This window comes from Melozone crissalis, unplaced genomic scaffold (assembly GCF_028551555.1).
Source record: "Melozone crissalis strain CALT ecotype California unplaced genomic scaffold, PUWL_Pcris_2 ptg000132l_1, whole genome shotgun sequence".
In the NCBI taxonomy this organism is placed as follows: Eukaryota; Metazoa; Chordata; class Aves; order Passeriformes; family Passerellidae; genus Melozone; species Melozone crissalis.
The window spans coordinates 737,123-854,489 of record NW_026535905.1 but is presented as its reverse complement, the minus strand read 5'-3'; the positions used below and the strand labels follow the sequence as shown (position 1 = coordinate 854,489).

General features: G+C 42.7%; 1 protein-coding gene across 4 annotated transcripts; it reads left to right on the top strand.

Annotated features, from left to right (window-relative positions):
• Window positions 1–49,948: 49,948 nt before the first annotated feature.
• MAEA (macrophage erythroblast attacher, E3 ubiquitin ligase) lies at window positions 49,949–99,134 on the top strand. 4 transcript variants are annotated; one of them, XM_054293231.1, is made up of 10 exons: window positions 49,982–50,119; window positions 67,543–67,725; window positions 71,262–71,465; window positions 85,583–85,705; window positions 86,555–86,662; window positions 88,627–88,703; window positions 94,612–94,720; window positions 97,528–97,661; window positions 98,344–98,539; window positions 98,932–99,134. In XM_054293231.1, the coding sequence occupies exons 1-10, from the start codon at window positions 50,051–50,053 to the stop codon at window positions 99,025–99,027; spliced, it is 1,299 nt and encodes a 432-aa protein (XP_054149206.1). In that variant the 5' UTR covers window positions 49,982–50,050; the 3' UTR covers window positions 99,028–99,134. The 4 variants fall into 4 exon arrangements, with proteins under 4 accessions (XP_054149205.1, XP_054149206.1, XP_054149202.1 ...); XM_054293229.1 differs by lacking the exon at window positions 86,555–86,662 and adding an exon at window positions 57,656–57,749 and having other exon boundaries at window positions 50,044–50,119; XM_054293230.1 differs by lacking the exons at window positions 49,982–50,119; window positions 86,555–86,662 and adding an exon at window positions 49,949–49,970.
• The last annotated feature ends 18,233 nt before the right edge of the window (window positions 99,135–117,367 follow it).

The following is a 117,367-nucleotide window of genomic DNA, read 5'->3' as shown; positions in this document are numbered from 1 at the left end:
TCTGTCTCAAAAAGATGGAGTAGAAAGAGTGCCTGAAGAGGCAGTAAGCATGGTCCAAAGCATGAAATAGCTTGCTGGAAAACTCCCCCAGCCTGAAGACAGTGTGACTGGGTAGAATACAACAAAGATACATAAAATACACTCCATGTCTTAACTCAGTGTCTGGGGAGCACACAGTGAAATAGCAAGGCAGAATATTAAAAACAACAGGAAGCTTTGTCATGGAGTATGTAATTAAATTGTAACATCTGGTGTCACAGGTATTGTGGATGCCAAAACCTTAAGTGGTTATTAAGAGGGATAAGATAAGTTTATGGAAAACACATCAGTGGCCACTGATAATAACAGCCACAGCACCAACCCAGGTCAGAAATCCACAAGCTGGTAAATGCCAAAGGCAGGGAAAATGTCAGCACATGCTTTGTTCTCACAGTCAGCAATGACTGCACTGTGTTCCACTGACCAAATGTCTGTTTAGTTCAGCATCCAGCATTTGCCAAGAAATGAGGTGCTGAATTAAAAGAGCAAGAGCAGAACAAACAGGATCCTTCCCTCAAGCACAAACCAGTGCCACTTCTGGAGCCAGAACATGGGGAGATGATGGGGCTGCAGCCCCTTCTGACACCCCTTACATTCTTAGAAATGCTGAGATAAACTACAAAATGCATAACAGTGAGGCTCACAGCTCACAGGGATGTACAAAAAATATCCTAAGTGCAAAATAAAACTGAAGTAAGTTATTACTTATTAGTACTACTAACACAGACTCAAAAGAACCTGCTGGAATCATCAAACTGCCCATGTCTCCAATGTAAAGCCTAAGAGACGTCTGAAAATCATCATAATTAAAAACCTGCCAGTGCCGTAGACTCCACCCTAGCACACAGAAAGCCCTTCCAGCATTGGGTGCCCTTTATTAGTGGCTGGTTTTGTTGTCAGTTTGGCTAAAACTTCCAGGGATTAGATCTTTCTTGCAGCTTTGCCTGGCAGATGGAAGGACTCCCTCGTGTTCTTTGCACAGGCACCTCTTAGGTATCACCAAGCCACCCCCTGGTCTACTTACAGCTCCTTGATACCCTCCTAGGAGCTCATATGTCTGATCCTAAATTGTGTCAAACTTGTGCATCCTTAAATTCAAGAGCGAGTCACCACAATCCTGGTAAATGGGTGCTAGGAGACCAAACCTTGTAACTGTAGGAGCAGTGACATCAATATCCAAAGCAGAAGAACTTTTAACCACTCTCTTTCACAGTCCTTGAATACATTCAGGAACTACATCTGAGATTAAAAAAAGACTTTGCCTTCACTCCAGCAGTTTTTCATCACTGGTGCAAGGCCAGTTCTTTTCAGGATGGGGTCTCTGCCCCAGGAATACAGCCAACAGCCTCCCCTTCTGTATTTATCACCCAAAATTTGAATACAATTTCACAGAATCACAGACTCATCCAGGTTGGAAGAGAACTTCAGTATCATCAGCATTTTTTTTTTTCTATAAATGGAGGTGTTTTTTCCTGTTGATAAATATATTCAAAATAAGGACAAGAAGTCTCTTTGTCAACACACAACTAAAACCAAGGCTTATGGGCTTTTGACATATTGTCCACTATTTTTTAATACTTTGAATTCCCTTTTGGACTATTCTTTCTTTTTAATTACTTTAGCACCAATAAAATGCCTTCCAAAATTTAGTGCAATAATTTGATAATCATAAGCTATGGCACAGGACTGTAAAATGGCCTTTTTGACAGGGAACATGGTGAAAACAGTAGAGGAGGTTGTGGTAGTAATTCTGCCATTACAAGCTTTTCATGAGGTATTTGTCTTCATCATAAAGGTTTTTTTCCCAGAGCTTTTTTCCCCCCCTTAGCAGCATTCTCTCTCAATTATACATCTGTCCACAAGCCAAAAATTACTCACTGCTGAAAATTAATTTCTGCAGATGTGTATGACTACAGACAGATGGGAAGCATCTCTGCCACCTCAGATTTCTAGGTCATGAATTAAACTTCATTGAAGAACTCAAGCTATTAGAAAACTACTAAAGGCTAGTGACCTAAGACATGTACATTTCTAAGTAAAATTGAACTGATATCTTTAGTGTCAGAAAACAATCATTGAGCAATATTGCAGCTATGATTCTCATCAAACAATATCTCTAAACTTTCAGGTATTCAGCACAAGATTCTTCAGGAAAACCAGCATTGCAACAATCCTCAGTCTTAGTCATAAACAGATGTAAAGGAAGGAGAATGAAGAATTTGGTGTGGTCTAACATCATGAACCTGATTCACTCACATGTTGCATTCCTGGCTTTGCCTTTTACTCTCCTTGCTTGTGGAATTGAACCTGATGTGTGCATCTTTCACCTCACCCACAGCTGCTCTGGTTTGTAAAACAACACAGATCCATAGCCCAGTGCCCTGCCACAACTACTGCTTTATGAAATACTTTGGAACTTCCAAATAAAAACCATCCAGAAATGTCAAATAAGTCAGTTGTTGGATCAGTGTTAATCACTTCCGCATTTTTCAGAGTCTGAAATGAAAGAAAATTACACTGAAAAAAGATCAATCTCCATTCAGGTTCCTTTTCTCTGAACAGGCAGAGGAGCTGGAAGCCTTCCCCCTTTTTGGAGATTTGGATAGAAGACACAGCAACTGTGTAAATGAATGAAACACAATCTCAGGGACTTTGAGAGACAACAGCAGTGAAACTGAACTGCCTCTAATTCAAAACAGAAAATTATCATTATTTGAATCAGAAACTCAAATGAATCATATGTATTTAATATTTAAATGCACCTGAGAAAGCACAACAGGACGCAAAGTATTAGTCAGTGCTCATGACAATAAAAAGGCTGAAGCCTTGGTTAATGAATTCTCAAAGAAAGGAAACAATTACTGGGGAACTTCATGAATCTCTATTGCTAGAAAGGATTCAAACCAGCAAGGAGAAAAGATTACTTTTAACCTTTTATTGATTTATTGATGCTTTTTTTTGTCTCCGAGAAAGACACAAACCCACATCAAAATGCCAGGCACATGGACTGTGTGCCTACTCCACATACGAAACTGGTTCATCTGCCACAAATCGACTATTAAAAGTATCCCATGGATGTTCAGAAACCTGTGCTTTACAGCTCAAAACTCCTGGTTAAATAAACATATGCTTGTGCAGTGGAAAAGAAACAGTGCGGAAAAAAGAAAGCTCTATTCTGAAAGTAAATAAGAAATCCCATCTAAAGACATTTAGGTTAGAGATTTACTTATGGCTAATCAAGTTTAGGCAGACACCTGTGGGCCTGGTGGGTTTTTCTGCACACCAAAGCCTCATGTTGGATACCACGAGTCCAAAGAGAGCCTCAAAGCTGTTGGGGGCTTGGGGCACCTCTGCTGTGGGGACAGTCTGAGACAGCTGGGGTGTCCTGCCTGCAGGAGAGAGGGCTGACACAGCTGGGGTGTCCCGCCTGCAGAACAGAGGGCTGACACAGCTGGGGTGTCCTGCCTGCAGGAGAGAGGGCTGACACAGCTGGGGTGTCCTGCCTGCAGAACAGAGGGCTGACACAGCTGGGGTGTCCCGCCTGCAGAACAGAGGGCTGACACAGCTGGGGTGTCCTGCCTGCAGGAGAGAGGGCTGACACAGCTGGGGTGTCCCGCCTGCAGAACAGAGGGCTGACACAGCTGGGGTGTCCTGCCTGCAGGAGAGAGGGCTGACACAGCTGGGGTGTCCTGCCTGCAGAACAGAGGGCTGACACAGCTGGGGTGTCCTGCCTGCAGAACAGAGGGCTCCAGGGACAGCTGGGGTGTCCTGCCTGCAGAACAGAGGGCTGACACAGCTGGGGTGTCCTGCCTGCAGAACAGAGGGCTGACACAGCTGGGGTGTCCTGCCTGCAGAACAGAGGACTGACACAGCTGGGGTGTCCTGCCTGCAGAACAGAGGGCTGACACAGCTGGGGTGTCCTGCCTGCAGAACAGAGGGCTGACACAGCTGGGGTGTCCTGCCTGCAGGAGAGAGGGCTGACACAGCTGGGGTGTCCTGCCTGCAGGAGAGAGGGCTGACACAGCTGGGGTGTCCTGCCTGCAGAACAGAGGGCTGACACAGCTGGGGTGTCCTGCCTGCAGAACAGAGGGCTGACACAGCTGGGGTGTCCTGCCTGCAGGAGAGAGGGCTGACACAGCTGGGGTGTCCTGCCTGCAGAACAGAGGGCTGACACAGCTGGGGTGTCCTGCCTGCAGGAGAGAGGGCTGACACAGCTGGGGTGTCCTGCCTGCAGAACAGAGGGCTGACACAGCTGGGGTGTCCCGCCTGCAGAACAGAGGGCTGACACAGCTGGGGTGTCCCGCCTGCAGAACAGAGGGCTGACACAGCTGGGGTGTCCCGCCTGCAGAACAGAGGGCTGACACAGCTGGGGTGTCCTGCCTGCAGAACAGAGGGCTGACACAGCTGGGGTGTCCTGCCTGCAGAACAGAGGGCTCCAGGGACAGCTGGGGTGTCCTGCCTGCAGAACAGAGGGCTGACACAGCTGGGGTGTCCTGCCTGCAGAACAGAGGGCTGACACAGCTGGGGTGTCCCGCCTGCAGAACAGAGGGCTGACACAGCTGGGGTGTCCTGCCTGCAGAACAGAGGGCTGACACAGCTGGGGTGTCCTGCCTGCAGAACAGAGGGCTGACACAGCTGGGGTGTCCCGCCTGCAGAACAGAGGGCTGACACAGCTGGGGTGTCCCGCCTGCAGAACAGAGGGCTGACACAGCTGGGGTGTCCCGCCTGCAGAACAGAGGGCTGACACAGCTGGGGTGTCCCGCCTGCAGAACAGAGGGCTGACACAGCTGGGGTGTCCCGCCTGCAGAACAGAGGGCTCCAGGGACACCTCGGGGCACCATTCAGTGCCTAAAGAGAGCTGGAGAGGGACTTCTGACAAGGGCATGGAGTGACAGGACAAGGGGGATGGCCTCAAACTGACAGAGGCAGGGCTAGATCGGATAGAGGGAAGAAGTTCTTTGCTGTGAGGGTGGTGAGACATTGGAATACATTGCCTGGAGAAAAGGAGACTCAGGGGTGACCTTATCACTCTCCACAGCTCCCTGAGAGGTGCCTGTGCTCAGGTGGGGTTGGTCTCTTTCACCAGGCAGCACTGACAGAAGCAGAGCACACAGTCTCAGGCTGCATCAAGGGAAATACAGGTTGGATATCAAGAAGTTTGGTACAGAAAGGGTGATAAAGTTCTGCAATGGGGAGGTGCTGCAGTCCCCATCGCTGGGTGTGTGTAACAAAGCCTGGCTGTGGCACTGGGTGCCAGGCTTTGGGTGAGGGGTTGGGGCTGGGTTGGACTCCGTGTTCCTGAAGGTCTCTGCCAAGCTGGTCATTCTGTGATCCTGTGCCCAGAGCAGCTGTGGCTGCCCCATCCCTGGAGTGCCCAAGGCCAGGCTGGATGGGGCTTGGAGCAGCCTGGGACAGTGCAAGGGGTCCCTGCCCATGTGGGGGATCTTTAAGGTCCATCCCTACCCACAGCATTTTATGATTCTATGGATATGTGCATCCCTGCTGCTGTAAGAAAGAACATCAAGTACTGGGAAAACATTTTTGAGATTCAATACGTTACTTTCCACTCAAAAAGTAAACTGGGTAATATTTAAATGTTATGACTGTGCATTATTTCTTCAATATTACTTTGATACCTGAAAATATTTCAGTGAAATAACTTTCTACAGATAAGGCAAATACAACTGTTGGTCACATTTTTTGTTTGCCAGTATTACTGTCCTGTAGCAGCAACATAGCACCACAGCAGGATCAGTATCTCAATACCACAAACATTAGAATATAATTGGTTTTTTCCTATGGAAAGCTAACATCACATCTTTTCAAGATATCAATGTGTACAGTACTGCAGCACTAGACTGGATACACCTGACATCATCCACTTAAGGAATCTCTAAGCCTTAAGTTGGTGTAAATTAATTTTGTAATATTTTGTGTTAATTAGAATACTCATTAAAGATTTTAAGAAAGGAAGTGCAAATGTTTCACCCATTAACTACTACATATATAATTTTTGCTCAGTTACTAGAAGGAGAAAAAAAAAGCAAGAAGGAAAAAACTGATCATTTTGCATGATTAGACTTCCAAAGACTGTTTCCAGTTATGGTTGAAAAAAGAAAATACCAAGGATAAAGCTTTGCTACTATAGCACCTACTCTTCAGACAATAGCAATTCATTCCAGTCAGAATAAAAGATACCTGGTCTGGGTATTTATGTACTGCTTGCTCAGGCATCTGGGTAAACTTAATTTTTTAGTAGTACCTGAATTTAAAATGATTTTTTTTTCAATTGTCCCTTGCCATATATAAATTACCTGTGTTTGGGCTTGTTTTGATGGGGCTTATTAAATACATTAAAAATGCTGGACCATTTCTTTCTGCCACTTTAATGAGAGGATAATGTCTAACACCTAAACATACCAAAATGGTACAGATCAAGTGGATTTACTCTGCATTTTCCATAAACCAATATTTAAAACATTATAAATTATGCAATTTATACATAATCATTGATAACATTTAGCAATAGCATTTCTACATTTCTCTGACATTTCTGAAATATAATTCTGCTATATCTGGTACATAAATCCTCTGGAAGTTTGTGGAGTCAAAAGACCTAAGTTTCTTTATGAGCAGGTATAACTACATTAAAAAGGATTTTTCCAGTAGATATTGTAAAAATCTCTTCCCTCCTTGCCAAGCAAAAAAGGCAATAGGAGAGACCAAACAAGTGACAAGTTCCACTTCCAGCCCTTACAGTTTAATTTCAGCCATCTTTGCCAAACTTTGCACATTTACCCTCAGTCCCATCAGCCACACAATAGTTTGCTTTGGAAGGGACATTTAAAGACCATTCAGTCCAACTCCCTGCCCCTCCAGGTCAGGGACACCCTGCACTACGTGGGGTCACTCCAAGCCTCATCCAACCCTTCCAATGATGGAGCATCCCTGGATGCACAACCACATCAAGTTGCATTTTATAGATCCAAAACAGTCTGCAAGTGCTATAAATTGTTGCTATAAAAACCCCAACTATTAGAATATCTGTTTGAAAAACAGAAGATATTACTGAATTCTACAAAAATAGCTACAAGTTAAATTACCAGTTCATTTCCCACTGTGGCTCCCTCACCCAGCTCAAAGGTCTCCAGCCTCAAAGGCATCACTGACCATCTTCCCACAGTCAACTTTCATACCAACTAGAGGAATTGTTTAATTAGCAATTCTTCCCCCCACACTTTGGTGTGACATGACATTTCATTAAGAAATTTCCAGCCAACTACACTCCCATCTCAGTCACAGCAATACAGTGCATTGTCACACCTTGCTAAATTCTATACACAATCTTTGTTGCAATTGCAGGCATTGCTCATGTAGAGGATTAATGCTAGTGGCTGGGATATTGAATCCTTTAACACAACTGAATGTGGGGAAACAAAGAATTAAAAGTACAATTAGATAGTCTCATGCATCTGAAACTGGCTGACAACTGTTTGCTATGATATAATATATTGTAGCCAACACTACTCATTTTCCAAACTGATTTTGTTTTGTCTAGACTCATCATTTAAGCTCATCCGCTCATTCTTTTATTCAGTAGGAAGGCAGAGGAGGAATTAAAGTCCCTGCAGGCTGCTTAGCTGAAGGTCTGCAAACTTTGCTTTCGGACACACAGTTTTTGAACTAGATTCTCCTCTCTTCTGTTCACATAGTGCTGAGATATATGATATATGTAACTATCTAGAGAAAGGACCTTAAAACCCTGGGACCTGTGTTCTTCATCCCTGCATTCAAAAGTTACCTTTAAGAGCTCTCAAACACCACAGAGCAGCAGCTTGCTCAGTTTTTGAGACCCACTTCAATGCAAAACTACTTGGTGAAGCAATTCTGAAGTTTGCAGAGGGGCACAAACAGGCCCTGAGATCCTTCGGCAGGTGTGACAAATCTGGGGAAGCTTCTCCATGCTCATGTCAGGATGCAAGATCCCTACATGGGACACACCTGGCAGTGTAAGCCAGTTCAAATGCATGAAACTTTTGTTTTATTGCAGAGGGGTTTTAGTGCAACTACATTCATCACAGCATCTCAATATCTTTCTGAGATGTAACTATAAATTACCACAGTTTATACTTTTCTCTCATGTCTGGGAAGAGAACTCTGTGTGCAGCTAGATTATTTTTAGTTTCCTTATTTGAACATATATGCTGGGTTTGTATCTGTTAGAGAAGAAAGATCAAGCAAATGCACTTGGCAGCTGGTCTGGAAAGTGATAAGACCATAATAGTCTTTAATGGAAATTCATTTCAGTCCTACACTACACTAGGAAATAAAATTTCCAACACATATTAACTTGTGGTTAGTTCTTGATTATTTAGAATGCTTCTGTTACTGCAGAGTGCAGTTTTAATCAAGAAGTTTTAAACTGTTGTAAGTTCATAACATCTTGAAAATAAGGCCAAAGCTTAAGTGAATATAATATCCCTTCAAGATCTAACTAGGGACTTGCAAAAATTTGTACAAAGTCTGGAAGTTAGACATGGACAAAGTAGTTTGCATGCCTCAAGAACTGTGTTCCTTAATTTGGGAAGAAAGCTGGAGGTGTGAGCCACAGGAAGCACTGCACATTATGGGCAGCACCCAAGCCACCCCCTCACATCCTCAAAGCTCTTAACCCCTTCTCGGGGAGAGGAGTGCAAATGAAGGATTATTCCTTCCTAGGGGAGATGTGCTGGGGTCAGACTGTGTCAGGAAATACTGAATGTGCTTCTTTAGGAAAGCCCTGAGCCATGTGGCTGCACTGATCTCCTGTCAGAGAGGAGAATGTCACAGTGTCACCAGGGGCAGAGCCATCCCCTCACACCCACCAGCGAGTCCCTCAGCGGTGCTGTGCTGCTCTCCAGGCACACTCTGCTACAGTGGCGACTTTTTAAAGGTCTAGATAGAAATTTACATAAAGTAGATCAACTTCCCATTGATTTCTGGTACACTATGAGCTCTTCCAGTAACGTCAGATGAATTCTGTTTGGCTAGACTCAGGGTGCCTGGAGAAACGCAGAGTTTGGCAGTCTTGCACCCAGGAGGAAAAACAGAAGTCTTCCAAGCAAACCTCACCGTGCTACTTTTAATTATCAGTAGTCCAAGTTGTTCATAACTCCTCCACTGGGCAACTACTTCAAAAGTTCCACTCAAAGGCGTTCATCAGCAGATCTGCAGGAACCACTGTATAAAACTGCTGCTCCTGGAATCTGTTCCGTAGCTGGGAAACCTCAGTATTTCACGTTTTCCCTACTTTTGGAGCATCACAGTGCCTGCTGGCCTATCTTCTTTGCACTACAGCATGCTGACCTCCTCCTCGAGACGGCTCCTGAACTCTGCCTGGCAGTTCCTTATTGCTCCTCGATCCTTCACGTGCTAGCTGCCCTGTGAGGACAGGGAAGCTCCTAAAGCCAGCAGCCTGCCTGGATTATCCCCTCAGTCACACAAGAACCGAGGGAAACTTGGGCTCCTTTTGAATACGGGAGCCCGTATGGAAGGGACTCGGGACCAACTGCCTCTTATGCTTTCCTTCCACAGCATTAGCATCTCCACCAAAATACTTGGAACTGTTTCACAGCTTAGTATTACACCCTGAATAGCCAGCTGATATTGTCCTGCCTTCAGAAAACAAAGGAGACAAAACCGAAAAATCCACTTTTTGAAACAGCAAATTCAAAACAAACTCCAGAAGAGACACTCCTGGTGTTCTTTATAAAACAAATACTAGGGGATGCTTGCTTTACTAAGAAACAAAATCTTTTCCTCCACAATCTGAAGAGAGGTTGCAGCAACTTTACTAAACCATATCTGGAGTATGGTTAGAACTGCAGCAATGCCAAAAATCCTGTTAGAGATGCTCTGGCTCTAAAAGCAAGCAAGGAGGCCACAAAAAACATCTTTTTAAAAAAAAATGCTTAAAACAAGTAGACTTAAAGAAAAAGCAAACAGTGGTCTACAACATAACCATAGAATTTTCATATGTAGAGAACCAAGAATGCAACTATAACTTAAATGGTCTTATTATAAATAATTTTTATGTTTCAATTTTTATGTTTCAATTTACTGTACGCAAATGAATTTTAAACCTAGTAAAATATAATAATTCAGGAATATTCATATGGGGAAAAAACATGAGAACCAGGGCCCAAATAATACTCATCTTGCTTTGGTTGCTGGTATTATTTCTTCAGAAGTAGTTCAAAGGCTGCCTCCAGAATATAAAGACCCTGCAATCTTTTTTTGAATGTTTGAATAACAGCTCTCCCTACACATAATTAGATTTGAAAACATAAAAGTATTTTGCTTGAATAAATAACATCAGAAGTTCAAGACTCCAAGATGAGTATATTTGCAATTATATCAAAAGCAAATAAAAAATAGTTCCCTGAAAAATCAAGTCTTAAAATAGACCAAAGTACAACATGTGCCTTTGTTTTATCCGAGTGTTGCATATCTGGACTGAGATTGTTAGCTTCTCTGTGTCAAGATCAGATGAAAATTATCTGCATAAAGGGAGTAAAATGTCAGATTCTGAATATCTGACAATTCTACAACAGATGGCCTTAAATACTAGTGATTCAGTTGTTGCTGGCATCGGGTCAGTTCTTTACTTGTTAATTAAGGACCTGAATTTTGAACTATTATTTTGTTATAAAATGCCCATTGGCAAAAAAAAATTAGAAAATGCATGGCTAAAGGTTTTAGAAAGCTTGCTCTCTGTTTGTGCAAGAATTTCCATTCTGGCTTATTAATAAAATTCCAGGTTGGGAAAAAACCTCCTCTCCCAGTTGTTTAAATAAGACCCAGATCTTGCTTTTCATAAACACTGGCAGTGTGCAGGTGCAGAAATGCTCAGCCCTATCCCTTTAGCTCACGTGAGGATATATTTAATAGTTTAAGATGCTCAGATAGCAGATGTTCAGCCTGTTCTTTGCACAGGCTGGCTTTGGGAAGCCAGGGACAGGAAGGGTGGCAGGAGGCTGTTACTTGTGCTCTGCAGAGGAATATCCAGAGTCAATCCTCCTCCTCCACAAGCTGCAGCCTGCCAGGAGTTCCCTCATCCTTTCTGTCACAAGGCTGGGTCTGTCCCTGTCCTTCTCACAGGAGCTGCCTCTGCCTGTGTGCCACTGCTCCATGTCCTGGCCGCTCTTCCCTCCTGCAGCTGAACACACAACATTCCTCTGGCCTGACTTTCACACCCAGCACCAATCACCCCAGGGTGCTCGGGGCAGCTTCAGCCCCCAGAGCGACGTCCCTGGCACCCTCCTGCCCTGGGAAAGGTCCCGTGAGGGGGGAAGGAGCGCCATGCCACTCCTTCCATGGGTACACATTCTGGGACTGGTGAACGTGAAATGCCCGGGAGACATAAAATTCAATAGTGCTCGTTAAGTTCAAGATCATGCTAAATTGTATCAAAGTTATCCTATAACTGAGGAAAACCAAATAGCAAACAATACAAAAACTACAGCAATGACAACAACCTCTCTCCTTGATATTTTCCTTCCACTGGCATGTCCTCTGTGTGCAAATCCATTCCTCCAAATAATTTCCTCTAATCCAGTCCACATTCACATTGGTGATGAGACCCTCAACCATCAGGAGAAATTCCCCAAAGAACTTGAAACTAAATTTTTCCCTCCTGAAGCATCAGTTTGTTATGTGATGCTTTGGAATCTATATGCAAGAGCACATAAGGGTTGGCAATTACACAGTTGGGTATTTATAAACTCTGAAAATATTACCATATGTTAGAAAGCAAAAATGATATACCACTAAATAAACTTTCCCTTTCCATTAGATGCACATTCCCTGAAAAAAATACAATTAGGCAGTAATCAGCCTTGACAATACATATTTAAATGTAAGATAAAATTACTTTTTTTTTAACAGAAAGAAATTCAATTTTCTAAGAGTATGCAATTTTCAAGTATTTCTATGCAATGACAGATTTAACAGCCAGAAGATGCATTTGAAGGAAATGGAAATATTAGGCTTAGAAATCTAACTTTAATAATTTCTTTACTTTACAACTACCCAAACACTGCTCTGAAATACCACGGAACACAGATTTCTTTTAAATAGCAGCAATATCTTTGACTTCTGTACAAGGCAAACACAGCAACTTCAGACCTTCTAAACTAAGCCTCGACAGGTATTTCACTTCATTTATAAGTTACACTTACAGAAGTGTTTTATTTAAATGGCCGGTAAGTACAAAAATCACCTTTAAAGAATGCACCCTTTTGAAAGAAATCCTTCTTGACACATTTCATTTTGGTTTCCATCCATGAGGAAGCAGTTACCTGATGTTTAACATAAGCTAAGGATGCAGCTCTGGATGTCACACTGGTCAGACTTGGCAGGGGATGAAATTGCTGTTCCTTGGCCTTTGTTGGATGGTAGATGGGCATTTCTGACTGGCTCTGCTTGCCCCAGAGGGCACAGCTGGAGAAGGGCACAGCACAAACACAGCAGGCTCAGAAAGCAGCAAAGCATCTGCCCCTGCTCCCAAAGGGAAGCACTCGACCCATTCTAAATCTTCATTCTCTATTGCTTCTTAAAATAGAAAATTTGACTGAAAAAAACCCCAGAAAATTAAGAATCATTAAAACATCCTATAATCCTGAGAACAAATGCCTGCCCATGGCTCAAGTGAGCAAATTCTGATCACAGGGGGTGGGATACTTTTTCCTGCAGATCCCAAGGACTGAAAGAACAATGCCATAAATTAATAATAGCGAGTCTATAAAGGTTGAATTGATACTGACATCTTGGATATTATTACAGTAAATGACAGATTAATGGACAAAGGCACGAGATCCCAAAAGTCATCCTAGATATTTAATTACTAGGAAGTAACCAATAATCATATTAATTAGCCCAGCTAAAAATCCCATCGAGCAGTAAATGATTTCAAGGGAAATTTTGGCTATAACAATGACAACTTAAGCAGTAACTTAGGCCAATGCCAGCACAGAATAAATGATTTAATGATCCCCATAGAAAGTTTTATTTTACTGAGATCAATATCTGACCCCTATTATACACTAAAAGCCATGCCTAAAACCAATTATAAGAACTATTGTTGGTACTCTCAATTACAAAGAAATTCCCTTCTCCATTGTCATCCCATCAAAATTAAATACATAATATGGAACTCAATGCATCTTTCTGACATCTCAAGAGCAATAGGAGCTATTTATATTTAAACATTTTTTTTAAAAACCCTATAAATCTTCAGTACTCAACTTCCCGGGTTATAAAAAAATCAAAGCATTTTGCACCAATATGTATTTCTAAATGCAACATATTGTTATAATTTCTAAGGGAATCATGGAATGGGGTCGAAAAGAACCTTACAGATCATCTCATGGCAACTCTGTGCCACGGGTAAGGAGAGGTCCCAGCTGCTCCCAGCCCTGTCCAGGCTGGCCTTGGACATTTCCAGGGATGGGGCACCCCCAGCTCCTCTGGGCACCCTGTGCCAGGGCCTCACCGCCCCCACAGCACAGAACTGTTTCCTAATATCCACCCTAAATCTCCCTGCCTGCAGTGTGAACCCATTGCTCCTTGTTCTGTCCCTGCAGTTCCTGATCAATGAACATCAACACCAAAACTGATTTATCACCGCACAGGAAAAATAATTGAAAAAAAAAAAGGTGAACTTCAGATTTTACATTATTAAAAGTATATTTTAAAAATATAATCTCTTTCAAACTTGACTTTTATCAGATGCAACAAGTACCCCATGCAAAATTTTGTGATGTAGTGAACCTTTTTAAACTAAAGCTGAATATTGAGCCTGTACCATTAAGCAGCAAAGGAAAAATTCCTTCACTTAGAGGGTGGGTAAGCACTGGAACAGGCAGCCCAGGGAGGAGATGGAATCTCCGTCCCTGGAAGCACTCCAAAGACATTTGGCTGTGGCACCTGGGACATGAACGGCTGTGCTGTGGTTGGACTCAATGATCTCAGAGGTTTTTTTACAATCTTAATGATTCTGTGATTTTTAGAGGTAATACTTTTTATACATATAAAATCTACATATCCTCTATAAATCCTACTGGGCAATACAACATTTTTATTCCAATTTTGCACCCTGTCTTTGCTCAGATCACATCTTGCTTGTGCTCAAATTCTGCTTGTGAGTGATAGCAGGCAGCAGCAAGGATAATTGGCACATATCAATCAAACATCACATAAAAAGGCAGTTAAACTGACAAAATAGGACCTGAGTGATGGAATACTCAATTAGATATCAAGCACTAATGGAAATAAGATTCTTGACTAACTTGACTTCCTTATGTTTGTCATGGTCTAAAAACAGGCTGTTATTGCCTTAGTCAAAAATAATGCAGTTTTATATTTATTTTATATATGTGTGTACATACCAGCCTAAATCTTCAAGTATCTTCATAAAAACTTCCCACTGTGCTAATGCAATAGGCACTTTTAAAACCTTACTGCCTATTTAGATGCAGTCATTCCAATGTTGATGTAAGACCAGCTGACTCATAAGTTCATTCAAACATATTCCTGTTTCTAGAGTCAACTCACTAGAGCAAGGACAGGGGGAAAATCATCTAAAACCAAAAGCAAATAACAAACACCTGCTTTTCAAGTCCATATTCAATTTGCACTACTTACACTATTGTTTTCCTTCAGTGAGCAATTCTCTGAAAAGCTTAATTTTTTAACCAAGTCTGTTTTCAGGAAAATAAATATAGCGTCCAGAGATTACTTATGGAACAACGATTAATCTCTTTAGTAGTGGAAAGTGTAGTCACAAAGTAGATATTAACCTGAAAATACACGGGACAATCATTATGGAAATAAGTGAGCATTTAAGGTAGCACATCCCTTAATAGAAAGATGTAAATAATGAATACAGAATTAATAGGAAAGTTCTCCAGTTCCATTGCAAAATTGAAATTTAAACCAAAGGCAAACTCATAATGAATTTCAGAAAAAGACTTTCCTACAGCAAGATTAATTAATTAAAATTTCAGGTTTTTTTAAATAGACAAAATAATGAAGCCTCCATATAAAACATAACTGTAAAAATCCTATGTTATCAAAAGAATTGTGCAGTATTTCATCTAGGCAGTTCTCACTCTAATGCCACTTAATGATTACTGAGGTTAAAAAATGGGATTATGAAATGAAGAAGATTAATTTCTCAGAAGTTTTTACAGCTGAAAGTGGACACTAAAGATTAACTACAAAGAAAAGAAATCCAGGCCCTACAAGGATGAGAAATTTTGACCATCTGTATTACATCAAGTATCACTTTATGCATTATTCTTGGCTTTTCATCAAACTCTGACCCTTATAAACATCTTTTTTGTTTAAAGCTTTAAAGACTACAGCTGTTCTTGTCACTGGTTTTGGAAATCACTCTCAAAACCTTTAAAATGGAACATATCTGAAAAGACTCAGCAAAACAGATATTTACCAAAAACAGCTTATAACTAAAGTAAACTTTCAACATTCTGAAGATGAAAATAGCAAGAACAAATAATCAGGATAAACACAACTAGCTGAAGGAAACTTCAGGAAGAAACTATGAAATATGGAAAAATGATTTAGAGATTATATACTGGGTATTAGTGAATATTGAAATATAAGGCACAGAAGGCTTTTCTCCTCTGAAAATAAAAAGAAGGATCTGTATACTGGATTAGAATTTATCATACCTGCTGCTTACTGCGAAAGTTAAATTAGAATGAACCAGTCATAATTCCAAAATAACTTGGAATAACCAGCTATAAAATTACAGTAAGAAAACATTGGCATTCATTTAATTTATCTGTTCCAACCCTTTTACTGAAGCAGTAGAACAAAGTTATACCAATGTCTATGCTCTAAAAACAGAAATTTAAAAAATACACTGTATAGATTCTAAATAAGCACATGAATCAGAAATCAGAAAGGAATTTGTATAGCTACAAAATAGAAACCATCCCTCCTCCACGCAGTTTGTGTTTTAATTCTCCAATATATAATGACAAATGTCCAAGAGAGCATCTTGCATGGCTTTAAGACCTAAAGTAAGCTTGGCAATCAATTTCTGTCTGGAGTGATCTTACTGTAGTCCGTACAATAAAATTAAAACAGAATCAGAAGCAGAGCAGCTTTATTGCTCTGAGGTAGCACCCGAGATAACCTGGGAGGAAATGTAAGAACGAATAAGCAGATTAATAAGGCAAAGAGGCTCAAAACCCTGCTCTGTGACACACTGCTATCATTCCCATGAAAGAGAACCAAGCTTTTCCCTATTAAACCATTGCCCTCTATTGCTACAGGCATGCCCAAAGGTCTGCTGGCCAACCAGAGGCTGCAGGACTCCAGCGCCCAGCCCAGAATAATGTCATTTTACACAAGCACAGCCGCTTTAGGCAATGGCTAGAACTACACCCTGAACATTCTGGCAGCTGCAGGGGAAACTCAGGAAGGCCACCCAGGCAATTGGCTTTTGTGTCATGAAATAACCTATGGAGTTTTGTATGCCCAAAGTGAACTATTACTTCAGGTCAGGTCTGTCTTCCCAAGAGGCATGGAACCCTTCTGGAACTCTTCATTTTTGACATTTATTTGATCTTCAAATCTCAAGTACATTTGTACAGCTCCAAATATAATCTAACTGAAGCTCTTTAGGCTACTCCTCTGGGAATGTTCCAATGAAATTCAGAAATCCACTGTCATAGAATCACAGAAGATTTGGATTTAAAAATCATCTCGTTCCAACCCTCCTGCTGTGGGCAGGGACACCTTAGGCTACACCAGGTTGTTCAGAGCTCCATCCAACCTGGCCTTGGACACCTCCAGGGATGGAGCAGCCACAGCTTCTCTGTGCTCACCCCCTCTGGGTGAAAAACCTTGCTAACATCCAACCTAAACCCTTCCTGACACAACTTCAGGCCGTTTCCTCTCAGCATCTGCATCTCCACACACCTGCCTGTGTTCCTGCATCTCATTCCTGGCAAGAGGTTAAGAAAAAGGTGACATCTGCAGTTTGCTGACCCCTGACAGACCTACAAGGCCTGGTCCTATGTTTATAGCAAACAGCAGCTTTAAGAACAACACTCCAGAAGTAGGATTTCATGGAAAATTTGTGTAATGTCTTCTACCAACTGCTGCCAAAAATGTAAAGCAGCTGGACATCTGCATCCTCAAAATGAAGGTAGAAATGTGGAGAGGTCACTGGGCAAACTGCAGGCTCTTCCAGAAACACCACAAAGGCTTCTTTTCCTGGAGGTCAGAATTCTAATTCAAGAGATCCGGTATTCCCACCTTTGGGACAAGAAACAAACCTAAAAACAACCAAAAAACCTCACCCTAAACACCATGAGGCTCAAATTACTTGCAGTACTATGTCTAGTTTTCAGGACTAAAATCTACATAAAACCTAACAAAATCTCAGAGGAAAAACAGCTTTACTGGTTTATGAAAAATCACAACTCAGACAACCTTCCCTCTTTTTTCCTACCAGCAATGAGGCAGAATTGCACTCTAGAAATGTTCAGTAGAGTGGATTTTCAGGGGATCTCACATTTATTACACAAGCTTAAAGCAGAGCACCATACCTAACAAAATGAGATTCAAGTGATTCTGCCTGTATGCTTCTGATTCAGAATAATTTACAGTCATTTTACTTTCCAACTGTTTTAAAGATTTTTGTCTGAAGAAGAAATCAGAGGGGAAAAAGGACTCAGAAAAGACGTGATACAGGCGCCACAGGACTCCCTGGTTTCACACCATCCAGCAGAAGAGCTCTGAAGGATGTGGCAGCCAGTCCTCTGATCTGGGATTCCTTCAGCTCTCCTCCCAAAACACTCCAGTTTCAGTAACAAGATGAAGATGAAACCTTTTTCCCAGCCCTCGAGTCTGACACTAAAGTCACTAATACAAATGAAAATAAAATCAGTCCCTTTGTAAAGACCTAAGACCTCAAATATATAATAAAAAACCCCATTGTATCAGTATCTACTAGCATTGATTTAGGTTTATTTTAATTGAGCAAAGCCAAATATTAAATTTTTACTTCTTTGCTTTAAATGCTTCTACATAAGAGCGAAGACATTTTATTTATATAGTTATCCCTGGAGAGAGAGTTCAAGTTATTTTTTTTAAGATGGTGAAACTCTGAGCTTCAGCCACCTATATAAGATGCATTAAAAACCCTTAAAGAAGCATTTATGTTCAAATATTAGTGTGATAATACTCATACTGTCAACAAGGGAAACTGAATCTGCAAGGCATGAAAAACTTTGGAGGTCACCAGTTCAATGATTATCCTGCAGTGATTAGAACTGTGCTCCCCACAGCATAAATTGTCTCAGTGTACAAAAAGGAAAAAAGCAAGTGAAGCAGTAAAAAAAGGCTTTAGAGTTTGATATTGATTCTCTCAGAGTTGTTCCAAAGGACAGTGTTTCTTCTTGAAGAGAAAATAGAGATTGTCTTCTCTCTAGTGACAGCCGTACTAACTCAGCTGTCTTCTACTGAAAAACATGTCAGACTTGTGCCTGCTAGAACAGGGTTTTCCCCTCAGAAAAGACCTCAGAAATGTATTTGGAATATTTTCAGTGATTTTTTTTCCTCCCTTTCAGAAAAAAAAGGTTAGCCACATTTCATTTTTACCTTTTGTTATAGCTTTCTTCTCCTCGGTCCCGTTCTCAGCTACAAACAAACGAAAGCATCATTTGTAACTGTGAAACACTAAAATGGGATTTTCTTCATTACTTCCCATTATAAAGTACACTGAATATTGCTCACACTGCGCTCCAAAAATGCCTGTAGTACTTCTTTTTTGTCAAAGGAAACCGCACCTCTACATTAATAGATGTTTTTCTTAATTAGGGCAAAACAAAAACCCAGCTATAACAGTTATTGATTCAAGCATTTCTAGCACGTTTACTGTGTCCTGCTTTTCCACATATAATTTCTATTTGGTGTGTACTGCAAAAAACCAAGACATTGAAGGGCTATTCTAAAATAGCAAAGGCCTTTAAAAATAATGTTTAACTTGTGTGACTTGTTCAATCAAGTCCAATTAAACCACTTGGTGAGAATGGATTACTCCCAGGAGGGAATGCTGCACATATTAAGTCATTACACTTTTCAGGGAAAGTGACATATTCCTGTATTTAGAAAATTTATGGAGCAGTGCAGTTAGTAAAAACTGATTATAGCTGTACATCACTGATAAAAACATTAATGGATTAATAGCATCTATTTCATATAAACACAATTTTCGATGGATGAACAAAAAAAAAATCAGTTCTGGAGACATGTAGTTGTGTATATGCACCTAGTAAGCACTACCAACCTGAAGTAAAATGTAATTTAATCCACATATCTCTGTTCCAGGCATCAATTCCTTAAGTGTTTATTACAATCATTCCAAGTATTATTCTCTCTCATAGTTAGAACACTAAATCATGAAACTCAAAAGAAAAAAAATTACCAAAGATGTTTCCAGACACCCTTTGCATCCAGAACTCCCAGCCAAGATGACTTTAGACTTGTTCTTATTGCACCACCAGGAGACATGAAAGACCTGTTAAGTCATCTTAATGGAGAACGTGTCCCTGGGGTGTCTTCTGCCAGTGACACATTTCATCGACTCTGAAAGGGTCAGCAGCAGCAGCAACAAATATGCAATGTAGCACTGAATGCACATTCCGGATTTATTAGAGAAAATTGAAAGCACTGCAGCACCAAAACCTAATACACCATTAAATACAGCATAAAACACAATAAATACCTCTATACCTTACTTTTATTATATGTTTTAGGAATATTTTAAGCCACAGTACATTAAGCTATTTTACACCCAGCATGGGGCTCTGCAGGTGATACATGAGAGCTCCATCTTATTTCTCCTCCTCAGAATGTTCTTATTTCTATTTCATATGCAGTTTGTCACAACTTATTTAAATAGCTGTTAAATAACTGTTAATCTGGTCCTGAACCCATTATATGCTTTTACATCACATCCAAGAAGTACAGCACTCAGAACATCTAAGTTGTTTTTCTGCATACATACCTAAAAACATAAAGATTTTAAGACAGCAGCCAGTACATATCATTGGAACATATTATAGCAAAGTGTAATAACATTTGTGGAAAGCACCAGATTCAGTGTTCAGTACGAAGAGCAAAGAGTGATGTTGAGAAGTGTTTCTTTTTTGTAAGTTGATAGGATAAACACACCCCTGGAACATTCCGTCCATGGCAGGAGACTAAAAAAACAATTAATGCCAAATTAGTTCTTCAATGCTGACAGAGTAAATGGGACTTTGCCCAAAAAACCCCACATGCATTAGAGAAATTCTGTCAAAAAACAAACTTAGTACTACATCTTTGTGGAGAATGCACCTCAAAGTTGTAAACAGAGATAAACTGTCCACTAAAGGCACACACGGTGCCTCACACAGCGATGGACAGAAGCCACCCTTAAATGCAACTCTGGAAACAAAGATGAAAGGCTACCAAGAACTGAAAGGGCAAACCCTCCAAATATCTGCTAGGCTGAAACCTCTTGAAAATAAATGAGGTAAATGAGTATCATGAACAAGAACTTTTAATGTATGCTCAAACACTGGCTTTGCCCATATTCAGTAGCTGACAAAAGGCTTGGGATTCACAAATTTAACCTCTAACAACAAAGAGACACAACAAAACCAAGCAAAATCAGGTCATACAAACTAGAAAAAAAGGAAAAACAACCACAACTCAAGCTGCCACTGGACTGTTGTATCTTTGGGAGCTTTTTCTTACTTCTCAGAGATATTAGCTTGTGCCATGACCAAGCAGTGCAGCTTTATTGAGTTTAAAATAGCAAAGATTAATGCAATACAGCAGCCTCTATGAACTTAGCAGCAGTGTAAGGGCTGGAACAGAAATTGAAGAGACAAACATAACCACAAGGATGCCCATGAGTCAACTGCTGCATCCAGGAGGTTTTCACATGAACATTTTTTCTTTGGTTTGGGGTTTTTTTATACTACACATGCCTTTAACTGAACTGCAATATTTAGTATAGTTTAGTAAGAACTGGACTTACTCAATTCTGTTTATTTTATTTTTCTCTGCTCATTCTGAAGCACAATAGTAGCCATTTCTAGATCCATTACTCATAAAGCTTTAGATCTTTGCTGTGATTAAGCTTTTTGCTGATGGCATTTATACAGGACTTGTTGTCTTGTTATACAGACAAGTTGTGCAGCAAAGAAAAGCAGGAGCTTAAAAAAATCCAAATCAGGAAACTTTCAAGACTTGGAATCATTGGCACCTCACCTTTTGTCCTAGAAGACAAAATAAAGGTCACCGAAATAAGATGGATCATGCAAATGCCTCCAAAAGGAAGTGCCTGCCTATGATGCATCAAAATAAATCTTTTTCCCTGTAACTATGTACAAAACACCATCCTGATGACTTCTGTTAGCTATTGCTACACTTTCTGCTTCAAAAGTATTCATAAACTATTCAAAAAACCCTCATGTGGGAAAATGTAGCTGTTTTTCAGAACATTAATACTACATTCCTATATATCTAAGTCAATTGATTTGATTCTTTACCAGCAATATAGATAAACACAAAAATAAACTATTTTGTGAGCATTCTGCAGTTCCTCTGAGAGCAGCTGTTACTGTAAACATGTTTTGCTAGAGGCAAACTCTGTTCTTTCTCTTTTCATGTAATTCCTGCCTTCCTCTAATTTTCAAGGTTGTTTTAGTGGGAATAAAACAATAGGCAGCCAGGCCTGATAGCACTGGAGTTTAACTTTTACCAAAATGTTTCCCCACACAGTAATACATATTTTATACACACAAATCTCCTTCCAGCTCCTGAGAATGCAAAGTTTGAGTCAATTCTTGGGTTTGGTGTGGGTTTTTTTTTTTCAGGGAAAGCTTTTACAAACCATCACAAACTGCACCCCTACAGTACTGAAGCTACTCAATATTAACATGCAGTTTTCTGCATGAGAATTTTGAATTACTTTATGAATTCTGCTTCAGTTACAGTTTAGTTCATATAAATGTTTTATTATCAAAACAAAGAAGAAAAGTTCTAGTTGTTTTTCTAAATTCTCCTAGAAAATCAAGCAAAACGCTTATACTGAAGGGGAACTGGTGCAAGAAGGAATTTAATATGGCAGGGACCTTACACACATACACACACTGGTTATTTCAGCATTTCCAAAGACTGGATGTGGCACTCAGTGCCATGGTTTAGTTCAGGTGTTAGGGCATGGGTTGGACTTGATGATCTTAAAGGTCTGTTCCAACTTAGTGATTGTGTGATATGAAACCATCTCACACAGAAGCTCAAGAACAGGAGGAGGAGGAGGTATTTATGCACCATGGCCATGCAGTGAGCACAGACACACCATGCTTGGCCAGCCCAAATGCAAAAGCAAATTAAGGACAAAGGCCCACGCCTTGCGGCAGTCTCAGCTGGGAGGGGAGGGAGCAGGGGCTGCAAACTTGCGCACCACTCAGCCCAAAGAGGTTAAATCAGTGCCTTGGCTGCTGGCACACAACAATCCAAGCAGTTATCAAGGGTTGAAACCCTTTCCAGCAAACCAGAGGAGAATCAATGCATATACAGCAAACCCAGCACAGTATCAAGCTTGCAAAGGGGAGGATTGATATAAAAGATTCAGCTCGAAGGAGCCTCGATAAACCAGAGGGCTGGGCCAGCAAAGGGGATCAATTAGAAGTAGAAAATGGCACACCCGGAGCAGAGAGACCCCACACCTCAGCACAGACGGGGACAGACTGCAGCCCTGCTGCGAAGAGCCAGCTCAGGGAAAACTCTCACAGAGCCAAAGTTACCTCAGCAGCACAGAGAACAGCAGAGCTCGAAAGCAAAGTTCAGCTTTGAGCTCACATTGGTCTGAGCTTTTCCTCAGGGCACAGGCAGTGCAGCAGGGGAATGGGCTGTCCAAAGGGATGGGAGAAGCTGAACCCTGGAGATCTCCAGAATGAGGCAGACAAAGCCAGAGCTGGCACAACCTCGTGCTGTCAGGAGCTCTGCTCTGATGGAGAGGCTGGACAAGATATCCTGCAGGAGTCCCTGAAACCCCACAGGTTTGGGATTCTAATCCACAAAACCCTTTACAAACATTCTTCCATATCTTCAGACATTTTCCCTCAGCAAGGTTCCCTGTATTAGCCAAGAGAAGTCTATTTTCACATCTGATTTATCTGGAGTAAGAGATTTTCTCATGCAAGTACAATCAACCTCTGCTAAAACTAAACTTGTTAACTATTTCAAAGTGTTATTGTGAAAAATGCCTCCAGGTTTCAGCAGTTAAGAAATTGGTCTCACTAATCCAAACCAATATTGCTGTTGGGTGAAAGAAATGTCTAGGATAGTTGCTATGCCCAAGCAAAAAAAGAGGAGCTGCAAATTTTCCATATCCTCCCCTAAAGCTTCTGTCTGTGAGAAATTTTCAGCATTAACTGAAGGGCTGACCTTAGACTAATTGATTTATTGGCTTGTGGCACAGCAAAGTATCTCAGTCTCCTGAGGACAAACCCTGGCTGCAGGACTGGCTGTGTTTTGGGGTTTTTTAGCTGAACATTATTAACATTGAACATAACACTATCTGATATGAAAGACAAAATGAAGTCTTGGTCACAGTAGACACCGTCAACATCACATTTGTGATGCTGGAGCCAATTTTAGGCTCAGGCTTCTTCAGGTGCCCACATTCAAGCAAGGTCTAAACAATGCTGATTCCAAGGTTTGGAATCCTGTGTAACTAAAAATCTAGTCCCAGTTAGAACAGAGACTTCCATTATTTCATTGTGAGGGTTTCTCTGATCTGAAAATCCATTCCCTTCTCATAGACTCCACCATGCTACCATAAAGGTGGCTTAGCTTTTGACTATTTCAGCCCTTTTTGCCCCCACTTCTCCACTCCACTGAACACAAATTACTAGTCTGCACTCTGAACACCTCTGTAAAATTCCCAATGACAACTCCTGTCTCTCACTCAGCAGAAAGGAATTAAATTATGTTTTCCCAGACCTATGAAGCCAGGCTCTACCAAAACACCTGTGGCATTTTCAAGCAAGCACCCTTGAGCCTTCTGCTGTGAGATGTCTCCCTCACACTTGAGATAAGTTCCCACACAAACATCAGCAAATTCATTTTGCTACAGTGGTTCAGAACTTTGTACCAATTCAAATAAACTGTAGAGCACCACAAATGCCCAAGTAGGCACCTCAGAGATCAACTATTAAAGCAGATGCTCCACAATAAAAAAGGTAGACAATGCTTTAGCACCATCCACATTTTTTATACAGCGTCCCAAAGTGCTTTACTTTATCTGAAGGATTAAAACTCACACCTCTCTCCCACCAGAAGTGTTTAGGGCAAAGCCCATCTAGAATAGGCTGTCCTCTACCCATCTGGTTACACCTGTGCACAGGGGAGAATTCAAAGCTGAAAATGGGGGACAGAAAGTACAAGAGGCTTTTCTGTAAGAAAAAAGGACACCCAGCTGAGGCAGACCTCAGGTCTGGTATCTGCATTTGAAATTAATTTCAACAGTTAGTAAAAAGCACTAAAGATATTTTTTTAAAAAAGCAAATTTGTCAGCTCAACTTCCAGAGCAGGTTATTCAAGCTGATGACACTGCTAAAGGCAAGGAGGCAGTGCTCACTTCCCAGCTTCACACAAACAATTACTGTCAAGCCAGCATTCCTACTGCCTTATTCTCAGGCTACAGAAATCTTTCTCATAAAAGTATCCCACTAAGGCAGTAAACAAATACAAGTTGCCACCTGCTAGAAACAGGAGACAACTGTTCCCAGCCCTGTGCAGAGAGCAGCGCAGATCTGCTTGTGCCATGTGCAGAAGCTGTAAACTACTTGTCTGACTTGGCAAAGAGAATATCAGGGAAACTTTACAAGTCTCTGCACTTGTTTATGATGAGACATTAATTTATATCATTCCTGATTGGATCCATGTGAATATTTTTGATCTATAAATAAGACTCCCTGTTGAACTACACGAAGCTAATTCAAAACAAGACATTCGTTTGCTGGAATGTGAGCAGCTGTGCAAAAAATAATTGGGATTGCTAGTCAAGGACTTCTATTTCAAAGTATTCCCCATGTAAACATGTTTTTTGTTGTTCTACTCTACAATTCATTATTGTGTTTCTATGTACAGTATGATATTGTAACTCATCAATGTTATTAGAGTTGAAGGCAGAAAACCTTTTTTCTCCTTGCAGGGGAGCCTACCAGTGCTCCAGCCTCTCACAAATTATCTGTTTTATCCCAGCCAGGATCACAGCACAAAACAATACAGTTTAAACTCACAGAATACAAGAACAGAATCATCACATGACTATAACGAGCTTGAAAAAACTAACTCTTAAATGTGCCCAATAGTGATCCTTGAAGCAGTTCTTGGTATTTTCTCTTGCATCAGGTCTTTGGATGTACTTCATACCTAGCTTATAATCTCACTTCAACTTTCATCCCATTCCTGAAACTCAGCCATCTGTTATGCCTGAATTGCTGTGTCAGTCTATCTGTTATGCTTTCCAGCAATATAAATTTCTTACTTTGTCAAGTCTCAAATATGAATTACAATTTCTCCAGTGAATAAAGTAAAGATGAAATTTCAACTCTCAGCATGATCAAACATACTCCCACTGTCCAGATATGTGGGCTCTGAAAACACAGATTTCTCTTCAAAACACTTTACAGATTACAGAAAAAGCAGCATTAAGAAGGAGCATTTGCTTTCCCTGGCTGTAATCATCTCGTTATTACAATGTCCCTTGGTAGTCTCCAGTTACAGCAGCTACACATACAAAGTCAAGAGCTGAAATTAATTTTTCTTTAAACTTATTGTTTACAACAGGAAATGTCTTTAGTCAGTTCTAAGTAGAAGTTACAACTTGTATTGATAGACTTGAAGTTGCTCAAATACATTCCAGGCAGTTCAGCCCCCAATAAAGCAGTTTAGGGTCACTTTCCAAAGCAGCAGCTGGGTCGGTTCCTGACAACTTCTTGTCCAGAGAACATTGAGAGGCTGGCAAACATCTGGTGAGCAGCAACAGCTCTGAGTATCTCTGACCTTCAGATGACTGGAAATGCAAGGCCTGCCGCCTGCACACCAGCCAGCTCAGGGATGAACATCCCAGGCTGTGCTCACAGCCTTGAGCTTTGCTCACCCCAAACTGAAAAGAGGCAAAAGCGCCAGGTTTCAGAGCATGAGAATCAAAATTACAGAGAGGAAATGGGAAACATGGGCTAAAAGAATGAGAGTGAGCACAAAACTTGATTGTGGTTTCACTCTCTTACTTAGTGTCACAGTTATGTCATCAACTACAAAATCCTGTAAAAACTTCTTAAAAATTTTGGCAAGCAATCAGGAGATAGCTCCCTGATAATGAAACTTCTAGTTAAAATCACTTTACCACTGGTTATAGCAAAAATGTTAAGTTATATTAATTCTAGTTTTATATTGGTTAGTTTTTTTTTGAAAACTCTCATAAAGCAGCTATATATTAGGGGAATAAGGTGTTTAAAGACTCAATAAAAACTTAATATTCAGTCAAAGAACCAGCAGTATTTTCTGTAACTTATATTAAAATCAATGCTAAACTTACTGACTAGTGAAAAAACATGGTTAGTACATGCATCCCAAATTTTCTTCTTAAGGCTTGTTCTTAGTGCCTTATCAGTTACATTTCAGTGTACAGAAACTTTAATTGACACAATTAAATCAGATTAAATTAACATGATTAAGGGTGCAAAATCAGGCATGTCAAAGTTAGGAAACACTAAAATTAGAAAGTAACATGCTCTGCATTTTTCCAAATATGAAGAAACCTTATGATAGAATGTTATCATAGGTGCCTTATGATAACCTGTTATCCCATCTGATTCCTCAAGAATCTGTTTATTGTACACTATTCAAATCCTGTTCCCAAACAAGAAAATCCTAATGTGCTTTTCTGTGGCACTTACAGCTGTAATATTTAAGGAATTCTCATACATTCCTTTATTTTCCTAGAATATGTATTGTGAAGAAAGCACCTTTTGCAAAATAATGAAGCTACGGCACAAGAGGGTTAGGGTCAGAGGTGTTAAAGGGCTCAGATAGCCAATATAAGATTGTTGGACCTGACTTGTCAAAGGGCATGGTCCACACAGCCAAATACGCAAGGTCTTAAGGTACATCCCAAAGGTATGGGCAGTCACAGCTGCTAAAGGAAGGTCATCTTCAAGTGTCTCCCTTCAATTCTCCCAGAAAAGAGAGTTCATTCTTCACCATACAGCTTGGTATTTGATTATCCAGCAAGTCAATATATCCCAAAGAACAAGAATAATAGGAAGGTAACCACAACATTACTGACTTGTGCTGACTCAGCGAGCTAAACCAGTTTGGCAAGCAGGAGATTTGATGTAAAGGACGGACAGGGACAGCTCCAGGAGAGGGAATGGGATTTCCCCTCTTGGAGGCAATTGTTTGCTGGATCAGGTTACACATGGTGCCCAGCTGAACACTGGCTCAAGAACAGACTGCCAAAGCTGGCAACTACCCCAGGAAAAAAGCCAAAACAGCATCACAAACCTTTCTAGCAGCGCAAGAGCAGAAGAAACATCTGTCTCATCTCCCCAGAAAACAGCTTTTCTGACTTTAACTGATACCCACCACTAAGAACAGATCTAGCCAGGAAAATACCCACTTCCAGAAAACACATGCCTGGTTTTCAACACAGGGTAAAAGAGCTCCTAAGCAATGACTTCTCTTGCCATAGCTCTGCACTGACCCATCCCCACAGCAGAGTGCTGGGCTGCCACAGGGCTGCACAGAATTGACACAAACAAGAAATGACTCCTCCGGCACACTGAATCAAGCAGAAACCCTGCTGACAACAGAAAATATAGATAAATAATAAAAGATGTCATCATGGTGAACAGCATATCCATTTACCACATTCTGAGGCCTTTACTCTGGAAAGCTCATCACTTATTTCAGTATGCACCATGCATTCACTGAGCCCTCCAGCACCCTTTTTTAAATGGAAGGAATAAAAATTCTGTCACAGGGAACATTACTGATAGTGAAAAGTTTCATATTTGCCACAGTAGCTGTGCCACATGGGCAGTGACAATGATGGACAGAGACTACAAAACAAACAGATATAAATTGTCTCTGGGCAACCAGAGCAGGCCTTAGGGCTTCACTCCATAAATACTCCCAGCTATGCTGATGCAACTGCTCCCAGGAATGCACACTGCAACACAATGCTGAAATGTTTGTGGGTTTGTAGTCAAAGAGAAAACAAACAATCAAACAAAAGACCACAAAAATTCCCAACCACCTTTTAAGCACAGTTTACGCCATTAGTAAAGTTGACAGAGCCAAAAGGAATCAGACTTCAATAGAGGATAAGCGAGGAGGGAACATCAGACTGTGTTGTCACATATGACACACAGAACAGTGTTTCATCTGTCCTGCCACCGTGTGATTCATTTCCCCTGGTCCCAGTTCATCTGTGATTTCCCCATTGGGCATGGGAAGGGTTAAAGAACTGAATCATTCAGTAGTCCAATTATTTTAATTTTCAACTCCTCTGTTCTTGTTTTGACAGCAGTGTCATCATAATGGACTACAGGTTCATGGCCAGAACCTCTTTGAGTGACTTTTTGAGGTTCCTACTTGAATCCAGAGATTATTTTCAGGTTTTGATGAAAACACTTGGGGCAAATTCCAATAAAATAATAACCAGATAAAATTCCAAGTGCAATCTTCCCAAATTTCCAAGAACCATTGGAAAGCATGCATAACTGTCCTCCTTTTTCAAATCTTCCTCAGTTGGAGATGCACTTCATTCTTCTTACCCTTTTCTGAGGTGGAGTAAAACTTTCTCTATGGAATTCTTGAAAATATTGTAGAGATTTTTAATGCTACATGCAATTTCATTTTAACGCCAATTTGTATGTTGCCTTTATTTTCCATCTTTCCTTTATTTTTCTATTTGCAACATCCCACACTAGTATAAAATTAACACGTGGCTAATACATTTGATGGATTTGTTAGTCACAAACTGCATGTTCCAACAATATTAAAATGACATTAATGAGAAAATTGCAAAGCTTCTTTTTAACTCAAATTGAGCCTTTTTCATGTACTTTTTTTAAACAGCTAAATCCCTGACTGAGCTATATTACAAACAAAAGATGTTTGTTTGAAATACTGGAAAGAATTCTATTCTGCTCTTTCCATCTCTTTGCTCCACCTTTGGTATTGCAAATGAGATCAGCTCCTCTGCTCATGCCTGGCAATCAATAAACACTGTTCAAGTCTGGATCATTTTTGGCAGTTTGTTGTCGCTTTACTGGCTGTAATTAAAATAACGAGCAATCAAACAGTAACTTAAGTATTGCAAATAAAATCAATTGTGAAACACACAACTTGTTAGCCAGCTTTTACAGAACTGAACACCCAAGTGCTTTTCATTTACTGTAGGTATTTCCAGAAAGCAGCAAGTGTACTGCAAAGTTTGACAAGTTGGTTTATTTAACTTCTCCATCCTGGTTGTGCTGAGCTGGTTCCCAACTGAAAGATGAAAAGATCAGAGACTCTGCAATTCTATTTCTCATTTTCAAATACCTGAAGTTTATTTTCTTAGTTCTTTTTTAACAAAAAAATGTGTAATTCTCATAGAGAAGTGTCACCATTCTAAATATTTCAAAGTGAGAGAAAAGTTCAAGACAAATTAAAGCATTTTGTTACCTTCCTGCTTTCCCCTCATCTTTAAAAATGACTACTTCTTAGGGTTCCTAGTGTCAAATATTTGCACACTACGGATACTTAAAACTACAAAAAAGTTCAAGTATACTCTTTAAAATACCCCTAATTTACTCAAAAACCCCATGAAAATATATTTACTAAAATGTATTTTCAAACTTGAATTTAAAGCACTTGGGAATTAGACAAATTTTTATTGCAGAAAGGAAAGCTTAATAAACTTTTCTGAGAATCAGCATACTTGGCCCTGCAATTTTCCTGTATCAATGTACACACTGAGAATGAAAAACAAGGAATGTAAATTTATGAGTAAGGTCAGTAACACAATGAGATACTCATTATTTTAAATTACAATATGCAAGCACATTTACAAAACAGTCAGCAAATTCTGTTCCAACTTCTCTAGAATAAAAGTAAAACCATATAAGCTATAATTTAAGATTGAGGCATTACATAGATATTCTTTGTTTATTTTTAGCATACTAGAGAGGTTCAGCTGCAGCCCAAAAAGTAACAGAAAAAGCAAAGTGAACAACAGTGTAATATCACCTACCCATGGTGGTTAAAGTTAATATCAATTCTTTCTACAGGGGATATTTTCAGAATTCATTCTGATAGCCAACACGACTCTTCTTGTGAATCAAACTACTTCAAAAGTAGCATGAGAATTTCTGCATAGATAGACAGATCTAGTGTTGTTTACATGCTTTATTTTCTAATTATTTTAATAAATATCACAAATTTACTACTACAGCATAGAGCCATTTTCTGAAGCAGGCCCAAAAGAAATGTAAAACATTGTACAGAGGGCTCAATGAAAACTCCCTTCCCAAGCAACAGCACCACTCAAGGCATCCAGAGAACAACAGGATACACTCACCCTCAACAGAACACAGGATTAAAGGCCCAGATTCATTTCTGACCTTGACCAGCCTTTTCCAGCAATGAAAACCCACATGATTCTAGGGGAAGATACCAGATATTCTACTAATTTATTTTTATGGTTCCTTGGCTAAGTGGTTCCACCTGTCTCAATATCCAGAAGCATGCGTTCTTCTACAGACATTTGAAAATAAGAAGGGTGGAAGGAGAGAAGCTTTGGTAGCCTCTGTGGGCATAAATCAGGTTTAATTTAGGACCAACCAAACAAATCTGAGTCCTTGCTGGACCCACATGGCACATTCCAACAGCCTTGCTCTTGGTTTCAGAGCCACACAAGCACTGCCATGTTTCCATGGGCGGCTTCAGCAGCACAGAGCAGACACTTCTTAAATCATCCAAAAGGAAGTTTCAAGAATTTCACACTGAGAAAGAGGCAGACAAAAAGAATCAGGTTTGAAAGTATAAAAAAAATTTCAGTCCTATGGTAAAGCTCAAGAATTTATCTGTCAATCAGCCATTGAAAACAGTCTGGGAAATAGCCTTCTTAAACCTTTGGATTAATGAACAGTTCAAATTGCACAGTCTAACAACATTTAAGTATTTCCACATCAAAAGTTTGATTTTTTTTCCCCTTAAAATAGCAAGGGAATGCAGTTCCATGCAGACACTACTAAAACAAATCAGCTGTAAAAGAAAAAAAATTAAGGTCCTTTGAGTACAAATTTGCAGTAGATAAAACCTTAAATTTAAAAATACAGTCATTAGTGAGTATGTGCTCTAATTAAAAATTCATTTGACCAATTTTATCCCACTATTTCTCCAGGTGGAAGTCTCAAGATCCAGATTAATTAAATCTCACTAAACACTCTGGCCATGAGAATAAAAGAAAAGTTTCTGTTTCTCCAGCTTAACTTTGAATTGTCTGGCCAGACATGTGAGATAGCAAAAAAAAATTCCATCAGCCCTGAAATTGTAGACAGAATTGCCCTTAAGGACAAACACATAAATCTAATCATCCCATTTCTGGGCACAGGTTCCAGGTGGAACAGTAAATACACCATTCTCCCCAAGAGGCTCATTAGGCTCACTCGTTTGGTGTGCCTAAGCCTGTGCTGGGAGGACATCAAGGTTTTCTCATTAAATCTCTGTTATTTGGAGGGATGGCAGGGGAGAAGGGGGTCTCCAGAAGAGGACTCCATGAAGCTGCGAACAATGAGAGTGCAGCCCAGTTCCCACCCACCTGTGCTGGAAATTCAGGAAATTCAGCATCTGCATCAGTGCCTGGGCAGAAGGAGAAGGGCTGCAAATGCTGGCCTTGCACTGCCCAAGCAGCAATTGCACAATAACACAACAGTTGGCCAAACAGCTCTGGAAATCAAGAAGAAAATTCTTTTAAAACTCTGCTTTCTGAGAAAACAACTTATTTCATGTGGAACTATGGACCATAATGAACTCCCAAATGCTTCAGCAATACAGTCATGAATAAACCCATGAGGGCTGAATAAGCATTTACACAAACACACAACACACTCAGAGAGTTCATAAAATAGCAGGCCACATCAGATTTAAAAAAAAACCAAAAACACAGGATGAAAATGTTCCAGAGCTGCATCTCATATCTTTAAAGCCCAACTATAAAATAGGGAAAGCTGGCACCCTCTGAAGAGAGATTTTTTTTTGAAAAGGAATGAAAACCAAAACACAGATCACACAAAACTCATTGAGACTGGTGCTCCCAAACCACTGCCTACCCATGTCCTTGCACACACTAGGAAGTGTCGAAGAGCACTTTAATTAAATGGGCAGATTGAATCTTTAACTGATACTCACAGCACTCATAGCTTCACACTGGAAATTGGTTAAATATGTAGCCATTGCCAACGGCTGACTGCCCCAGAACACCTATGCTAAAAAACAAATAAAACATGCAGAGTTAGATCCCTTCATTAAAAAGCACAATTAAAAAAAAAGTGAGAGGTACTGAAACTTCCCAGAGTTGTGCTATTCTATCCTTAGGTCCATAGAAAAGGTAACTGGAAGGGAGAGCTCAGGAGCTCACCTGGGCTGCGCCTTTCCCTGCCCAGATCCCCTTCCCTCAATCCGGACTTGTCTAAACAGGAGACGAAGGTCTCAGGTCACAGACACTGTGCAGCATTTCCAGGCAGAGGACCCCAGAGTTCTGCACCACTATGCTGAAAAAAAGAAATACCTTCTGGTTGGGTGGCAATAAAGTTCAACCTGCCTCACTCTTGCTTTGATCCAAGTTCAGTATTTCTTGTGCTCTTCCACCATGTCCCTAGAAATACTTCTTGCACACCTAAAAGCTGTTACACTGACCTTTAGCAACCTTTTCTTCAAATTAAACTTTAATTAGTTCTTTTATTCTTCATTCCAAGTCCGGTTTTCCAAGACTTAAGTCCACGTGACAATTTAATACAATTTAAAAATAAATATAATTTAGTAGAATCGCATATCTTGCAATGAAATAGAGCATAAAATGAAGTACTGTGAAACAAACAAAAAAAAAAAATCTGGAAAGAATCCTAGAACAGCCTCACATCAAACAAACATTTTAAAAAGCTGAATGTGAGAAATTAAAGGGTTTCTTTGGTCTCAATATTGTAGCCAACCTCAGTACCACTACAGGAGAAGCAATACTTCACAATTTTATCAGTAACTTTCTCAGATAAAACCATGAGCAAACTGACAAACCAGATGCTTTTTCTCATGTGAGTATCACACTGGCACATACCTTCTTATTGGATTGTTTGCCTTCCCTTTTCCTACAGCTCTCACATTGAGGAAAACAAATACCCAGGAACAGTTTTGTCACCCCTCTGCTGCTCCAGGACCACAGCACGACTGGTGTGCAGCTCCCACATTGCCCTCACTGGCTCTATCACTTTGTGTCACTTACAGAAAGGCATTTCTATAATTACACATTCATTTCTGTCTCAATATTAAACATGCTACATTACAAAAACATCTGACCCAAATAAAAGCTGAAAGCAGCTGTTGTTTTTCCAAGATGATTCTTCCAGCAATCCATCACAGAGCAATAGAAAAAGTCACAAAGCTTCTTTAGAGCAAAAGCGAAATTTTTTGGTTTTAGATTATTTCCAAACTTTAGGTCTTCAATATTGAAAATTCAGTCTCTAAATAACATTACTGCTTGTTCTAGCTCAGAAAAGGACTTTATGTCAGACAGACTATTATTTGTTGATTTCTCACAAATATTCAGCCTCTTATTTTTAAACACTAACAGACAATTTCAGAATGCAACTTATACAAATAACAAGAAGCAATGAACAAAAAATCTAGTACACAAACCAAAAAGGCATACAAAGGAATCCTAAAGGCATTATCCTAATTTTGTCCTGCTAATTGCTTGGCCATACCATGACTGGCAGCACATTTCTGTATCACCAAGATGATCCCCTGGTGATTCCAATGGAAGTGGAAGGAGGAAGCAATATTCAGCTTTGGGAGGAACAAGGCATTACAGCAGCAGTGATTTGTTTTAATACCCAACAGATGTTAACAAGGTTTTCTATTGCTTGGCAGGGTTTTGCTGTGCTGTAAAGCTGACTAAGACACAAGACAGAGGTGCTGGTTATTGCCTTACCTTTCAGGTGCACGTCATCTTTGCAGCTTATCGACCATAATCCAAATCCATTACAGCCACATCAAACTCTCAGAGAGCCAGAAACACTGGATGGATGTGACCATCACCTTAACCTATGACTTGATCAGCATCAGATACAACAATAGTTTTATACGACAAATTGAATCTCGAGCAATAAAAGTTTCTGTGTTGTCTTTCAATCACACATTTTCTTTCTGCTGCCTTCAAGTATGGAGATCTACAACTCATAAAAGCAGCAACACTTCACCCAGGAGACACAAGGCCTGAGATATCAGAGTCTTGTTTTAACAAAAATTTCTGGAAAACCCTAGGGTTCATCTGATTTCTTTTCTTTTTAGTAACCAAAGAGAAATCTAAGTATTTCCAGAATCAATTCCTCACCAAAAAAGCACACCTCCCACAGAAGTGTACCTCTGCCTAAAGTGCATGCCCACAACCAATCTTCCTAAAAATTATCTGGACTTGGAACTAAATGTAACAGCTGTTTAAATGTTATAAAATCACATGTGAGCCTTATCCCCAAAACCAGGTAGAGGAGGGAACAAATTCTTTCTCCTGAGCTCATTCAAACACTTGAAGCAGAAAGTTGCTTAATAATTTGAATATCACAGCATAACTCTTAACCTGACTCTCAAGGATGCACAATCCTACAATGAAGTGCCACACTTTGAAACACAGAGAACTGAAATCTGACAGCACCCCTCTTTTGCTTTTTGTGCTTTCATATATGAAGTAACAAAGATATTTATGTTCAGCCTTCTTTCTATCACCTCACCGCACACATCCCCCCTAGTCCCAAATGAAGAACATTAAAAGAAAGTTTGGGTCAACCCCAATTTTTTTAAACACCTGATTGTGACACAACTGTTTTAACATCTCATACTCCGCTACCATGTCTAAAATGCTTTATGACATTATTGATCTTATAACACATGCATCTCCAAACAGCCTACATCAGGAAGCATTTCTGTGTTTGGAAAAACAGTACCCTGTGACATACAATACCTTCAGTTTGAAAAGCAAAAATGAGCAAATACAAATGATTAGTGGTTTATTTCAGATCTTGCAATAGCAAATCCCCAGTCAAAAAGAACAGTTACATGGAACCACGCCTGCTTTGACAAACAGCAGCCACAAAAACGAGGTGGCAATTTCACACTCCCTCTTGCACTGCAAGCCGAGTTCACTCTGTCAAATCCTCCCCAGTAAGGGATTTACAAGGTACCAAAGAACCATCACTATTAAGGGAAAAGCAAGGCAATGAATAAATAGGGAAGGTTGCTCACTGGAGAGGATGTGGGTTGTGTCAACTCCAGCTATTTGAATGCATGATTTTATTTCCAGGTTCAGTGAATTTTCTGCTCTGCTGGAATAGATATTAGGTCTTGGCAAATAATCCATCCTCACACCACACAAAGGAGAAGATGAAGACTCTAAATTTTGTGGTTTAAGCATTAAGTGCACTTGGTGAAAAGATCCCAGATATTTTCTCTGGAAAAGAAGAAAACTCCTATCTAGATCATCAGGTGACTACAGAACTTGCTGTAGGACACTTTTTCTCTGAAGGAAAAGAAAAATCCATTGCAGCTGGATTTGTTTGAGCAGGATCCAGAGACATTGATGAATCTGAGCCTTCTTTCCCATCAGTATGACAGAAAGAATGGTAGATATTTCTGAGACCACTGTGTATTATCACCTTACCTGCAGCCTTAGTCCCCCAGAGCCCACAAAATCTTTTCCCTACAACCAGCTCAGCACATCACTGCAATTTTACTGTCTGCTCAAGCAGCACCAGCATCCATCAGCACCACAGGTCAGGCTTGCAGAGAACTTTCTGTTCACTCTCACAGTTCTGTAACTACTGCTGCTGTGAATCCATCTTGTGTTTCCTGTTTCATGCTCTGGCACAATCCTCAGGATACACTTTTTTTCCCCCTATACTGACACAGTGTCCGATATGAAACTGGTTTATAACTTGGTTTAATAAGGAACCATAACCAGGCTGGCTAATCTCCCACGGAGTTCTACATTTCTGAAAACAGAAAACTTTCAAGACCCTTTTTGTGGATTGTACCAGGATCTCTGAAAATTCAAACAATGGAAGCTTTTGGCTTGTCAGCTCAAATTTCAGATTCTTGTTGGATCTGTGTTTTGCAATTGGCAACATGACAAACTCTCTTCCCACAGAAGAGCTGCAGCAGGAATTGCCCCTGATGTTTGCTCAGCACAACCTTCCCCAGCATTTAGGGTCAGTGCTGAGGAGGGAAACCTCCGTCACAGAGGGCTCTGGGACGTGAGACTGCCAATTGCTGGGCATGTTTGGCTTGGGCAGTGCAAGAGACTTTGGTTGAATGTCACGTTATTTATTTTGGTAGCATAACTAAACTGTGACAGGACGTTTGTTTATTCTGCTGACAAGCTGCACCCATAAAGCTTAAGAGATGCACTGCATTTGACAAGAAAATACTGCTGGAAAGCACCTTCTTTGATACATCACTGCTTTGTTAAAACCCCATATAGACTCATTTTGTACAGACACCAGTTCCATTACTCATAATGGTTTTATGAAAGAACAATATTCTTCCTTAGAGACTCAGCACACACATAATAAAAGACAATTTCTTTCTTACGTAGTGATAGCTAATATGCCAGTATTTTATTTCACTTAAAATTTGAGCTGAATTTAGTTTTAATTTAATCTCGAGTTAACTGTCCTATCCAGAGGTATGTATCAATGCTGAACAACTAAAAAAAATATAATGCTGAATACAATCTGCTGCCTTATCCTACTTTTTATGAGATCCAATTTTACTGTCAGTCCTGACATCAATGTGAACACCAATCTGAAAAAATACTGAACCACACTGCAAACTGTGTAAAACTTTCATGGCACTGAAACCACAGGATTATTTTAACAAGTAGCTGGGCATAACACTATTTCTAAATTAAAATTTTACTGCAGTCTCAAGCTGATGAAATATGTAACATTTTTGCTATCAAAGTGCAGCAAGTCAAAGCTAGAACTCTACAAATACCTCTTAAAAATCACATTAAAATTGTCTGATCCTTTTAATACCTAGTGTTTATGTCACATCTTTAATTTCAAGGCTCTAAAACACATGCAAAGACTGATAATAACAAAAAAAAAACTAATTTAAGAGAAAAATACTGGATAGGTTCTTTACTGTAGGCAAACTTCTCAGGATGATGGGGCAAATTAATATCCACACTGCATATTTTTTAGCCATTTTGCAGTTAATAGGCTTTTTCACATGTTTTTACTGCATAGTCAATGGTTACGATTTGCAACAACAGTGACTGTCATTTTTAATTAGCATTGGGTAAGAGCCTACTGACATTAAAGACTTTCTATAGTCACAATAAGTAACCATGGGTGCACAGAAAGCCCTCCGAGCAGCTTCAGGTGTACACTGCTTTCCTGGACTGCAACACACACAGGTTTCTTCCAGAACTATACAAACCTGGTCACTGCAAACTGTGACCAATTTCACACCAATTATGAATTTAGGAAAGAAGACTGAAACTGCAGTGAGCACACTCTTAGAAATTACTGCCTGCACTCCTAAAGAAAGCCCACTGTGAACCTTTGTGATAAGAAAGATAACAGAATTATTCAATATCCGGAGCTGGAAGAGACCCACAAAGATCATCAAAGTGCAACTACTGGATGGTAAATGGTAATGTGTTTTAGGAACTACAATTTAAAGCCAAATGATGACATTAAGACAACCCCTTTCAGGATACAAAGTCATCTTAATCTGAAAGTAACAGTTGAGATTCTACACAAAAAGCCCTCACTTTTTATAACACAAAGCTATTAAACAGATCATGAAGGAGAGGTACTCTAACTTTAAGGAAGCATTGGAATATTCACATCAGGTATTAAAAAAGTTACTGTTCCAGGTGCAGATGACTTCTTATCAAACATTAATTTCCAATTATGACATTGTCAGAATTCTCTGTAAATAGCATTGTGAAAATGGCGTCAACCAGAGAAGTGGCTTCCCAAAAATGTCTCCAGCTGAGGATATTGCTCGCAAAACATCCATGGTGCCCTGCACATTTCAGCCTTACCTTCCAATTGTCAGAATGTCATCATCTCTTCTCAAAACACTAGAAAATATTTTGTACTCTATGTCCTTTCCTATAATTTGAGGTACTCCAGCTGACAATACTCTGACTCATGGATATTATGCAGACGGAAATTGCCCACAAAATCAAAGCCCCGGGACAGAAAAGAGCTGGCAAGGAGTTGTTTATTGAGGCAGAAGCAATCATAAACACACTGAGGAACTGCCCAGACTACTCATCATTCTCATTAGAACATGCTGCCCGTATGTCAGGAGAAGGGTCAGTCTGGCATTTTATCCTGTGGACCTCTACAGAAAACACCCACTTACACCATCAGGCCTGCTAATAGACTGGCCCTCTCTCCCAAGGGTATCTGAACAACCTCAACCTACAAACCCACTCAAGACCAGACTGCTGGGCCTTTCCTTACCCAATTCTGTCATTGCTCTATCTAGAAACACATCTAAAAGAACAGAAAATCTTACTGGCAGTTCTAAGAAATTTGTGACTAGCACTTGGCAGAGAAACTGGCAATGGGCTCTAAATCAGAAAAAGAAAATTATGTATATGCATTTAGGACACATTGCTGCAAGACAAAACACTATCAATCAACTACAAACACTGAAACAACAATGCAGAACAGAGGTAAAGATGTAGTCAAATACAGAACAAAACCAAGTGCAAGTATACAAAACTCAGAATGGCATTAAAGACTGCTGGAAATACCTGCCATGCTTATCTATGCATCTACTAACTTGGGTGTGCAATGCTAATTAGAAACTTGAAACCGTCTATTCCTTCAACTTGGGCACTCTGCTGCTAACTTCTTGTCCTCTCTAGGTTTATACTGCTGCCCCCAGCCAAGCAGGAGCAGACAATCCTTTCTAAAAAGCTTTAAGCATTTCCACAGGTTAAGGTCTCCCTTAATTAGGTGGGCAGAGATGCTCAAATTAAAAGCAGTGTGACATAGATTTAATCCAGTCTGATTCAAATTAAGTATCAATGAGGTGCAGAAACCTTGACACACAGGCAGGATGCAAGGGTGTTGATTTTGATATAGCCCTACCAGGATCAGAAAAGTTACATTTTTAATTGCTCCAACAGGGATGAACACATCCTGATTTTGACATCTTCAGCAGTCTAACAATGTAGGGCTGAAAGTAATACATTCTATCCCCAACAGATTAAATAATTTTATCTGCTTAACTTTTATGGCCCAATGACTCTACCATAATCTTTACTTTATTTAAGCTGCCTTCCCAGGAGGCAAAAATCTGCAAAATCCATTTCCTGTCCCACAGTCATAGAGTAAAATAGGAAATGGCAATTGTTTCTTGAGTGAATCCTTCCCAGACACTTTGACCTTAAAAGTAAACAGGATCTTTTCTTCCATTTCTGTGCCAACATTTGAGGAAACACATCAACCTGTGTACAGCAATTTGAATGTAACACATCTCTCTGCCTGCTTCTCACAGTCTGAACTCCACTGTCAGCTCTCAACTCACAACATCATGGATGGTTCTTGTATCTATCTGTACTAGAGGGCCTGAGGAATGACACAGGCACTGCATTAGATCAAACTGACATCACTAATATGAAAAAGTCAGAATGACAACCACTCCCTGATACCACTCCCTCACTGCAGAGATGAAGGATGAAAGAAGAGAGCATCTTAGAAGTTGTTATTTAAAGAATATATTATTCTAAGTGTTCTTAAGTATAGCATGTTTTTATCTCTACTTGTCTGTCTCAGCACAGCATAAACAAAGCACCAGAAAAGATACACATACATTTTACAGTTTAAAAGAGGAGAGGAGAAAATGTCACACCATACTCTTTCTGGAGGCATATCAATAAGCAAAGCAGGGAATTTATGAAAGATCTACCAAAAATAAAGGCATGCAAAAGCTCTCAAACCATCATTATCTCCTTGCAAAACAATGAGATTCAGTTTGCACAGGCATCACCAGATCACACCATTATCCCTGGTGAACTTTCCTCTACGTATACCTGAGAAAGGTACAGAAATTCCTCAAGAACACAGCACAAGTTGGAATGATTTCCACAGAAACACCACCTGATCTTTACAGTTCTAAAGGGAAACTGTCATGTAGTTGCTGCTCTAAGATTTACCAAGATAACAAATGACATAATTTACAAGACAAAGCATACACTCAGTTTCTCAAGGCTACAAGGATCCTTCTCCACACACACACCTCTTACTGAGAAATATAAACAGAAGCTGTTTGGATACAAAAGCTTTTATTTATTCTATTTTTTATGTGCTAAGACATATTCCAGGCACTGTGTACTCAGAAAACACCATTGTATAAACAAATTTTACAAACTAAGCTATATTGTCTTGTTCTGCACATGAAGAAAAATACTCCTTTCAAAGGGAGTACTGTTGGAAAAATTTGGTTTCAATATTAGAGTTGTTTTTAGAATAAAACTCTGTCCTTTAAACAGAAAAATAAAAGTATATTTTTAAAATGCACTTAGTGTTAGGGACTACTGCAATTATATAAAAAAACCCCAGTACCCCAAACCAAACCGCAGCAAGTGATCATTTTCAGTAACAAAATACTGACTCTGCTGCCTACAAAGACAAAGATACGAGCAGATAACTGAAGCAGGGTCACACATGAAGGGAACTGCGGAAACTTAAGGTGCACTTCGTACTTCAAACTATAATCCCCTAAATTTTGTCATCAAGTTTTAGATGTAAATGCTCTTCTCTGTCAATTGATTAAACTGATCAGATTAGAGAAATAGCAGCCCATCTTTTCACAGAATTCACAGAATGACCAGGTTGGCAGAGACCTTCAAGATCATCGAGTCCAGCCCAGCCCCAACGCCTCAACCAAAGCCTGGCACCCAGTGCCACAGCCAATATTCTTTCAAACACACCCAGGGATGGGGACTCCACCACCTCCCTGGGCAGCCATTCCAGAACTTTCTCACCCTTTGTGTAAGAAACTTCCTCCTAATACCCAACCTGTATTTCCCTTGATGCAGCCTGAGACTGTGTGCTCTGCTTCTGTCAGTGCTGCCTTTTGCTCAAGATTTAAACCAGATGTATAATCTGTCAGTTCTCACTCTCTGGTACTGACCAGCCAGCTGATATTCAGCTACCCTACAAATCACTTAGTCACAAGTGTCTGAAAAAGCCTCATCAGCACTATGACTTTTTTCTTCTGGCAACATTTTATTATCACTAGTATTATAATTATTTTGGATATTTTAGGGCTTTTGATGCAAATATGTCAGTATCCAACATGTGTGCTGCTGTAAGACAAAATATTGCTTATCTCAAAGTTTCATCAGTAGATACTAAACGAATTACCATTGCACCTGTTTTGTAGATGGAAAACAGAAACAGAAAGGTGAATTGATCTGCCCTAATCCAATAGCAAAGAAAGAAAAATACTATTTCTTCCAATTGCACTATTCCTGTCCATTAGGTTATACAGCATCCTGTGCCTGAAGTTTTAGATTGGTTGTTTTTAAATATAATACATCCTAATAAAGGAGGATGATAAAACAATTTCAGAACACACTGAAAAGGAAATTAATTGTTACACATCAATAGCTATATCTGAGTTTTGCTCTAGATATGGAAGCTTTCTGCTTCAATCTAAAATAGCAATCTCTACATAAATAAAAATTTCCCTGGGAAATAATAATCCATTATTAATGCAATAACCATGTACCATTCCATAAATGTCAACTCCAACACGAAGAAAAAAGCAAAATATTGTCCACTGATAACAGCAATTCAGTACTTTTTCCTCCTCTTCCTCCTTATTAGCAGAGAATACAATTAGTGAACTTTTAATACTTTTGAAAAAGTGACAATTTAAACAGAAAAATCATTAAAATGTGTTGACCATTCCTATAGTGAAAACAATTTGTAACAAATGTGAACGTCACTGTTGTTGGGTCTGTTTTTTATGACTTGGCCTGAAGTCCAGAAGCACACATTCCATTCATGGGTTTAACCAGCAGTGTTGCACAGGGATAGTGAAGCCAGTCTCCTGAACAGGTACCTGATAACACCCTCTCAGAGCAGCTGATAAGGGAAACTGAGGGATTATGACCCACAAAAAGCTCAAAGTATTTCCTAGCAAACCCACAAACACCTTAAAACTCGTACCACCGTGCTTCTAGGCTGTGCTCAACCAGCAGCTCCCCTGCCAGCTTCTCACAAAACAAGTGTTTTACAGCCTCAGGGGGGCAGGCAGGAGGGGACACCCAAAACTTGACAGGATTTCATTAAAGACGTGTGTAACGCATTGCCAAAACCCCAGCACCCTTCAGCACCTCTTCCTAGAGAGCTGAACACACCTCATGTGCCCCAGATGTCTCTGCACGCCCATAGCAAATGTACTTTTCCCTGTTAGAGGGAACTGTTCCCTCTGTGCTGGAAACTGAACCTGACCTCTCCCCTGCTTCCTAAGCTTTCAAATTGCTAATCACTAATTAGCATCTCTGGAGGCTCTCTCAGAACACCAGAGTTTGATGTGCAAGCATGGCAATCCTTCCCATGGCCCTTGGAGCTGATCAGCATAATCTCACGTTCTTCCCGGAGAAGCTCAGGATAACACTGAAGCCTCCCAACTCAAGGAAAATCAGAAATGTGGTCCAAGTCTCTCTGGCTGCAGTCCAAACTCCCCCAATATTTACCAGCTAGAACACTAAGCTCTGATTTTATTTCCTATGACCACCATTTCTGAAGTTAAAAAAAAATCCTAAACACATATCATAGACATGCTTAAAAATAGGAATGCGAAGCCATCCAAATAAATCAATATTGCTTCATTCTGCAAAAACCTAAAATTCATTCACTCAGAATAGCAGACTTTACCTGATTTTGTGCTGCCACTTCGTAATGTGAAAATCTATGCAGGGTTCTGCTTTTGTTTTGTTGGAGTAGGAGGATTATTTTAATATGCAGAGGATTGATTTTGTTCCTGTATGCACGAGCTGTTGATATCCCCAACCAGAAAGACTCCTTTCTAGAATTATCATCAATATATATTACAAGAGTGTTTACTTCTACCCTGCCTCTCTTTTAAAAGCCTCCAGTGTTAATTCCCAGAGCAAGGCTACAGGTCTCCTACTCAAAATTTCTCTTTAGATTTTCTAATCCTTTTCTCCTTAATCTCCATTATACGAAAAGAAACCCACATATGCATGGTCTGTGGGAAGCTAAGTAACTTTACCTCTCACCATAGTTACCACATCTGATTTAACCACTGGCTCTGGACACTGAATCATTGTCCTTTAGGATTTCAGATTTTATTTGTGTATGCCTCGATACGTTCATCAAGCATAAAATTCTACAACCAGACTGATTTTAATATCGTTAGCAGACGATTACATTTCAATTTATGCGACTGTAAGATAACATACCATCCACCTCTGCTATTTCTGTACTGTGTACTGCTGTTTTCCAGGATCTCAGAAGCAAAAATGTTTAAATGTTACGTTATTGACAAGGCTTTCTGTCTAATCCAGTTCTTTGAATGATTCTAAAACAATGCTACATTCAGATTTTCATTAGTGTGCTCAAGTATTCTATTAGACTTTTTTGTTTCTCATGGTAACCAATTTTATTTGACTTCACGGAAGCTGTTCAAATATTTAAAGGCACTCCGAGATGGCAGGAGTTTATCTCGGAGCATACATGATGTGTCACAGATATTCCTTTCCTTGCTCTTTTGGATTCCCCCTTCCTGCCCCCTTCAAAAGCAGCAGCAAACAAATGAGAATCTCGACCTGCCACACTGCACCGGGAACGTGCTCGCTTCATCTGTTTATGTAAATATTCAAGTTACAATGGGCACATTGCGGAAGCAGCAGCTCGGAGGGTAAAACAGATGCTGCTTACGTTCCTTCATATGCACCGAATGCCTGTGCCAGAATGGCCAGGCGCCACGCAAGAACTAAAGTATAAACATCTGCAACACCTCTCTGTTTTCTTAACATTCTTTCACGCGTTTTCTTGCTAACTCCAAAAAGGCTCCACGGTGTAAAAAAGAGAGAGAGGGGGGGGAAAAAAAAAAAAAAAGAAAACAAGCCAACACCAAACAGTGAAATTGGAAACATCTGCGAGATAGCTACGGAAGACGGAATGAAACATGAATAAACAAAAACATGGCGAAAGTGGCCTGGGGTTGTTACACTGTCAGATCATTTTCCCCAGCCCAACATCAAGGCTTTTGTTACAAGCAAAGCGGTCATTTGCATGGAGAACCAACAGGGTTTGCTCTCGTTCGGCGGCTCGGCGGCCGTAGCACACACACAGGCAGACAGACACACAGACACACACAGACACACGGCGGCCGCGCGCAGCCCGAGCCTCCCCTCACGAACACCGCGGCCGAGCCCCGGCCCCGCCGCGCTCCGCACCGCCGGCACTCGCCCAGCAAACGCGACTGAGGGATGAAAAACACGAGACGAACCTTTGGAGCGCTGCCCCAGCCGGAGTTGTGCGTGTGTCTCTCTCCCTCTGCTCTGCTGTTGCTGACAAGATCAGGCTGAGATTAACAAGTCCATGCTACTCTGCCACCCTCGCTGCTCCCGCGGCCGCACGCACGCCGGGGGCTCGCAATAATACCAAACTTTGGGAAAGTTAAAAATGGAACGGGTTGGAGCGATGTAAAGCAAAATGGCAGGGAAGCAGAAAACACTGCCCGGACAATTATTGCAGCGGCAAGCAGGGCACTGCTCTGTAGTCAAGGCTGTGTCAGCACTTTCTTTCTAAACCCCCCCATTTTCAGGGGGCTGTAATTCAGAAAGGAAAAAAAAAAAAAAAAAAAAAGAAAAAATGCTTATGGCCAAAAATATTGCAGGTAAACCCCCTTCTCTTTGCATTTTAAATCACCCATTTAAACCATTCAGAAAGTTACAGGACTCTGTGCACTTCTCAGACAGTCCCACATGCCTTTTTTTATGCAAATACAAGTCTTTTTTTTTTTAAAGAGGTTTCACAAGAATTTGACCTACATTGTGAATGCCCCCTCCTTTTTTTTTTATTTAATAAAAGCAATATAAAATATACCTTAACATCGAAACCCAGTTTGCATAAACATGGGATAATTTATAAGTTCTGCACACACATTGCCTGAAAGGTGCCAGACTGGTACCAGAGATATGAAAATGCTCCCACAGACGACCCAGCACAGCCTCTACTGAGGTCTCAACCCCAATTCATTATGGGAACTTGGTAACTCAAACTGCTGAGGGCATCTGCATTTTCCCTGGATAAAGAAAGGGTCCTTATAATCATGTTAAAATAAGGAAACAAAGTGTTTGATCTGTATTTACTACTTTACAACTACACTCTAAGCAGTGACACATCAGGGCAAGAGCTGCTGCTGTTGTTAACAGCAGGGTTTTGGTGGTGGGGGCTTTTTCTTTTGTTTGTTTGTTGGGTTTTTACTCAGATACAGAAATAACACTTTCTACGCAAGCCATTTACACTGACACTTTTCAGTTATGTTTAAAGTTACAATAACAAAATGAAGGAAAAAACCTCCAACCATGAACTATACAGGCATATTGCTACTTTCTTTTAAAGTAAAAATACAGCTTTATTGTAAAGTCTGTGCAGCAGCCTAAGCCTGCTGGGCAGGAAAACCAAAGCATAAGTCTTGATTGATATGGAATAGCCAAGAAACATGGAGAATCCACGATAATGGACAATATCACCACACCCACCTGCTCGGAGGAAGAGAACTCTACTAACAGTGGGACAAGCTGTGCTCCTTCCCCCCTGAACCAGCACAGGCTGCACATTCCTGCCTCAGGCCAGTCTGCTCTGCAAACACCACAAGTGATGGTGACACACACACCCAGCTCTGCCACCTGGCACTGGGGTTACGATGGCCACGGAGAGGAAAGAGGAGCAGTGTGGTGAAATCTCCATCCACAGCAGTTTCTTCAGTGTATGGAAGCGGAGCACGGAGGGTTCTGCTCTGCTCCACCAACTAACACACGGAGTGTTTATGCTCCTGAAAGATACATCATTGGCATGCAGTGTTCAAGGGCAGGCAGATGTTTTTCTCTGATCATTAATCTGGAGCAAAGTGGAAGGCTACTGGAAACAAATGAGTGAAGTTCTCCTAAAGGTTTGCAGTATTCTCTGCACACTGCTTAAGTTAAACTAACTGCTAATTCACATTAACAAGACACTGAACGAGGACAAACATTAACACATTATGATTCAGCTGGACAATACCAAGAAACACAAAATGGAAGCTGATTTTTCATCTTCCTTTTATGACACCAGGGGACAAGTCAAAAATAAAGAAGATACAGTATAAAACTTCTTAGTAGATCCAACGTCATACTTCCTATTGAAGAATAAAGTAGTAGCATTTATAAGAACTCTAAATGCAAAGGTATATAGGCAATTAAACTAAATTTAATTTAATTAAGACTCGGCTTTACAAGTTTGTATGGTAGGTTAAGCAGAAGACATATATTAACCTAATATTTAAGAAAAAAGTACAACTTTAGTATATTAATGACCATACCCAGGAATAACAATAGCCATAAATATTGTGTTTAATTTAGCAGGAAACCACACATTCTAGCAGCATCAAAAGATCATTAGCTTAGCTCTCATCCCCACATTTATCATGCCAACATTTACACTATAAACCCACAGCTGCAGCCCAAAGCTGAAAACATGCCAGCAATAGGCATAGGTTGTATCAATATTTGCACATGGAGCCTTGAACATAAATTAGTTGACACTCAACACTTGAAGCTTTCTCTCTGAAGTTGCAATATTTAAAGGTTAAAGATTAGACATGCTCCCTCTTGTGTTAAACTAAGAATACACGAATGCATGCTGTTTTCTCTGACATGATGGTTGCTTGGCCATCTGTTCCATCAAGCAACCCCTTTAGCTCTGGCTACTCACGTCTGACAGAGCTTCACCAAAACCCCTCCAGTTTAAAGGCAGAAACGGTCTGAGCACATAACCTGTATCCACAGAGTGTCTGTGTTACATTAAACTAGCTACTGTATTATCAGAAAGGGCCATTAAGAGATTACATGTAAACAAAACCTGTTGCAAATAAGTGTCTAGGACAAATACATACATGACTTGATCAATTACGTGGCAAGTCACACTCGTTGAATCCCTATAGGCATCACAGAATTAAGGTATGCCAAGTTCAAGCTGCTCAGTACCATTAATCATGGGGAATACTGAAGAGCAAATTTCCTTCTAAATATTAGCTTACAGGATGCTGAAGACAGACAGGAAGAACAGGAATATTTTACAATGCCACATAATTATGTTTGTAAATACAGCAACAATTGAGCAAAGTTTTCGATCCTCCACCCAAGCAGCTCAGGGTGAACAATTCCCTGCCCAGGGCCTTAATGGAGTCAAAATCCCCCTTATAAAAACCCTCTTGCAGGATCTAGTCCCAAGATCGTGTCTGGACACGAATGCTAATCCCAGGTGTAACTAACACAAAAGTTTTACTAACACACTTCTCAAACAAAGGCTTTGCACCTGGTGTGGGCTTGGTAAATTATGTTTAGGCATACATTTGCTGGTTATGGTCAGCACGAGGCTGAATGCTACGGCAGCTGTGAGTAAATATCAGTAAAAAGAGACCCAAAGAAAATCCAATACTCAACTACAGAACTTCCCACGCTCCCTTTTATTTACCCCCATCCCTTTGTGGGGGACAGATACTTTCAGTGCAATGAGATCTATGCACATCAGAAATAATACCACTAAATATTCTCAGAAACATACTTGCTCTTTCAAACCAAGAAAGCTAAATGTGTTTGCTCCTCCTGGAAGTCTAGGTGTTTATCTTCCCTCAGTCTTCTGCAGACCGGTAAAAACATAACTGCAATGTTCAGAGAGCATAAAAATCATCATGGTTATTGATAGATACAGGATTTGGGGGCTCTTTAAAGCTTCAAACTCAAGCAGCGCACTGCTTGAAGCACATTTGCTGCCAGTGCATCACGAAACTAAACTTTTGACATCGACTTCAGCAAGGGAATGAAGTTTGTATTTACTGCACGGGCCGGAGCTATGGGCACCTTTCCCTTCCTCTCAAGCTCGCGGTGCTGCAGGTCTGTCCCAGTGCCCTGTGTCCCTGCGGGTCACGGCGAGGAGCCGAACACCGAGACACTGCCCAGAAAGCAGCTTTTACATCAGGACTGACACGCCAAGAGCGGTTTTATTCCCTCGCACACACACAAGTAGAAACTCTGCGGGATCGCCTCCCTTTTCTTTTTTTTCTTTTTTTTAGTGGAAACACTCACGTACGTCCGCCAGAGGAATTACTGCTCGCTTAAACCGGTGCTTGTCACCTTACAGGGACCGGCCAGAGGTCAGCGGGTCGCGCAAAGCCTCTGAGCGCAGCCATGGAGATCCCCAGCCCGCCGGGATCCCGCCGGGAGCCCGCGCACGCAGCGCCGCCCGGGGCAGCCCCCGCTCCGCACCTGTAGCGCCCGGCGGCGCCGGCTCCGCGCCCGGCCAGGCTGCGAGGGCGGCGCCGCCCATGAAGGGACCCCCGGAACCCCCGGCGGCCGAACGGAGCCGCCCCCCCTCCCCACCCCGTCCCCCGCGGGGCGGGCGGGACCGGCCCGGCTGCGGCGGGAGCTGCGCCCGCCCCACGCCTCCGCTCACCGGGGAAACTCGGCGCCGGCCCGGGGAGCCGCGGGCAAGGGGGCTGCCGCCGTCTCCGCTATTTAAACCTCTTCCCGCCGTCTCCGCCTCACTGGCTCTCACTCGCTCCCTCCGCCCCGCGGAACTCACGGGGGCGGCCCCGCCCCTCCCGATGTACACACAGCCACACGCCACACGCCGCCCGCCGCTCCGCCCGCCCGCCCCAGACGCACCGCCTATTGGTTTAGCAGCCTGCCCGTCAACCTGAGAGGCTACAGCATTGGCTGGCGGCGCTGTCAATCACATCGCACCCCGCCCTGCGCCCCGCCCCTCCCCTTCCCGGACACCTCGGGGGTGTTAAAACGGCCGTTTGAAGTCACCAGCAAAATTTACTTTTAGGTCCCGCCCACTGAGCCCCAAAGCTGTTCTGATTGGGCCGTAGGAAACGGCTCTCTGCCGCCCCTGAGTGGCTGGGTGTCCATAACCCCCCCAAATCCCGCCTATCCCGATGCCGTCATCCCATTTGATTTGTCCGCGCATCCCCGCGGCCCCGCCCATTCCCACACCGCTGCCCATTCAGGCGCGGCTCCCCGAGCTCTGGGGCGGCGCCCACAGTCACGGCGGAGGAACGTGAGGGAAGGCAGCCGCTCATTGGCCGGCGCGCCGTCGCTCTCCGTCCGTCACCGCCCCCTCGGAGCGTACCAAGCTGCGGCGGCGCGGGGTGGCGAGAGGGGGGGAGCGCGCGGCGTTGGTTCGGCCCGTGTCCATGAGGGCCGGGCCGGGGCGGGGCGCGCGCCGTTTCCCGGCATGCCGCGCGCGCCGTAGGTAGCTCCCGCCGGGACGCGCTGGGAAGGAGGGCGGGCGGGAAAGGAGGGAGGGGGGAGGCGGCCGGTGCCCGATCCAAGATGGCGGTGCAGGAATCAGCCGCTCAGCTCTCAATGACTCTGAAGGTGCAGGAGTACCCCACTCTCAAGGTGGGTGCCGGGCCGCCCCCGGCGCGGGGGGGAGCGCGTTAACGCCCTCAGCGTCCCGCCCGAGCAGCGCTGAGGGGGAGCCCCTTCTCCCCACCCCGTTCTCCCCGCCTCGGGAGCCCCGGGGCTGTGGGATGGAGGTTGGGAACGATTCCTGTCGCGTAGTTCCCGCCTGTCCTCGTTTTTCCTCCGCTTGACGTCTCGGCTGGTGCCGCTCCGCTGCTGCTGTTCCCATCCCCCTCCGCGGAGGGAGAGGGACGTGCCTGGAATATGCGGCTCTTCCCCGGTGTCTCCGTGCCCTGAGGGGACGGGGGAGCTCCCCGGGCACGCCGGGGACACAAAAAGAGCTGGAAGGGAGCTGGGAGAGAAGTGGGGTCCTTGTGCTCGCGGGGCGGTGTGAGGGGGGAGCGGGCTCGGACGGAGCCGGGCTGGGGGAGAGGGGCTGGGGCGTGTGAGTGGAATGTGCTCCCTCAGGAACACCGAGCACTGCCTGGAGTGCTCATCCCAGATGATTATCTGCATCTACGTGGCGTTGTTAGGAGACGTGGTAAAGGGGAGGGAGTGGAGGTGGCGGTGTGATATGGTTCCCTGGCTGCTTGGTCCCCCGAAGATGGAGATGAGCTTAAAATATAGAAAGAGACAGACGTACTGGAGGGCTGTGGAGGCGAGTAAGCAAAATGCAGTTCGGTAGAAGCTGTTCCTTGAGCTGCTGGGGCTGCCTGCGGGAGGGAGGTCTCCCAGGGCTGCATAGGTGGGCTCGGGCTCTGAGCAGGTGTTGGGAGGCAGGTGAAGGGCTCGGCGGTGACCTCAGCGCTCGGTGCCCCCGAGAACTGGTGAGCTGCAAGGATGGTGCTCATAGGAATCAACGGGAACCTTTGTTTGAAGTGTCGTGGTGTGTATACAGGAGGTTTGCCACATAAATAGCAGCAGCTGTGGAAGGGACCTGGGAGAGGGATCCCTATTGCAAAATGCGTATTTAAACATCTCTCGTGTCAGGGTGTCCACGTTTTGCCGCGTACAGGAGATGTTAATGCAAAGTCAACTTTGTTGTGCTGAGATCATGCTGTCCTTTACACGCCGAGCATTGTGTGCTCTTTACAGTGTTGGCTCTGCAGGTTCTCTGGCCGTGTTCGTCTTGTGCACGTCCTCCTCCACCAGCTCCATTCTGCTCGGGTCTGAGAAGCAGAAGGACAGAGTGTTGATTCCCCTTTTACGTGTGAAGGCTCCTTTCTGTCACCCAGAAGTACTTTGATCCTGACAGCATCAGGCCTTAATTTTAAAATAGCTGTAAAGAGCTCTCTGGCACTTTCCATAGCCAGAACAATGTGAAGGCATTTAATGTTAAGAAGATCGTTTTAAGACTGTATTTTAGGTGAATTCCAGTTGTTACCACAGCTTTGGTTGCTGCATTCCTGAAAAATTACTGGCAGTGAGGATCAGTGAGTTTTTGTTTTGATGCTTATGACTTAAGATGAATTGTCAAAGTGCCAGCCATTTCAAAGGTAGAGAATATTTTGGACTAATTATTTTATTTTCACAAGCATTCTTTTCCCCTAAAATATCTCAACAAAAATATACCTAACAGAATGGAATGTTGTTTGTAAAGTTAGCAAGCTAAATAGTAAGAGGGTGATACACCCTTGCACTGAAATTCCTAATTTCCAAGCAAAGGTGATGTTTATTGACTCTTCCCAGCAGCCATTCAACTTCTGGGTTGTTCCTGTAATCTTCAGTAACATTTTTCATTGTTTAAAAAAACCTGCCAGAACAGTGTCTGCTCAAATCTTTTGAGTGTGTCCTCTGAAATGTTCTTAGCTGTGAGTCATATATCAAAACATTTTACTGGTGGAGGTGAAAAGGCAGCACGGAGAAATGAACACTAAGGCTAAAGTCTACTAAAGTAAGTTGATATGAGATCTCATTTTGATCTTTAGAAGTCAGATGATGCCTACAGGTTTCTGTGGGACTGAGACTCTGAATTTCTATTTCCAGTTTATTTAGATGCTGTGTAAAATGAATGTGTACCACTGAGGGCTTTTTATTCACCAACACAGTAGCTCAGATGTGTCTCTTGGAGCTCTGGACACTGGTGATTTTCCCTTATGTGAGTAAAATATAAAAGATTGCAGACTTGTATTTATATCCTTCCTGTTTCCTCCCTCTAGCTTCCTCATGCCAGCATCACTAGATAATAGTTGTGTAATAGTTCTACATTTACAGTGTGTTCCACAGCTTTTCATGTGCGAGAGTGCTTCAAACTGCAGGGGGAAATCCCTGCTCCAGAGCTCAATGGTGCCTGCTGCTGGAGTGCAAATACTTGAGCAGTTCAGCTCGGGGGAAGTAAATGCACTTCTTCAGCTGAATCTAGAGGAGCTCTTTAAGTGCAGAAAATAATTCTTGAATATTGCCCCCTGCTCCCTCCAGTCCTTTCTCAAGGACAAGGAGATTGTCAGCTATTCTTCTACCAAACTGCTGTGGAATTTTTTTTCTTTTCTTTTTTTAATCCTACTGATGGGTAATTCTGCTAGTCTCAGATGAGAGCATGTAAGATGAAAGCTGACAATTTGAAAGGGAATGAATGCAAACATTGTTATCGGAGTTCTTTGCTGAAAATAATAAACAAGTGACGACAGGAAGCTGGATAATTCATCCATATCTTTAGAGTATGAATGATTATTAAAGTGATAGCAAGCTGTATAGGCTAAGACCCCCCCAAAAGTGGAAGACCCAAAAGCAGGAATGATCACTTTGGAAAATATTCTGGTCTGCAGATTTGGGTTAACTGCTCTGCTGCTGCTTTAAAAAAAGTTGCAACAGGAGAGTTGTAGAAGCACAGGATCTGTAAGTGCCTTCTCAGAGCTGCTCTTTGGTTTCTTTTGTTGGCAGCTCTGTCAGGGAACATACTGGCAGCAGATTTAATAAGATACTAATTTCTAATGGAAATGCGATTTTTGGATTGTTCCAGGGAAGCATGCAGGAGACTGGGTTTCTATGAAGTGCATGTCCTGGGCCCACAGAACGGTGAGGTGGGAAAGCCCCTCTGCAGACAGTGTGGTGCAGCACCAGCCCTCCCAGCAGGGTCAGCTGGAGCAGGCTGCTCAGCACCACGGCCACACCGCTCTCAGTTCTCTTCCAAGAGACACTCCAGCCTCTCTTGGCAAAGCTAGTCCAGTGTTTGACTGCTGTTGTGCTACTAGAGGAATGTAATCTTTTGGTGACAGGAAATTCTGTGTATTGCAGTTTGTGCCCATTGCCTGTTGTACTTTGATGGGGCACTGCTGAGAGGAGTCTGGCTCCACCTTTGCTGTCCCCATCAGGGACATTCACACACCTTGCCAAGGCTTCCCCTGGGCCTCTTCTGGGCTGAACAGTGCCAGCCCTCTCTGCCCCTCTTCCCATGGCAGATTCTCCAGTCTGGTGGTGATGTCTCTGTACTCATCGCAGTGTGCCCATGTTTCTGTTGGATGGGGAGCCAGAACTGGGCACAGCACTCTGGGTGGGTCTGAGCCCCAGTTAGAGGGGCAGGATCACCTGGGCTGCTGGCAGTGTTTGCCTCACACAGCCTGGGGTGCTGTCGTGGGCAGTTTGTCCAGCAGGACCCCAGGCTCTGTGCTGCAGAGCTGCTTCCCAGGCTTTGTCTCCAACTTGTCCTGCTCCAAAGGGTTGTTTTTTCTCAAGTGTAAGACTTTACGTGTCTCTTTATTGAATTTATGAGGTTCTTGTTTGCCCATTTCTCCAGCCCAGTGAGATGTGTGGAATGGCACCACGAGCTCCTGGCATAGTAACAGCTCTTCCTGGTTTTGTGTCCTCTGCAGGCTGGGGAGGTGCACTCTGATCCGTCATCCAGGTCACTAATGGAGATGTCAAACATCTGAACAATCAACTTTTTACCCAGTGAGGCAGAAGAAGTGCACATTAATCTTTTGCATAACTGGTTGCAGTACTTTATTTTTTCCCCATGTTTATAAGCTTTACTCAAGTTGGTTTTGAACCTAATTTTAAGAGTACTCAGGAGTACTTTTGTCAAAACTTTGAAAAGGTAGCAGCAAAAGTTGTTCAGTGAAAGTGGTTCAAGCAGGACTTAAGACAGAAGTAACAGCTTGTAACATTTAGTTCACTGTCTGTACATCAGTGTAAGAAAATACAAATACAGATCCTGATGGAATCATAGAATGGCTTGAGTTGGAAGGGACGTTAAAGATCATCTTGTTCCAGCCCTCCTGCCAGGGTCAGGGACCTGCCACTACACTGAATTGCTCCAAGGCTTATCCAGCCTGGCCTTGAACACTTCCAGGGAGGAGGCATGCTCAGCTTTCTGGGCAGCCTGTGCCAGTGTTTTACCATCCTCACAAGGAAAAAATTTCTTCCTCTTATCTAATCTAAACCTGCCCTCTTAGTTGGAAGCCGTTCCCCCTTGTTCTATCACTACCTGCTGTTATAAAAAGTCCCATTCTAGCTCTCTCTTAGGCCCCTTTTTGGATTATCTGGGTGCTTTTCAGACAGAAGGTTGGCAAAATAAGCTGAGCCTGATGTTGGTGACAGCTCTGCACTAACTCACCATGAGCACTTCTCTCACACCAGATCCATCTTCAGCCTGGGTGCTCTGACTCACCGAGTGTGTGCAGTGTCCGTGCCCAGCGTTCCTGTGCTGCTGAATAATGCACTTCCTGTTTTGACACGTGGGGGGTGTGTGTGTCAGCAAACAAGTGTGAAATCTTTCCTCCTGCTTTGTTTTCCTGCACTGCACTCTGTTCTAAAAACACTCCTAAGAAAGAGCTAACACTGGCACTTTGTAAGAAGTTTGATATTGTGCAGTAGCTGAAGAAATTGGATCATTGGTTTCTTTTCCACCCCTGCCCACTCACTATAAAATACATTTTAAAATGATTTATGAAGGGAGAAAACCCAGTAAAAGACAGTAACAGTGTGGTCATCACCTAGAGCTGTTGCTTGGTTATTAGTACCCCATTGTGCCTGTAGGAAAATATTTGAAGAAAGGCATTCTCAAACATCTCCCAGAGGATCTCCTGCTAGTATCTTCCAAGTGAGCACTTACCTGATGTTGCAATTGCTGGTTGCACCATACTTGATTTGTGGTGTTTTCACAGGACAGTGCCCTGTGGTCTTGTGAGATTGGTTTGAGCATGTTTTCTGGTGCAGGAATAGTATGTTTGTGTGGTAGCCAGCACATTGGGGTCTTTCGGTGTTGACATCAGACTTGATTTGAGTCCTAGCACAGTGAGTGTTTCTCAAGAGCTGGGAAATAAGTAAAGATGAGCCCCAAACATTTCCTAGTACTGCAATAGGAGGAGAGTGCTTTGCTGGGTGTGCTCCCTAAGCTCCTTCCCATTGTCCCCCCAGTCAGTGGTTGCTGTGTGATCACACACGAGTGTCCCTTTCAGGCTCACAGCCTGAGGGAAGTGCTGCTCAGCAGATCTGCTGTGAGGGCACTCTGACAGCATCCATCAGTCCTTGTTCAGGCACAGGGCTGCCTGAATTGTGCACCTGGCCTCCCACAAACTGCAGCCTGAAGATACACTGTGTGGGAAGTATTTGCTAACCCAGAATGTGAAATGTGCCAAAGTAATTGATTACTTACAATATGTGATATTTCGTTTAAATAAAGCCATTTTTAAGATACTTTTATTTTGATAGTCAGTAATTTAACTACTTCACAACTTCTTTGGATTTACTTCAGCTTTTTTAAGAGCTCTGTGGATTAACTGGACTTGTAAACCAGTGAAAATGAAATTAAACCAGATGATACACTGAGTAGAACTTTGGTCATTCGTATATTCTGATATGGGTCTGCTAATTTGAATCAATAATGCTTAATTGTCTTACAAGAAATGCTGTGACTTTGGCTGGAATGGGTTGTTTTGGGAGCAGTTTGATTGGAAATGGGATCTCTAGCAGTACCATGGTGTCTGGGCTGTGCAAACACACAGAAGGACAACGACCTCTTTCATTTAAAGAGGTAAAGAGGTGGTGCTGGGATTTAAATGAGCAAATATTTGGAGAAGAGAGAAGGCTCGAAGCAAATGGAAGGACTTGCTCAGGACACAGACCTGCTGAGTGACCTTAGCTTTGCAGCTCAGCTTTGGCCAGGAAGCAATGCTTAGGTTCTTGTCAGCACTCCAGTATTTCTACTGAAAGAAGAAAAGCAGAGGCATTTCTTGTGAGGTGTAAGTCCAGGGTGGCAACTTTGAACAAGGGCCTTGGAAAGGCCTCTGGTGTGCTCAGGGTGGTTCTAGGCAGGGCTCTAAAATGGCTGTCAACCCCCCTCTATAGGGATGTAAGACAATTGTTTGTAACTGTAACATCACTTGTAAAGCACTTCGTTTTCTTGTAGGAAGCCTTGTTCAAAAGTTGATCATACATTCAGAAATAAGTTCCTTGCAGTCTGTGTCACAGGATAATGTTCTGAAGGAGTGTGATTGCTTCTGTTGTAAGTATGTGTGTAGCAGATGGATAGCCCAAGAATTTTTGCTGTTCCTTCTCTCCTGTATTGAAGCAGCAGCTTTCAATAATGTAATGATGGTTTCTTTTGGGGCACAGCTGCTCTGCAATACTCAGTACTGTGTTCCTGAGTGGTGAGACTGACTGCTGTGTAACTGAGGCAAGCTACTGGGCTTTCCCCTTCCAAAGCATGGAAACTGTTTGCAAAAGAACTGCTTTTTAATAATCCAAATTACTCCACCTGCTTTTAGGCTTATGAAATGGCTTCATTTGGCTCTATATCTCTTCAAGATTTTATTTTAATGCTTTTACCTAATTAACCTAAATCTAGACATTATTTTAAGCCATCCATTCCTCAAATATACTACTACTCTTTTAAGTGTATTTTCTTTTTCTGATTTTGCCTAGAACAAGGAAAAACTATTACTATTTTAAGGAATTTATAGGAGTTGCTAATCAGAAGAGCTCACTGAAGAGGTGCTGATATCATTTACATTTTGGATAAGTCCAGTGACAAATAATGATGCTGACTCTGGTCTGAAGTAATCCAAGAACTGTTGAGGAAAAAATGAGCTATATAAAAATGCAGAATTTCAGCAATTCTGCAAGGAAGTTCTTAGTTGTTATTTCTTTGAGGGAAAATTTTCAGTAGTTTATTGTACCCTGCCTCATTTTTCTATGGCATCATATATAGTAGATATCCTCTACTTTTCTGTTTCATTGAAGCAGTGAGCAGGGTGTTCTAATTTAGTCTCAAGACAAGAGCTGAATGCTTGAAGTAGTTTCTTGTGGGGTTTAGTTTTTCTGTTGACACTGTTTAATAAAACTCTCCAGGAGATGCTTAATTTTTTTACAAGTTCTTATATTTCCTTGTTCTTGCCTAAAGTGGTGCTAAGTTGTCTTTGCTTCTAGTTTTTTGAAAGGCAATTTCATCACTGCACCTCTCTTGTTTTCCCTAGCTGGCTGGCCAGGCTAAATTTCATGTAGGGGCATTTGGAAAAAGCTTATTTATATCTGAAAGTCTTCAGCAGAATTGTCTTGGAGACCTGCAGATTGATCCAAATCTCTGGTGCTTTTCAGGTGTTGTAAGCTAACACAGTTGAGGAGAGGAAGCTCACCTTTTTTCTGCCCCTTGAAAGGAGAGCATAGTTCTGTAATGGTTCCCCCCACCTAGGTAGGACTCTTTTGATTTTATATTTCTTGAAACTCTTTTTTTTTTCTTCCTCCTGATTTTGTGACTTCATGTGCTTGATAAGATTTTTACAAATCCATTTTTAATTCCCTCCTGCTCATGACTGAGTTAATTTGAAAAGATACACAATGTAGGTTTTTATGTTTTTAAAAAATCACATTTTCTGTGGGAAGGAGTTTCTTTCAGCCAAGATACTTTAACACTGAGGATGCACACAGAGATCTGTCAAGTCAGGATATACAGTTAAAAGTTCCCTCTGTAGGAATTTGTGCCAGTTAGACCCAATTAACTACTTAATATCAAATACAGAAGGAAAATGGATGTTCTTTGCAGAATTGCAAACCTGTGTAAATGATGCTTGTTTCTGTTGTCTATACTGTTTTCTGTAAAAATTAGTTTTTAGAAACTTGGAAAATTCCTGTTAACAGGAGTCTGGAGAATATTTAATGATGTTATATAACCAAATACTTCTTCCTTCAATTTCTTCCTTCAACTTTTTTGAAGTCTCACTTTTACTCTGTAATTCCCAAAAACCCAAAGATAGCTATACAAGCTGGTTTTTTACTTTTTTCTGCTACATCTGAACTAGTTTCATCCATGCAGTTACTGTGGGCTAGAAACTTTTTGAATAATCTTGTGATCTGAAAGTGATTGTGTTTTAGTTTCCATTTTTATTTGGAGCTCCTTAGGGTTGAATCTATATAAGTAAAGAAGGAATTTGGCCAGTGTTGTAGTGTGAGAACTGGTGTGCTGAAAGTCTAATGTAAGGCTGAAGATTTGGGGGAGAATAAAGGTTTACATTTTTTTCAAATCTTCAGTCATGAAAGAAATGTGTAATTCAGTCTTTCAGTATTGGTCTGTACCAGTTAGAAAAACCTGTGGGCAGCATCAAGGTGGTATTTGGAATTTTTCACAGTGGCCATTAGGCTTTGGCCTAACATCCTACGCCTCCAAAGGAGTAGAAATGCAGCACATAACACTTGTTATAACAAGCTTTTTATTTTGGGAGAAATCCCCTTCTCCTGTGTTGAGTCCTCCTCTTAATTCTCTGATAGGTGCTGAAGTAGTCTGGGGATTTTGTTGGATGGCTGTGGAAGAAAGACAATGTAGAAGACTGTTTGCATGCTTCTACTTTAAGTAAAATTTTAGTGAGATTTTTAATATATGTAATTGATTTTTCCCTTCCAGCCAGTGGCTTATTGATGCAGAAATAGTATCCTGACTAATCCAGTATGGAATAATGTACATCAGTTAATGTGACTTTTTAAAAGTGCATTCCATATAAAGATACTGGAGTTGTTTTGAAAAAACTGCAGTGGGCAGGGAGGTGGACTTGGTTGATAGTTTATTCATATTACTGGATGTTTTTTGGAGATAAGCTTTACCGGGAACTCTTCAAGAAAGACTGAAGTCCTTATGCAGATAAGGAACTGGGCAAGATAAAAAACCAACATCAAGATTTAGTAGCCAGCTTCTCTGATGGAGCAAGATTGGTGTTAGGATTCTGCTGGCATCCTGGTGCTATTCAGCTGTTTGAACAGCCTGGAAGGAAATGTAAGTGCTGAGATGAAGCAGTTTCCTTGATGCTACTGAGATAATTGAGGTGTTACAGATGTAGCCAAAGTGTGAACCATTAGAGAAAAAATAGTGAGAGACTGAATGGGTGTTAAAATAAATTCAATTCAGTATAGCTAAGTGCAGTGTGATACAGTTTTTAGGTATGGTGGAAAGAAAATTAATTCTAGTGTTAAATATATATATATAATAACTGAGTTGGAAGTGATCATGATTGCTCAGTGGGATCTCAGGGCTCACAGTGAATGCTTTGTGTGAGTGGCCAGGTTAATGGTAACAAACACAGGAGAGAAGTGTTGGGACAGGGAACAATTGAGAACTCTACACAACTTGAAAGCCATGGCTGCTTCTTCTTCTCTCAAGCAGGATGAGTTACTCTTAATTTCTCCCTTCTCTCATCCTGAGAAAGGGTTTGGTAGAACTGGAAAATGGCTACAGAAGGGCAAGAAGGATTAGAGAGATGGAATGTCTGTCTTCAAGGAATGGTTCAGAGTCTCTCCAATCTCCAGATATGGGAGAAGTGTGTAGGAGAAGGTTCCCTTTTTTGCTTCCAAAACAAGAACAAAAGGGTTTCAAGTCAATTGTAAAGTCAAAGCTAAGAGTATTTCTTCACATAGTTGTGAGCCTGTGAAATATTTCCCAACAGGATGTTGCAGTGCTAAAACTCAGGTCAGCAGCAACCAGAGTTCATGAGTGAGAAACACCCTGTGGTGGTAAGTTCCCATTATTAAATTCCCATCTCTGGCTCAAGAAGTCCAGTGAGACTTTGGGCTTAGTAACTTTGTTCTTGCCTTTTTTCAAGTGCCATCCTCTTTCTGGATATCCTCAGAGGAAAGAGCGACAGAGAGGGGATTTTTGGTCTTATCTGGTATGGTCATTCAGATCTTCATATGGGAATGTATTTGATGTCTAAGTTAGCAGAGATGAATTCATTAAAGTAAGGTAGGGGAGTACTCCTGTAGACTCTTAAATTCAGGCTTCTGCTCGAACCTTGGCTAACTTCAAAGCTGGTGTGAGTTGCTCAGAGTCCTGCCAAGTTCTGAAAGTTTTTGAGGGTGGAGATTCCATCACCTTTCTGGGCTGCTGTTCCAGCGCTTACCAAATCTTCTGATTGAAATATTTTTTGATGTCCAGCTGGAATTTTCTTTAGTGACAGTTGTCAGCTCAGCCTCCTTCCTTTTTGCTCTGTAACTCCGGAAGGCCTGGCTGACTCTTATCTGTGACCTTCGCCTTTTGGTGGCAGAAAGCTTTTATCAGATTATGCTGCTTCCAGCTCCCAGAGCCTTCCCTTCTGCAAAGGAAACCAGCCTGCCCCTGTCAGCTTCTCTTGGACTTCCTGTTTTATCCTCCACTGTCATGGTGGCAGCCTTCTGGACTCCCTCCAGGTTGTCAGCATCTCTTTTTTAGTGGGAGGGGGGGAGTGACCTGAAAACCAGACTCAGTATTCCAGATGAGTCTGCATGAGTGGTGAGCATGAACAATCACTCCTCTCAACCCCCTGCCTTTAGTTGTGCCAATGCAGCCTGGCATGGGGTCACCTTTCACTGCCATGAGAGCCTGTTGCTGATTCGTGTCCCACCTGCTGTCCAGCAGGACCTCTGCATCTTTTCTTGCACTGCTGGTTCTAGCCAGTTATTCCACATCCAGTACTAAAGGCTGGAGTGGTTTTGTGCCAGATATTGGGCTCTGGTGTTTCCCTTGATTATGTTTCACAAAATTCTTGCTGTATTTCTCCAGTTTGTCATTGTTTCTGAATGGCAGCTCTGACACCCGTTTATCAAGCACTCTACCAGCTTGCCCTCTATGTGTTCTGGAGTGCAGGTGGTTGAAGATGACGTGTTTGTTGGAGTTGATAACATTCTGGAGACAAGCAGTACTTGTCATGGGCCACCAGGAAGCTTTGGGACCACTGACCATTGTTCTTAGAGCCTGATAGTCAGTCCCTGACCCATCTTGTGTTCAGCCATTGAGTCCATGTCTCCTGTTTGGCCACAAGTGAGACAATGTCAGAAACCTCACTGCTATCGGCACGAAGGGCTGCTGTGTGCTCCTGCCATTCAGAGACAGTTCAGCACTGAAAGCAAACAGTTTGTCAGCTTGATTTGCATATGACAAATCTGGGCTGGTTGTTCCTAGTCACCTTTATAAGATTGGAAATGGTTGGGCTTTTTTGTCGTTTTTTTGTTTTTTCTGTAACTTTCACGAGAGCTGAGGTGAGGCAGACCAGCCTGTAGGTTTTGTGATCTTCCAGGGTCTCTTTTTGGAGTAGAGGCACAAAACTTGCCCTTTTCAGTCACAGACAGCTGTTGTTGTTCACTGTGGCATTGCAGCAATGGCAGCAGGTTAACAGTGTCATCCAAGGGCTCTCTCCTTTCCTCCCTCTGCTCCCATGTACCTGTGTACCTTCAGCTTGCTTCGGACTCTTCCATGAGTGAGTGGCACCTCTCTGCCCAGACTTGCTCATACACCATCAGGAGGGCTTAGGAGCAGACCTTACTGGTGGAGACAGAGAAAGCATTTAGAAGTGAGACCCTGTTGTCCTTGGTAGTTGGGTCACAAACTCAATTCTGTAGATGCTTTTCGTCTTCCTTAAGCTGCTGGTGTCTGTAAGGCCTTGGTAATTGCAATTACTTATTTGAAGTCTAGCTGAATTAAGTGGATGTATATGCTGGCTGTGATGGTGATGAGAGCTGTATCTCTAGCTGCAGCTCAGAAGGTTTTTGTGGCTGGACAGCTACAACACCTCTGCAAGAGCTCTCCACAGCTGATGTTTGCTTTTTGTTGTACTCTATCCCAAGCAGAGAGCCCTTCAGCAGTGTCTGTATTCAATTTGTTTGCAAACCCCAGGTGCTCAGTGAGTGACTGTGTCTGTTGTAGAAGCTGCAGGTGTGCAACAGGCTGAAACTTTGCCACATTCTCAAAATGCCATTCAGCTGCTTAATAGAATTCAAGGTGCTACAATGAGCGTAAGTCCAGTCTGGATGTCTGACTTCCAACAACATAAATGCCATTGAGGTAGCAAAGCATTTGAAGCTTTGATCACTATAATTAATAAACTTCTATGAGGGGAAAATGGTGTGCATTCTGCTCTCCCTTTTCATATTGTTAAAGGCTGTATGGATGCTATGCTCTTATCACAGGTTTCCTAAAGGCGTTTTTCTGTGAGTCTGTAGCGATAAGCAAGAGCTGAGGTGGGAGTATGTTCAGCAGCTGGTTCTATATATTCCATTTATGGAGAGACTACAAGGTGTGCACACGTAGATAAATTCAGAAAACCTTAAGAAGAGAAGAAAAATGAATCTCAGTAAAATCTTGATAATGAGTAAAAAAGCAGTATGCATTGTAGGATGCTGTGTAAAGGATTAGCTGGTTTAGAATCATAGAAGGGTTTACTTTGAAGGGAACTTGGAGATGATTTAATTCCAGCATCCTTGCCATGTTCACTAAAGCAGGTTGCTGAAAGCCCCATCCAGGCTGGCCTTGAACACTTCCAGGGATGGGTCATCCACAGCTTCTCTGGATAACCTGTGTCAGGGCCTTTCCACCCTCACAGCAGAGAATTTTTTCCTCATATCTAACCCTGCCCTCTATGGTTTGAAGCCATTGCCCCTTGTCCTGTCCCTCCATGCCCTTGTGAAAGTCCCTCTGCAGCTCTCTTGTAGCCCCTTTAGGTACTGCAAGGCGCCATAGGCTCTTCCCAGAGCCTTCTGTTCTGCAGGCAGGACACCCCCAGCTGTCCCAGCCTGTCCCCACAGCAGAGGGGCTCAGCCCTCTGGTCTCCTCTGTGGCCTCCTCTGGCCTTGCTCCAGCAGGTTCAGATCCCTCTGGTGTTGAGCTGGGTGCAGCATTGCAGGTGGGGCTTCAGAAGAGCAGAGTAGAGGGGCAAGACTGCCTCCCTTCACCAGCTGCTCACACTTGTTTTGATGCACTCCTGTATGCAGTTGGCTTAAAATTATTTATATTTCTTTAAATATTTATTTGCTGCCTGATAATTAACACTTGAAAAGTGTATACAGTTTGCAAAACATCAGGTTACAACATATGCAAGCATTTAATACTGGCTGGTGGTTTTTTCTATTTTTAATGTGTTTTCAAAAAACTCAAGAAAATGGAATCACTTAGTAAGTGAATGGCTTGCTGAAAAATTTATTTTTATTAAAATATATTTAAATTCACTCTGCTTAAGGCTATTTCAAGTTACATTTGATATGGCTCACGAAAAGATTGTCTACAGTTGCCCAATGTGAATAGTTTTAGCCACTTCATGATTTGAGAACTCTGCCTTGCTTTGGTACCTTATTTGCATTCATGGGCAGGAAGAGGACTGTGTTTGGGCTGAAGGCCAGGTGGTAAACTTCACAGCTGAGTTCCCAAGTGTGCACTTAAAACCTCCCCCTGACATCCTTAGCTCTGCAGTTTTCTACTCCTTGCTCTAACTGAGTGATCAACGTGTGGCTCTCCTGGCAGTCCTTCCTGCTCTTCCACCAGTTCCAGCTTGTACACCAGAACAATGCTCTTCTGAGTCTTGTCTCCACAGCTGGAGGTTGTTGGAGCATGTCCTGGGACAGCACACCACTTTTTGGCTTTCTGAAAACAGTCAAGTAACTCCTGAAATGAAGAAAATACTTGTTTCAGGTTAATCAGTTGTCTCTGCTTTTTTGTTAGTGTTTAGCACCTGGAAACATCCACGCTATGGTTGCAGAAGCCTCCAGCCAAGCAGACTTTGCTTCACATCCCAACAAAATTCTGATCTTGGAAAAACTTGTGTTACTGGAATTTTTACCCCTTGTGTAGGTTGATCTAACTTCAGTCAAATTCCTTTTCACTAGGCTTAAGTTTGACCTGGTTTAGGACATGCTTAGGTTGAATATGTGTCTGCAGCTGTGGAAGCTGATGAACAAAAGGAGCAGAATCTATTTAGTGCCACGGGATTTAAATGTGCTGCCCACTAACGTTTTACAACTCTCCTTTGTATCCTGTTGTGTGCTCACCATCTGAGCCAGCTGGGTGTGGCTTTTCAAGCTCTAACGAGTAGGACGAGTTGGTATTGTGCTTACACAGAGCCCATCCTGGTCAGTACTTGCTGCTGTATTTCAGATGTTCTAGTAGCTAATTCATTCTTTTTTCCTTAAGGTAATGCCTCCCTAGGCTGGGCTCTGTAGGTCACTCTTGTCTCTAAATCGTGCTGTGTAATCCAGGTTTGGTCACAGAATGGTACTGGCAGCCAAGATTCCCAGTCTCTAATAGGTTTATGGCAATTAATGAGATATAAATCTTGCATCTGTCTCTTAGTCTGAAAACTTTGGTGTTCACAGTGTTCTAACAATGGTACCTGAAAATCAAGTGAACTATAATTAAAAATGTTTAAAACTGCATTGTCCAGAGCACTTATATGTTCTCCTTTCATTAACTTTCAGTATGGGTGGGAAGAAATGCTCCTGTTGGTGCAGTGCTTGTAACTTGTGAAGGGTTCTGCAGCAAAGCAAGCCAGTGCTGGGTCTTTTGGCATGTTGGAGTTGTGGGAGTAATAAAAGAACCAGCAGATCAAGATGCAGATTCAAGATAAAATCCTGCTGTGTAAGGAATGTAGTTCTAAATTTTGGCATTCACAGACTCTGTCTCTGTAAAGTAAGTGTAAAATCTGTACCTAGATATGATTCACAAATATTCTCATGAAAACTGCTGGCTCTAGAATAAGAAACAACTGCCTGTGCAAATTACGCAAATCTCTGGTAAAGTGTATTTACTGTCAGCTCCAGTTATGCAAATAATTTCATTGTACCTTTAATTTCCCTTCTTATGACACACTAAATTATGTTTCTCAATATGTTTACTTTTATTTACTTTCAGAGTATATAGTGGAAACATTTCAACTCAGTCTCTTCCACAGAAGACATTCAGATTGTTTTTATGGTAGGGGGAAAAAAAAGCTAAGATTCAAAACCTATTGCACCTAGACATTCTAAATGATATATAGTGTTAGCAGCTGAAATGGAAAGTTCAATTGTTCTAAATGTCACATGAACACAAAGTGTGCCAGAACTCTGCAAGCTGAAGAGACAGCACAGGAAATGGGTGCTGTTACTGCTCTTGAGTGCAGATAAGGAACTAGGCAAGAGGGAGATTAAACACAGACTTTTTTCCCAACTGACTAGATCTGTGTCCAGCTGACTGCTCAAAATTTAACAAAAGCACTTGCTGTACTAAAAAAGGTACCTCAAATTAATAGTAGCTTGTGAAAGTCTTTATTGATGCAGATTTTCGGTGTGGCATGGAAAGCTGATTAGCGAAATACTTACAGAAATATGTTTTGGTGAACAGTAAGAAAGATGCACTGGGGCAAAGGAAGGGAAGAAGTTATCTTAATGTTGTCTGGCATCAGGTCTTAGAGTTGGAAATAAGTTTCATGTTCAAAAACATGACATGTCAAAATAATGGCCTCCTAGAGCATTCATTTTATCTGTGGATCTTTAAAATATTTCATATTTTTTGTGTAAATGGAAAAAAGAAAAGGGGGTTGGAGATGGAGTGTTGTTACATAGGCAGCTAAGTAGGTGTTGAAGCCTATAACTTGTCATGGTTTATGTGGCTTGAGTTTTGGGTGGGTGTACTGCTGGGATTTTAGGGCAGAATGTATAAGGAAAAGAATTGGTTTGGCTCGGTGCCTTCTGGGGTGGTCTTGTCCTGTCACTTGTTTAGGTTTAGTTTGAGGTACCAGGAACCATTAAACAGATCATTTCAGTCTTTACAAGAGGAGCCTTTCATATCTTAGCAGGATTGTCCTTGTCTTTTATTACTACTACAGAGAACCACAACCTTTTGTAGGCAGTGCAAAGTCTTGGAAAGCGAATGCTTTGGCTCATCTTCCTCCCTCTGAACCAAGCTATTCTCTGATGGGGAATTGCAGTGGCTGTAGGAGCCTCTCTGCTGACGGAGCCCACAAGGGCCCTGGCCCCTGGGGATACTTCCTTGCATGCAGATAATTAGAAAGAGGAAAACTGAGCCCTTGATATAATTGATTAGAAGTTGTATGCTTGAAAGATTTGTAATCAAACATATACGGGATATGTACCAAACAGAGCCCTGATTTGTGCTTCCTGTTTTACCTTTAACATAGATAATCTGATTGCTATCTAAATTATGCCTTTGATTAATGGAAAAGCAATCAAGATTATCATAACTACCTGAAAGAACTTCTCATTGACTTTTAAAAGATTAAAGATATGGCTGAATTAAGTGTATAGCACTGGAATGTCTTTAAAAATTCCTGTTTCTGTGAAGTAATAGAACTTCCTGTGTAAATTGCTTTTGCTGCCGCTGTAGTGGAAGCAGTTTAACACTTCTGTAAGCTTTCCCCAAATCATTCCCCAGGCTGGCTGCTTCCATCCATGTGTCCCTAATGGCCATCAGTAGCAGGTTTCATTCAGCTGTTCCACAAAGGTGTGGGACAAGCAGGACAGGAGACCTCAAAGACAGGCAAATCTCTTAACTCAGGAATGGAGCATTAGAGGAAATTAACCAGTTTAGTCATACATTTTAGGCTTTTATCTCTTAAAATTTACATGGGGTTTCTCTTGGCATTCCTTATAGTTCTTGTATATACAAAGTATATACTACTTTTTAGTATTACTTCCTAAAAAGTAGTCTTTCATGGGTAGAGGTATGTAGGAGACTTGTTGGATTTCCTGAATGACTGTTGGTGTACTGTGTATAAATTTTTCAGTAGCCAGTATGCATTATACATGCTTTCTCTCAAAGGTAACTTTCTCTTTTTTAATGAATTTGTGAGGGGAAGAAATGTAAAATTACAAAGTCAGGGTCTGAAGAGTGATCTCTCAGTTGTGGTTTAACTTGTAGCTTTCCTTTTGTAGGTACAGATTTGTCTTCATATTTTGTTGTCCCTGGATTGTTTCCATCAATGCTTCCTACAGCCAAAGCAGGATAGGTGAACCTGGTATCAGACAAGAAACTGCAGCATTTTTCCTGTTGTTTTTTCATAATCTTTGAAGTGTGAGCTCCTTGCTGAGAGAACTTAAACAAGGGTTTCAGTATGGGAACTGAAGTTCAGTCAATGACCTCTAGTCCCCTGGAACCAAGGTGCTCTTTGGGCTGCATCAGATGAAATCATAGTCTTTGTAAGCTCTGGAGGAGCTGACTTGTTAAACACAGCAATCCTGACGAGCTGCTATGTGTGCTCCAGGTGCCGTATGAAACCCTGAACAAACGGTTCCGCGCTGCCCAGAAGAACATCGACCGCGAGACCAGCCACGTCAGCATGGTGGTGGCCGAGCTGGAGAAGACGCTCAGCAGCTGTCCCGCCGTGGACTCTGTTGTCAGCCTGCTGGATGGGGTTGTTGAGAAGCTCAGCGTTCTGAAACGCAAGGTGGGTGCTGTTGTGCCTCAGTGCTGTGCTGTTTGCTGGATGGGGTTGTTGAGAAGCTCAGCGTGCTGAAACGCAAGGTGGGTGCTGTTGTGCCTCAGTGCTGTGCTGTTTGCTGGCGTTTTCTCTTCAAGGCACCAGGCATTACTGAATCTTTAAAAGTGAAACTTTGCTTCGCTGTGCTTCAGAAACACAATTTGGTGGTCCTTGTCTAAGTATAATAAAACAAACTTCTGTTGAGAGGTAAAATTAAGAGATATTTGTAGTCCTGGAAAGGACTTTCTTTACTAACAGAAAAGAAATAGTAGCAAAATGAATTGATTTGTACAATTCCTGCTTGTCTAATGGAAAGGTTTGTGTAATTGAATAAATTGATCACTGGAATAGCAAAACAGGTAGAAGGTGAAGCTGAAAAATGGGAAACTCCCAGTGCAGGAATAGTTGTATGCAGAGTTGAGACTTCTCTGCAGAAGAAAGTGCAAGTTTGTCCTGGATTGTTACTTGAATTTTTTTGATAAACACTCAACTTGCAATTTGAAAGATTCCTAGGGAATATTAAGAGCCTTTTAAACAAAATTTGGCACGATAACCTACTTCTAGCTGTTAAGCTTGAACAAAATACAACCAGCCTTTCATGCTTTTACCACATCTTTCTTAGAAAAAGATGTATATGTTCTCAGAAAAAGAAGTATAAGCCATCCTTATTTTGGATGGGAATATTACTCATCCCTAGAGTCATCAGAACACTTACTTGAAACAAGCCTTGCAGAAAAATGGAAATAGCTCTGTCGCCTGACTTGAGAGCAGTGCTTCTCCAAAAATAAATAGATGAAACATAAAAGCAGAGTCATTTCATTGAAACTTAAATGGAATAACCAACAGATATAAATCTTGTGACAGTACTATGTGAAGCATCAAAATACCTTGGAGGTTTGCAACATGAAAATAACGCTGTCATATGTGTTGATTTGGGGTTTTCTGCTTGAGCAACTTAAAGGTTGAAAAGCTGTTCTGCAGAACGCTGGATAAATTAATTGCTCTTTTCATCCTTGGCTTGTGAGACTTAGAAAGGTCTTAAAGGATATGTTTTCTTCACTTCTCTGTTACTTACAGAAAAATAGGAGCTATTTCTGACAGAGGTGTTGTATCTTGCTGGTAGGTGTGTAGTAATGATGTGTAGGAGTAAAAGTTATTTACTTGTTAAAGCTTTGCTGACTGTGGGGGTGTGTCTGAAGGCATTGCTGAGTGTTTTGGGTGCAAAGCTCCATTTTGGATTAATTGCTCATTTGTTTTTGACTGCCTGAAAGACTCTGGGGAATCTTGTAGCTACTCGGAAAGAACAAAAGGCCAAAAAAATTATTTAACAGTAAAAGTCCTCTGAAATACAAAGGTCTTGTTTCTGCTCCAAACCCTCAACTCCCAACTGTCTTCTCTATAATCTCTGCCCTGAGCAAAATTATTGTTTTCTTTAGAGCCTTTGGACCCATGTGGGATCTCTGTTGCCTCCTGTGTTTAGACAAGGATCTCATGAACTGCTGAGATGGCCCTAATAGAATTGGATGGTTCCTTTATTTAGCACCTCACTCACTCTTGAAAGAGAGCTTTAAAACGCAGCAGGTTTCTTAGGTTCTAAAAATGATCCTGGGGAAACCTAGGCCTTTGTGTTCTCCCTTTTGTATCCTGTTTAATATGCTTGTTCCCTCAAGTTCTGTTAACATCCAGCAGGGCAAGTCCAGATAGACTTGCTTCAGAGGGTTTGAAAAGAATCTGCAGCCTTTCTGAACATACTAGAAGGATCAAAAACCAGCAAGAGCTGTAGAAGTCCAGATCCAAAGCCATATAAGAAGAGCCCTTTGGAAGCAGAAGGGGTCTAACCTTTGTGCCTGGCTGCCTTGAGTTCTTAGTTGTATTCAGAATATTTCTCAAGCTTGCCTTCACATCTGATAATACTGCAGATATCTAAATAGTGGAAGTGTGTTTTGTCTTGAGTTAGTATTTGCCTGCTGCATAGGAAGAGACCCAGTTTATAACGCAAACAAAATACTTGTCACCAGACACTGTTACAAAATAAAGCTCAAGTCAGCAGCACAAGTAACTCCAACTTCAGTAATAAAAATTACTTATGCTACAGATGTCTACATGGATGTTAAGAGACTCTTAGATGGTGACTAGTGTTTCAGATACTTGAATTTGGTATCAAGGGTCAGATCAGAGTCAGGCTTAATTGGGGGGAAGAGGGGAATAAGCTCAGTGAGCTTTCCTTGCAAGTTTTCTCTCATTTAACTTTGCTTTTCAAATGCTGATCCTTCTAGAAGAGGTCTATGGGTAGGCATGGTAAATGCAATTAGAGCCAGCCTGTGCTTCCAGAGCTGGAGGTGTATGATGTGTGATACTGCAGTTTGAGTTCTGGAAAGGTCTCTGTGTCAGCATGGAGTGCAGAGTGGGCTGCCAAAAGCCTGCCAGGTTCTGCCTCTGCCTCTGCCTTGCAGCTGCCAGAGCTGTGCAGTCATTCCAACACAAGCCAGCAGGTTTAAAGTCACCACAGGGCAGCCTAAGTTGCAATTGCATCACCAGTGATATGCTGCAGATGGGAAAGGTACTAACCATCCTCCGCTGGTTGGCCTTTACCCTAGCAGGCACATTCAAGTTCTGCCAGCTCTCTGGAGTTCTGTAGCCTGACCTGGCCCAGAGTTGTCCCATGCTGTGCACTGAGTCAGCTGGCTTGGAGTGATGGCTCTAAGGGTGAAGGAAAGCAACTGAGCTGTGTGTTTTGGTTTTAATTAAAAATATTGTGGCAGTACCTTGAGGGATTGGTGGGTGTTTTTTCGCTGGGTATGCCAATATGTTGGTTTTAAATCATCAATCTATTTTCTTTGGACAAATGTGTTTTCCTAAGTAAAGCTCCTTAACAAGGGATGCACATTCCCACAGTAGCAGAGTTATATATAAAATAATACCAGTTTAACAAAACTGATGATTTTGAAAAAGTGCTTTCAGATCCTTGAATTACAGGTGCCAAGAGGCCAACCATTTGTATAATTTCCATTATTGCATGACTGATGAAAATGGCTCCAGTGTATTAGAAGTAATGTGGGTTTACTCTGCATCACTCCTGAGTAGAACTAATCCAGCAGGACAGCTGCTGGAGGAAGAGGCCATGCATGGGTTAGAGGTGGAAATTTTGCTTTTCAACTGTTTGGATCAGATGATTGCAAACCTTCACAAAGCTCTTTGCAGACTATTACAGCAGTTGCTGCCATGGTTGATACGTTTCTGGTTTCAGATAAACTGCAAATTAAGCAGAAAAATGTATATATTCATAGTGTCAAATAGATCAAAACTTACTTGTGTGCAAGGGTATCTCAGAACTGGACCAGCCACGCAGAGGCTTATGCACTGCCATAGGCAATCTCTAAACAAAAGAGACACTACTGGGAGTAGCTGTATGACACATAAAGAATGCTTACAAACAATGGCTGTGCCTTGCTTTAAAAGCAGATGGAAAGCGTGCAGCCCTCACTGTCGGCTTTCCCTTGCAGGCCGTGGAGTCCATCCAGGCCGAAGATGAGAGCGCCAAGCTGTGCAAGCGCAGGATCGAGCACCTGAAGGAGCACAGCAGCGACCAGCCCGCCGCCGCCAACATGTGGAAGAAGAAGCGCATGGACCGCATGATGGTGGAGCACCTGCTGCGCTGCGGCTACTACAACACGGCTGTGAAACTGGCCAGGCAGAGCGGCATCGAGGTGAGGCCCCTGGGAGGAGCCAGCTAGCAGTGGCAGTAGAGAGCAGGTTGGGAAACGGGAGCAAGCTGCTTGACCTCAGAGCAGTTATTGTCATGTATTGGTGTGCCTTCCTGCCTAATGTTTATCTCTTAGCATTTTAAGCTTGAGTTTGTTCTCCTTCCTTGGAATAAATTGTGTTTTAATGTATTAAATAAGTCAAAATTGAAGGCATCATTTTTAGTCACAAATTAAATGCTTTTAGAGAAACACCTTTCTCTGTTAAAACTCAGATTAATTCTCAAATGTCATACAAAATTTCTTGTCAGAGGCCTTTAGGCTGCTGATTAAGCAGGTGGTGGAGCTTCCCATCTGTCTGGGCCCACTCAGCTGATACGTGTAGGTGACCAGACTGAGCAGAACAGCATTTGCTGATTGCAGGAACAACTGTTCTATTGTATCATCCTGCTGTTTAATGCACTGAGAGGAAGGCTGGCTTTTACTTGGGAAAAGAAATTTTGATACAGTTTGGGTTTTTCAGTAGCCATTATATCTTGCATGATCCTAAGAACATTTTGCTGGTTTGCATGATTCACCATTTTGTGATTGTTGCTTTCCTTCTCACTGGTTAGCTAGTTGGTTTTGCTTGGGCTCACAGTGGGATATGAAGTGTTTGCAGTTTGTGTACTTTGGTGTAGCTATTTTATGCAGACCAGTGAATCCTGATTGTGGTCCTGTGACAGCCAGGAGGACATGAAAACTGATTTTTCAAGAATTTGCTTTTTGTCTAGAGAAATCATGTTTTGCAGATTTTAGGTAGCCTTTGCTATTTGATCCTGAGTGATCCTTGAATCTTGTTTTGATATGCCTGATTGCAGAAGGTATGCAACTCTTCTAGTTAAAATCTTGCTCTTATAAAGATGCTGAAAGTTGAATTCTCTTACATGAATTATGTACTTTGCCTTTCTTAGGTGGAATAGTTGAACACATCTCTCTCATTTTGTTGGGGAAAAATATATTTTTTACTGATGTCAAATTAGAGCATATGTACTTGTTCTTTGTTGTGTAACAGGGACCTGTTTGTCATGTGTCTCTTATTCCTTGGCTGCTTTGCTGTCTAATCCTGTTCAGCCAGCAGCAATTTCAGTAAATGCCAAATAGGAAATAGATGTAGAGGCTGAATAGAAGTGAAGGGGAAGTGGGTTACAAAGTATTAATAGGAAATAGTCCTGAAAAAATCGACTGAAGAGGCTGTTGTGCCTCACTAGTGAAGTAGCCCGTGCATGTGAGTCAGAAATACCCGAGGCATGAGCTGGGATAACTGCAGCTTGGCTGCTCAGCAGCTCTCCCACTGCTGGTGGATGTTCCCCTCTGTTCTGAGCAGGAGCTCATCTCTGCTGCATCATCATGTTACTGCACCTACTAGGTCTGCTGAAAAAGCACTATGGAAATATTTGCACTTTCCTAGCAAGCTCTGTTATGCCTGATTAAGCAATGCTCAGCTTTGGTTTGGCCATGAGCATGGATGTCTTCATGACATACTGCAAGACCCTGTGGTGAAAGCATCATACTTGAAGCTTTTCATTCTTTGTTTGTTGAATAGGAAATTGTGTGTTGAAAAGCAAGTTTTAAATAAGATTATTTACCTTCTGCCTGCAAGCCTAACTCTTTAATTTGCATAACATCAGAGTAATAACACAGAACGCAGTTGCATGTCGAATGCACTGAGGCCTTTTTTGTTCTAGTTCACTCAAATTATGCATTTTAGTCAGTGTTATGCCTCTCTTCTCTTCATTTTGTTTAATGAAGAGAAGACTTCACTCAGTTTCCCTGCTTTGCACTTGGTCTGACTGTATGGCAATCTTCTTTGTGAACAGCTTTTACAGAGTATGATTCTGGGACTTGTTTGTTAACAGAATTTGTGGTTTTATTGGTTTAGTAAGGCAGCAGCTTTGTTTCTTTTTGTTCCTTTCTTGCTAAAGGATGTGAGCATTGAAATGTTCTCTAATGCTTCCAAAATACCGTTTTATTCTCTCATGCCAAGTAATCTTTGTTTACTGTGGTCTCACCTGGCATTTTGATTAATGTCCCCACCACCGCTCTTGTCTTGATTTTGTTACCACTGGGTAGACATTATACCCTAAGTAAGAACCTGAAAGAAAGTACCTAATTATTGTTGAGCTTGTCCAGCAGCCAGAGGTGAGGCTGGTGCACAAGTGAAGCATGGCCCAGTGGGTGGCGTTCCCTGGTGGCAAAGACAACTGAACAGCACTCTGGGTGGCACTGGGACAGCAGCAGCAGCAGCAGGGAGGTCTCAGCCCCTGTACTCACCCCTGCTTACAGCCAGTGCAGTGCTGTACAGCTCTGGGCTCCCCAGCAGGCACAAGGACCTGTGGGCTCTCCCTGGGCTTGGAGATGCTCAAACCACACTGCAATGGGAAAGATCCCAAGTAACCTGTTAGAGGTGACCCTGCTTTGAGCAGGGAGACTGCACAAGTTCAGAGATCTGAACCTCAGCCATTGTGTGACTGTTCCTCTGCTTGTGGGGCACGTGGCTGAGGTGCCCTTTGCGGCTCCTTGGGAAGGCTGAAGGAAGCAGCTTTTTCAGTTCAGTGGTAGCTTGGGATCCCAGTTCAACGCTTTCCAGGAGCTGTCAGACCAGTCTTGGGAGCGAGTCTCAGCCTGCCTGCTTGAATTTCTTGTGTGGCTCCTGCAGAGCTGCCAAGGTGCTCCATGGGTGAAGCAGGTCAGAAAGAATTCTGCTTCAGTGACCAAAGGGAAACCATTAAATCACGCCAGTGTTTGGGCAAACTGTCAGCTGTGTGCTATTGGCCAAGATTGACTGTGTGCCATAATGTACAATTCTAGTAGTTTTTGATGGTCTGTGACAAATTTTAGGCTATTTTCTAAATTAACTACCTCCATAGGAATGATAGGCTATAAAGTCTTGTAATAGAAGATAAGTGCTTAAAAACCATGATTATAAAGTAGGAAGCAAACAGAATGGAAAGCAATGCTGGATGTAAAAAATTACAGAGAAATTTTAAATATCAGAGTTAAGAACTTGCTCAAGTAAGGAATAACTGGGCATAAGGCATTTATGCAGCATAAAGTTATGGCAATATAAGAAATAAATTCCAAACATTAAATATTTGTTATATGTCTTTAAAGAAAAGTAATGCTATTTGGGAAAGTAAACCAGAATGTAAGATTAAAATAAAAGCTGACAGTCAAAGACAGAAATGTTTGTGCCAAAGCAAATACGGGGTAGAGGGGATTCTATCGTGGACTTTTTTCTTGATGTCTTCTGGCTCCATAATGATGTGAAAAACAGTTTGGGTTGAAGATACGAACTAGATGTTATGGGGTTTTTTGTTGCATATGAATAAAACTCATCAGTATAGGCTTATTAGAATAAATAGAATCAAAATAAGGTCATTATTGCACTGTAATACCACATCAATATAAAAATGCCTATTTTCATCTGCAGATTCATATTTTCAGCTAGCTGGCAGCGTTGTCTGTTGACTTCAACTTTGTTATTTCATGTTGTGTTATACTGCTGTCTCATTTCTGTGCCATTAATTGATATGCAAATCTAGTTTAGGAAGAGGGATGTTCCAGTAGGAAGTTGGTTTCTGTTTGTAGATAAATTTTATAATTAAGCTATGTATGTGGTACTTAGTGTACTGTTTCTGGAGGTGGTGGGGTTTAAAATTGTATTTGTTTTTCCAGCCCTTTACTTAATAGGCTAGGAAGAAAAAATAAACATGTAAAGTGTCTTTACATTCTTTGCTTAATTATGTATAGCTGTAGTGATTTTTGCCTGTAGGACTGAAAACAAACCCAGATTCTGAAGCTTCCAGTCTCCCTTATCATATGCTGTAAATCCTCTTTCCATCTTTGCTTAGCTTATTTTAGTAAAGGCTGTATCTCCTTGCCTTACTGCTCAAGCTGTACAAAAGCTGAACAAGTGGCAATGGTTTTGCTGTGAAGGATAGCATAAATTCAGCCTAATTCTTGCTGTGTTGGGGCACGGAGCAAATTACTCAGAAATCTGTAATCCACTGAGGAGCAGCAGAGTTACTGCACCCTGGGCAGGGTGGGCAGTGACACTGGAATGTGGGCTGTTAAATGCTTGAGTTGAAAAAACTCTTAAATTACTTAAAAGTTGTTAATTTCACCTTAAATCAGGGATTGTGTATATCAATTAAAATTCTGCCAATTAATGTTCTTAGATCAGTAATTAAGCACATGCATCATCCCTCAAGAAACTTAATTAGCCCCTTGCATTCATACCACAGTGTGCTTTTTGCTTTTGAGAGCTGAGGGGTGGAGGAAAAGGAGTATTCCATTGACTTAAGGAGTTTGGTCTAGACATATGAGCATTGTCAACACTGATTGGTATTAGAAGGGCTTCGTGACACTTCAGGTATTGACAATTGACACAGTCCCAAAAAGATAGTCATTTTCTTCAAGTGGGAGTTCAGGTCTCCAGTTATGGTCAATGGTTTCCTTCCTGAGCTGAACTTCTGTATCTGTGGTAATGGTTATTCACTGGAGAATGTCAAAACAGGGCAGATACTGAAAAGCCCTTCTAAAAGTGTTTGTCTTTCAAAGTAGTAAATACATTTATTTTAAAAAACTAATTTTGTTTAAATAAGGAATAGTAGTCATTGGAAAACTGATTATCTTCCATTCTTCTCTCTCTCCTATTTGGTCCAGTTATTCTTTTTTACTGCATCATTGCAGCTTCAGGTTCTGTAAAGCTGTTTTTGGAGGGATTAGCCCAACTAGAAAGGATACCTGCTACAAATTCAAGCATGTTCCACTCTCTTAATTTTGTTACAGAAAGCTGTGAAATCTTACTTGATGTCCTGTGGTATAAGAGAAACTTGAATTCTTAAAGTCAAGCTTCATGGCTTTTGACCAAATATCTGATCTCTTCTTTTTCCTATTCTAGATCATGTTCCTATTTTCAACCCCAAAGCTGAATGTTCTTTCCTTGCTTTAGAAAAGTGTTCTCAGCACTGTGATATGGGTCCTTCAGCTGACACCTCAGTGGAATACTGCTGAAGGATTTCTGTCTGCCACAGGGCAAAATCTTCCTGAAGCTGCTCTTTTTGAAGTAATGCATCCCCTGAAAAACTGTTTCTACTTGATAACTCTCTCAGAAAACGGGAGATGGAAAATAACCTGCACATTTGAGATCACAAAAAGGAGCAGTATTAAGTCTTAACTCAAAAAGTTAAAAGCTGAATAAACACATTTTTTAACAATCATACAGATGTACCTTTAGAAATCCTCCTTGTTAAGATGCATAGTCTGAGAATGGTTTGTAGGCAAACACACACGTACGTGTTAAAGTAATTAATCAGAGCACATTTATATTCATAACAATTCAATTGCAAATAGGTAAATAATATTCATCATAATGCTTGAATGTATTATTTACTTTGCTGTCATGCAGAACACAGCCAAGCTGAGTTTCCAGATGCAGGCTGAATGGTAAAAGGTGCCTTTTGCCAGGAGCTGTTTGTGTCCCTCTCCTGTGACTTGCTGTTCCCACCCAGGAGATGTTCCAGGAAAACTCTGGGTGAAGGAGCTCCTAAACTGGCATAGCTGATTTAAAGGTGCCAGGATTTAGCTTGTGCTGCTTGGAGTTACCTGCAGTACCAGGCTATAGAGAGCTGCTTGGGATCTCCTTTAAATGTGTTTTGGCTGTACCCAGTGTAGGCATGGCAACTCTGAGTAGATTGCTGTAATCAATGTCTGGGTGTGTTCATCTGAATTTCAAAGTGCTGCAATTCCTGCACAGCCTTACATCTGCAGTTTGTCTCAAGCATCTTGAGGAATTAGAATTATGTAAATGTGGAATAGTAAAGATCGAAGCAGAATAACAAACTTCCTCATTACGAATCATTTGACACTTCAAAAGCCAACAACGTGAATTGTGCTGTGATGTTGAACATCTTGGTTTTTTTCAGTCTAGTTAGACTAAGTGGGTTACCCGTAGTGTATCATAACTGAGCTAATTTATTACAAAATACTTACTCTGGAAGGCTGCTGATGCAAGAAAAATTCTTGAATTGAAATTTTATCTAAATGGGGAATGATGATGTCACCTGGAGATTACCCAGGAGTAGAAGAGGTTTGGGGTTAGTTAGGCCTCTTCTTACTGTCCTTTCTTCCTGCCAGTCATTCCCTCAAAGTATAAACCTTACCTCACATTTAACACTTGCTCTTACTGCTACATTATAGGACAGGATAATGTTTTGTTAGAGTGTGTGTAGCTGCTAAGACAGACTGATCCTGCATGGACAAAGGCTGCAGGGCTTGTGCTCCTCTAGCAAGGGAATGGTGCCTTTCCTCTGCTAGAAGACGCTATGACAGAAAATGAGGCACTTTTTTTTCTGCCCAATGATGCATCTTAAGCTCTAGAGGCTTTGTCACACTACTGTAGTGTAGTCATTTATCGCTGTGCTTAGCATGGTATAACATGCTGATGGGTAAAGGTGCAGCCGTTCGCTGAGCTACAAAACCTGCTGAGGCAGGAGCAGAGGACGCATTGGGAAAACAGATTGCTAATAACCAACCTCAGTGCTTGCTCCAGCTCTGAGGCTCTTCAAGCACTTCATGTCCTTGAGTGAAAGGAGGTGATGAAACACTTCCTTGTGCTTGGCTCTGGAGCAGCCAGTGCCAGGGTATAGATAGTTTTGGTGACCACACTTTGGAGAGCTGTTGGAAGAACTGCATGGAGGGACAGGATGACTGGAGAATGTTATGGGTGGGCGCTTTGGGTATGTGTGAGAGCTGAGGTCAAATACCAAGGAGTTTTGTAATATAGTCAGAAAAATAGAAGTTGGACACAAGTTTAGAGCATGAATTAATCACTAGAGCTAATTAACAAAAGTACCAGTATCCTCTGTGATGTTTTACAAAGACCATGCTCTTCTGACAGACACTGAGTGTAAGATCCTTCAAAAACAACCAGACAGAGCTAAAGGTTGGTGCTATGCTGAGGGTATGGAAGATGCTCTCATGTGAAAGCTCAACTGTACACCATGGGTACTCTGTTTACTTTGTACACAAAAACATTTCTGCCTCTTCTGTTGATGAACCTGTGGTTTGGCTGTCTGTTTTTGCATTTTTCCCCAAGAACTAGCTCTGCAGCTGCCTTTGAGTAGGACATTCTGTCAGTTACCCTCTTTAGTTTCTCTCTAATCCTGTTAATGTGAGTTGCATTATAACAATATAGCTTAATGATCTTCAGACAATGTTATTTTATGAGCAGAGAGTAAGGAGGCCCTTTACTGTTAATTTGTGCCCTACTTTAACTGGTCTTCAGTAATTGTGGTGTTGCTGTATTGTCACCACCCACGCCATTATTTTCTTAATTTGTGTCCCCCTTCAATGTTAGCGCAGTTTCTACATGCTGTGTTGACTTTGAAGGAACTGTTACTCCAGCAGCCTTGGATTGTGCTCCCAATTCCTGTTACTGCCATCACAGCCACCTGTCCTGTCCCCCTCTTCACCTGCACCTGACTTTCGCTTCCTGCACTTGTTTTCAAGTAGGCAGTGTGACTGTGCTGCTCTCCAGCTTCCTGCTCCTGCCAGGTGATGCCTCTTTCACTGCTTCCCATTGTGGAATGCACTGATCTCTTCTTTCCTGTGGTCTTACCTTGTAACTCCTTGGGTGTGCTTCTCCCTGAGCTGTGGAACAGCAATCACTGCTTGACATGGTGCCTGCATTGGCTGTGTGTTCATCACAGGGGAAGTTGGAACAAATGAATATATTCATGCAGAAGACCAAATTGACCTCTTTGTTTGTAACTGTTCATTAGTGCATTTCTATTTCACTTCCATAGAACTCAATTGTACTGAAGGTTGTGTTGCTGTGGAGAGTATGAGAGTAGTCATTAAAAGCTTAACACAGCTTTTTCTGAAGTTGTTGTTTGAGTGATCTAAGTGTTTATTGTATTTCATACACAAGTAGTTTACCATGCTGCTGAACACTGGAGTGCATCAGCAAAGGCTTTTTTATGAGGGTAGTGCTCTTGTGCATGTAATGTGTACAGATAGACAGATAGTCAATCTTACTAAAGCTGTTATTGGGACATACTCTTGGCAATGAGCCACTGATAGCTTGAGGCATACTGGCCTATTTTCAATTTCATACTGATGTTAGTAAGCAAATAAAAATAAACAATTTGCATTTTTGAAAAAATACATAAACAGCATCCTATGATATTATGAATTGCTTATTTTATACAACACATAGCCTATTTTATGATGCCTTTTTCCACTGAGAAAACTTACTTTTCTACAAAATGCTGCCTTTTCTCACTGAATCAGACATTTTATTTTATCTTAAGCCTAACATTTCTTTTTTGATGAATTAATCTTGTTTTGAAAATGGCTTATAGGAGATTTGAAAATATCAAGTATTGGGTGTTGTAGTACCCATTTCTGGTTGGTTTTGTGCCCTGTTAAAGATTCTCTTTTCTAATGTGAAATATTCTGGGGGTTATATTAATACATAAATGTTCTATTAATACATAAATGGGGGTTATATTAATACATAAATGTTATATTAATACATAAATGAGTTAGAAGGGATTTTGTCACACATTCCTTCTGATAGCTTTCCACACTTGTGACTGCAGATCTCATAAAGTAAAAGTACTTCAGCTCATGTGCATAGTGAAGACCACTGGAGAGGAATGACTTGACCTGATTGCTCCAAATTTTAAAATGTTACATAAAACTCCTCATGTGAACACTACATGAATTTCTGTAGTTATTTTACTACTGCAGAAAAGATGGTTTTGTTCTTTTTAAGTAATTTCACATACGATCTCATGCAAAGTTGCTATTTTTGTTGCATCTGGTGCTGAAAATTCTGAGCAGCTTTCCTGGTGAATTTAGAGCCACACATGTAGAGCTCTGTTTTTTTTCCAGCTCGCTGCTGAATTCTCTTAATTGTGCACAGTCTAAAGTTACAGCCTTTGTTTGGCTTTAAATTCAGTTTAAAATCACATTTTTATATATATTTGCCAGTTTGGTTCACAACTTTAGAATAGATGTAGCTGTGTTTAATTTTAAATTCATATGAAGCTTATATATCTGCCAGTTAAACCAAATTACCTTTATACATACCTTCTCATTACTTCACAGCTATTGTTCCTCACAATATTTTTGTGAATCACTTTTTCCTTTCTGTGACACAACCACATAAATTCATAAAGTCTTGGGCCCATTTTATTTGTTCTCCTAGTTTTGTTGTTTCAGACTAGTGTTCATTTTTGCTGCAGTCTTTATCTCCAGTGAGGACAGGCCCTGCTGAGGAGTGAGCCGAGCCCCTGAGAGCTCAGCCTCTCAGAGCTCAGCCCCTCAGAGCCCAGCCCCTCAGAGCCCAGCCCCTCAGAGCCGAGCCCCTCAGAGCCCAGCCCCTGAGAGCTCAGCCCCTGAGAGCTCAGCCCCTCAGAGCTCAGCCCATCCCTGCTCAGCCCCTCAGAGCTCAGCCCCTGAGAGCCGAGCCCCTGAGAGCTCAGCCCCTGAGAGCTCAGCCCCTCAGAGCCGAGCCCCTGAGAGCTCAGCCCCTGAGAGCCGAGCCCCTCAGAGCCCAGCCCCTCAGAGCTCAGCCCCTCAGAGCCCAGCCCCTCAGAGCCGAGCCCCTGAGAGCTCAGCCCCTGAGAGCTCAGCCCCTGAGAGCCGAGCCCCTGAGAGCTCAGCCCCTCAGAGCCCAGCCCCTCAGAGCTCAGCCCCTCAGAGCCCAGCCCCTCAGAGCCGAGCCCCTGAGAGCTCAGCCCCTGAGAGCTCAGCCCCTCAGAGCCGAGCCCCTGAGAGCTCAGCCCCTCAGAGCCGAGCCCCTCAGAGCCCAGCCCCTCAGAGCTCAGCCCCTCAGAGCCCAGCCCCTCAGAGCTCAGCCCATCCCTGCTCAGCCCCTCAGAGCTCAGCCCCTCAGAGCCCAGCCCCTGAGAGCCCAGCCCCTCAGAGCTCAGCCCCTCAGAGCTCAGCCCCTCAGAGCCCAGCCCCTGAGAGCTCAGCCCCTGAGAGCTCAGCCCCTGAGAGCCGAGCCCCTGAGAGCTCAGCCCCTCAGAGCTCAGCCCCTGAGAGCCGAGCCCCTGAGAGCCGAGCCCCTGAGAGCTCAGCCCCTCAGAGCTCAGCCCCTCAGAGCTCAGCCCCTCAGAGCTCAGCCCATCCCTGCTCAGCCCCTCAGAGCCGAGCCCCTGAGAGCTCAGCCCCTCAGAGCCGAGCCCCTGAGAGCTCAGCCCCTCAGAGCCGAGCCCCTCAGAGCCCAGCCCCTCAGAGCTCAGCCCCTCAGAGCTCAGCCCCTCAGAGCCGAGCCCCTCGGAGCCCAGCCCCTCAGAGCCGAGCCCCTCAGAGCCGAGCCCCTCGGAGCCGAGCCCCTCAGAGCCCAGCCCCTCAGAGCTCAGCCCCTCGGAGCCGAGCCCCTCAGAGCTCAGCCCCTCAGAGCCGAGCCCCTCAGAGCCGAGCCCCTGAGAGCTCAGCCCCTCAGAGCTCAGCCCATCCCTGCTCAGCCCCTCAGAGCTCAGCCCCTCAGAGCCCAGCCCCTGAGAGCTCAGCCCCTCAGAGCTCAGCCCATCCCTGCTCAGCCCCTCAGAGCTCAGCCCCTCAGAGCTCAGCCCCTCAGAGCTGAGCCCATCCCTCCTCAGGCTCAGCAGAGTCCAGAAGCTGTTCAGAGGAGGGGATGTGCATAAACATGCTTGGGATGTTCTCACTGAGAACCCATCTGAGCAAATGGGATCCAGCTTTTATGTTGGCCAGGAGTATGTATCTAGTAATCATCATCATAAAGGCATCCTCATTCCTCACAGGATTTTATACCTAATAATTGGAGTTCTGTGCAGAATCATGGGGTTGGTAACCTCCCTCCCTGGAGGCACTTGCAGCTTAAAAAGAAGCAGTGATATTTTAAAAGCTATATATATGTAAATCAGGCAGAGCACAGGGTGATGGATAGCTGTATTCTTGTTTAAATAAGTATCTCTGCTTTCACTGAAGTGACTTTAGCCTTCATGTGCAGTTTTCTCTAATAAAATGTCTTTCTCTGGAGTTTTCACTGTTGTAATGGAATTAAATAGTTCTTTTATGATAAAGTTCCCCCAGTGTTGAGATAGTTACCCTCCTAAAACCTGGTTAGTGACTGTTGTATAGAAGGGAAAGTTAGTTCATTTAGTGCAATACCATTTTTTAAAGCAGAAATTATGAAATCCATGTGGCACTCCCTGGTTTGTACTGTGCTCCCCCCCGAGTGTCTGGGTAATTGTTACCAATACTTAATGGGGTGTATTCTCCTCCTTGAGACATTTGAGGCTATTTTTCAGTCCAGCTGTAAAATTAAATGAAAGTTTCATGTAAATCAGTCTTCCTGCCCAACCTCAGGTATTGTGTATTTGTAATCAAGTGATTTAGGCAAAGTTCTGACGAGGCACAGAGGCTGGAAATCTGTGCTAAGAGTTGTGGTTTGATCCAGCACTGAAATCATCAGTGTAGGGTAGGGTTCTCCTTATTCTGCAGCACGGGCAGGAAAGTATTGCAGCCCCCATTTCGGTGTGAAAGCTGAAAGTGTGAAATGAAGGGAGATGTTTCTGTTGTAAAGAGGGTAATTAAAGAGTTTAGAATTCCTCTTTAGTTTATATACAAGTCAGAAAACATTTGCAATGGTGCTGCATACTGTGTCATTTCAAAGGGGAGTGTGTGGCAACAGATTTCTTGCTTCTGCTTTTCCTGCACCTGCAAAGTCAAGTGGCAGTATTTCTCTAAAACTGTGTATTTACATTTACTTAATTTTATATGTAAATGATATAAGAGAGGCACTTTGTAGCAGCCTGTGAAATCTTAATCGTGTTTTGGGAGCTGAGAAAGACCATGTTTCTGTATGGTCTGCAGCCTGTGCATCTTGGAATTGCAGAATACTTTCAGAAGGCTGTTCAGGACTGGAGTTCTAACAGGGATTTGTTTTGACTGGAACATGAGACACTCGTTCCAAATGCTGAACTGGTTCCTGCCCATCCAAGAGGAGGCAGACGAGTTGTACTCCTGACTGGGCTGTGTAGCAGAGCTGTGCCAGTTTTGATAAATCCTCTGATTCTCCTTTCTTCTGTTTCCTTAGTCCTGGCTGAGGAGGAAGCACCAAGAGCAGGCACTACCAGGAAAGATAGGAAAGTATGGTTGGATTAAAAAACAAACCTTTCTGGCATGTGGGGTTTTGAAAGGTTTATTGCCTAATTGTATCTTAGTATTTTTCTAGTAATCAGTCTGCATGATTAAGATTGCTAACTGCTCATAATCAAATGCAAAAGCTATTCCTGTCTCTACAAAAGGATTTCTTAATGCCCTTTTCTATTGTTTCTTAACTTTCTATCAAGTGAACAGAAGAAAATCCTATTTATTGGTGAATTTAAATGTAATTGTTGGTTCTGAAAGAAACTCTTTTAATTTAAAATGTTCTCCTCTGTTTTCTGGATACATAATGTCTATTTAATAGAGAAGGCTGCCAAGCTTTGACTTCTTTTGGCAGCCACGAATCTAATTAGCATTTCTGTTACATAGAACCTGATTCATTGTAAATTTTCAAATGCAATGTAGAAATTCTCTTTATTTAAGAATTTTGTCTGTCTCAGCAGCAATTGCAGTCTTTTTGCTCATAGTAGAGGGCTGCTATACCAACACCTGATTGATAAATACAGATAGCTGGGATTCTCTCACCAGCTCGTGGGCTTATAACAAATGCTGCCCTTATGCTTCTTTATTTTCTTTTGTAATGAAGCTTAAACTATAAAAAGCTAACAAATGAGATTAAACCAGTGATTTGTTTCTACTTAGCACATCCAGCCCTTTTTTGATGTAGAAACAAATGCTTTTGTTTTAATTTGGTGTAAAAGCAAATGCTGTTCACTAAGAGAGCACATAGCTCAAAGAAGCAAAGAAGAGGAGATGCATGGAGATGTTACTGTTTGTAACTTCAGTGGAATTGTCTTCCCACTCAGCAGCTGGATGGAAGGCAAACAGGATAATTAATATGACTGCATTATGTGTTAAGCTACTTACACAGAGGAGTTAATGGGCAAGAGGTTTTTATATGGTCACCTTATCCTGCACAGGGCAGTAATGCACTTTCCTTCCACTTGAGCATATCATCAGGGAAACTTCAGCCCAGCAAAATGATTATTCTCATGCTCTTGTAGGAATACTCTGAAAATAATGTTGTGGAACAGGCTGGCATTCTTTCAGTTCATTTGCCAACACATTGATAAAATGGATTTTTGGTTTTTAACCCTAAGGGTATGGGAAGAGTCCACTGAAGTCCAGTCTCAGTGTTGTCCTGTAAACTTGTAGCTGTCTGGATTCTGAGCTCAGTCTGACTTACCTGGGTTTGATACCAGTAGAGCTGCAGGAGGCCCTTTATTCTTTTGATGGTAAATGGTTTTGTTGGTCATACAACCTATAAAATAAATGTTAATGTTTTGGTTTTAAAATTCAAGTAATGAAAGATTTAGTAAAAGCTGCAAGTTCTGCTGCACTTTAGAAATACGTGTAGTTTGTTTAAATTTCTGTAAATAACCATTCTGCTAACCCTAATATGATTTAGTTCACTTCCCAGTAGTATTAGACTTCCTGTATTTATAAGGAAAAGCTGGCCAATGGAATGCCAGATGTGAATGTGATGTATAGCTGATGCTAGTTCTGGTTTTTCTCTTTTTTCTCTTGCAAGGTAGAACTTCTAAGATTAGGTGTATTCAGCTATTCTGACAGATTGAAATGCCATCTATTTCTGAGAGTGGTTCTGTTCACTTGAGCTATGGTAATATTTGTGATGTTAAGCATGTCAATTATATAAAAGTCTGCAAGACTCTAGGGTTAATCTTCGTGGGTTTTTTTTGTTTTGTTCTATTCTGTTATGTAACTAGACTCAGAGAACTGTTGTCATTATCAGAACATTCCAGTCCATGGAAATATCCTGTAATGTCTTTTTTGCAAAGTACAGTTCTAAAATCCAGAAGTCTTGAGAACAAAGTCTTTTGTGTCTCTGTATTCCAGCTTAGTTGAAAAATTGTTGTGTGAAGTATGAGTACAATTTAACAACACCTTCCTTCCTTTTTTGTCTTTTGAAGGATTTGGTAAATATTGAGATGTTTTTGACTGCTAAAGAAGTGGAAGAGTCATTGGAAAGACAAGAGACTATGACTTGTTTGGCTTGGTGTCATGACAACAAATCCAGACTCAGAAAAATGAAGGTATGAAAATGTAACATGTTCACATTTTGCTTCATCTGTTGTCTAAACTACTTGGATGCTGGATGTGGTCAGTATGTTTTAAATTACAGGTCTTGTATAAAAGTAAGGGCAGTAAGTATAAAAATGTTCATAAGAGGCATAGGCAGTTGGAGCTAAACAGTCCCACAAATGTCAGACCTGGAAGTGAGTGATAGGTCATCTTCTGGATTCAGTGTTGTCTCAACAAATTATGTTCAAATAAAATAAAATACTCAGTTGGGTTTAGTGTAATCTGAAAACAAAGGGAGAAACATGTAGTGTCTTAATGCACGTAGACTTAAATTAATAACTCTGTGCATCCTGCTGAGACTTTAACTCTTAAAAATGTATCGTAAGAGTGAAATTAGGTGAAATTCATTCATAATCTCTTCTCTCAGGTTTAAAATTTCTGAGAGAAATTTGATGCAGATTTTAGTCTTAGTAATTTTTAACTCTTGAATGTAAGAAGACAGAACTTGAGAGTAAAGAATTCACTTGCTGTGAGAAGATACAAAAACAAAAGCTGGAATCTAATCAAGCAATAAACACAAAAGTCTTCCCCAAGCCATCGAGTACCATGAGCTGAACATGCTGTGTACTTGTTGCCATGCAGTCCACTTAAATTTCCTTGTCTCTTTAAATTATGCATTTCAAAACATGCTGGAATCTTTTATAGGGCTTGCAGAAATCTGTTTTTAACTGATATTGACCAAAATCCCTGCCTCCCTTTAAGAAGTTTTTATCTTATTTTTTAAACTAAGTGCTTTCTTTGACCAGAAATGTTTGAGTGCCCTTAACAATAAGCAAGGAGTGACATCCTCTGTCACTCAGGGGCACCAAACTGAGCCAAAGATGGGATGCAAAAGTCAGTGGGGCAGTGATTACTCTAGAGAAAATTATGGTCTTGTTATGGAAACCATTAAAGAAAAACCAGAATTGGTATGTAAACCACATTGCATAATTATACTGCTAAAAAAAATCCCCCTTGTGTAATCCTAAAATGTTAAGAACAAGAAATGTAATACAAGAAATATAATCTGAAGGTCTTGCTTTTTCATCACCAATTTTGAACAAGCAGTAAATAAGGAAGACTCTTCCCCATCCTCTCTTTGAAAAACAAAGTGCAACAAAAATCTATTTCTGCAAGCCTTATGCTTTTCTAATTTTCTTTTTTTTTTCTTCTTTTTTAATCAAACAAAAACCAAAGCTAAGGCTGTGAGAGATCAGAGTTGGAAGAGAAATTACTATGCTTCTTTTTGAAACACAAACATTTCTGCTGCTTCTAGTTGCTTAGCTACTCATCACTGTAATGTTCTAAAGTCCCAGCCACCACTAGCTGAATGCAAGCCTTATCTAAAATCTGAACTCTTTGGTGCCTGGGAAAGCAGTCATGTCATCTTTACAGATGTGAGCTCTCTGAAATCCTGTGCAGAGCTGCTGTGGGACTGTCTGCAGGTACACAGAGCTGGAATATGCATCATCTGATGGTCTGGGACTCTGCTTCCACTTACACCTGTCTGCAGAACCCTGGGGCCATTGGCTTGCACCTCCCTTGAAAATTCATTTGTTTGACATGTGGTTTTGCTATGGAAACGTCCTAGCAAAAGAGGAAGCCCTGGGATTTGGTATCATTAACAGTTAAAAAGCTTGATCAGGTTTTTAGTAGAAACAAGCTTATTTAAAATTCTAGATGAGGACTTGTGTAGATTTGGTTAACAAAGATAGTCCTATTGAAAATCTCAAGAGGAGAAATTTTTATTTTCTGCTAAATCTGGACTTGAATACAGAAAAATGCATATTTGGAAAATAATTTTTTCTGTTCCCTAAAGAAGTTAGTTTTAACATATGAAAGAATGCATCATTTTTATGTTCAAATGGCTTATGTTTTAAATCTTAAATAAATAGTTGTTGCAATGTGTGCATTAGTCACCCAAGGCAGCTAACAGATAGAAATTTGGAGTAGCTCAAATTCTTACTGAAGATACTGAGGAATTTTGATGTGTCTGTGCTGATGGACAATAAACAAAAGGCAACTATTCATTAAAAACATGGTTGAAGAAAAAACACTCAGCAAGTGGAGTAGAGGAACACAGGGAATCGAGTTCTATACATGATTCAGAGCACTTTGGGGTTTCATTATTTTCATAAGGTAATAAAACAGTTGACTGTGTCCCTATAAAGAAGCATAGTGATTTGTTCTTTTATGGGGAGAGATCTTTTTAATTCCACATATTCACAGTTTTTTTATAGATTTTGTGAACTGGTTATGGAATTTGATTTAAAGGGACACTCTCAACTTCATTAGGCTTCAAATTTTACCTTTTTCCATAAACAGGTAAATGCCACTTGGTTTTCTTGTTTGAGATTGTTTCCAGCATGGCTTTTAGATGTTTGACAAGAGGAGGGATAGAAGCTTGAAGAAAGGGAGGGAGGGAATTGCAGCAACTTTAACAAAAACCAGCACAAAATTTATATTGTGGTTTTTCAAAAGACATTCAAAGGCTTGATTCTTCCTTGCAGTCTTCTGGGTAGGCCTGTCTAAATTAGCACATAGGCCCAAACTCCTGCTGACTCTACTGCTTTAAATTGTGAGAAAGTCCAAGGAAACCACCTATTGCTCTCATTTGTGTCTCAGGTAACAAGGCTTCCAGTCATTAGGAGAAAGTTCATCCCTGCTGAAGTTGTGCAGGAGGCAAGAGGAGGAGGAATTTGTTTGCTTTTATGGAATTCTGTGCTGATCTTGTGTGTAGAGTCAGCATTTGAACATTTTTGCATGAATGCCTAAAAGCAAGCAAAGCAGGTCGCATGTTGTTAACAATTTCTCTTTTGTTGTGCACACAAGTCGTTACCAGAGTGCGGTGCAGCCCTGGCACCATCTAAAGCTGTCTTGTGTTTCATCCCAGAGCTGTCTGGAGTTCAGCCTCAGGATTCAGGAGTTCATTGAACTCATCCGACAGAACAAGAGACTGGATGCTGTGAGGTATGACATTAGGATGCTTTCCAAACAGTGTTCCTAACAAGATGGTGTTATGCTTCATCAGAAACATGTGATTGTTGCTGCAACGCCCAGAAGCCCTGTAAAGCCTTGGAGGGTCTCCCCTGCTATTGTCATCAGTCTTTGGATTTAAGCTGGGCTTGGACTTTGTTTAAAGGCCAAGTGTCATTCCACAGATGCACCTTCTTAAAGAATTGATGTTGTCCCTGAAACTCTGTCTTCTTATTCTTCAAAATCAAGGTTTAGAAAATAACTCTGCTTTAAAAATCAAATGGATTTTCTGGTGGCATATAGTGTAATATATAAATATATATTCACCCTTAACTAATTTTCAAGAGGTACAGCTGGCTTCTCATGGCAATTAATTACAGTTTAATTACCGGAAATACTAAAAGGTTAATGAAACCTTCATCTAAAGCTTTAACATTTCAATTTTGACTGATTCTGCTCTGCTATCTTCATTAAACATTTTGTTCTCCAAGTTACCTGCAAGGCCATGTTCACCCCTGTATTGATGCCTAATTTAGAGTTCTGTATGGTCGTGGGTGGGAGAGGGATGAGCTGTGTTAGGCTTTCCTCACTCCATTCTTCTGGCTCCAAATGAGGAAACCAACTCAATATCCATTTTTACCTGCTCTGAAGTAGTTCAGTGGGACTACAGAGAGAAAGCAACAATGCCCAGTGGGGTTGTGAATCAGAGGCAGAAGTGCAGTCACACCTCAGCACTGCCTGACTTAACCACAAGAGAGTTTTCTGACAATGCTTTCAGTACCAGCACATGAAGCAATTTATACATCCAAGTTAATGGTCCTGATTGAAGGTGGAATAATGTTCCAGGATAGCACAGGAAACTAGTCTTGCTGAAATAAGTAGAATTTTGATACTGGGACAAAGAAATGCATTGATAATTTGATAAGCAATGACCTTGCCAGCACCAAAGAATGGTGCAGGTGGCAGAGCTACTGGAGCTTACATGTGCACAAGGGAGGGAGAACTCCCAGGTTCTGTTATGTAAGAATATTTAAACCTAAAAAGAGGTGAGAAGTTCATGGCCCAACTTGAAGCTTTGCTGATAAATCCTGATAAGAACACTGTTGTCACATAATATTTCTGTGTTAAGGAAGTTGCAAGTTCTGCTGCCTTTAAACCCAAACTAGGTACTTGAGAAACTGAAACTTGTATTTGTGGCAGAGCTGATTTTTTGGTCAGAGCAGCACAGAGGGACAGAAAACTACCATAATGTATTCACAGACTGAAAACATTCTAGCATATTCCCAAATCTGGATGGAGAAGCTCTCCTGCAGGGCAAAGTTTTAGGGTTATTTTCAGGTTTTATTTCTAATTTCATTCAGATGCATGGCTTGCTTTGAGCTAATATCATTCCTACTTTGCCCTACTTGCACTTAAATCATCTTTACTCTGGTCCCAGCCAATGCAAATGTGCAATCTGGTGAATTCCAGCTAATTTTAATGTTAATAATTAAAACCAAACATAATTAAAAACAAAACCTACAAGCTAGCATTTAGATGTGTGCACTTACCCTTTGATAGAATTATCAAATCCTTAGGAATTGTCAAGTACTGAAGGAAAGGATGAAAGAGACTCAGCTCCATTATCTGTCTTCTGAAGCCCATGGTGCTCTTTATACCAAATGAATACTGTGCCTTTAGCTTTATTCTCAGTTTGTTTCTTTGCCAAGTGTGCAGTCGTGCATCTTAACAGTGAGTAGTCCGTGCTCTAAAAACTATTTTCTTTGAGCTACAGCTTCCTTATGTAGCTTGGAAAGCAGGGGGCAGGCACAGAGCTGGAATAAGGAAATAGTCTGAGAACTGGGACAAAGCAGATAAGGTCCTTCTGTATTTTATTGTCACTGGATATTTGTTTCCCTCTCATCCCTTTTCCACATCAGAAGTAGTAAAACTTGCAAGCTGCCAACCCTGAAGAGGCCACAGCATGCTTTGTGTGGAATAACCTGTCTGGGGTTTACAACTTAAAGCTCCTGTCTGTATGGCAAACAAGGCATCCATCCTGAGTGCTGTTGGGGTGAAGTGTGTGTATTCCATGTACCTGCTGAAATCCAGGCCTGACATACATTTTACACTTGGCAGTTACAGACTGCTACTCATGGCAGGGCTGCTTTAACTTCATAACCAATTGTAAAAGGAAAAGGAGCTGTGGAAGTCTTTCTGTATCTTAATTGACTCCTTTCTAGAGGATGAGTTTTGATTGTTTTGTACATTCAGACTGCAGCATCTCAATGCTTCCTTGCAATAATGTGGCTTAAAAACTGTAAGTTTTTACCATTGCATTCTACTTGTTTGAAAGTAAATAAGTAATGAATAAGGGAGTACCTTTGGGGAGGTGTGGCATAAATCTCATTGCTTCTAGCAAACCCTTGCAACTTGTGGTTTTATTAGCTTGCTTCTGTTAAGTGCCTGCAGCAGGAGTCTTTCAGTACTGTGTCTGTGGTGCAATAAATAGGTCAGGCATCCATTGGAAAGCAGAGAAAGAGGCTGTTTACCAGGGAGTTTCCTGGAGGAGTGGAACTGGGGGAACTGACATTTTGTAGAAACGCAGCTGGTGTTTAAATAAGTTTGAAAGCTTTTGCTGCCTGCTGAGAACCTCTGAAGTGACATTGCTTTTACATTAAAATGGATGTGAACTTTAAAATTATACATCTTATTTAATAAGTGTAGCTTTTAGAATGAGTACAAACAGACTTTACTCTAAGGTGCCTTATCAGAGTAGCCTTGAAAGTGCAAGTTTCAAGAATGTAAAAAACTGTTCTTGACTACAAAGAGTAAATCTCTTAACCTTAAATATAACACAGTTTTTTGCCTAGTATCATTAGCCTTTGACTCTCAGTCTCTAGAGCTTTTTTGTCAAATTTGTACCTACTAAAGTAACAATGAATGACTGATGACACCAATTTCACACTTTCAGAGCTCTCACTAATTTCATTCTGGGAAATCTGACAGCATTTTGATATTTTGCTCTTATGCAATGCCAGAGATACACAAAGTTCTCAGCTAAAAGCTTAACAAAACATCATGTGCACTTCTTGTTCTGGGAATACAAAGGACAAAAAGGAGTAAATAATAGCTGATGGTGGCCAAAGTTTGGGAAAAATGGCTACAGTCTATCATTTTAGTCAAATTCCCTCCTACAAGGATGAATGAACACTTTATTTTTTTAGTGGGGTGCAGTTGAACAGGGCTATAAATGTACTTTTGAGCTATTTGAGTATAAATTCTGCTGGTTGTCATAAGGGTCCCAGATAAAGGCATTCAGGCATTGCCCAGAACACTGAGTAGAAACAAGTCCTGTCTTGGCAACACCTTATATTTGTGTTCAGTTATTGCTACTGCCCAGTAAATATGTTCAGTTTTATCTTCAGGCATTGTAGACATCTAAGCTGGGCATTGCAAATGTGGATCCTTTTGTAACAATTTAGTGAACTGTAGGTCTTCAAGTCTTTGTAAATATTTGCCACGTACAATATATCAGCTGTACCTGTGTGGGCTGGAGGGGCACACAAAAGATGATGAACTTTGTCCTTGCAGAGTTTACAGGATCATTCTGGGATTTGAAAAACAAAATTTTCTACCTATTACTTAGATCTGTCACAGGAATTTAGTGACTTCAGGGATGGTCTGTTGTCAGGATTTAAAAATTATTTTCCTGAAAAATTCAGCCCCCTGCCTCAGCTATAGAGACTCATATGTGCTAATGGTGGTAAAAACATGGCAATTAGGCATTGTAATGTTCACACAGACCTCAGGAGCAAGCCAGCACTTGCACAGAGATGGAATTAGCTGAATGACAAGGAAAGGGGCGAATAATGGCATGAGGGCAAATAAGGTGTAATTCCACTGTTGTGTATGCCCAGGTAACTTACAGTGTTGTGTCTTGCTTCCCAATCTAAAAAAGAACTGAGTGCTATGAATTAATGAACGTGCTCACCTTTGAAAGATGCCTTGCTCCATTTGAATTCCTCACTGGAGGGAGTTCAGCCACAGCATGCAGACCTTGTGGGAAACTTCCTTGTTGTTGCTTTAAAGAACACAGGAGAGAGGGAAAGTCAGGAGATAAAGACTGACACAAGGTCACTCTGGAACCCAGCTCACTGTGGCTGAGCCCAGCCAGGCCCCACGTCCCAGTGTGCTCAGTGCTTGGCACAGGGTACAGGGCTGATGGTAGGGAGGAGAGCCTCAGCCCTACCAGGCTGTGCAAGCTCAAGCGTCACTTCTGTTCCACCATCACAGCAACAACTGCACTCTGAGCAGTTCTTGTGAGAAGATTTTCCCCCTTTTTCTCTCCTGCATGCACAGATAATCTCAGCTGGTAGATCTGAATTTTTTTGTTTGCCTAACCTGTGTTTGCAAAAGCTCTCAATTTCATCTGCAGCTCTCCACAGTGGCTTTAGCTTTCCTCCAGTGTGTCAGGCTGTCTCTTCTGCAGGCCAGGGGGTTTGTGCTTCTGCCCTCATAACAGTAATCACCTGGGGAACAATGTTTACATTCCTGAATTGCTCACCCAGCATAGGAAATTGGGTGGAAACATTCTGTCCTACATAACTTCCATTGCTTCCTGGCTTGGGTGGGAGAGGAAGTGGGAGTACTGAAACACTGCTGAAGTGACTGTTCTCATGGTATTGATGACCTCAGTCTACTTGTCAAATTCAGAATTGGAAAAAAAAAAACAAAAACTTGCCTAGGTTTTCTTATTCAAGCCATGAAATGGGGATTTTGAAAATACTGTCTATTCCTAACAGTAATTTAGGAATTAATAGAAGACTCTTCAAAAGTTAAAAAAGAGCAAATTCTTAGTGGAGGACTTGAGAGATGACTTGGTATCTTTCCTGCAGAAGTCACAGCACAGGGAAAATTCTCCTACACTTATGCAATGCCAGAAATTCAGTGTGAGGCTGGTTCCATACCCAGCCTGCTGTGCTACATCTGTGCACCCCTGAAAACAGGAGCTTTTAGCAGAAATGCTGAACTAATCACCAGTTCAAAGGCTGAAGGGTCTTCCTGCACACTTACACTCCATCTTGAGAATTCCTGATCTTGTGAACACTAGACTGGGGAAACTTTCATATAGGCTTTTAAAGTAGTTGAATATCCTCAATCTGGTAATAATTTTGTGGTTTCTTACTATTTCCTGAAAAATATTAAAGTTTGTATTTTTTATTTAAATATGCTTCTGGTAATTCTGTCACTTATTTCAAATATCCAAGCTTTCAGCCATGTGTCTATCCCTTACAATCTGTATGTGTTAAAGTACAAAAATTTATACTGAGGTTCTAATTAATTTTTTATTTGCCTGGCTAAAAAAGGTGCTCTTAACAAGGGGTTTTCTATTACATTGCCCTACAATTTCTTGTAGTCTGCACAGAAAGTGATACTGTCTTCAGGCCTATACCCCTGCCCCCAAAGAATCATTTATTCAAAATAAACATTGCAGTTATTTGAACACTCTTGATGTGTAGTGGGTTTGGAACAGCTGATTTTCAGCCTGCCTTTATCTCACTTGTGAGTGTGTGCCAGAGGAGTGTCGTACACTGAGCCTGCATGAGCAGAGGCATTCTTCTAATAATCATGGTTAATAATCATTCTTCTAATAATCAGGGTTGTTTTAGTTCTAGGTGAGGCAAGACTTGACACTACAGTAAAAAGATTCTGGTTTCTAAGAAATCAGTGTAAAAATAGTAATTATTAGTCATTCTTGCATTCCCATTTGCAGGATGTGTTTTTGCCAAGTCCTTTAAATGTACATAGAGCACTCTTGGAGTTCATATATATGTAGGTTTTCTCTGAAGTCTTCCACAATTAAGTGGATGTACTTGATTTGGAGCCAAGGCTGTCTAATGAAGTGTCAATTCTGTTTCAGACATGCAAGAAAGCACTTCAGTCAGGCTGAGGGGAGCCAGCTGGATGAGGTTCGGCAGGTGATGGGAATGTTGGCCTTTCCTTCAGACACCCATATCTCTCCCTACAAGGTAACATTCAATTCTGTGCTGCGGCACAATATTAAAACAGATGTTCTTTGCACAGGAAAATACATTGATAATATCAAGTTAAAGGGTTTTTTTAAATTTTACTTCCTAAATTCCACCTTTGTAGAGTTCTTAATTTTAGTAACCAGTCCTTGTACATTAATCCAGAAAGTATTTGTGTTGTTTCTGTTGGATTGTAACAGTAACATGGATTCACACTGAGCTAGGCTTACCATGAACCCAGCATTAGAGATCTGTGGGCTGGAAGCACAATAATTAAATGTACAGCAAGAGCAGAAGATGTGCAAGTACAAAGGGAAAAAAAAGAGAGAGTCTTGTTCAACATACAAACCTGTGGCTTTCATACACCAGCAGCAGTTCTCAATTCTGCTCCTCACATTACTGTTGTTGCAGTGGTTGGGATGAAGAAATGAAGGATGATTTGAATGATGTGAAAGCAGTATTTTTGTTCCTTAAAATAAGTTTTCATTTATTTGGATTATGCAAATGGATGTAGATATTAGTGGTAATATCTACATCTAAATTTAAACAAGCACAAAATTCACAGATAGCTGTTTCTACAGACAGTTCTGTGGTCATGTGCTAATTCACTTCTTTTTAACTTGCTTTGGAGGCAGAAGGTAGAGAAGAGCTGAATTGTCAAAGCAAGACAAGATTTCCATGAAATGCCAAGCCAGTACTGGCAGTGCCAGTATAAACACATTTTCTAAACATGATGATGAAATCGTGGTTTAACTAAACAACCACACAAAAAAACCCTGAAACGAGCAACCCACAGAATCAATTTGAATTTCTTTGCTCATCCCAGAGTCCTGGAAGGATCCTGGTATTTTACATGCTGGATTTGATCTAAGTCATGAATAAAAATGATAGATGTGTTAGAAGACTGGGTGTAAGATAGAATTTATCAATATTTTAGCAGTTAGAAAGAAACAGGTAGGAAGTAAGAATCCTGTGTTTTATTCTAAGGGCTGGTTTGGATGGAGTGTTTCAGTGAGGGAGAACAAGGAGAAATAGCTGGGATTGTTCCACATACAACCCCAGTTGAGTGAGAGCAAATTCCCAATGCTTATGGGTATGACTTAAAGCATTCTAGTTTATGGCAGTTAAGTTTTGAGTTCTCTAATAATTACCTAGTTCAGCACAATTACAGCACATGGTTGTTTGGAGTTACCTTTAGTATCTTGACTGTGAGTTCTGTGCATAAATGGCTTCCTAAAATGCCTCTTAGGTAAATTCTCTTTAAATCTGTGACAAAGTTTGTGAGATCATATCTCTAACCACGTGATTTTTATTAATCCAAGGAAAGAAGCATCCTCTATAACCAATGAATAGAACTTTCTCTGGCTTTTCCTCTGTCAGGACTTTAAGGAAAACAGTCCCTGCTGTGGCAGAACAAGCTGTTTTCTTTGATGTCTGTTGAACAGTCTTATGTCACTTTGCCTCCCACTAGCCCGGATTTCTTGGAGCCCAATCCAGCCTGGTCTCCAACAGCAGAATCATTGAACTGTGAAGGTTGGGAAAGGTCTCTGAGATCATCCAGACCAACCATCACCCCAGAGCCGTGTTCTCATCTTGGTTTTCCCCAGGCTAAGCAGCCCCAGCTCCCTTGTGCTCAACCCTTGCCCAGCTCTGTGCCCTCCTCTGAGCCACTGCAGCCCCTCAGTGTCCTTGTGAGGGGCCCAGAGCTGAACACGGGACTGAGGTGTGGCCTCAGCAGTGCCGAGTTCTGCAGATGGCACATCCACAGCCTCTGGCACCCTGCTCCAGTGTCTCACCACCCTGACAGCAAAACCTTGCTAATGCCCAGTCTGACCCTGCTTGCTTTCTGTTTGAAGCCATTCCCTTGTCCTGTCACTCAATGGCAGGGAGTGACTCCTGTCACAAGTCCCTCTCCAGACCTTGTGTGGCACCTAGGGTGCTGTAAGGTGTCCCCAGATTGGTTCTCCTGCTTCCCTCAGTGTAGCATGCAGAGTTGGCAATATGAGCAGTGTAGTATTTATATGATAAATATGATATAAAGGTAAATAGACATTGTCCCTCCTCCTGACCCAAGGGCAGGTTATGGATACAAAGGGTAAGAAGGGAAGGATTGGGTGTCTCCCTGCATAGAGGACACTCAGTATATTTCCAAAGGATCTTCCCTTCTTCCATGACTCTTCAACAGCACTGCTTTTAAACTCAGTGTATCCTTGACCTGTGGGTTTAGTTCTTACTTCCATGGAAAGAAAAATCCTGACTTTTAGGTAACACACAGCATTAAAGAATTTTGTCTCTAAATGAGTAGCTTCTGCAAGCTTTCTCTAACCTGGGGTTGTGGCAGCTTCTTCAAATTGAAATCTTTTTACAGAATTCTGTAAATATTATGTACTGTAATTGACTGTCAGCAGAATTAGCCTGCCTTAAGTTAAAAACCACTTCTGACTTTTTGATGTTAATGGTTCAGAGGCTGCAGAAGAAACATTCCACAGTGCTCATGTTGTTTCCTCTGTAGCCCAGCATTGTGGGAAACTAAATGGAAGAAGTAACCTCTTTACCAGGATTTACATATCTTGATTAGAACATTTGGTAGGTGATGGAGATTGAATATTGCTGCAGCTATTTGAAATAACACTTGTGTTAATAAAGTAGTGCTAAAAGGTACTTTTTAAACACTGTATATTGGGGTGTCACTTCTGGTTTGTGATGGGTTTGCACAAGTGAGTTTTGCACAGTTTGTCACTCCCAGGCTTTTGCTCCCTGGGACAATCAGATTGAAAGCAACTTATAGTTGTGTTGTTTTTTACCAGGATCTCTTGGACCCTGCTCGATGGAGAATGCTGATCCAACAGTTTAGATATGATAACTACAGACTACATCAGCTGGGAAACAATTCTGTTTTTACTATAACACTCCAGGCAGGCCTTTCAGCTATAAAAACACCGTATCCTTTAAAGCAGATATTACTGGGAGTGAAAAAAAGCCATGTGGGGGTTTATTTTGGTTTATGGAGGCTTTTCAGAGAGCTCAAGTAAGAAATGTGGTACTTCAATATTTGTGCTCATGAGTTGTTCAAATGGGGTATAAATTGGTCACTATTAAATTAAGGGGAGATTATAATTAAGAGCATTATGGTTTAAAAAAAAAGGCATGCCCAAACAAAAATTTTAAGGTAAAATGTAACATTGTGTCTGGTTTGGCTGTCTTTTCATGTCTGAAATTAGTGAATACGCCTGCAAGGGTTTCTGAGCTGGGTCAAAATTACTGGTTTTTAAGCACTTAAACACAAATTGACCTGCAAGGTTTTCCATGAATATTCAAAAATAGCTGCATCTTTTGAAATTTCCTTGGGTTTGTTGGGCTGGAGAAGGGCTGGTGCTGCTGGAGTGCTGCACCTCAGAAGCTTTAGCTGTGCCAGACGTGAGTTTTGCTCACTCTTGTTCCTTGGAACAGAGCAAACCCTTGATTCTTTTGTGTGGACATGAAACTGGAATTAATGTTCTGTGCATTCTGCCCCCTGGGCTCTGCTGGCACAGCTGAGGATATTTCACATTTCAGGTTCCCATCCCGTGGGGACCTCATTGTGGTTTCATGGTGGTGACTGTTCCCTAACTTGCTGCTACCAGGCAGTGTTACAAAGAGGATGGCAGCTCCAAAAACCCCGACTGCCCCGTGTGTAGCAAATCCCTGAACAAGCTGGCCCAGCCCCTGCCCATGGCACACTGTGCCAACTCGCGCCTGGTGTGCAAGATCTCGGGGGACGTGATGAACGAGAACAACCCTCCCATGATGCTGCCCAACGGATATGTCTATGGCTACAACGTAAGTGCTGCAGCCTGGCTGCTGAGGGCTGAAACAGCAGCTCTTGGAATCATCTAGAGCAGAATAACGGCTTAGAAACTCAGCAGCTGCAGGAATACTTCTTGCAGGAATGTTTTTTTAAGGACTGTATATTTAGCTGCTTAAATTGGTCTTAATGAAGATATGTTAATGGTCACATGCCTAACTATGTGAATTTATAACACCAGATCAAATGGCATTGGAAATCTGTCCCTCCAGAGAGCAATAATGTAGAATAAGTAACTTCTGGGGGCAAAGATGTTTTGACCTCAGACCACAACATTTTTTAAAATTAAAAGTTCATTTCCTAAACAGTTCAATAGTGCTTTGAATTACCGTTGTGAATATTATCTTTTGCTTTCCCTCTTTTTCAGTCTCTGCTTTCTATCCGTCAAGATGACAAAGTAATTTGCCCAAGAACCAAAGAAGTCTTCAACTTCTCACAAGCTGAGAAGGTGTACATCATGTAGGTGTGTGACCACGGGATGATGCCGCTGGCATTTTGACACAGAGTATCTTGGCATGCCCTGCAAAGGGGGGGGCCTTAATGTGTGGCAAAGAAGCAAAAGCTGCCACCCTGGGAGCAGACCTGGCGTGGCATTATTGTTTCTTGCGACCAAAGATCAATGAGCAACAATAAACACTCTTGAAAGGAAAAAAAAAAAAAAAAAAGAAGAGAGGAATTATGACTTAAGTTTGTACTTGAATAAAATACACAAAAACAAATTTTGATTGTTAAGGTTTTGTAACATAAGGTCAAAAATTGGACTCTTCTCAAAGAAAAGTACTTTCATCTTCTAAAGGATAGCTTTCTTTAAAGATGGACATTTGCACTGGGGGAAAACTTAGAACAGATTTGAAATGAAATCCATTTTTCTTCCCTCTTTTTCACAATTGTCCAAGACCCTTTTGTTATCAAAGATCTCAGTACTACCACCGTGTTCTCCTTTAAGCTCCTCTTTGCCTTCTTTATGATCCTCTGGTGAAGTGATCCTGAGCGTCAGTGATGTAACTTATTTCCATGGGAAGGTATTTTGGGTGTCTTGGACACCAGGTGGCTTCTCTGGAGGATCAGATAGGGACTGCTTTCAAGGAGTGTGAAGTCTTTTTCCAAACCCAAATATTTTAAGGAGGTTGCATAAGTATCAAGAAGAACTGAGAACATTTCAGGCAAAATCCAATGCTTGTTTGAATGTTCTTTTTCCAGTCTACCATAGTGTTAAAGTCCTTCTAAAGTTATTAGTTATGTGCATAGGGTTCAATATGAAATCATTAGTGCTACTGCCTTATTTCTTGCTTTGAGAATGTACTCACATGACAATGAGCTGGTATTCTTAAGTGTTGGGCGAAGTTTCTGAAGATGCCTTGCAGGATGATTACATAATTTTAGGGTCTAAATAGTATTCATTACTGAAACTAATAGTTCAATTTTAACAACTGCAGAACACATCCTTATGACTTTTCAAAAGAATTAAACCATTGTAGTTTAAACAAAACCATATTGTAGAGGTTTGTATTTAGCGCTTATTTTTGCATGTTGATGTTGATTAGCTAATAAAAGATTGTAAATGTAAGACATGTTAATAAAAATTGTTTTCCATTTCTTGATTATATAAAATTAGAAAGCTGTTTTGTGTGTATATGTAAAAAGAATTAACTCTCAGTGGCCTCTCTGAGAGTTAAAGCAGAAAACTGTGGAACTTCCACATGTTGGTTTTCAGTGTTCTGCAAGATTTAAAAGAAAAAGAAGAAAACTAACAACACACATGCATACAAAAAACCAAACCAAAAAACCCCAAAACTTCCCCAACAAACCAAAAAAATGCCACACAGCAACCATAAATGTCATCCTTCAGAGCATTTCAGTCAAATAAGTATTTTTGGTTGAAACTTTTCATATATGAACTCCAGTAAACTCCAGGGTTTTTTCTGTTCTTCCTAGAACACTGCCTCTTCCTGTTAATAAAATGCTGTGGGTGATTTAGGTGTGAGGTTTGCATGCTTTAAAGAATGCACAAAGCACAAAGGACACAACTTCTTTTCATGTTCAACACTTAAAGGTCACAGATAACTGCTGAACTGCTGGTGCCAGCCCCTGTGGAACTGTGACTACGTGGGATTTCCAGGGAGGTGTGTCAGAAAAGGTTCCATGTTCAGTGGGCATCAAGTAGTGATGCTTCAGAACAGATGTGTCTGCACCACTGCAGTGCTGCCAGCTTGGCATGGGCCCGTGCTCTGCCCTCACTGCTGCAATGCAGGGCTCTGTTCTTCTCTGGGCACTTTCTGAAGTGGCAGATTTAATGATTCCTTGGCCAAATGCAGTGTGCCAGGAGTAGGTGGAGATACTGAGAGAACTTAGGTGAGGAACTGGAGCAATTTGCTTTCACTTATGCAGAGACTGCTCTTCCTTTCCCCTGGGGCAGGAGTTGGAGCCCCCTCAGCGCAGAGTGGGGGAGGATGTCCCCCTGAGGAGCAGTGGAACAGCACCCCTGTTTGGGCCCCTGTTTACAGCATCCTTGCAGAAGGGCAAGCATGGCTTTGAGCAGGGCAACCTCACTTTTCCCTGCTTTGCAGGAATTCATAAAAGGCCAAAGCAAGAAAGAAGCAGTAGGTTTCTATTGGACCTCACGGAACGTGTGGTAAAAGCACAACAATTGTAGGGCATGGAAATTGTTGCTTTTGCTTCTCTTAAATACCAGTTAGAGCTGTGGTTTCCTGAGACCAGCCTCTTATGATTTCTGTGACCTGAGCAGAGTGGGGGAGAAACCCACACTCCAAAAAATCCTAGTTTGGGATGGGAGAAGAGAACAGCTGTCCTACAAGGAGAGCCTCTGTTTCTGGGAGGTGTGATTCCAGAGGGCCAGGGGCCAGCAGGAGCACTCAGTCCCTGCTGGTTACAGGTGCCAGCAGGAGCACCCAGTCCCTGACTGTGTGTCACTGTCACAGGTGCCAGCAGGAGCACCCAGTCCCTGACTGTGTGTCACTGTCACAGGTGCCAGCAGGAGCACCCAGTCCCTGACTGTGTCACTGTCACAGGTGCCAGCAGGAGCACCCAGTCCCTGACTGTGTGTCACTGTCACATGTGCCAGCAGGAGCACCCAGTCCCTGACTGTGTGTCACTGTCGCAGGTGCCAACAGGAGCACCCAGTCCCTGACTGTGTGTCACTGTTTCAAGGGAAGGTTCCAGAAGGAGCCTCAGCTGTGTGTTAGCTCTGGTTGCTCACTTTGGGGATCTGCAGTGCCCCAGCCCCCTGTGGCTGCAGCAGGGCCGGTGTGCTCAGTGTGCTCAGTGTGCTCAGTGTGCTCGGGCAGCTGTGCCCTCCCGGCTGCCCTGCTGGGCTGCCCTCAGGCCACGGCTCTGGAGCCTCCAGCTGTGTGAGGGTCAGAGATGGTGGCAGTGTGTTCTGCTCGGTGCCCCTTGGAGCTCTGGTTTGCATTCCCTGGCTGCTCGGTGCAGCCCTGGGCTCCAGCTGTGTGAGGGTCAGAGATGGTGGCAGTGTGTTCTGCTCGGTGCCCCTTGGAGCTCTGGTTTGCATTCCCTGGCTGCTCGGTGCAGCCCTGGGCTCCAGCTGTGTGAGGGTCAGAGATGGTGGCAGTGTGTTCTGCTCGGTGCCCCTTGGAGCTCTGGTTTGCATTCCCTGGCTGCTCGGTGCAGCCCTGGGCTCCAGCAGAGGTGTTGGTTCACAGCTCATCTCACAGGGGGCCCAGCCATCAAACCACGAGCAGCCGGTGGCTCAGGGTAAGTATAAAGCTGTTTGAGATGGTCGAAGCTCTCTAGTGGAGCAAAGACTCTTTCCCCTCAAGATCTGGCTGAACTGGAAATGAACACTATCTTTCACTGGGATGTTTTTTCAGTCGTGCCAGGCAGCGAGGCTCTGGACTTTGGTTGTGGTGTTCCTGTTTGAAGGCAGCAGTTTGTCCCAGCTGTGATCAGGACAGGTTACTCTGATTCCCACAGTTACACCAAGGAGGAGAATTGCCTGAACCCTGTGTTTGTTGTGGTCCCAAGCCCTGCTCTAAACGCTGAAGGTTTTCCAGTGTTGCGGAAGAGAGACACCGGTAACTCTGCCCAGTGCCCTGGGGCCTTTTGGTGCCTGTTTGAGCTTCCATTATCTGCCAGGCTGAGCAGGGCTCAGGATGCTGAGGTCACAACGTTGTGTGTAGGAAATAGCAAAGCTGATAACAAACTCTGGCAAAACATTTTCCTGCAAGCTTTAAAGACTGATGAAGTAGTCAGGGTTTGGGGTTTTTTTAATATAAGCATGACCTTTTCTACTCAGTAATAAAATTACTCTTTGGGAAAAAAAAAGAATATATTATTTGGGACAGGAAGAATGAGAAAATTGCAGCTGGAAATCTGCCAAAAAGAAGCCTTTGAACATGCACAATGGACCACTATTCAGAGGGAGAAAAAAAGGAATACTCTGAGTTGCTTTTTTGTCAGCCTCAGGTAGCCTGAGCAGAGCGTGTTGGGAAGCACACTGAACACTTTATTGAGGGTGCTTTGAGACCCACACTGACAGCGTGCACTGGGTGTCCTGATGCACAACAGAGGTCACTTGATACAACAAAATGAGTATTTAAAACTTCTCCATCTGCATTTTCATGTTCCATAACGAGGTATTCTGAACTCATTAATCTGAACACCCAATAAAGCCCAGCCCAGACCCACATGATGGTTGGTCAAGTGTGATTTTCATCTCCTCCTTGAGCAGATCAATTAGTTTCCAGTAGTTCCCTCTAGTGCCTGAATCTGTTCCTTGTTTGATGATGAGGGGGTCAGAGATTCACCAGGATCTCAGGGCTGTTATCCTTTTCCAGAGATTCGGTGTCTGGTTGGTTCTGCGTCCTGCATCAGCCACACTGAAAGGCAGCATTTTCCTTAATTCGGTCATTTAATTTAATTTAATTTAATTTATTTATTTTATTTTATTTTTTTTTTTTAATTTTTTTCTTAATTCAGTCATTTATTTTAGACTTAGCCCTGTTAGCTAAGCTCTGAGAAGTTGTCAGAAGTTGTCAGAAGCTCAACTTTCTCTTTGTTTTAGAAGGAGATAAAGGATGGGCAGAGCAGGACAGCAGAATTTCCTAACCCTTTACTAACACATGCTCTAGAGCCAGGTAGGTTCTGTATGTAGAATTATCTCTGCACAGTCAGGGGGAAAGGAATTGCAATCAAGGCCAGCGAGAGGGAGCAAGGAGCTCCAGTTCAGCTCCTGTTGGATGTGAGGGCTGAAGACGTTTTTGGCACAGCAGGTGCAGAGCCAGCACAAAGCAGTTCTGCCCTACAGCTGCCTTTTGTGAGAAGTTGTGTGAGAACCAGGCACTGGAAAAAGATCCTAAGAGATGTAGTCCTGATCTCAGTGTGAACTGAAGTTCTAAAACTGTACATGGGAGTTCTTAATATCAAAAATAAAATTAGTCCTCATTGCTGGCTGGCATCAATTGGTTTCACCGAGGAGCTCTCAGTTGTGAATCAGGTATTTTCAGCTACACCACAAAATCCTGCTATTTGATCACGTTACAGTTATCAGAGATCTGCATGCTTAGCCAGAGGAAATCAGCTGAAGGATAAGCAGCACCACAAGAAGAGCAATAGGAAACAGCAGAACAACAAGGAACAGAAAGGACTGCTGAACAAGAAAAGATGTTTGCTTTGACTCCTCAAAAACGAGATCAAGCATCAGGGTAGAGCTAAGAAATGTTATCAGCCAGTTATCAACCTTTCAAAGAGATTAAAATATCTGAGGCTTTTAAAAGTGAAAGAAGAACAAATTAACATGGAACTACTGTGTGACAGAGATGCAGACTTTGTTACAAAACTCACCCAGCACCTTGCTGCCTGCTCCTAATAAAGATGGGAATGTGCAACATGGGTGGGAGGGAGATGCACTGAGGAAACCAGAAATAACTCAGCAACATGGAAGTGAAAAAACTGTGCCTCTTGTAGAAACCAGGTGATCCTGGGATTGTTAATTGTTCAGCACTAATGGAAAGAAGCTGCTCCAGTGTCCAGGCTGGGAAGCAGATCATGTATAATCAGAATGGTTTGGGTGGGAAGGGACCTTGCAGATCACCTCGTTCCCTGGGCAGGGACACCTCCCACTGTCCCAGGTTACTCCAAACCCTGCCCAGCCTGGCCTGGGCACTGCCAGGGATGCAGGGGCAGCCACGGCTGCTCTGGGCACCTGTGCCAGGGCCTGCCCACCCTGCCAGGGAAGAATTTCCTCCCTATATCCAATCTAACCCTGCCTCTATGGTTTGAAGCCATTGCCCCTTGTCCTGTCACTCCATGCCCTTGTGAAAGTCCCTCTGCAGCTCTCTTGTAGCCCCTTTAGGTACTGCAAGGCGCCATAGGCTCTTGCCAGAGCCTTCTGTTCTGCAGGCAGGACACCCCCAGCTGTCCCAGCCTGTCCCCACAGCAGAGGGGCTCAGCCCTCTGGTCTCCTCTGTGGCCTCCTCTGGCCTTGCTCCAGCAGGTTCAGCTCCCTCTGGTGTGGGGCTGCAGGGGGCTCTGGGGCTGCTGTGCTGGCAGCTGGAGCTCTCCTGGTGTCCAGGTCAAATCCCTCACACTGCAGCTGCAGCAGGGAAACCACTGAGCTGTTCAGTTCCCCAAACTAGAATGGAAAACTAAAGCTGCCTAAGTGGCTCCTTTGGCACTATTTCCTATCCCATAAAATTAAATTTTATGTTGTGCATTTAAGGAAATACTTATACCTACCCCACAGAGCAGAGGGGCAAATTTTCCCAGGGAGATCTTCTGCATTCCCAGCCAGGAGTTTTTCCTGATAGAGCCAGAAGGAAGAATGAGGAGAAAAAGATTATAAGGTCTATTTACTTCAGGACAAAAAGATCTTTAACTAACTTAAACATTTTGTTCCCCCCCCCCATGGAGATTAGCAGGATCACATAGACAAATTCCACAAAAGGAAATAAACAGATAATAAACCAGTAGACAATTTCCTTTTCTTTCTTTGCAAACCGCAGCAAGACAAATTGCTCAGAGGAACCAGGAGCAGAGCTGTGGAAGTTCCTCAGGGTGCCCGAGTGTGCCCCTTATGGAGATGTCTCCTCTTTCAAGTAGCAGCTTTAGGGATGCAAAGCAGAGAAATATTTTATTAGAGACTGGAGGGGTCAGGGGAAAATTTATCTTAGAGAAGCTCAAGTTGCCCTGGATACAGTAATGAAGGAAAAACTTGTATTCATTCCCTGCAGGCAGGGCACCAGCCTGGCATCGTGCTGCAATGCCCAGCTGACACCTGCAGCAGAACCAGCTCTGTGCCCTGCTGGCAGAACTGCTCGGGGACAGCAGAAACCCAACAGCAGGGCTGGAACCCCTGGCTGCTTGGTGCTGCCCCTCCTTTTGAGCTGGCTCTTTGGTGGCAGCAGCTTTGCTCAGGGGTGTGGGGGAAGAGGCTCTTGCTCCATGAGGATCGTGGCACGATTTTCTGCTTTAAACCCTGCACCCCCAGGTCACTGTCTCATTGTCCTGCACTGTCCTGCACAGGAGCTCATGAAATTATTTGTTCCTATTTGTGGCCATAAGGAACATCCCTTTACAGGCTGACTTCCAGCAGGAAATGGAGAGGAATTCAGGCCGGGTGCTGGGGATGCACCAGGGGAGCATCCCTGAGGGTGGCTGCTGGAGAGAGGGAAGCAGCAGCAGCAGCAGCATCCGTGTCTGTGCCAGCTGCGGCACTGAGCACAATGGGGAGCTCTGTGATGGAGGGGAGGGGACCCCAGCTCTGAGGAGGAGAGTGCAGGGTCAGGGAGCCCCAGCTCTGAGCAGGGGTGAGTGCAGGGTCAGGGAACCCCAGCTCTGAGCAGGGGTGAGTGCAGGGTCAGGGGAGCCCCAGCTCTGAGCAGGGGTGAGTGCAGGGTCAGGGTCAGGGAACCCCAGCTCTGAGCAGGGGTGAGTGCAGGGTCAGGGGAGCCCCAGCTCTGAGCAGGGGTGAGTGCAGGGTCAGGGTCAGGGAGCCCCAGCTCTGAGCAGGAGAGTGCAGGGTCAGGGAACCCCAGCTCTGAGCAGGGGTGAGTGCAGGGTCAGGGTCAGGGAGCCCCAGCTCTGAGCAGAAGAGTGCAGGGTCAGGGAACCCCAGCTCTGAGCAGGGGTGAGTGCAGGGTCAGGGTCAGGGAACCCCAGCTCTGAGCAGGGGTGAGTGCAGGGTCAGGGTCAGGGAACCCCAGCTCTGAGCAGGGGTGAGTGCAGGGTCAGGGTCAGGGGAGCCCCAGCTCTGAGCAGGGGTGAGTGCAGGGTCAGGGTCAGGGAACCCCAGCTCTGAGCAGGAGAGTGCAGGGTCAGGGTCAGGGAGCCCCAGCTCTGAGTGCAGGGTCACATTCCTGTCTCAGGAGTGTTCCAGCCTGCTCCCTGCCTCTTTCCCACGAGGTTTGAGCCCAGCAGGCTCGGGGCTGCAAATGGACCTTGTCCTCAGGGTGTCTGAACCTGTCCATCCTGTGGGTACAGAAGGTGCCTGCAGCAGCTGAGCTGCCAGCCTTGGTGTGTGGGAGCTGAGCAACGGCCCTGGAATGGACCAATACCACGGAGGGAGTGATCCTATCTGGTCAGACAGGGAAGAACAGATGAGAATTGATGCTGCTGATGCAAATCTGCTGGCTTCTCTTTTCCAGCAGCACTTTGCAAACGTTGATCTCAGATGTACGTACCCTCTGATGATCCAGGCTTTGTGGCATCTGTTTTCTTTGAATGTCACTGTCACATCCCTTGCCAGCTATCTGGCTTCAGTGCTGCATTATCCTACTTCAAAATCCAGTGAATAACCAGGGTGCTGGTGCTGCAGGACAGCTAATGATTCACTTTAACACCAGCTGGAGAGAAAAGCCCAGAGGCCACGGCTGAATTGCTGCTTTGCTCTTTCAGTGAGTGACAGACCTTCTTTGACACACCTCATTTTTTATAATAATTGGAAAGAATGTCACCTGCCCTGTTAAGAGAGAAATTATCCTACCCTTGGCCAAAACATATTCCCCGAGTCTCTGGAACTTTCTTCTGAGGAGGTAAAATGAAGAGTTCCTCACTGAAGTAAGATTAGCAGCTGCCACATCCAGAAATACCTCCCTTATTCTAAACCAATTAGCAAAGGATAATGACTGCTTTCTTTGCACTGGGAAACCACAAATAACATCACCTGTGATCTCTGCACTTGAGGGTGTGAGATGCTGGAGTAAATTTTTATCTGAATAAAATGTTTGGCTTAATTCTTTCCCTCCCTTATTTCCAGGAACACCATGAAAAGAACTCAGAGTGTTGGTGTCAGTTTTGTCTTGGCCAAAGAAGCCAAGAATCTTTGGGCCAGTGAATCTAACTAACACTGAAATTTTGGGTGGCTATTAAAAAATTTTATTTCAATATAACACCTCAAGGTGTAGGTGAAGATCATGTTCAGGTAAAGAGATACTACAAGATCTAGGCTAAAACAAGATGTCTCATAGAACAAGTTTCTGGAATGTTCTAAAACTTTGTGCAAATCCCATTAAATACATCAGTATGGATCAGTTCTGTTAAAATACCAAGGATTAAGAATGCCAACTCCCACCTTCATCTGCTCCAAGCAGTTAGAGGGGCGGCTCCCACCATTAGAGGGACCTTCCTATCCCCCTTCTTTGTCCTTGGGTAATTGAGTCCTGAAATTTGGAATATTCTTGAAAACTTCCAGTAGTCACTTTTAAACCAAGGATGCTTCAGAGAGACACAATATCCTTTTCTTCCACTCTATTAGCAAAGCCCTCTGTGCTGCCCCTCTCCAGGACCCGCTGATAACTGCAGGGACAGCCAGGTCCTGCTCCAACAGCCACTGAGTCACCGGGAGCTTCCCGTCCTGCCATCTCTGCTCTGTCTAAAGTGTCTTCTCTGCAACGCAGTGCCCTCCAAAAGAGCCACTGGCAACACATCTGCAGTGTCCTGATTTTGGATGCCGAGTCTCAGAACTATTGACAGTCCAGGGCTGTTTGCTTCAAGCACATCTGTCAGAAAAACATCGTCATGACACAGGGAATCTGTTTCCTCACTGGTAAAATATGTGCCTGGGTTCCAGTTTGAATTCATCTTTTGTTCCTTGTGTTTTTCACTGCTATACCCAGAATTATTTAATGTGATCTTTTTCCCTGAAGATAATTTTATTTTATGAACAAGTTACCCAGCAATAATCAAAACTGATTTTAATCTTTACTAGTAGGCACTATTGCAACTATTTATTTTCTGCTGTTTGTTCTTGTACCCTTCCTATATGTCACAGAATTTTTTAAAGAACTTTATAAAATGCAGATTCTTTTAGTATTTGCTGTGCTGTTTACACATTTTACAGAGCTTAAACTACTTAGTGCTTTTTGTTATTGCTCTGAAACTGTTTAACCCTGCTGTTCCCACAGTGTGATTCTGTGTAATAGAGACATATTTGAAATTTGCTGATGGTTCTGAAATAGCAAGGGCTGCTGCTTTTCTATGCAGCAAATGCAGAACAGGGACTGACAGTAAAATATTCCTGTGCACTTCAAGACCTGTGACACCTTTGAAGAGACAGTGCAGGGTATTTCTGTGTCAGACAGATTTTGTTCCCTAGGGTTTTTGCTGCACCATTTAAAGCAGAGTCCAAGCAGTGACAGGAGCATTTGGAGATGAGAGAAACCACAGTGGTTGCAGATGATTTGGGTTCATTTTGCAGCAAGCAAAGTCCCACTGTGTCTGACTGGTGCAATGGAAGCTCTCAGCACTGCCCTCGTTTCCTCTGGAGCCCCGTGAACCGAGCTGTGCTTGGGGTGCCCAGGGCAGTGTTTGGGCAGCTCTGCTGTGACTTCAGCTCACCAGCACTGGCCTTTCAAGGCACAGTCACTGCTCTGACAGGAACAGCTTTCACACTTATAAAAAGAAGGAAAAAGAATTTTTTCAGCAGCTTTTTGGTGCAATCAAGCTTTTTTCATTGATCAAATATCTTAACAAGATCAAATATCTTCGATATTGATTTTTTTAAAATTTACTTTAGAGTTTGGGGAGGAGGGGATGTTTTTGTTGGGTTTTTGTTTTTTTTTTTGGAGGGTGTTGGTTATATTTGTTTTAGGCAGATATTTGTGTGTGTGCATGTGTGTTTAGAAAAAAGGCAGAGTACCACTAGACATTTTTAATGTTTCTGTGTTTATCTGTTTCTATATTTTGGGTTACTCAATTCATTTACCTCTACAAACACAGTCATTCCTCTTGGAAAATGCCCCCACCTCCAGTGCTTTCTCAGACACATGTGTTCTCTTTTAAACTGTCATTAAAATTGTTTCTATGATATGATACTCAGGAATGCTTTGTTCAAACAAAATCTCTTCTTTGCCTATTTTATTGTGAGACTGTGGTCATGTTTAAAGGTTCGGATCTGTTTCAAGATTTATTCCTGGCTTGGAAACAGTGTGGCTTTGCACAGGGATGGAAGATGCAACAGAATATGGGAAAAAGGGTTGAGAGTGGGGTTCTTGAGGGACATTTTATATGTTTGTATGTATGTATGTATGTATGTATGTATGTATGTATGTTTGTGTGTGTGTGTCTGTATAGATAAATATAACATGCCACATTTCAATATCTGTCACTTGTGGCCTTGATAACGCTGGGTTAATGGCTGGACTTGGTGATCTTGGGGATCCTTTCCAACATAATCATTCCATGACTTTGCCAGGACCCCCAAGGTTTTGGCACACCCAGCCCATTGCCACAGGCCGCTGTAAGCTCAAACCCTCCGGTTTGAAAACAAAAGCCCAATCAGATCTCCCGCTGACAGTGCAAACGGTTCGGAGCTGATGCTGCGAACATGGGGCGGCGTTTCCAAGGCGAGGCTTTGCCCCAGGAGCAGCCCCGGCCCCCCCGGGCTGGACGGGCACAGGTGCGCCTGCATTGCCACCTGCTGGGGATGCGCCAGGGCGGGGACGGGGGACACGGGACACGGGGACACGGGGACAGGGGGACAGGGGGATACAGGGACAGGGGACACGGGGACACGGGGACAGGGGGATACAGGGACAGGGGACACGGGGACACGGGGACACGGGGACACGGGGACACGGGGACAGGGGGATACAGGGATAGGGGGACACGGGGACATGGGGACACGGGGACACGGGGACATGGGGACATGGGGACACGGGGACACGGGGACATGGGGACACGGGACACGGGGACACGGGACAGGGGGACATGGGGAGACAGGGACAGGGGGACACGGGGACATGGGGACACGGGGACAGGGGGATACAGGGACAGGGGACACGGGGACAGGGGGACACGGGACACGGGGACAGGGGGATACAGGGACACGGGGACACGGGGACACGGGGACATGGGGATACAGGGACAGGGGGACACGGGGACATGGGGACATGGGGATACAGGGACAGGGGGACACGGGGACACGGGGACAGGGGGATACAGGGACAGGGGACACGGGGACACGGGGACACGGGGACAGGGGGATACAGGGACAGGGGACACGGGGACACGGGGACAGGGGACACGGGGACACGGGGAAACGGGACACGGGGACAGGGGGACACGGGACACGGGGACAGGGGGATACAGGGACAGGGGACACGGGGACACGGGGACACGGGACACGGGGACAGGGGGACACGGGGACAGGGGGACATGGGGATACAGGGACAGGGGGATACAGGGACAGGGGGACATTAGGGACACGGGGACACGGGGACAGGGGGATACAGGGACAGGGGGATACAGGGACAGGGGACACGGGGACAGGGGGACACGGGGACAGGGGGATACAGGGACACGGGGACACGGGGACATGGGGATACAGGGACAGGGGGATACAGGGACAGGGGGACATTAGGGACACGGGGACACGGGGACAGGGGGATACAGGGACAGGGGGATACAGGGACAGGGGGACACGGGGACACGGGGACACGGGGACAGGGGGATACAGGGACAGGGGGATACAGGGACAGGGGGACACGGGGATACAGGGACACGGGGACAGGGGGACAGGGGGACACGGGGACATGGGGACATTAGGGACACGGGGACACGGGGACATGGGGATATGGGGATATGGGGATACAGGGACACGGGGACATGGGGACACGGGGACAAGGGTACACGGGGAAACAGGGACACGAGGACAAGGGGACACAGGGACACGGGGACAAGGGGATAAGGGGACACGGGGAAAAAGGGACACGGGGTATGGTGACGGGGGACACGGGGACACGGGGACACAGGGACAAGGGGACACAGGGACACTCCTGCAGGAGTCTCCAGTGCTCCCCTCACTGTGGCTTTACCCCGGCAGAAATGCCCGGGCTGCTCCTGCAGGGGGAAATCAATGGAGATTTTGTGTGTGCAATTCGCTAGGGACACTGGTGCGAAGAGTGACAAAGTTCACAGCCTGATAATGTCAATTTTTACTCTTATCTGCAAAGAAACTCTTCTTAAAAGGACATGATGCTCCTGTATAAATTTCATTTCTGTTCACATTTAAAAATGTACTTATCTGAAAAGTGTATTTCTCATAGCTCTCTGAGCTTAAGTAATATTTTTTCCCCTAAAAAGGACATAGCTCTATGTCTTTTTTTTTTGTTGTTGTTGGTGGTTTTTTGGGTGGTTTTGGTTGTTTCTGTTTGTTTGGGTATTTTGGGGGTTTTTATTAAATAAATCAACCGTTTTTAAATGGATGTAGAACTGTTTCCCCCAGCAGCCAGGAGCCCGTGTCTGTCAGGGGCTGTGCCCTCTGGCCATGCAGGAATGCAGTGCCAAAGGCAGTGACAGGGTATTTCTTTTCTGTGATTTCAGCTGAGCAGTCACCCAGCTCAGACCGGTGCTGGCAGTGCCGTTTCCTCTGCTATCCCTGTAAATATACCTTGAAACCACTGCCTGCCAGTCTTGTTTACATCTCAGAAAACTAAACCCCATACCTGACTGGAATTCAGGTTCCATCACCGGGAGCAGAACTGGATGCCAAGGATACCAAGAGAATTTTGTGTACAGTTTACTGAGCAATGTTCACCACAAATGCTGCTTTTTCAGTATTTGGTATAATTTTTCCACTGTGACTTGTGCAAAGAGGAAAAGCAGGAATGACCAGTTTAAGAGGGTTTTTAGCACTCGGGTGAGACGAGCTGAAGCTCAGGATAGCGGTGGCTGCAGGAGCAGCACGGCTGAGGTCACCCTGCAGGAGGTGCTGCTGCCCCAGGGATGGGATCACATCTGCTGCCTGCACCTGCAGCACCCCTTCCAAGCTGTACTGAGGTTCAATTCCCTAAAAATTGTCAAACATTTAGGAATCCTAGCAGGGCAAAAGCTAAAATAATGTTGGGCAGTGGAATTGTCGTAACAGACTTGCTGCAGAAATGTTCACTCCTGGTGTGGATATATACTAAGACAGGAAAATGCTCATTAAGATCCACTTTGAGTCTGCACAGATATTCCAGTGAAGAAAGAAACAATTTACCTTCACTGATACTAATCAAGTGTGTCCACATTGGAGTGCAGTTTCAGGAATTGCTGTAGGATCGTTTTTTAAAATTATTCGAGAGATGAATACAAGCTATGTGTAGGAAGGTGCAGCTTGATTTGTGATGGTTCTCCTACAGCTACTGCTGCTCCATCCAACCCACAAGACATTTAATTAGTGATCTGGAGCACACAGAGCAGGTTCATTCATCTCCTCCTATGACAGAACTATAAAATGTTACAGTAGGCTGAAGTGCTGTCACAGTCACTATTTCACACAATTAGAGGAGGTCACCAAGCACCTTTGGCCTTGCATTATTGATGGTTTCATGAACAGGCTATTTCCCCTTTGAGAACATGTTCAAATATGCTCTTTACCCCTTACAAGGTAGTTCAGAGCTCTGAAATATCTGTCACCCTTCTGCTTAACTCAGACTGCTGGTTCAGCATCTCTTCAGCTCACACAGGTCATTTTCTTTACAACCCAACTGGCACAAACTGTGACAATTTAATGTAAATGTTTATCACGTTTCTGTATCTTCAGATCTGAAACAAAAGTTATTTTAGCTCCAAATTATTTGTAGGGAAGCCTTTCTTTGCCTAAGTTCCATTTTGGCAGGGGAAGAAATCCTCCTTTTTAATTTCATGTCATTAAGCTGAATAGAGCTATCCTAAAATTTCAGGGGGTTTCTTTTCGGCTGACATTCTCCTTTATTGCAAAGTTGGAAAACAACTCTTGGCAAAGAATCATCCAGTAAAATGGCGGAACTGTATCCTACTGAGATGTTTATTTTATGAAAAAAACTAAACCAGATAATTTAGTACTCCACAAAGTCTGAAATAATCCTTCCTAGAGCCACCAGTTTTACCTTTTGAAATTGTGATGGAACAAATGGTTCTTCTTTTATGTAAGAACACCCAGACTCAAATCACTGTCAGTGGACAAAATCCTGGAGTTTTTCTCTGCCTGTGTGTTTGGCCAAAGGTACTGGACCAACCAAAGATGACCTTTGGATGGACCAAGTATTCCTGTCTGGAGATCCCTTCCTGCAGGAGAACATCCCCTTGGCAAACGGCTCCTGCCCACAGTGACAGCACTGGCTGTTCTGGAGAGGCGTGCAAGGACCGTGCTTCTGGAAGGGGCTGTGCTCCTGCCAGGTGTCACTCACTGTGGGGCACCACAAAGTGTCACCACGCTGCTCCTGCCAGGTGTCACTCACCTCAGAGCACCCACAAAGTGTCACCACGCTGCTCCTGCAAGGTGTCACTGGCTCTGGGGCACCCACAGAGTGTCACCACGCTGCTCCTGCCAGGTGTCACTGGCTCTGGGGCACCACAAAGTGTCACCACGCTGCTCCTGCCAGGTGTCACTCACCTCAGAGCACCCACAGAGTGTCACCACGCTGCTCCTGCAAGGTGTCACTGGCTCTGGGGCACCACAAAGTGTCACCACGCTGCTCCTGCAAGGTGTCACTGGCTCTGGGGCACCCACAGAGTGTCACCACGCTGCTCCTGCCAGGTGTCACTGGCTCTGGGGCACCACAAAGTGTCACCACGCTGCTCCTGCCAGGTGTCACTCACCTCAGAGCACCCACAAAGTGTCACCACGCTGCTCCTGCAAGGTGTCACTCACCTCAGAGCACCCACAGAGTGTCACCACGCTGCTCCTGCTGATGTCTCAGTACAGACATGAGAAATGCAACTCCTGGATTCAGCAATCCCCATAACACGAAGCTCCAGAGCCAGGCTTTGCTGAAACCAGGTGTAAACAACAAACCCATTGAACTCGGAGGTTCTGAAGGGATATCAGCTGGTGCTCAGCCCTGCCTCTGCCCTCACAGTGTTCTGTGTCCCCCTCCTTGGAACAGCCCAGACCAGCTGGGGAAAATCAGTGCAGCTGCAAAGTTTGTGACTTTTGCAGCTGAGTGGGTTCTTTAGTGTTCAGGCTCTCTTCAGCCTTTTATCAGGCTGGTCCAGATGAAGAGAATATTGAAATTATTAAATGGTGGATATTTGCCATGTTCATTAAGTAGAAGGGAAAAGGAGACTCAGCAACTTCAGCCAACACAATTTTATGTAATTGTTTTTGATTTTAACAAATAAATAAATAAATAGCTGACTCTCATTGGGATTGCCTAAGGGACTATCATGAATGAGTTACACAACTCAGCACTCATTCACCCATTCATCAACTGATTCTTTGCAAAACCATATGGCTCCTTGCAGGGATTTCTTTAAACATTATGCAAAAGTATGAAATCAGTGCCTTTGTAGATGCTAAGTCTGTTGCTTGAGGCTCATTTTGAAATTCCATTTCCAGATAGCAGAGCAATGCTCCTTTTGCAAGTCATACCCTAACAGAAAGCAGTTGTTCTGGCACTTTCAATCAAATGAAGAAAAGAAATAGATATAAACAAGTGAGAGTAAACTGATCTAAACTTTACACATGAGCTGTGCCACTCAGCATGAATTTCACATGGAAATGCACTGTGCTTGAGGGAAGGCAATGGGGAAAGGATAAACATTATTAAAAAGTAGGATGACACTGGTTTCTTGCATTGAGTCAGAAATAGCAGAGCCACTGCAAAATGTATGTATTCATTTACTGCAGTAAACCCGGTTGAAGATGTGAGTCCATCGCCAATCACTTGGTTTTAAAATTTTAGAAGTTTAATAATAATAAAAGGGTTATAAAATAGCAGAGTGATAAAAATTTGGACAATTTGTATTAGGACCATACAAAACAATAAGAATAAAGAGTTGCAAAAAGTCTGGGTACCTCTTTCTGGGCAAAATAAGTCTGAAGAAGGACCCATGTTAACAGAGGATTAACCCTTAATAACCTGTTGCATATTCATACACTTCATACATGATGCATAAATTCCATTCAAACAAAGGATTCTGTCTGATCAGTGTCAACTTCTTCCTCTGAATCTTAACCATGTCTTCAGCTGAGTGAGGCAGGAAGAAGTTAGTTTCTTCTGATAAGAGAGCAATAAATTCTTTTTCTCTGAAAGATTTAGGCGTCTTGGGGCTGCTACCTTGGTGTGAGTCCTCTCTTTAAATAAAGTATCTTACATAGCATAGTTTCTATTTTAACATTATCTTATAACCTAAAACTATATTTAACACACTACTTAAGAAAATACAGCATAACTTTCTAACATAACACATATAATATTCATTTTAATATTTTCAAAAAGCCAATCGTGAAATTGGAATTTTTCACAGTCTATTCCAATTGTCCTGTGCCATCTTTCCCCACCACAGGAGCCAGCAGACACAGCTGCAACACCAATCCGCACAAACGGCTTCCAACACCTGCCTGAAGTGTGGATTAAAGCACATACCTGTCATTTAGCTGCCATCCTCAAACGGGAAGAGACAGTTTAGATGTCTGTTTTCTTTAGGCTGTTCGAAGCGGGGCTATCTGCAAGGTCTTGTCCATTCCCGGTGGTGCGGCAGCACGCTCGGAGCCGGGGTCTGCAGGGAGCCCAGAGCTGCAGGTTCTGCCAGCCGCGAGCCCAGGGCCGCCGCACGGTGCCCCACAGCAGAACCGGACCTGTGCGGGTGGCACACAAGGACACTTCTGGGACACTTCTGGGACACTTTTGGGACACTTTTGTGGCGGTGCAGCGGCGCCCAGGGTCGGGCCCCTCACGACCAGAAGGAGCCTGAGGTGCTGGAGGCTGCCCAGGGATCGGGACGGGGCTGGGAAGGCTCTGGAGCACAAGGGCTGCGAGGAGCGGCTGAGGGGGCTCACAGGAGGCTCAGGGGGCCCGTGTGGGTCTCTGCAATTCCCTGTCAGGAGCTGGAGGCCAGGAGGGGATCGGGCTCTGCCGCCAGGCAAACAGCGGCAGGACGAGAGGACAGCTCTAAGGCGCGCCAGGGGAGGCTTAGGTTGACATTAGGAGGAATTTCTTCACAGAAGGGCTGATTGCACCTCAGCACGGGCTGCCCAGGGAGCTGTTTAAGGAAAGACTGGAGCGGTGGTGTTTGGTTGGTGTCGATGATTCGGAGGTGTAAGTGACTCTGTGACAAGCAACTACGCTATGGGGCGGCTGCTCGCCCCTCCAGGCAGGCTCGGGTTAAACACAACACCCCCTCACACAAAACCGGCGGGCTGCGGTTAAACACACCATCCCCTCACACAAAACCGGCGGGCTGGGGTTAAACACACCATCCCCTCACACAAAACCGGCGGGCTCGGGTTAAACACACCATCCCCTCACACAAAACCGGGGCGCGGCGCCTTTAAGGCTCCCCCTGCCTATCCCCGGCCGCGCTTCCGGGTGCCGTCACGTCACGTGGGCGGGGGAGATGGTAGGTGCCGGGGGGGGGGAGGA

Bases quoted from the DNA above. Each gene is read 5' to 3' on its own strand.
- MAEA (XM_054293231.1), top strand. From the start codon at position 50,051: ATGGCGGTGCAGGAATCAGCCGCTCAGCTCTCAATGACTCTGAAGGTG. The intron at 50,120-67,542 runs GTGGGTGCCGGG...TGTGTGCTCCAG, and splicing joins AGGAGTACCCCACTCTCAAG to GTGCCGTATGAAACCCTGAA. The intron at 67,726-71,261 runs GTGGGTGCTGTT...TTTCCCTTGCAG, and splicing joins TCAGCGTTCTGAAACGCAAG to GCCGTGGAGTCCATCCAGGC.